Source organism: Megascapheus bottae, chromosome 28, assembly GCF_031878675.1.
Source record: "Megascapheus bottae isolate mThoBot1 chromosome 28, mThoBot2.hap1, whole genome shotgun sequence".
In the NCBI taxonomy this organism is placed as follows: domain Eukaryota; kingdom Metazoa; phylum Chordata; class Mammalia; order Rodentia; family Geomyidae; genus Megascapheus; species Megascapheus bottae.
Window position 1 is genome coordinate 8,377,206 of NC_143536.1, and position 139,140 is coordinate 8,516,345.

Here is a 139,140-nt window from a genome sequence, read left to right on the forward strand (position 1 = left end):
TTGTGTCCATACTGGGGCTTAAACTCAGAGCTCTCTGGCTTGCTTTTTAATTGAATTTATTTATTTATTTATTTTTTATTTTTTGCCGGTCCTGGGCTTGATCTCAGGGCCTGAGCACTGTCCTTGGGCTTTCTCAAGGCTAGAGCTCTACCACTTGAGCCTCAGCACCACTTCTGGCTTTTTTCTATGTATGTGGTACCGAGGAATCGAACCCAGGTCTTCGTGCATGCTAGGCAAGCACTCAACCACTAGGCCAAACTCCTGGCCCAACTGAATTTATTTTTTATCGTTATTATGAAAGGATATAAAGAGGGGTTACAGTCAGGTAATGAGTACATTTCTTTTTGGACAGTGTCATCCCTTGCTCTCTCTCTGTTTGTTCCTCCCATCCACCTGTTGAACACTGCTCATGGTAGCCAGGTACACACTACCATAAACATAAAAATGTTCTTTAAATTGTCTTTCCTTTTTCCTTTGTGATGCCCATTCTGGGGCTTGAACTCAGGGGCTGTATGCTATTGCTGAGCTTTTTTTTTTTCTTCTTCCTTAAGGGTAGTGTTCTACCACTTGAGTCACAGTTCCACTTCTAATTTTTTTGATGGTTAGTTGGATGTAAGTGTCTCATGGACTTTCTTGACTGAGCTGGTTTTGAACTACCATCTTCAGATCTGTCTCCCAAGTAGCTAGGATAACAGGCATGGAGCCACCTATCTTTTCTAGAACATATTATTTTTTTTTAGAACATATATTTTAAAATTGGAAAAGAAAAAAAAAATTAAAGATCTTCCAAATATGGAAATCCCTGCTTCCATCTCTTGGCCTTTGACAATAGCCTGGATACCGTATGCCTCACCCAGGGCTCTAGCCTGGGCCCTGGCACAGCTTCCCACAATTCAAGCCAGACGTAGGAAGTGCCAGACCCCAGGGCTACTTCAGCCTGGAGTCCTGGAGCAAGGAGCCCCTGACGGGGAGGCTGGGCTTCCCTCCTTCCCCTCCATTCTCCTTTCCTGCTTCTCGCCCCTCCCTGACTCCCTCCACCAGGCCTTTCTCTAGGAGTAATTAAGAGTGAAACCCTCCTCCCAGTGACCCCAAGCTCCAGGCCCCACTGATTTACACATGAAAGCTCCGCGCTGGGCCTGCGCTTTCTCCTCCACATTCACAAAGGGCTCAGCCTATAAATAAAACCTCTCCCGAAACAAGGGGCTTCCAAATGTGTGTGTGTGTGTGTGTGTGTGTGTGTGTGTGTGTGTGTGTGTGAGAGAGAGAGAGAGAGAGAGAGAGAGAGAGAGAGAGAGAGAGAGAGAGAGAGAGAGAACATCAGAGCACCAAAGCCACATTCCTAGGGGAGCCAGTGGCTCAGATCTGTCATCTTGGCTACTCAGGAGGCTGAGATCTGAGGATCATGTTTCTAAGCCAACTCTAGGCAGGAAAGTCCGTAAGACTCTTATCGCCAATGAACTACCAAAAAAGCCTAACCTAAAACTGTGGCTCAAGTAGTAGTGTGCTAGTCTAGAGCAATAAAGTTTAGGGACCAGTATGCCCAACACTGAAGACTGGCAAAACAAAAACAAAATCCAGCCAGAGAAGACAAATACAAGAGATTCTTATTTTGGAAAAAAAGCCAGAAGTGGCTCAAGTGGTAGAGTGCCAACTGTGGGTGAAAAAGCACAGAGAGGGGTCAGGAGTTTGGCCTAGTGGTAGAGTGCTTGCCTAGCACGCATCAACACCAAGGTTCGATTCCTCAGTACCACATACATAGAAAAGCTGGAAGTGATGCTGTGGCTCAAGTGGTAGAGCTCTAGTCTTGAGGAAAAAAGCCTAAGGACGGTCCTAGGCCCTGAGTTCAAGCCCCAAGACTGGCAAAAACAAAATAAAACAACAAAAAAAAAAACCCAGAGAGAGAGAGCACAAAGCCCTGAGTTCAAGAATGAAGCCCAAGTTTTGCTTAGAAATAGACACACATGCACTTTTTTTGGGGGGTGTTTTGTGTTTCTGAGACTGATCTCCATCTTTGGCCTTCTTGATCTCCATGGTCTGAGTGGCTGGGATTACAGGCATGCATCATTGTGCCTAGCTCACTCAGTAATATTTTCCCCTCTTTTCTCTCAAACGGTTGTCACGCTAATTTGGATATCATTCACAAGTTTCTAGTAATTATATTAAGTATTCCTAACATCTCATGGTGCCTACTATGTGTCAGGTGTCAGGATCTTTTTTTTTTTCTTTTTTTTTTTTTTTTTGCCAGTCCTGGGCTTGAGCTCAGAGGCTGAGCACTGTCCTTGGGCTTTCCTCAAGACTAGTGTTCTACCCTGAGCCACTGTACCACTTTTGGCTTTTTTTTATGTATGTGGTACTGAGGAATCGAACCCGGGTTTTTGTGCATGCTAGGCAGGCACTCTACCACTAGGCCAAACTCCCGGCACCAGGTGTCAGGATCTTTACATGTACCAGCTCATTAAATCATCATTTATCTGGTAGGTTTGTAATTCTTCTTTTTTTTTTTTCCCCTGGTCCTGGAACTTGAACTCTGGGCCTGGATGTTCTCCCCTGAGGTCATTTTTGCTCAGAGCTGGCACTCTACCACTTGAGCCACAGCGCCACTTCCAGCTTTTTCTGTGATTAATTAGAGATAAGAGTCTCAAGGAGTTTCCTGCCCGAGCTGGTTTTGAATTGCGGTCCTAAAATCTCAGCCTCCTGAGTTGAGTGGCTAGGATGCCAGGCATGAGCCACCAGCGCTCAGCTTGTAATTATTCTTAATTTTGAGAGTAGAAATTGGTTCAGTGAGGTGCTGCGACTTGCGTGTGAATGCATAGCTGCTAACTGGTAGGTAAGCCTGAGACTGTGAACTGGAGAGAGCAGCAGAATACTGTGGAAGACTTGTTGAAACACACTTTGCTGGGTTCCACCCCCTGAAGCATCTGACACAGCAGGTCTAGGTTGCAGCCCAAGAATTTGCCTTTCTCACCACTTTCCAGATGACATTACTTTCGGTCCTGAGGCACACGTTCAGAACCACGGCCAAAGACCCGCAGTCTCTCATCTGTCATTATCCCAATTAGACGTGTGGTGTCACGTCCTGCCTAAGACAAAAACCTGCTTCTCATAATCTGAAGTTTGAGATAGTTCCTCTAACATTTAGCATAGCTGATCCTATAGACTTTCAGGACTTGAACTCAGGGCCTGGGTTCTCTCACTTGGCTTCTTCCATTTAAGGCTGGCACTCTACCACTGAGCCACAGACCCACTTCCAGATTTTTTTGCGAGTTAGTTGGAGATAAGAGTTTCATGGACTTTTCTGCCTGGGCTGGCTTTGAAATGTAATCCTCATGGTGCTGGGATTATGGCCTAGTGCTCGCCCAGCATACACGAAACCCTGGGTTTGATTCCCTGGTACCACATACACAGAAAAAGCCAGAAGTGGTGCTATGGTTCAAATGCTAGAGCACTAGCCTTGAGAAAACTCAAGGACAGTGCCCAGTCTCTGAGTTCAAGCCCCAGGATTGGCAAACAAGAAAGAAAAAAAGAAATGTAGTCCTCAGATCTCAGTCTCCTAGGGTAGCTAGGGTTACAGGCGTGAGACAAACCCTCTTGAACTCAAGACCTAGGCACTGTCCCTCAGCTCTTCTGCTCTATTTAAGGCTAATACCTTACTACTTTGTGCCACAGCAACACTTCTGATTTTCTGGGCCTAGACACTCTACCACTGCCCTGTACCCTAGTTTCCCTCTGTCATTCTATCTGAGTGAGGTTGGATTGGGAGCACAGGGCTGGTCTGAGGTGGTGGCTCCCCAGATTGTCAGAGCCTCTTATCAACTTGATGAGGGGTGGGCAGAGACAAAATCCTCCTTTAATCTGGATGCTGTTTTCACCTCCATTGTCCATGTTAAGCCTTTGTTTGTTTGAACAAAGTCCTTTTATCTGGAGTCCTAAGTATCAAGCAGCAAACAGAATAAGTGGAGAATTCCTATGTAATGGATCTCAGATCCAACCTCAGTGGAGGAAGCTGGGGCTCTCTTCTCTCTTGGAATAACCATGGATTGATCTTTAAATTGGTAGGAGGAACTCTGACTCTGGCTAAGTCTGGATTCAAATCCTACCAAGGTCAATTTCTAAATATCTGTCCTTGGGTATATGTTATTTGACCTTGTAATGGCTCCGCTTTTTTCTCTCTGACAAAGGAGGCAAATATATACTTACAAACCCCAAACAGGTTTTTTGTTTTGTTTTGCTGTGTAGGGCCCAGGTTCCAACTCAGAGCTGTCTTTGTCCATGAGCTTTCTCTGGCTTTTTGGTAGTTCACCGGAGATAAGAAACTCACAAACTTTCCTACTGGGTTGGCTTTGAACAACAATCCTCAGATCACTGTTCTTGAGCTCACTCGCTGTCCTTAAGCTTTCTCAAGGCTAGCATTCTACCACTTGAGCCACTGCACCACTTCCAGTTTTTCCTATTTATGTGGTTTGCAGGAATTGAACCCAGAGCTTTTTGCATGCTAGGCAAACACTCTACCACTCTGCCATATTCCCAGTGCTTATCATCCAATCTTGAAGAAAAGAAGCTCAGAGAAAGCAAACAACTTTCCCAAGGGCAAACAGGAAGAGAAGTGACAATATTTGATGATAAATTCATTTTTTTCCCCAGTAATTTTATCAAATGTTTTACTTTAGCATTTGGCAGCAAGATTCCTTTTCATTCAGTGTTTATAGACTTGAACTCTGAAGTTTGAGAACAGGCTCCATAATAGGCAGAGTGCAAACAGATCTTCTGGGAATGGGGTGTAGATTTGGGGGAGGTCAGGTCCCTCGCATGGCATATGTGAAGCCTTGGTTTTATCCCATGTATTGGAAAAATAGACAGATAGATAGTAGGTGGTAGACAGATAAATGATAGATGGATAGATGACAGATAGAAATAAAATAGGTGATAGAAAGATGATAGAAGACAGAGGATAGATGGGGAGATGATCTAGATGGACAGATGAGAGATATAGGTAGGTAGGTCTGTAGATAGATAAGATAAATAGATTAGAGAGGCTCGAGTGTGTGGGGGTATCAATATGATCAATCGCTCTATAGTCAGCCCTCGATCTGAGTGTGTGTGTGTTGGTATAAGGTCCTGAACTCAGGGCCTGGGTGCTGTCCCTTTCCTTTCCTTTCTTCCCCTCCTCCCCCATCCCTCTTCCATAGGATCTCACTGTATAATCCAGGCAAGGTCTTGTTCTCAGATGCTTCTGATACCAATCTCCGGAGTGCTGTAGCACAGGTAGGTTCCACCACGCCTGGCATTACTATTTCTCTTTTGGTTCCAGTCGAGGGAACCGTAACAGGAGGCCCTGAGTGAGGTGCCAATGGCCTTGCTGTGTTCCTGTCTGGTTCCACCTCCCTTCCTCTTCCCAGGATCCTGAGAGCACACAGCCACGTAGAAGGTGGGACTCCCTGGTCAGGCTCCGGGGCGGAGCCCGCACATGCGGAGCCTGCCACCCACTGGGCGACCGCGGTACTGCGGGCGCGGCGCCCGAGCCGCCCTCACCGGGCCGCCTGGCTCGGAATGGTGACTGTGCTTCTGACCCCAAGGCTTGTCTCCTGTCCTCAGGTGGCTTTCAATCTAATGGACGACCAATGTTAGCAATGGGAGTGTTAGGAGCCGCTTCTTATGATCTGCTTTTCTGGGAAGGCTCCTGTTCTTACAGCGCGAGTAGTATACTTTAGTACTCTAGTGGCAGAAAGTTTAAACAGAATTAAAGCCCTGACCTAACTCCTAACGTGTGCCCCCTTTTTCAAGATTTGCCTATACAGTTGACCAAGATGGAAGCAAACATTCATAATATGTTGGAGTGTGTCTTTGGTGTGTGTGTCCGTCGTGGGGCTTGGATTCTGGGTCTGGGTGCTGTCCCTAGGCTCTTCAGCTCAAGACTACCCCTCTACCCTTAGAGCTACAGCCCCACTTTTGGTTTTCTAGTGATTAATTGGAGATAAGAGTCTCAAGGACTTTAGTGCCCAGGCTGGCTTTGAACCAGGATCCTCAGATCTCGGCCTCCCAAGTAGCTAGGATGATAGGTGTGAGCCCCTGCACCCGGCTTTGTAGTGTATCTTAAAAAAAAACAAAACTTAGTGATATAATATGGATGGAACAATACATTTCAACACAATACATTAACTTGTGATAATGGTTCACGCTGATGGAATTTGGTGTGATATTTCCACATACACATACAGCATGCATTGATCACAGCCCTTCCCAGACTCTAGAAATTCCTACTTCCCATAGGATTCACAAAAAGTCGCTGTTCGTTTTCTTGTTTTATCTATCTATCTATCTATCTATCTATCTATCTATCTATCTATCTGTCTATCATCTGTCAGTCCTGGGGCTTGAGCTTAGGGTCTGAACACTGTCCTTGGGCTTTCTCAAGGCTAGAGCTCTTACCACTTGAGCAACAACACCACTTCCAGCTTCTTCTACATATGATGTGGTACTGAGGAATCGAAGCTGGGTCTTTGTGCATGCTAGGCAAACACTCAACCACTAGGCCAAACTCTCAGTCCCTTATTTATTTATTATTGTTTCATGGTACTGGAGTTTGAAGTCAAGGACTCACACTTGTTAGGCAAACAGATAATTTTGCTACTTGCACCACTCAGTCCTTTTGCTTTTAGTTTTTTTTTTTTTCCCAGTAGGGACTTACATTTCTGCTACAGCCAGCTTGGAATGGGAGCATTCCATTGATACTTCCTATGAAGCTAGGATGACAGGTGTGTACCATCATGCCCCATTGCAAACCGTGAATCCCAGGTTTCCAGAGTCAAGAAAATAGCATTCCAGGGCCTGGGAGTTCGGCCTAGTGATAGAGTGCTTGCCTAGCATGCACAAAGACCCATGTTCAATTTCTCAGTACCATATACATAGAAAAAGTAGGAGGAAATGATGTTGTGGCTCAAGTGGGAGAGCACCAGCCTTGAGGAAAAAAGCCTAAGGACAGTGCCCAAGCCCTGAGTTCAAGTCCCAGGAATGGCAAAAAAAAAAAAAAAAAGCAGAGAGAGAGCACAAAGTCCCGAGTTCAAGAATGAAGCCAAGTTTTGCTTAAGACAGTGCTCAAGCCCAGGACTGACAAAGAGAAAAAAAAGAAAATGGCATTTTAATTCTCTTTGCTAGACCTTATAGATCAGCATTCAGGTTCTCACAATGCCCAGATATTGAGATATAGTCTCTCAAGTTTGTTTTCTTTTCTTTGTTGTGTATATATATATATATATATATATATATATATATATACAGAGAGAGAGACAGAGAGAGAGACAGAGAGAGAGAGAGAGAGAGAGAGAGAGAGAGAGAGAGAGAGAGAGAGAGAGAGAGAGAGAGAGTTTTTTTTTTCCCAGTCCTGGGGCTTGAACTCAAAGCCTGAGCGCTGTCCTTGGACTTTCTCAAGGCTAGAGCTCTGCCACTTGAGCCACAGCACCATTTCCAGCTTTTTCAATGCATGTGGTACCAAGGAATCAAAGCTGAGTCTTTGTGCATACTAGGCAAGCATTCTACCACTAGGCTAAACTCCTGGGCCATTTGTTTTGTTTTGGTAGTGGGCCTTGAACTCAGTCTGGCACTGTCCTTTAGCTCTTTTTGCTCAAGGCTAAGTGTTCTACCACTTTGAGCCACAGTACCACTTTCAGTTTTATGCTTGGGTTGGGCTGGTTTTGATCCATAATTCCACTGAGTAGCTAGGATTGCAGGCATGAGCTACTGGTGCCTAGCTTCAATTCTTTTTTTTTTTTTTTTTTTTTTTTTTGCCAGTCCTGTGGTTTGAATTCAGGGCCTGTCTCTGAGCTTCTTTTGCTCAAGGCTCCTGCTCTACAATCTTGAGCCACAGTACCACTTCCAGTTTTTATGGTGATTAACTGGAGATAAGACTCTCACAAGCAGTTGGCCTGTGGCTCATGCCTATAATCCTAGCTCGCTCTCTCTCCCCACCCCTCTCCTCGCTCCCAGGACCTGCACATGCGCACAAAGGGTAGGTTCCCCCCCCCCACACACACACACAAGGAAGAGGAAAAGCGCATGCTCGCTCGTGCTGGGCGGCTCCAAGGATATCCTTTTATTTTTTCTGCTGATCCTGGGGTTTGAGCTCAGAGCTTGGGCGCTGTCCCTGAGCTGCTTTCGTTGAAGATGAGCGCTCTACTTCACTCACAGCAGCTCCACTTCCGACTTTTCGGAGTAGTTTAGTGGGGATAAATCTCACAGATTTTTCCTGCCCGGGATGGCTTCCAACCGTGCTCCTCAGCTCTCAGGCTCCTGAGCAGCTAGAATTACAGGCGTGAGCCGCCGGCGCTCCGCTCGGCTCCGCGGACTTTGAGAACTCAGTCAGGGATGAAGGTGCACCAGCAGCTCGTCCGTTACTCTGATTGACAAGGCACCATCCAATAGGAGCCACGCGAAGGCTGTGGCCCCGCCCCCTGAGGCACTTTCCCTACTTCCGCTTCCGGCGTCTAGGCGGTCCAGAACCAACATGGCGGCTGCTGCGGTATTAGTGTCCCGAGCTTCTCGGCTGCTTGGCCGGTCGGTGGTGAGGCGGCCCATGTCGAGCGGCGCTCACGACGAGGAGAGCTCAGGTATTGGGGCTGGGGTGGACGGGGCGAACCTCGGCGGCGCCGGGGCGAGGGGCGGGCGTGGTGACCTTGGCGTGAGGCCTTGGGGGAGCGGGCAGGCCCGACGCCCGCGCTGAGCGGCTGTCCATCTCCGCAGCTCGCATGTGGAAGGCCCTCACCTATTTCGTCGCGCTGCCCGGGGTGGGAGTGAGCATGCTCAACGTCTTCCTGAAGTCGCGCCACGGAGAGCACGACAGGCAGGAGTTCATCGCCTACCCCCATCTCCGCATCCGGACCAAGGTACGGCTCCAGCATCCCGACCGCGGCCGGCCGGCCGGGGGGATTTCTGTTGTAGGTCCGGCCAGGAGAACCGGTGTCGCTTTCCATTTCAGGGGAGGGGAGACCGAGTCTAAGAGGGGTCATGGCACCGTTTTCTTCAAGGTCGTAACACCGAGTGCCCTTCAGTTTTGCTTCCTACCTTTTGTTTTCTGATACAGTCCAGAAACAGTTGTCTCTTTTCGTAAAATCTAGAGGTCTGCCATCCCCCCTTTGGGAGTGGCAAGAGCTGAAGGTGATTTACCTTTCTAGGATGGAGGCCTCGGGCTGATTCTAACCCCACGATGAAGAGTCATGATGGTGGCTTCCTTTCTTCCCCTCCTATGCCAGCCAAAGCTGGGCTTTTTTGCTAAGGCCAGTCTTGTGGACTTTTCTGTCCAGGCTGGGCTTCAGTGATCTTCCGGGTCTTAGTCTCTATAGAGTAGCTAAGATTCCATGTGTGAGCCTCTTGCATCTGGCTCTTTTATTCCCCCCCACACACACACCTAGTGTTGCTAGGGATTAGACCAAGGGCATCTTCATACACCAAGCAAGCCCTCTCTTACAGAGTTACATCTCCTTTCCCTTCCCTATGTATCCTTCTTGTTCTTTAGTTATGGTGTCACCTAGCCCGTGTATGATTGGCCTTGTAGGAACTTATCCTAGATTTGAATTTGAAATCTTTGAACTCCCTTTTACCCTTGCACAGAATAATTAGGAATCAGACCTTGAAATTTTTCAGCCTCAGCACTGTTGTGCAATTTCTAGTTTAATCCCTAAAGTCAGTGTTTGTTTGCTTCCATTTTCTGGGAGGGAAATAGGGTTTTGGAGTGGATAGTTCTTGGGGAGGTGGGTGACATTTCTGTCCATCCACCGGGAAGGGTTTAGTGGCATATTTAAGTTCTACCCACTAGATGGCAGTACTACACTGCCCTACCCCCCTCCCCCAACTGTCTCCAGACACTGCTTCATGTTGCCTGGCAGGGTAAAAATTGTTCTCCTGGAAGCCATTGCCCTAGCTTAAGTTTGAATGGAGCTCAAAAATCTCTTTAAATAAGTATGCATGCCACTATCATTTTTAACAGATGATTTGAGGGGTTTACTTCTAAAACCCAGCACAGGATATACTAGTTTTTGTTATCCGTCACCTTATTTTAAGCAGTTCATGGCTATGTTGGTTTTTGTTTCTGTTTCTTCTTTTTTAAATTTTTTTTTCCTGAACTCTCTCTGGAATTACCTAATTGACATCTTTGCTCCGCAGCCCTTTCCCTGGGGAGATGGCAACCATACTTTATTTCATAACCCTCATACAAATCCTCTTCCCACTGGCTATGAAGATGAGTAAAGAGAACCTGGACCATCACCCAGGCACCCCGGACCACACCTTTGGTTTGGACCATTCCTCTGCACGTGGACCAGAAAAGTATATGGGACCTGAAGCTCACCTTCCTTTCTTATATCAAATGACAAACTGTTCTTCCATTCCTTTGCTTATAGCAGGAAATGGCCTAAATAAATAGTTTAGACTTAATTTGGTAATGAGCTGAAAGTTGCATTCTTTGTGTTTTTCTCGAGAAATTAATATTGATGGTGTTCTGTTTCTTCAGTGAATGTGTGTGCTGCTGTGAAAGTGTTTCAGGTCCAATACAGCCCATCGCCTACTATTTAACAGGTTCCTGCTTGCTTGCTTTCTTCCTTCTTTTTTTTTCCCCCAGTCCTGGGGATTGAACTCAGGGCCTGAGCACTGCCCTTGGGCTTTTTTCTCAAGGATAGTGCTCTTCCACTTGAACGAGAGCACTATTTCTGGCTTTACCTATGCATGTGGTATCGAAGAATTGAACCCGGGTCTTCGTGCATGCTAGGCAAGCACTCTACCACTAGGCCAAACTCCCAGCTGGCTTGCCTTTCCTTCTTTCTTTCTTTCTCTCTCTCTCTCTCTCTTTCTTTTCTTTCTTTCTTTACTAGTCCTGGGGCTTTATCTTAGGGTCTGACACTATCCTTGAGTTTGGTCAAGGCCAGGGCTCTACCACTTGAGTCACAGCACCACTTCTGGTTTTTTCTGAGTATGTGGTACCCAGGAATCAAATCCAGGGCTTTGTGCATCCTATGTAGGCATTCTGCCACTAGGCCATGCTCTTGGCCCGGCCCCTGCGTTCTTGACTTGGGATATATGAGACTAAGGGAGTAAGGCAAAGGCCTTTTTTAAAACTCCTAGACCTAAGAAAATCTCCAGCCTTAACTTCCTGAATACCTGGGACTGTAGCCATCTGTGTACCACTAAATACTGCTACTTGAAATAGTGAAAAATGTGACTGGTGAGTGTCCTGAGTTGAAAAGGAAAGGTGAGCCAGATGCTGGTGGCTCATACCCTTAACTCTGGCAACCAAGACTAGGGCTCCAAGCCAGCACAGGTAGAAAAGTGAAAAACTCTCCAGTTAAGAAATTGCAAACAATTGGTAAAAAGTTGGAAGTAAAGGTATATCTCAAATGGTAAAGAACCAACTTTGGGCATAAAAAAGCAAAGGGTGGGGTTGGGAGCGTGGCCTAGTGGTAAAGTGCTTGCCTAGTATGCGTGAAGCCCTGGGTACGATTCCTTGGTAGCACATACACAGAAAAAGCCAGAAGTGGTGCTATGGCTCAAGTATTAGAACACTAGCCTTGAGAAAGCTCAAGGATAATGCCCAAGCCCTGAATTCAAGCCCTAGGACTTGTGAAGCCCTGAGTTGAAATCCAGTACCAGCGCGCCATGGCACACACATGCACACACACACATACACACATTTACTAAGTATAAAGTATACTTTTTACAACTTACAACTTTTCCCAAAACTTTGTTGGAGTGGTGAACTTCTACAGTAGCATATACTGTTTTTGTATCAAGTACACCTTCCTTCCAGTATGAGTTACAATGAAAGAACATGGCTGGCTTATAGTTTATTCTCAAGAGTACAACGATGAGACAGTCTTGTAAGGTTGAAAAGAATACAAGTTATTTCTTAGTACATCCTTAACATAGGCAGTTTGTGGGGATTACATGACATTCTAAAGTATATAAATGCCCTCTTGATCCTGAGATTGTTTTGGTACTAGAACATAAATTTTAGATTTCATATAGACTATGAAATAACATTTAGAAGTGTTTGGGGTTTTTTTTTTTTGCTTCAATACTGAAGGTTGAACCAAAGGCCTTAAGCTTGCTAGGCAAATGCTCTATTACTTGAGATGTGTCCCCCCCAAACCCTTTTTTTTTTTTTTTTTTTTTGTGGGTCTTGGGGCTTTAAGCTCTGAACTTTGAGCCTGGGCATTGTCCCTGAGCTCTTCGGCTCAAGGCTACTACCCTACCCCTTGAGCCACAGTGCCACTTTCTGGTGGTTAATTGGTGATGAGTCTCATGGACTTTAGTGCCTCGGATGGCTTTGAACCGTGATCCTCAGATCTCAACCTCCCGAGTAGCTAGGATTACAGGTGTGAGCCACCATGTTTGGCAGCAAGATTTCTTTTTTCTTTTCTTTTTTTTGCCAGTCCTGAGGTTTGAACTCAGGACAGGGCCTGGGCACTGTCCAGGGACACTTTTTGCTCAAAGCTAGCACTCTGTCACTTGAGCCACAGCACTACTTCCAGCTTTTTTTGTGTATGTGGTTTCAGGAAATCAAACCCAATGCTTCATGCATGCAAGGCTAGCACGTTACCACTAGGCCAGGCTCCCAGCCCACCCAACCCTTTTTTTTTGAGATAGGGTCTAGCTAACTTTGTCAAGTTTGGCCTTAAAATCTGGATCCTCTTTGCCTCTTACTCTTGAGTACATGGGATCACAGGTATGTCACTACCAAGTTTCTAACTGCTTCTCTGTACTACACTTAGATAAATCTTCACCTTTGAGTTATAAGAGATAAAGCTCTCTGCAGTGTATGTGTGAGACATGAAATAAAGTACTAGATGTACATAAAGTGCACTGGATTACAGGGATAAATGATAAAATATAAATATTAGAATTTATTTCATCTTGATGATTATAGACATAGGGTAGGCTAGGCAAACAAAAATGAATCAAAGCACCCATCTCCCACATTTAACCAGATGCATTTTGCCTGTTTATAATGCAGGTTGACTTAATTCAGATGGAAGCCATTAACTGCAAACCTTTGTAATTTAGGTTCATCTGTAGCCATTCCAAGTATCATAATTCAATTATTTGCTGTAAACTCTGAGCCAGTATTTCAGTCTTGAAGCATTCATGTCTTAAGTCAGACACCTCTTGCTAAGCTTTTAAAAGCTGTCTTCCTCCTTGTTAACCCAAGCCATTAGCGATCTTAAATGTTATATAAAAGTAAATCCATGCTTCTAAGTATTGATCAAAACTTGTGCTCGGATCCCTTTGTAGAGCATTAGCTCCCTGAGGAAACAAAAGGGTCCTGACTGCTTTCATGAACAGTGACCCCCACACTGTGTATGTAATGTCTTTTGCAGCAGAAATCAAAAGGTCAAGGAGCCCTGATCATATTGGCTAGTTTATCATGATTTATGTAGAAGGTATACTTGAAGTTGATCCAGACTGTATATTGCAACCATAATCCCAAGAAATTGTTCAATTTTGCACACTGAGCTCCAAAGCAAGTGAGATGCCAAAGCAAGTGAGAAATCTCAAAGCATCATCTTTCACACATAGAAGAAACAACTTCCATCCCAAACTCATTAACTGCACTGCTGACTTCATAGCCTTAAGATGACAAAATCCAAAGTCCTCTTAAATTTCCTGATTAGAGGAATCCATTTTCAAGGTGGCAAGCAAGGTCAAGAAGTATTTTCAGGCTTTTCTTTGCCGTGGCCCATGAACTCCAGTCCTTCAATAGGAATCTCTTTCTCCTTTATTGCTTTCTGATGGGAGAAGAAAACCCATTATTAAGGTCTATAGGAAGTTTAAAGTCCAAAGTTTCTAAATGAAATGTGTTACACAGAAGTAAATCAGATACCACTAGATTCACAACTTTTCATGAACAAAGCAAGTGTTAGGCTGGAAACTGAAAAAGGGTTTCTTTTTTGTTTGTTTGTTTGTTTCTCAAGGGTAGTGGTCTACCATGGGAACCACAGCACCACTTCCAGCCTTTTCTATGCATGTGGTATCAAGGAATCAAACACATAGCTTTGTGCATGCTAGGGGAGGACTCTACCACTAGGCCACACTCCAGGCCTGAAAAAGGGTTTTATAGGTTCCCCTCACACACACCTTCCGGCCTGTTGGTGGCTCATGCCTGTAACCTAGCTACTCAGAAGGCTGAGCTCTGAGCATCACAATTCAGAAGCAACTTGGATAGGAGGTGAAGACTATCTCCAATTAACCACTAGAAAACCAGAAGTGGCACTGTGACTCAAGGGGTAGGGTGGTAGCCTTGAGCTGAAGAGCTCAGGAATTGTGCCCAGAGAGTCAGTTCTAGCTCCAAGACCGAGAAAAAAAGAAAAGAAAAGAAAGAAAAAGCCCAAGGACAGTGCTCAGGCCCTGATTTCAAGTCCCAGGATTGCTTAAAAAAAAAAAAAAAAAAAAAAAAAAAAAAAGAGCGCTATCCTTGGGCTCTGGGAAAATGCCCAGGCTCTGAGTTCCAACACTCACAACCGACTTAAAAAAAAAAAAAAAAAAAATTGCAGGCCGGGAGTTTGACCTAGTGGTAGCATGCTTGCCTACCATCAGCATGCACCAAGTCCAGGGTTCAATTCGTCAGTATCACATACACAGAAAAAGCCAGAAATGTTGCTGTGGCTCACGTGGTAGAGCTGTAGCCTTGAGAAAACCCAAGGAAAGAGTTCAGGTCCTGGGGCGGGGAGTTTGGCCTAGTGGTTAAAGTGCTTGCCTAGCATGCATGAAGACCCGGGTTCGATTCCTCGGTACCACATACATAGAAAAAAGCCGGAAGTGGTGCTGAGGCTCAAGTGGTAGAGCTCTAGCCTTGAGAAACTCCAAGGACAGTACTCAGGCCCTGAGTTCAAGCCCAGGACTGGCAAAAAAAAAAAAAAGAGTTCAGGCCCTGAGTTCAAGTCCCTAGGCCTGGTGGCATAAGCTTTTTTTTTTGGGGGGGGGGGCATGGGGCTTGAGCTTGAACTGGGCACTGTCCCTGAGCTCTTCAGCTCAAGGCTACCGCGCTACCCTTGAGCCAAGCCCCGCTTCCCGTTTTCTAGTGGTTAATTAGAGGTAAGTCTCACTAGAGGTTAATTGGAGACAAGAGTCTCATGTTCTTTTGTGCCTGGGCTGCCTTTGAATTTTGATCCTCAGATCTCAGCCACCTGAGTAGCTAGGATTACAGGCGCCTGGTGGCATAAATTTTTAATCCCAGTACTCAGAAGGAAAGAAAGGGAGGGAGGATGTTTGAAAAAAGTTAAGTGAAAGGAGGGGAGGACCTTCCACAGCACCTTAGCAAACCAAAGAAAGAAACACTTACCCAAGCGCAAGAGTAATAGTGCTAAGTGTGCCACCGACAATAAAATCCACAGCACCCAATTCTAGTGAACTTGAACAATTCACTTCCTATCTGTGGGTGTCAATTTCCAAGTAAAAAAGACGTTATGATGTCTAGTTTGCATAGTACCAAATCAACAGCCAAAGGCTGTTACTGTGTCCCAAGCTAACGCACGCTCCGCCAGACGTGGCGGCTCACGCCCGTAATCCTGGTTCTTACCTCCAACTACGTGGAGGCACCAGCCCAGCGCGGAAGAGCGAGCAACAGCTCGAGGCCCAGAACCGAAGCCCCAAGCGGGAAGGCACATGCGCGGGCAAACACGACTGGCCAAGTTGGACAAGCAGAAAGCCAGGCCGGCACTAAGCTCGAGGGAGATGGCAGAGAAGGTCAGGGGCCTCGGCTAGGCGGCTCCAACCTGCGGCCGTCCGACACTCTACTCAGAGTAGGAAGAGGCCTTGGGGTGGACAAGAAGGGCTCGCGTCGCCGCTCACCTGAACACACTGCTGGTACCGCTTGAAGAGATCGGTGCACGGGTCGCCGGAACCGTCCCCCTTAAGGAACTTCTCGGCAAACCAGCGGTTGAAGCACTGGTCGTACTCTCGCTTCATGTCGGTGCAAGCCTCCCCGACGCTGTTCATGGCGATGGCGGCGGCGGTGGCGGCGGGCGGCGCGCTCTGATGACATCACCCAGGTGCGCGTCTGTCGGCGTGACGCACTACGGCGGCCAAGAAGAAATGTGGGCGCGGGTTGTGTGGCGGGGCCTTCGTGCCTCCCGGAGCGAGCGCCGGCGATTCACCTCCCGAGAGGGTCCTCAGGTAAGGGCCGGGACCGCGTAGATAGAGGTAGTCCGGCTGGGACGCAGAGCCAGCGCCGCTCGGGACCCACGCCGCCCGCCTTGTCCGCAGGGAGGTCCGGTCACGGCCGAGGTGATCGAGCATCTGGAACGCCTGGCGCTGGTAGACTTCGGCAGCCGCGAGGCCGTGGCGCGGCTGGAGAAAGCCATCGCCTTCGCCGACCGGCTCCGCGAGGTCGACACAGACGGGGTGGAGCCCATGGAGTCGGTCCTGGAGGACAGGTAAACTCGGGGCGGTGGCCCCCGAAACCTTCACTATGGCGCCTGCGCCACCGTTTAAGGGGACTCAGTATTAGTGTCCTATTTCCCAAAGGGTAAAGGCTTTATTTAACAAGATCGCGAATTTCCCCTGTCACCCCGCCTGTCTTTACCCCTCCCCCCGTTCTTTAGGGGTCCTGCCACTCCCACTTAAAAACCCTCGGACTTCGGGGCCGGGAGTTTGGCCTAGTGTTAGAGTGCGTGCCTCGCATGCACGAAGACCCTGGTTCGATTCCTCGGTACCACATACATAGAAGTGGTGCTGAGGCACAAGTGGTAGAGCTCTAGCCTTGAGAAAGGCCAAGGACAGTGCTCAGGCCCTGAGCTCAAGCGCAGGACTGGCAAAAACAAACAAAAAACCCCTCGGACTTCGCAGTGTCTGTGTAAGTAGAAAGAAATCTCAGCTGCATTTTAAATCATCGCTTTCTGAACCCTACTTCTGACCCGGCGTAGTGGATCCCCGCTTGTACTCCCAGCTACTTAAGAAACAAAGAACCGAGCAGCGCGGTTCAACGCCAGCCAGGACAAAGTTAGCGAGCGCCACTCTCAAAACAGAAGGGACAGGGCCATAGTTAAAATGGTAGAGCACTTTTCTAGCATGCAAGGACCCGTTCGGTCCCCAATACCAAAAGCCAAGTTTGTTCCCTCTCTAAGCTTTTCTGTGGTTCCAAGGACCGAACTCAGAGCTTTGAACTTGTTAGTAGGCAGGCACTCTTCCACTGAGATAAATTCCCATCCCCAGTTCCCTCTTCAGGATCTCTGCACTTGGTTGTTTTGACCCTTGGATAAAATGCCTCCAAGTAATTGCATGGTATTCTCCCTCTTGGCACTTGAATTTCTCCTGACACCTGAAACTCCCTCTCCCTTTCCAATCACTATCCATTTTTAGTTTTCCTGGTATTTGTAATTTGATCTATGTCTCATTGTTTACAATATAAACTCACTTTTTGACTTGCTTAGTTGTTACTGTTTCAAAAATTTTAGTTTTTTTCTTTTGGAAGTCAGTACTGAGGCTCAAATTCAGAACCTCACTTTCTGAGTTGGTTCTCCCTCCCCTATGGTATAGCTGCTATGATACATCTTGCTCAGTTGCAGATGGTTTTATCTCTTCTAAGTAGGTGGCCATGGTGAAAGATGCATCCAAGGGTACAGAAAGGAGTTAGGCCCCAATATGACCTGTTAGAAGTCAATATCCTTAAGCAAGTCACTCTTTGTTTCCTCCATCTCTTCATAGGTCTCTAGCTTTTTCTCTAAGTTGGCCATGTTGCATCCCATTGAACTCCCTTCTTTGAATGTGCTGGGCTTTCTTATTCTGGGTTTATGCTAGTGTATCTGCCAGAAGTCCATTTCCCATCCATATACTATCCTTTAGCAGTGTGGCACTTTTTTTTTTTTTGCCAGTCCTGGGGCTTGAACTCATGGCCTGGACATATCCTTGGACATTTTTTGCTCAAGGCTAGTGCTCTGCAATGAGCAACAGCATCACTTCGGGCTTTTTTCATGCATGCTAAAGGAGCACTCTACCACTAGGCTACGCTCCCAGCTTGGCAGCACATGTTTTGTGTATATGCTTCCCACAATGGCTGGGTTAGGTACCTTTGCTATGTCTTTGACAGGGTCTGTTGCATTTAGCACATGTAATTAAGAGCATGTCTTACAATTGCCTTTTTATCTATTTCCACCAAAAGTAATCTGCCCAGAGTAGTCATCTCAAATACTTATTAAACATGAATCTTGGGAAATAATTACCATTTACCTCTACCTCACAGTTTGTCGGGATGATCTACAAACTAGTCTATTTGCATTTGAGCATAGCTCCTCTTGCCTTGGAGCACTTCCAATAAAATAAGAATGTTGCTTCAGAGCTGGGTGCGGTGGCTCACACCTGCAATCCTAGCTATTCAGGAGGCTGAGATCTGAGGATCAAGGTTCAAAGCCATCCTAGACACTAAAGAAAAGAACAAAAGAATGTGAGACTCTTATCTCCAATTAATCACTAAATCACTAGAAAAGGGGAAGTGGGGCTGAGGCTTAAGAGGTAGTAGCCTTGAGCTGAAGAGCTTAGGGACAGTGTCCAGGCCCAAAGTTCAAGCCCCACGACCCCCCTGCCCCCCCCAAAAAAATGTTGCTTCAGCTAAGGCTGTAACTAAAGTAGCAGGAAGCTTTGCCTTGCATGCAGAAGACCCTTGGCTCAACTCCCAGTACCAGAATAACAAAAAATTTGCTGCTTCCTTTTTTGTGCCAGTTCTAGGGCTTCTGTAGTTAATTGGAGAGTCTCACATAGCCCTGCTTCAAACCATAATTCTCAGATCTTGGCCTCCTCAGTTCCTAGGATTATAGGTGTAAGCCACCAGCACTTGGCTCCTTGTTTTTACTGGTATACTGAGGTATGAACTCAGAGCTTCATATTTGGTAAGCTACTGTTCTACCTTCACACCTCCAGCCTCGCTTCTTGCTGGTTCTTTTGGTGATGAAGTCTATTGAACTCTTCCTTGGGCAGGCCTAGAACCATGATCCACCAGATCTCAGTCTCCAAAGTAGCTATGGTTACAGGGGTGAGTCATCAGCACCTGTCTCCCCTTCCCCCATCGATGTTACTGGGGTTCTGGGGTTCTTGAACTCGGCTTTGTGGTTGCTAAGCAGGCATTCTGCACTTGAACCACTCAAACCCCTCTAATCTTTTTGCACTATAATTTTTTTTAGGGGGGTTCCAGTTGTAAGGCTTGAACTCACAGCATGGACACTGTCCCTCAGCTTTTGTTCAATGCACTGTTTTTTAAAATGGGATCTCACATATTTTGTCTATAAATCCCCTATTTGCCCTTCCCATATAGCTGGGATTACAGCCAGTCACTCAGATTTTATTGGTTGAGATCAAGTCTCAGATCTAGCCTCAGACTATGATTCTCTCACTCTTTGCCTATATGTAGCTGGAATTATAAGCATTAGCCACCATGACCAGTTTTCTTTTTTATCAGTTGTAGGACTTGAACTCAGGGCCTGGGCCCAGTCCCTGAGCTTTCTCACTCAAGGCTAGTACTCTATCGCTTTGAACCATAGCACCACTTGGGTTTTCTGGTGGTTAACTGGAGATGAGTCTTCATGTACTTTCCTGCCTGGGCTGGCTTTGATCCTCCATCCTCGGAGCTCAGCCTCCTGAGTAGTTAGGATTATGGGCATGAGCCATCAGTGCCTAGCATATTTTTTAAATTATTATTATTGGCCAGTCTTGGAGCTTGAACTCAGGACCTTGGCACTGTCCTTGAACAATTGTTGCTCAAGCCAATGCTTTGTCCCTTCCGATTTTTTCTGTGTATGTGGACCCAGGAATTGAACCCAGGGCTTCATGTGTGCTAGGCAAGCACTCTACCACTAGGCTATGCTCCCTGTCCCCTTTCTTTCCTCTTTTTGTTTTTTTCTCTTTCTTCCTCTTTTTTTTTTTTTTTTGCCAGTCCTGGGGCTTGAACTCAGGACCTGAGCACTGTCCTTGGGCCTTTTCCTCAAAGCTAGTGTTCTGCCACTTGAGCCACAGCACTAATTTATGTGGTACAGAGGAGTCGAACCCAAGTCTTTATGCATGCTAGGCAAGCACTCTACTAGTAGGCCAAACTCCCTGCCCCCTAGTCTTTCTTGATGCTCTTCCTGTAGTCCTGTTCTCTGAGAAGGTAACCTTGAGCTTCTGGGTTTTGTAGATGTCTATACTTGAGATCAGACAATGTAGTGGAAGGCAACTGTGCTGAAGAAGTACTACAAAATTCCCAACACGTCGTGGAAGAGTATTTTGTGGCCCCCCCAGGTATGTGCTGTCTACAGTGGCATAACAGAAGTGGCTCATGCCTGTAATCCTTATCTAAACTCAGGAGGCTGAAATCGGAGAATGGAGGTTCAAAGCCAGCCCATGCTCTAAAGACTGTGAGACTCTTATCTCCACTAGAAAAGGGGAAGTGGGGCTGTGGCTCCAGAGTTAGGCTGGTAGCCTTGAGCTGAAGAGCTCAGGGACAGTACTTAAGCAACCCAGTTCAAGCCATACAACTCATTAAAAAAATAAAATCACGGGCTGGGAGCATGGCCTCATGGTTGCCTAGCATGCATAAAGCCCTGGGTTCAGTACCACATACTCAGAAAAAGCCAGAAGTGATGCTGTGGCTAAAGTGGTAGAGTGTTAACCTTGAGAAAACCCAAGGACAGTGCTCAGGCGCTGAGTTCAAACCCAGGACTGGGGGGAAAAAACAATTTGGCAAGTAAATGTAGTCTAGGCATGGTTTGCAAACCCTGGTGTGGACCTGCATTTTCAATGTTACTTTAAATATTTTAGATTGTTTTTTCTGGTGCTAGGGATTGAACTTAGGGCCTTGTACATGTTAGGCAAGTGCTCTACTAATGGAATAGTAGACTCCTTGCAAATAAAACTCCCTGTGGTCAGCTCAGGTGTGTGGTCACCACTATATGGGTCTCATCAAGATGCAATTAAAAGTACTCTCTGAAGTGAGGCACTGGTGGCTCATGCCTGTAATCCTAGCAACTCAGGAGGCTGAGATCTGAGGGTTGTGGGGTTCAAAGCCAGCCCTGGCAGGAACGTCTGTGAAACTCTTATCTCCAGTTAACCACCAGAAAACTGGAATTGGTGCTGTGGCTCAAAATGATAGATCTCTACTCTTGAGCAGAAAAAGCTCAGGGATAACACCCAGGCCCTGAGTTCAAATTCTAGGACCAAAAAAAAAAAAGCTGTGGTTTAAGCAAGGGTGGGAAAATAAGCCAGCAAACTTTTCGGTGAAACTCTTAAAAACATGCCTGGAGGGTTGGGAATTTGGTCTAGTGGTAGAGTGCTTGCCTAGCATGCATGAAGACCCGGGTTCGATTAAATTCCTTGATACCACATACATAGAAAAGGGTAAAAATGGTGCTGTGGCTCAAGTGCCTTGAGAAAGTGCTCAGGCCTTGAGTTCTAAGCCCTAGGACTAGCCAAAAAAAAAAAAAAAAAAAAAAAAAAGAACAAAAAACCACAAATGCCTGGGGCTGTGAATGGGTTGAGTGCTTACTTAGTATGCACAAAGATCTGGTTCAGTTCCTCAGTACCACATACATAGAAAAAGGTGGAAGTGGTGCTGTCGCTCAAGTTGTAGAGCTCTAGCCTTGGGAAAACCCAAGGACAGGGGGCTGGCAAAAAAAAAAAAAAAAAAAGCCTATGATTTAGTGATGCAGAGGTAGAGAGAGAAGACTATGATCGATCTTGCCATCTCAAAACAAGATTTCCCTATTTCCATAGATGTAGCTACTCATGCATCATATCTCTTAAACAGAACCAAATGTTCCACTTGCTTCAGGCTTTGCTTCTTAAACTGAGTTCCATCTCAGTCTTCCATTTTTACTTGCATATTAATGGTCAATTCACTTGTTCCTATCCCTTATTGAAAAGTTTATATTAATTTGGCTTCACTTACAACTGATTCTGATTGCTGTACTTTTTTTTCCCCCCCAGTCCTGGGGCTTGAACTCAGGACCTGGGCACTGTCCTTGGACACTTTTTGCTCAAGGATAGTGCTCTGCCACTTGAGCCACATAGTACCACTTCAGGCTTTTTCTGAGTATGTGGTAAAGAAGAATTGAACCCACGGCTTCATGCATGCTAGGCAAGCACTTTACCACTAAGCTATGCTCCCAGCCCTGCTGTACATATTTCTATTGTTTCCCATGAAATGAATGCAGAGTGCATTGGAACTGCAGCCTCAGCTCTTAACAATCTTCCTTATTGTTTCCAAACAGGTAATATCTCTTTGCCAAAGCTGGGTGAACAAGAACCCTTCCCTCATGGCTGATAGCTAGCTATTCTGGGAAGGGAGTACCCTGTGAACACGAAAACGCAATGGTGGCACTGGTATTGTTCACATTAGTGTCTTACTTCCTTCTAACACCTGAAAAAGTGGATGCTTAAGGAATTCTTAGTAACTTTTTTCAAGATACAATTAGAATATGTCTAACTAAACAAGGCAATGAGTTCCTGATGCTAATGGAAGAGGGAATATCAACTTCCAAGGAAATGGATCAAGTATTTACTTACAGGCCTATTCAGTATGGAAGTTATGCTCTTTCACCTCCGTCTAAAAAGATTATGTCTACCAAACTGTGTATACTTGAACTTGTTTATTTATGAAAAAGAGTTGTCATTTTTCTTTTCTGTGCTGTTTCTCCCCACTTGAGTGGCATTATCTTGTCAGGCATACTTGCATTTGTTCCTGGGTACCTACCTGCTTTATTCTGAGCAGAGAGCTTTCTAGAAGGTTCTTGAAAACACTGAGTAAACTGTTTTAAGAACTTCTAAGCTCAACCACCTTCCATAAGGTGATTATATGTAAATAAAATATTAACTAGCTCTGTAGTTTATCTCTGAAAAGAGAACTTTTAAAAAGTAGTCATGGGGGGGCTGGGAGTTTGGCCTAGTTGTATAGTGCTTGCCTAGCATACACGAAGACCCGGGTACAATTCCTCAGTACCACATACATAGACAAAAGCCGGAAATGGTGCAGAGGCTCAAGTGGTAGAGCTCTAGCCTTGAGAAAGTCCAAGGATATAATGCTCAGGCCCTGAGCTCAAGCCCAGGACTGGCAAAAAAAAAAAAAAAAAGTAGTCACAGGCCAGGAGCTGGTGGCTCACACCTGTAATCCTAGCTACTCAGGAAGCTGAGATCTGAGGATCACAGTTCAATGCAAGCCCTGGCACAAAAGTCTGTGAGACTCCTAATCTCCAATTAACTACTAGAAAACCAGATGTGGTGCTGTGGTTCAAAGGGGTAGAGCAGTAGCCTTGAGCTTAAGAGCTTAGGAACAATGCCCAAGCCCAGAGTTCAAGCCCCACAAATGACAAAAAAAAAAAAAAAAGGTAGTCATGGGCCTATTCCCATTCTTTCTACTCTTCCTGTATCTGTAGTGCTTTTCTAAGGCAATTTAATCTACAAGGTTGCCTTGAATTGTAAGATGAGCTTTTAATTCTGATCTTGTCCAACTGGTTATCAAGTCTCCATCAAAACAAACTATCATTACTCCCAAAAGTTATCCAGTTCTTACAGACTGAGTACAAATCATTATTACAACTCAGTGGTTTCATTTTTTTTAGCCTCTACCTCTGAAGTGAAATCTGTATACAATCAAGAACAACCACACTTATCAATTACTAAACACTTAAAATATATTTCTAAACAGAATGGGCCAACTCAGTCACAGTAACTGCTGATATTCAAAGCAAAACAGCCCACAAAGACAGCACTGATTTCTTTTCCCATAATTGGGTAAAAAATATACAACTTGCTTCTGAACCAAAACCACTTGTGCAGTTTAAAACACTTTGCTGCTAATATGGCCCTGGTGGAAATTATGTTTTTCTTCTTTTTTTTTCTCCCTTAAAAATTTTTTTTAAAAAAATTTTCTAAGACACTAAATTATCAGTCTGGAATGTATACCAATCTGGAATGTAGAACCTGAGCATAAAGCAGCTCAGGTCATCTAAAAAAATAAAGAAAATTCCCATCACTTGTCTCAATAGGGTCTGAAAGGAGAGAAGTAGTGTGGGGAGACCCTGCTTTGGTATGGAGAGTCACGGCCCCTTGACCCAGACCGAGAACGTGAGTAGCCATAGCTTGTACTTCTCTCAGGATAAACTCTGATGTAGGACGTTTCACCCTGAAATTCAAAGAGAATGAAATAAGTACCAGAAGAATGAGCAAATCTTTAACTAACCTGGCTGCCTAACAATAGTTAACTTTTGAGCACATAATCTATATATGGCAGCTATTAAACCTTCATCACATAAGGGGAGGTATCCTTATCACATATTAAGAAGGAGGCCAGGAGTTTGGCCTACTTGTAGAGTGCTTGCTTAGTATGCACAAAGACCTGGGTTCGATTCTTCGGTACCACATACATAGACAAAAGCTGGAAGTGGTACTGTGGCTCAATGGTAGAGTTCTAGCCTTGAGAAAGCCCAAGGACAGTGCTCAGACACTGAGTTCATGCACCAGGACTGGCCGGGAATGGCGGCTAACACCTGTAATCCTAGCTACTCAGGAGGCGAAGGTCTGAGGATCTGCGGTTCAAAGCCAGCTCGGGCATTAAAAGTTCGTGAGACTCTTTGGTAGCCTTGAGCTGAAGAGCTCAGGGACAGTGCCCAGGCCCAGAGTTTAAGCCCCACGACTGACCAGGAAAAGAAAAAAAGGGAAGAAAATTAGCCCAAGTGGGTGATGGTGATTCACATTCATCATCTTAGATACTCAGGGGACTAAGATCTAAGAATCAAGGTTCTTTCCAATTAACTGGCAAAAAGATGGAAGTAGAGCTATGGCTCAAGAGGTACAACAGAAAAAAGGACAAAGAGCAAGACACTGGGTTCAATCCCTATCGCCAAAAGAAAGAAGTGGGGACCTTACCTCATGAGAGCGGAATTTTGTATCATCCAGTTTGCGTAGGGCATATTCCATGTCCTCTTTTCTGAGGTATTCAACCATCCCCATTCCATCTTTCTGAACATCTGCATAACACACGTCCCCAGCTTCTCGCATGTGATCTTTCAGGTCCTGCCAGCTGCCTGATGGAGGAAGTCCTAGGCACAGAGAACATGAGAACCCAACTTCTTTAGCCATGTTAGCTGCCCTATTAAGATTCAGTAATACCTATGGTCTCTCCCCTATCATTTAATTCCCACGGGTCCCCAAATCACAACACTATGTAGTAGAAAAAACGAGAGAAAAGCACTGAAGTACATGGTGAAGCTGGTCTTAGACAAACTTTTAGAGACCAAACTTATCAACAAGCATCCTGGTGCAGGTTTTAGTACCTCTGGGAACTCACAGCCTTTCTTTGTCCTTCCATTTTTCCCATTACCAAATTATTCCTTGCCTGACCAAGTTTCCCAGGACATGAGAATTCTCAAACAGGTCAATGAAATAAAGTGTAGCTGAAGGTAGCAATACAACAAAAAATACCTACAGTTTGTTTTCCTATAGAAATGACTGACAAACCAAAGTACCTCTTAAAGAGATCACCAACATTCTTCACTACAGTTGGGGGATGGGGGAGGGAAGTAATACTCAGACGCTAAAACTAGTTGGGAGTCATACAACCCTACCTTATGTCATGAAAGGGAAATGTGCTCCTGCTCTCAAAGGCTGTGTTTACCGCTCACAGCTCAGGACTGCAGCCATTTCCTAATAGTTTTCTAAGCAGGATTTCAGAGCAGCATGGAGAGAAAAAAAAGATAATGTATGACATCCTGAAGGAGGGAATAGAGTTCTAGGGTTACAAAGGGATACAAGAGAGGCAGATATTGAGCATCACTCGTAAGCACATGGGAATTTGCTATGGTTAAGACATTCACATATTAGTGCTAAGCTCAAACATTTCTACCAGTGTCTAGCAGTCCCCTACAAAATGTAGAAGGCCCCAGGTATTTTTTTTTTTTTAACATTATGTTAAGGTCTCAAAGATATATAAACAGCTGAATTTAGCTTTTTTTTTTTTTTTTTGCCAGTCCTGGAGCTTGAGCTCAAGGCGTGTTCTTGGACTTATTCAAGGCTACAGCTCTACCACTTAAGCCATAGCACCACTTCCAGCTTTTTGTATGTGTTATGGAAAAACTGAACCCAGGGCTTCAAGCATGCTAGGCAAGTACTCTATCACTAGGCTACACTCCTGGCCCTGAGTTTAGCATGTTATCATTTATACACATTAAACAGATATGCATTATTAACTTCAGTTACAGTGGCCAAATCTGGCCTTTTTAGGATTCAGAGCTAGGTAAGTTGTTAAGAGTCTGGCTCTTGTAATACCTTTCACATTAACCAGATATCAAAATACATTCTAAAAGAAAATATCTTTAGGATTCTAGCTCTTTTTGCCATCATCTTTCCAACTTCTCAATAAGGAACCCTATACAAGCATATTTATGTTCTACTACGACTCAACTACAGAGCAGTTTCAATTGCTGACTGACAAGCCAGTGCAGGGCTTTAGACTGTCACTGTGCATGCATAGGTTATTGAAAAGAAAGCCCATGTATCTCATGCACTAAATAACAGCTAACACTCCTCATCAGTAGACTGTGCTAAGCAGTTTACATGCATCATCTCAGTGAGAAAGTTACATACCTGAAACAAGAACTCGGAAATCAGATCTTCTTGTAGGAGGCCCAGTCCTTGCACCTCGGGTCCACCCACCCCGACCGCCGTAGGTCCTAGGAAACTCCACACGAAGCCGACATTGGCCATAATCATATCCATTCCTTCCATAAATGGCATCCTCAGCATCTCTGCAAAGAAAAACTTGCAGTCAGTGGTGCCCAGGAAGGTAGATGACTTTCCAGTGAAGGGGAGGAATCATTAAGAGGGAAAACTGAAAAGGAAAAAAATCAGGACCTGGATGCCTTAAAGATCTTTCATGGCAGTAAAAATTTACAGTTGTCAGATACATAAAGATTTTTAGTATGAAATGGTAATGGACTACAAATAAAAGGACTGAGAAAAACAAAAACAATCCTGTTGAGAGTTTTTACCACTAAATTTCTCTCATCTTAGTAGTTTCTCAAAACGTATACATTTGGCCTTAATATTCTTTCATAAAGCCTAAGATGGGGAGGAGTATGGCCTAACAGTAGAGTGCTTGCCTAGCACGCACGAAGATCTGGGTTTGATTCTCTGGTGCCACACACATGAAAAAGCCAGAAGTGGTGCTGTGGCTCAAGTGATAGAGCGCTATCCTTGAGAAAGCTCAAGGACAGGCCCAGGCCCTGAGTTTAAGCCCCAGGACTAGTAAAAAAAAGAAAAAAAAAAAAAAGCCTATACAAACACCCATTATAAAACAGATTTAGAACATATTCGTATTAGGGAGGCTGACAGGAGTCTAAGTTCAAGGCCAGCATCGACTGCATTGTGAAACTGTTCCCCCCCCACCCCAAAAAAAAGACCCTGCAATCTGATCTACTTGGGAGGTAAGATAACTTTCTAACAAATGAAAAAATGAGTGTCTCACCCTTCTAATCCTAGCTACTCAGAAGACTGAAATCTGAGGACCATGGCTCAAAGCTAGCCAGGGCAGGAAGATCTATGAGACTCATCTCCAATTAATCAGAAAACTGTGGCTCAAAGTGGTGGAGTGACAAGCCCTGAGTTCAAGCCCCACGACTGACCAAAACAAAGTGTCAGGTGGCTGGTGACTCACCTGTAATCCTAGCTGCTTGGGAGGCTGAGATCAGTGTCTAAAGAGCACTAGTCTAGAGCCTATCAGCTCAGGGACAGGGACTGTCCCCAGGCCCAGAGTTCAACATTCAGGATAGCAATAAATTATGAGACTCCATCTCAATCATTGGCTGAGTAAGCTGAGAAGCACATATCATCCTGCAATATGGAAAAGGTAAGAGGACAGAAGGCTCCACTGGCTTGCCTTAAAAATAACCCTCGGAGCCAGATGTGGTGGCTCATGTCTGTAATCCTAGCTTCTCAGGTGGCTGAGATATGAGGATTGAGCCAGCCCGGGCAGGAAAGTTGGCCCGTGAGACTCATACTTTCCTATCAACCACCAGAAAACCAGAAGTGGCACTGTGGTTCAAGGGGTAGGGCAGTAGCCTTGAGCTAAAGAGCTCAGGAACAATGACCAGGCCCAGAGTTAAAGTCCAGCAACCGACAAAAATAATAATAATAATACAAAAATCCTTGGGCTGGGAATATGGGTTAGTGGTACAGTGCTTGCCTAGCATGCATGAAGCCCTGGGTTCTATTCCTTAGCACATAAACAGAAAAATTTGGAAATGGCATTGTGGCTCAAGTGGTAGAGTGCTAGCCGTGAGTAAAAGAAGTTCAGGTACAGTATTCTGGCCCTGAATTCAGGCCCTAGGACTGGCCAGAACAAACAAAAAATCCACTACAGGTTACCAGTAGCTGATATCTACTATCCTAGTTACTCAAGAGGCTGAGATCTGGGGTTTGAAGACTGGTTTGAAGCCAACCAGGAATGAAAAGGTCTGCAAGACTTCATCTCCAATTAGCTAGCAAAATGCTCAAATAGCAGTAATCCCACATAAGCAAGAAAGCTATGCCAGAACATGAGGGCCTGAGTTCAAAACCTGGTATCAGCACTAAAAAGGAAATAAAGGAGAGAGGAATACAATACAAATGCCATGTTTGGCAAAAATAAAGTTTTTAAAGTCGGTCTTCACTATGTGGAAAGGCAGGTTTGAAACAGTCTTCTTGATGTGGTACTGATGCTGAAATTATAGACAAAACCAACACTTTTGTGTGTGTGTGTGTGCCAGTCTTGGGGTTTGAACTCAGTATAAGGCGCTGACCCTGGGCCTTTTATTTTTATTTTTATTTATTTTTTTGCCAGTCCTGGGCTTGAGCTCAGGGCCTGAGCACTGTCCTTGGACTTTCTCAAGGCTAGCACTCTACCACTTGAGCCTCAGCACCACTTTCGGCTTTTTGCTATGTATGTGGCACCAAGGAATCAAACCCAGGTCTGTGTGCATGTTTGGCAAGCACTCTACCACTAGGCCAAACTCCTGGCCCTGGGCCTATTATTTTTACCTCAAGGCTACAGCATTTACCATTTGAGCCACAGCACCACTTCCAGGTTTTTGGTGATTATTTGGAGATAGAAAGTCTGTAATCCAGCTGCGCACCAGTGGCTCACGCCTGTAATCCTACCTACTCAGGAGGCTGATCTGAGGATTACTGTTTATAGCCAGCCAGAGCACAAAGTCAGTGAGACTCTTATCTCCAATTAATCACCAGAAAACTGGAAGTAGAACTGTGGCTCAAGAGGTAGGGTGCTTGCATTGAAGAGGCCCAGAGTTCAAGCCCCTTGACAGACAAAAGAGAAAAGTTTAATTCTAGTTTCTCAGAAACTGAGATTTGCAGATTGAGGTTCAAAGCCAGCTGGAATAGGAAACCGTGAGGCTCTTATCTTCAGTTAATCACTGAAAAAGCAGGAAGCAGTACTGTGGCTCAAGTGGTAGATTGCTAGCCTTAAGCAAAAGTTCAGGGACAGCTAAGTCCTGCCTATGCCCAGCACAGGTGTTTTTTTTTTGTCGGTTATGGGGCTTGAACTTGGAGCCTGGGTTCTGTCCCTAGGCCTCAGTGCTCAAGGCTAGTGCTCTATCACTTGAGCCACAGTGCCACTCCCAGTTTTGGGGTGATTAATTGGACACAGGAGTCTTGCTGGGACTTTAATTCCTGGGCTAGCTTTGAACCACAATCCTGATCTCAGCCCCCTGAGTAGCTAGGATTATAGGTATGAGCTACTGGGGCCTAGCAAAACAAAAACCTTTTTTTTTTTTTTTTTTTTTTTTTTTTGCCAGTCCTGGTGTAAGCTCAGGGCCTGAGCACTGTCCTTGGATTTTTTTCTCTCAAGGATAGAACTCTACCACTTGAGCCTCAGCACCACTTCTGGCTTTTTCTAAGTATGTGGTACCAAGGAATCGAACCTGGGTCTTTGTGCATGCACTAGGCAAGCACTCTACCACTAAGCCAAACTCCCGGCCCAAAAAAACAAAAACCTTTTAAGTGTAACTTTTTACAAATTTTGGAGAACTACCTTGTCAAAATCCACTCTGGGCCAAAATTTTATCAAAAGGTAAATACCCCCCACACACACACACTCAAATACATACACAGTGCACCACAAATTGGACCTAAAGCCTCAAGGATGCTAAGAAAATGCTTTTTACAGCTGAGTTATTCAGTAAGTTTAATGTTTCTTAGAAGTGCCCGTTAAACAATGGCCTTATACCTTGTGTAGACAAGCGACAAGCAGAGCTGAAGGTGGCCACAGCCACCCCCATATAGTCTGTCAAACATGCCCACAATTCTAGTACTAGGGAAGCTAAAGTAGGAGGATCTCTAATTTGAGACCAGCCTGGGCTGCAAAGGGAGACTCCAAGAAAAGCAAGGAGTAGCAGGTCCAGGGCAACCCAGACCACCATATTATGCGCCTGGAGCAGAGATACTAGCACTTCAAGTCAGACTATGAATACAAGGACTGGAGTTAGTGGCCTTCCATGGAGTGTTTAATCAAACTTTTACATCTCTAATGTGAACAATATGCCTACTTGACAGCGTTATCATAAGGCCTAAATAAGATACTAATGTGAGAATGCTTTGTTGGAACCTTCACACACTGATATCAGAATAGGGCTTTTCTGTTATGATAGGGCTGAATGAAGATGTAACAGATCAAAACGTAACTATGTATTTTAAGGCAGAACAGGGGGTTCAAATCTTATCTCCTTTGCTGAATAGCCTCTTTCTCAACAAGTCTCCAGATTTCCTCATCATCTGGAAAACAGGAACCCCTTCACGGCGGTTGAAAGTGCAAAATATACAGCATGGGCCGCTTGACACTGAGCACTGGGGGGAGCAAAACACACAGTGGCTCGGTTGGCTAAGGAGTAGAGGCATGGGCGTCCCTCCTTTACGTGTAAACCTAGGTCTGTTTGGGGGGCAAAGAACAGCTGTGCGTCCTCAGCCATCGAAGCCTTAGGGTGCTTCCCGCCGCCCGGCTGGTTCCCGGGGGCACTGCCGGCCGCCCGCCCACGACGTGGGCAAAGCGGGGAGCAGGGCCGGGTGCAGCCTCTGGGCGACACCCTCGGTCCTTGCGGAGCTCCAGGGCTCTTCGGGCGCGCGGGCCATCCGATTTCCAAATCACCGGGACGAAGACCCACCCCGGGGCTCTTTAGAAGGTTCCCCCATTCCATTAGAAGGCCCGGGTCCGGCGCGCGCGGCGGGGGTGCGCTCCACCCCAGGAACCCCATCGGGGCGTCCCCGTCCCCGCCGCCTGCCTCCCGCTAACGGTGACTTCCGTGACTTCGGGCCCCGGAGAAAGGGAATGGAGGGGGGGGGGGGCCCGGCCGATCACTCCCGCAGTCCCGGCCGCGAAGCAGACGACGGGGTCAGGGTCCCCGGAGCCCAGACTCGGGGCGCTCCGGTCAAACGACACCCGGGGGCGCGGCGGGGCGGGGGTCTCACCGCGGGTCCTCGAAGCGCACGAAGGCGAAGGGCACCAGGCCGTGCCGGTTCTTGAGCTCGATCTCGCGGATACGGCCGTACTTGTAGAACAGGTCCTCCAGGTCCTTCTCCCGCACGTCGGTGGGCAGGTTCCCCACGTAGATGCGCCCGTCGCCCTCGCCGCCGCGCTCGTCCGTCCAGCCCGACATCCGCACCGGCCGACGCCGCGGGCCCGCCGCAGCCCACGTCGTCCCAGCCGCCGCCGCCGCCGCCGCCGCCGCCGCAGGCGCCGCCTCTGCCACTGGCGCCCCAGCAGCGTCCCCGCGAGCTCGCCGCGCTCAGCATTGTGGGAACGCCGAGCGGAAGCGCGCCGGCTGAGGGAATCCTCTTAAAGGGGCCGCGACGGCGACAACTGCGCGTCCCCCGTGGCGCTGAGGGAGCTGGCTGGGCTGGGATTTCTGTCCGCCGACGCAAGCCCCTCGCGGTCGGCGTGGATTGGATGAGTGACGGGGGCTCCCCGAGCCCGTGTCCTCCCTCCCCACCCTCTCGGCGGCGCCGCCCTCCCGCATCACCCGCCTTTGTGAGCACTCACTGAGGTGTGACCAGAGTCCGCGCACCGCTGTCACTCAGCGCGCGTGCGCGGGGCGCGGAGCTGAGGAGGCCGACGGGCCCGGCGCGAGGCTCGGCGCCTCAGGTCAGTGCTGCGGCGGTGCCACGAGTGTGATCCGAGGTGTCCCGAGTCGGACCCGGAGTGGAGCGCCCCGGGGTGTCTCCACACCTCCCACTGGACCGTGCGTCCGGCCGTGTGCGTCGTTAGTCCTCCCCTCGCCAGGTGAGACTCCAGGTGACGGGAAGGGGGTGGGGGACGGGGCTCCGACCCCTGTGGGGACCCCGAGTGCAGGGGCCCCGCTGGGCTCCGCTCGGGACGCTTTTCCACGTTCACACCCTGGAACGCTCGGACGGACGGGGACGGGGACCCAGCGGTAGAGCGCTCGCCCAGCACGCACGAAGCCCTTGGTTCGATTCTTCTGTACCACATACACAGAAAAAGCCGGACGTGGTGCTGTGCCGCAAGTGGTAGAGCTCTAGCCTAGAGAAAGCCCAAGGACAGTGCCCGGGCTCAGACCTGGGGGAGGGGGAGAAGGGAACCTCGCCGAGTGACAGTGGCTTCAAACCACTCAGGAGGTCAGCCAGGCAGCAGCAAAGTCCTTGAGACTCTTACGCTGGAGAAAACCAGAAGTGGAGCTGTGGTGCAAAGTGGCAGAGCCATAGCCTTGAGGACAGTGCTGGGCCCTGAGTCCAGGCCCCAGGACTGAAAAAAAAAAAACAACAAATAAAGGAACGCTCCCCCTCCCCAAATGGCAGGTCCTGGAGGCTCACACCTGTAATCCTAGCTACTCAGGAGGCTGAGATCTAAGGATTGAGGTTCAAAGCCAACTTGAGGTTCAAAACAACCCCGGGCACAAAATTAACCACCAGAAAACTGGAAGTGGTGCTGTGGCTCAAAGTGGTACAGGAGTAGCCTTGAACTGAATTGCTCAGGGACAGCACCCAGGCCTGAATTCAAGCCCCACAACAGCAGCAAAACAAACAAAAAACATGGGGCTGAGACTATGGCCTAGTGGTTTGCCTAGTAGGCACAAAGCCCTGAGTTTGATTCCTCAGTACCACCTACACAGAAAAAGCCAGAAGTGATGCTGTGGCTCAAGTGGCAGAGCATTAGCTTCGAGCAAAACATGTTCAAGGGCAGTGCCCAAGTCCTGAGTTCAAGCCCCAGGACTGACAAAATAAACATAGGTGATTAGTTGATTTTACTTATACCACCTCTTAGCCATTTAAAATGAAAAAAAAAACACATAACTATTGAAAATGTAACATTTATTTTTAAAAATATAACTTTTTAGAAGGTAACTTAATAGTACAAGACAGGTGCTCTGATAATACACACTATACCTTTCACTATTGTTATTCTGCTTATAGGATTTTAGTGGAAAAAATTTTCTCATAATTATGTAGTAAGTTGGGCACGAGTGGCTTACACCTGTAATCTTTACTAGTTAAGAGAATGGGAACCTGAGAATCTCGATTTGAATCCATCCTGGGCAGGAAAGTCCATGAGGCTTCTCATCTCCAATAAACTACTCAAATAAGGCCAAAAGTGGCTCTGTGACTCAAGTGGTAGATCACTAGCCTTGAGCAGAAGAAACTCAGGGACCACACCCAGGCCCCGAGTTCTAGCCTTAGAACTGGTAAACAAAAACAATCACAAAATAGTTATGCATGTATGTTCCTCTTTGTATTCTGAGCAACTAAAAAAGCCAAGAGCGGGGCGGGAGTTTGGCCTAGTGGTAACGTGCTTGCCTAGCATGCATGAAGACCCAGGTTTGATTCCTCGGTGCCACATACATAGAAAAAAGCCGGAACTGGTGCTGAGTCCTCAGCTCAAGCCCAGGACTGGTTAAAAAAAAAAACAACAAAAAAACAAGAGAATGGTTCAACAACATAACACTGAATGTTGCACAATTATTAAATTATGTCTTGAATATGTTAAGATCACACTAATTTAGATGTAAATGGTACTTAACATATACAGGTGTAATTAGATATTCTGGAGGGACTTTATTAAGCTGGTTGACGTCAGTTGTTTATAAAGAAAGAAGTCATGAGCAAGCCTGGCAAGGTGGCTTACGCCTGTAATCCTAGCTACTCAGGAGGCTGAGATCTCAGGATTACAGTTCAAAGCCAGCCCGGGCACTAACGTCCATTCTTGGGCCTTAAACTCAGGGCCTGAGCACTGTCCTTAGGCTTTCTCAAGGCTAGAGCTCTGCCACAGCACCACTTCCAGCTTTTTTTCTATGCATGTGGTACCGAGGAATTGAACCTGGGTCTTCATGTATGCTAGGCAAGCACTCTACCACTAGGCCAAACTCCTGGCCCCATCCAGGAGACTCATTACCAGTTAACCACCAGAAAATTGGAAGTGGCACTATGGCACAAGGGGTAGGACTGTAGCCTTGAGATGAAGCACTCAGGGACAGCACCCAGGCCCAGAGTTCAAGCCCCAGGACTGACAGAGAAAAGCTTGTATAATATTCCACTTCCACTACTATATAAATGCATATATATCTCTATTTACCTTTTATATACTCATTATTTGTACCAAAAAAAAAACATTGAAAAAGATAACAAATATTTGTGGAAACCTGGTTTTTTTTTTTTTTTTGCCTTTTCTATTTGGAGAGATTTCTTGATGTCAATAATTTCTGTTTTTATAGTTTTCTGTTTTTGCCAAGTTGAAATGATCCTTTATGCCTTTTGCAAATACAACATACTACAACATGGAATGCAACATAATTTCTAAAATAAAAACAATTGGATTGCCTGCATGCTGTTTCTGGATTATGTAATGCTTCAAGCTGCTCTCTGCTGGTCTTCAGAAGTCAAGTTAGAAGGATTCGTGGCAAAGTAATATCTTGAGTCTATGTAAACTAAACAGTCTTACAGGAGCTTGCATATCCTACAGGTTTTCCTGAGTCCAGATGCTTCCTCATTTGAGAATGTAGGTGCTTAGATGTTTGGTATCATTCTCTGATCCTTCATTCCTGTGTGATTTGTTGCCTGGGAAGATTTTTAAGTGCTTTTGGAGTTAGACAGTTGCTAGCTAGAGAGTAGTTAGCTAAGTGACCTATAATAGGACTCTAGATAGAAAACTGCTAGCAAACAGTAATGATCAAGCTTGTATTACAAAGTATTGTAGCATGCATTCCCTGAAAGGGGTTTAGTTACTTAACAGATGGGCCTTCTTAGAAACAGCAATTGTGAGAAAGCACCTGTGACCAACCACAGAGCTCCAAAGGTAGCTGGGTGCTAGTGGCTCATGCCTGTAATCCTGACTACTCTCAGAAGCCTGAGATCTGAGGATATTGGTTCGAAGCCAGCATGGGCAGGAATGTACATGAAACTTTTACTCATTTATTTTTGCTGATTCTTGGGCTTGAACTCAGAGGCTGGACACTGTCTACTTTGGGCTTTTTGGTAGTTTTGGTGGCGATAAGAGTCCTAACAGTGCTGGGACTGTGGCTTGATGATAGAGTGCTTGCCTAGCATACATGAAGCCCTGAGTTTGATTCCTTAGTACCACATACACAGAAGAAGCCAGAAGTGGCACTGTGGTTCAAGTGGTAGAGTGCTGGCCTTGAGCAAAAAAAAGCTCAGGAACTGAGCCCAGGCTCTGAGTTCAAGTCCTAGGACTGGCAAAAAAAAGGGGGGGGATATGTGTATATTTATTTATTTTTGCCCATGACGCCCAGATCTCATCTTCCTGTGTAGCCAGAATTACAGACATGAGCCGTCAGCACCTGGCTATGTAAGACTTTTCAGTTAGCCACTAAAAATCATGAAGTGCCCTGGCGCTGGTGGCTTGTACTTATAATGCTAGCTATTCAGGAGGCGGAGATCTGAGGATCACAATTCAAAACCAGCCCAGGTAGAGAAGTCCTTGTGAGACTTTATCTTCAGCTAATCTACCACTCAAGAACTGGAGGTGGCACTGTTGCTCAAAGTGATAGAGTGCTAGTCTGGAGCAGAAAGCTCAAGGACAGCACGCAGGCCCTGAGTTCAAGCCCCACAACTAACAAAAATTAAAAAATTCCTAGCCAGGTGAGGTGGCTCATACCTGTAATCCTAGCTACTCGGGAGGCTGAGGATCAAGGTTCAAAGCCAGCCCGGACACTAAACTCTATGGGACTCTTATCTCCAATTAACCACTAGAAGACCGGAAGTGGGCTGCTGCTCAAGAGGTAGGGTGGTAGCCTTGGGCTGAAGAGCTCAGGACAGTGCCCAGGCCCAGAGTTCAAGTCCCATGACCAAAAAAAAAAAATCCTGAGCCGTTGTTCAGTGGCACAGTACTTAGCCTTGAGCAAAAAAGTTCAAGGACAGTGCCCAGGCCCAGGCAGTAGGTCTGGAACGAAAAAAAATAAAATTTAAGAAGCGTTAGAGGGCCGGGAGGTTGGCCTAGTGGTTAAAGTGCTTGCCTAGCATGCACGAAGACCCGGGTTCAATTCCTTGGTACCACATACATACAAAAAAGCCAGAAGTGGTGCTGAGGCTCAAGTGGTAGAGCTCTAGCCTTGAGAAAGTCCAAGGACAGTGCTCAGGCCCTGAGCTCAAGCCCAGGACTGGCAAAAAAATAAAATAAAATAAAATGGTTTCTTAAAAAAAAAAAAAGAGTTAGAAATATTGCTTAGTGAAAAATACGAACATGGCTTGCTTAGCATGCTCTGGCTCAATCTCCAGTGCAATAACAAAGTGTAATTATTTAAGAGTAAATGTACTTCCCATAGCAAGCCATTTATTGTGTAGTAGAGAATAGGGCAGTACCCAATTTAAAACAACAACAAAAAAACGTATGATAAAACATTTTGCAAACCTGCTCATCTGGTTTTCTCCCTTCCCCTGTGACATCGGGGTAGCAAAATGTTTCTTTCTGCATGGGGTTCCAGTGGCAACTTCTTCCAGACCCTGGCCCTTGATGGCAGAAGAGGAAGAGACAAGGACTAGACCACCAGGGGAAAAGTGAGCCATCTGGGAAGAACCAATCTGGTTAGCAGGGAGTGTGCTGGACTAGGTTACTGTGGAATGTGTTCTTGGTTACAGCAACCTGGGAACTTGCTTTCTGTCAAGTGTGTCACTATATGAGACAGGGAAAAAGAAAACATTTCTAACTGGTATGAGGTCTTGCCTAGCACGCATAAGGTTTTATTTTGGTCCCTAGCTGAAAATACACACACACACACACACACACACACACACACACACACACACACACACACACACGCAGCAAAATGCCAGTGGCTCTGTAATCCTACCTACTCAGGAGGCTGAGACCTGAGGGTTGTGGTTCAAAGCCAGCCCAGGGAAGAAAGCCTGTGAGACTCATGTCCAGTTAGCCACCAGAAAAACTAGAAGTGGCACTGTGGCTCAAGTGGTCAAATGCTAGCCTTGAGCAGAGGAGTGGAGGAACAGCAGCCAGGTCCTGAGTTCAAGCCCCACAACAAACAAACAAAAACATTTTGGGTTGGGTGTGGTGGTTTACATCTATCATTTCAACTACCTAGGAGGCCAAGATCAGAAGGACTGGGCTAGCCTGGGCAAAAAGTTTGGAGGACCCCCAACTCAACCAGCAAAACAAGATGATGGCTTTGCTATGATCCCAACTATGCAGGATAGGAGGACAGTCTGAGGCCAACCCCAGCAAAACATGAAATTCTGCCAGGTGCTGGTGTCCCATGCCTATAATCCTAGCTACTTAGGAGGCTGATATCAGAGGATTGAGGTTCAAAACCAGCCCAGAGGGGCTGGGAGCATCTACTTGCCTAGCATGCACATAGCCCTGGGTTGGATTCCTTGGTACCACACAGAGAAAGCTGAAAGTGGTATGGCTCCAGTGGCAGAGTGCTAGTCTTGAGCAAAAAAAAAATGTCCAAGGATGGTTTTTAGGCCCTGAGTTCAAGCCCCAGGACAGGCAAAAAATAAATAAATAAAACAGCCCAGAGCCCAGAAGAGAAACCTGGAGACTCTTATCTCCAATTAACCACCACACAGCCAGAAGTGTAGCTGAGGCTCAAGTGACAGAGAATTAGCATTTAGCAAAAAAGCTCAGAGATGGCACACAGGCACTGAATTCAAGACCCAGGACTAGCACACACAGACTAACAAAAACAAAAATAAGCAGCTATCAATTTCTCTCTGAAAAATAGCTAAAGAAAAATGAGGGCTGGGATTGTGGCTTAGTGGTAGAGTGCTTGCCTAGGATGCAGGAAGCCCTGGGTTTGATTCCTCAGTACCACAAAAACAAAAAAAGCCAGAAGTGGTGCTGTGGCTCAAGTGGTAGAGCTCTGGCCTTGAGAAAGCCCAAGGACAGTGCTCATGTCCTTAGCTGAAGCCCAGGACTGGCAAAAAAAAAAAAAAAGCCAGAAGAAGTGCTGTGGTTCAAATGATAGCATGCTGGCCTTAAGCAAAAGAAGCTCAGGGATAGTGTCCAGGCTCTGCGTTCAAACCCCAGGACTGGCAAAAAGAAAAATGGGCTGGAAGGTGTGGATCACAGGATCATATAAATGGTAGAGCAGGTGCCCTGATAAGGGTAAGGTCCTGAGTTCAAACCCCAGTTCTCTCCCAATAATAATAATAATAATAATAATAATAATAAATTTCTGGAGAAAAATAATTGAGCCACACAGGAAAAAGGAGGAACAGAGGATGAGTGCAGCAGCTGCATTCAAAGATTGGGGGAGAGTTTGGAATGGGGAGCAGAGAGCTTTAGGGAACCAAGTACCAAGTGTGGGAGGATGAGAAGACAGAAATGGAGAGAGATAGTTCAAGAAGATTTGCAGTACATTGTATTCTCCTTTGATGTTAAGAGACTGCAGTTCATCTCATATTGGTTTTTTTTTTTAATATTTTGGGGGTAACAGGGGAACTGATGTTTCTTTGAATGTGGCCAAACAGATAGGAAGACAAGGGCCTGGTTTTCTATGAGGTTATTTAAAGCAGTAATCATAGGAATTTGTAGCAGCTTTCTTCCTTTTTTGGGGGGGGGTGTTAGTAGGACTTAATTCAGCACATGACTCTTTTACTCAGCTTTTTTCACTCAAGGCTAACACTCTATCATTTGAGCCACAGCTCTACTTCTGGCTTTTTTTTGGGGGGGGGTGGTAGTCCTGGGGCTCAAACTAAGGTCCTGGGCACTGTCCCTGACCTTCTTGCTCAAGGCTAGAATGCTACCACTTGATCCTCAGTGTCACTTTCAGCTTTTTGTTTATGTGGTACTGAGGAATTGAACCCAGGGCTTCATGCATGCTACACAAGCCCTCTACCACTAAGCCACCTTCCCAGCTTTACTTCTGGCTTTTTGCTTGTTAATTGGAGAGAAAAATCTTATGAACTTCACTGCCCTGACTGGCTTTGAATTGGAATTCTCAGATCTCAACTTATTTTTTTTTTTTTTTGCCAGTCCCGGGGCATGAATTCAGGGCCTGAGCACTGTCCTTGGATTTTCTCAAGGCTAGAGCTCTACCACTTGAGTCACAGCATCATTTCCAGTTTTTTCTATGTACGGGGTACCAAGGAACCAAACCTGGGTCTTTGTGTATGTTAGACAACCACTCTACCACTAGGCCAAACTCCCGGTGCTCTCAGCCTTCTTGAGTAGGTAAAATTACAGGGGTGAGCCACAGGTGCCTAATAGGAATTTGAATTTGAGTTTTAGTAGTCTGTGTGACTAGTGTCTACCATATAAGATGCTGTAGAATCTCAGCACTCCCAACTAAGGCAACTAGTTGTTTTTTGTTATTGCAGTTGTTTAAAGTACTGGGGTTCATGGCTTCATAATTGCTAGGCAGGAGGGTTTTTTTTTTTTTTGTGGGTCATGGGGCTTGAATTCTGGGCGTAGGCACTGTACCTGAGCTCTTCACCTCAAGGCTACCACCCTACCCCTTGAACTTCAGCCCCACTTCCCATTTTCTAGAGGTTAGCTGGAGATGAGTCTGACATTCTTTAATACTCAGGCTGGCTTTGAACAGTGAGCCTCAGATTTGAACCTCCTGAGTAGCTAGGATTACAGGCATGAGCCACTGCAACCGGCTGGGTTCTACCATTTTGAGCCACAGTTCTACTTCCAGTTTTTGAGTGGTTAGTTGGAGAATATGGTACCAAGGAATGGAACTTGGGTCTTCAAGCATGTTAGGCAAGCACTCTACCACTAGGCCAAACTCCCAGGCCTTGTTTATTATTTTTGTTTTAATTTTTTTTTTGTAGTGCTGCTGATGTTAAACACACGTTCTTACACTTTTCGGGAGCCACATTATTAGCCAAGAAATTACCATTCTCAGAGGTCTATAAACTATGCCCCGCCATCCTGGGTGAGAAGTTGGGGGAAGAAAGGTCAAGAAGTAATGGGAACAATAACTTTCCTTTAAAGACTTATTGTTGGGAGGGGATGAGGGAAGGGAAAGGGGGACAAAAACATAAGAAGGGGTATCAATGAGAAGTAATATACCCATTACCTGACAAATGTAACTGTAACCCCTCTATGTATTACCCTAACAATAAAATACAATTGAAAAACCCTATTGTGGCTGGGTGAGGTGGCTCAAGCCTGTAATCCTCGCTACTCAGGAAGCTGAGATCTGAGGATCAAGGTTCAAAGCCAGCCTGGGCACAAAAAGACCTGAGACTCTTATCTCCAATTAACCTCTAGAAAATGGGAAGTGGGGCTTGGCTCAAGGGTAGGGTGGTAGCCTTGAGCTGAAGAGCCCAGGGACAGAGCCCAGGCCAACATGACCCACAAAAAAACCCTATTGTGTTGGCACTTAGTAGGTGTTTAATAAACACCTGTCTATTCGAATTAACTAGTATATACAGAGGAATTACTCTTGTTTCAGAAAAGGGGAGCAGATTAACACAAAATGCTAAATTAACTTATCAAGATTACCAAATTGATTTTTTTTTAAATTTTCTTTTGTCTCCTCATATAGCCCAGATTGGCTTTAAACTCACCATTTACCTGCCTCAGTCTCTCAATACCATTAAGCTACATCCCCAACTCTTCTGTTTCTCTAGCCTACTCAGGCTGGCCTCAAATTCATGATCTTTCTACCGCTGACTTCTAATTTATTTTCTAACTCCCAAATACCTGGTCATATTTTTTACTGTCACACAACTTGTAGTCTTTTTTTTTTTTTTTTTTTTTTTTTTTTGCCAGTCCTGGGCTTGAGCTCAGGGCCTGAACACTGTCCTTGGACTTTCTCAAGGCTAGAGCTCTACCACTTGAGCCTCAGCACCACTTTCGGCTTTTTTCTATGTATGTGGTACCGAGGAATCGAAGCCGGGTCTTCATGCATGCTAGGCAAGCACTTTAACCACTAGGCCAAACTCCCGGCCCCACAACTTGTAGTCTTAACTATACAGGATGATAAACCAGAAACACAAAGAAAAGTGTGAAAAGTATTAAGAATGATTCTACCACTTGAGCACCACTTCCTGCTTTTTCTGAGTACTTATTGAAGATAAGAGACTCAAGGACTTTCCTGCCTGGACTGGTTTCGAACTGTGATTCTCAGATATCACTCAGACTTCTGAGTGGCTAGCTAGGATTACAGACATAAGCCACAAGCATGGGTGGCTTTTTTTTTTTTTTTTTTGCCAGTCCTGGAGCTTGAACTCAGGGCCTGGGCATTGTCCTTGGGCTTTCTCAAGGTTAGCATCCTACCACTTGAGGCACAGTATCACGTCTGTTTTTTTTTCTGTATATGTGGTACCAAGGAATTGAACCCAGGGCTTTGTATGTGTTAGGCAGTAGGCAAGCACTCCACTCCTTAGGCCATGCTCCTGGCCCCTGCAAATCAATTTTTCTTTTGTGGGTCATGGAGCTCTTTAGCTCAAGGCTACCACCCTACCCTTGAGCCAAGCCCCACTTCCCTTTTTCTAGAGGCTAACTGGAGATAAGAGTCTCAAGTCCTTTTGTGCCTGGGTTGGCTTTGAACCTTGATCCTCAGATCTCAGCCTCCTGAGTAGTTAGGATTACAGGTGTGAGCCACTGCACTCGGCTTCAATTTTTTTTTACTAAGCAGATTTTTCTTTCTTCTTTTCCTTATTTATTTATTTATTTATTTATTTATTTATTTATTTATTTATCATGGGCCTTGAACTCTGGACCTGAATGCTGTCCCCGAGTCTTCTGCTCAAGGGTAATACTCTACCACTTGAGCCACAACACTACTTCCAGTTTTCTGGGAGTTAGAGATAAGAGTCTCACAGACTTTCATGCCTGGGCTGGCTTTGAACCTCAATCCTCAGACCTCAACTTCCTGAGTAGCTAGGATTATAGGCCTGAGCCACTGGCTTACTAAAATATTTATTGAACTATGTCAATAATATAATTCAATGACAGCACTACCATGGCATACATATCAGCCACTATAAGTAAAAAGGGATCTGGGAGATTGTTAAAGGGGGAAGAAAATGACTGAAAGTCAAGAAGCTTCTGGGCCAGCCTATACCTTTCCCTCCACACCACCATGTGTTAACATGCAAAGTATTCCTTGTCTTAACATTCTTTGATGGTGCAGCCGGGAGATTAGGGTTGGTTTTGTTTTTGTTTTTTTTTCCCCTTCATGGTAGGACTGACTCTTATTTCCCAGAGCCTAAACATGGTTTTCCTGCTCCTTGCCAATTCCACATGTGTTCACACATCCCACTGAAAGCTATGGAACAGCTTGGCTCTGTGCTGGGTGCTGAGAATATAATAGTGACTGAGTCAAATTCTGTCCTTGCCCCTTTCAGATAACAAAGGAGACAAAGGAGAGATTGGCTATAAGAAATAGAAGGTACTTGCTGGGAGCATGGCCTAGTGGTAGAGTGCTTGCCTAGCATGTATGAAGTTAGGTTCAATTCCTTGGTGCTGTGGCTCAAGTGGTGAGCTAGAGGGTACTCTGCCAGGCAGTGGTAGCTCAGCACTGTCATCCTAATTGTGCAGGAGGCTTAGATCTGAGGAGGTAGTTCGAAGCTAGCCAGAAAACTCAGAAGTGGTGCTATGGCTCAAAGTGGTCGAGCATTTGCCTTGAAAGGCAAAGCTCATGGACAGCACCCAGGCCCTGAGTTCAACCTCCACAACTGATATAAATGAACAAATGGTATTCCTGTGGCTTTTTAAACCAGGCTAGAGGGAAGTGTCAAGGAAGACTTTCCAAAGAGAGTGGCTTCTAAGCCTAGACCTGAGCAACCAGATGGTATTAAAAGCCCACAAAGGAAGAGAGAAGAAAAGCTTTCCAGGCAGAAGGGAAAACATGTGCAGAGAAAGCTATGAAGGGAGTGGGGGTGGGGTGGGGGTAAGTTAGAAAGCTGGGAGGACAGCAGAGAGCTAAACAGTTCAGTACAGACAGGATCTGCAGTGGGAGTGAGGGTGGTGTGTGTGTGTGTGTGGTTATGGAGGGTTTTTTTTTTTTTTTCTCATTCAAAAGCCACAAGTAGCTTATGGTGAGTTGCCCTACTGTTAATCAGAGCCAGACTGGGTTCGATTGGACATGTAGGCACTAGGTATTTCAGCTGTTCAGTAGAAATCAGTGTGAGTTGCCTTTACCATACAAATGTTTATTGTATATTTCTGAATAGAATGATTATAAAGGGGACTTGATGCCCAGACTTGGGGGAGGGGGATAGGGCATCCTTGAGAGGGACCTGAGAGGAGTTTGGTCTCATAGCCTCCTAAGGCAAACTGTGAATAGCAAAGGGGTATTTGTTTGGAAGCCAGAAGGAAAGCTGAATAGGAATAGGACTGAGCAAAACCCCCTGTGATTGTAGGGGTGGGCATACTGGCACACACTGGTAGTGGGGGAAGAGCCAGTGGTTCCTCCTAGCATGGGGAAGGAGGATGTCAGACCCAAGAGGTTAGGATGGAGTGTGTTCAAAGCTGCTCCTCTAGCATTTGAGCCACAGCTCTACTTCCAGCATTTTAGTATCCCAGGCTAGCTTTCAACCTTGACCCTCATATCTCAGCCTGCTGAGTAGCTAGGATAATAGCACCTAACAAAGAGAAATGTTTCTTAAAAGAACATTCTAGAGGGCTAGAAATGTGTTTTCATGCTTGCCTAGCCTGCATGAAGCCCTAGGTTTAAGTATCGCAAAACAGAAAAGTCGGAAATGGTGCTGTGGCTCAAGTGGTAGAATGCTAGCCTTGAGCAAAAGAAGCTCAGGGACAGTGCCCAGGTCCTGAGTACAAGCCTCAGAACTGGAAAAGAATAGGAAGACAGGGGAAATGGATGATGCAAGAACAAGAAGGAAGAAGAGATGGCAAGGGTGAAAGGGGAAGAGAAAGGTCTCTCTTAACATGGAGCAGAAGCACCGAGCACAGTAATCAGCAGTGGTCAGAGGGCACAGACAGCTATTCTGGGCAGGTAGAGGAGGTAGTGGAAACCGGGAAGTGCATTAGAAGAATGAAGTAGCTGGGCACTGGTGGCTCACACCTGTAATCCTAACTACTCAGGAGGCTGAGATGGAAGGATTAAGGTTCAAAGCCAGCCCAGACACAGAGTCCATTGAGACTTTTTTTTTTTTGGCTAGTCCTTGGCTTGAGCTCAGGGCCTGGGCTCTATATATATGGTACCAAGGAATAGAACCCAGACCTTCAAGCATATTAGGCAAGCACTCTACCACTAGGCCAAATTCCTGGCCCCTCCATGAGACTCCTATCTCCAATTAACCACTAGAAAACCAGAAGTGACTGTGACTCAAGTGGTAGAGCAGTAGCCTTGAGCTGAAGAGTTCAGGGACAGCATCCAGGCCCAGAGTACGAGGCCCTTGACCACCCCCCCCAAAAAAAAGTACTTTGTCTGAGTATTAAATTCTTCAGAGTTTGACTTTCTACAGTGGGCATCTATTATTATTGAGAGTGGCACAAAACAAATATTAAATTTTTGGCCAGTCCTGGGGTTTGAACTCAGGGCCTGGGCACTGTCCTTGGACAGTTTTTGCCCAAGGCTAGTGCTCTGCCAATTGAGCCATAGTACCATTTCCAGCTTTTCCTGTGTATGTGGTACCTAGGAATTGCACCTAGGGCTTCATGCACGCTAGGTGAACACACTATCACTAGGCTACGCTCCGGACCCACAAATATTACTCTTATCTTTGAAGGACATTCCCTGGAATAAAACATACAGTGGTGGAAGGCTGGAATCAGCCTATGCATTGAACCTTGCGATTGTTTGAGAAATTATGGCCTAGTGGTAGAATGCTTGCCTTGAATGTGTGGAGTTCTGGGTTTAATGTCTTAGAACCACATAAACGGAAAAAGCCAGAAGTAGCACTGTGGCTCATGTGGTAAAGTGCTAGCCTTGAGCAAAAGAAGCTCAGGAACAGTGCTCAGGCCCTGAGTTCAAATCCTAGGACTGACCAAAAAAAAAAAAAGATTCATAATTTTGAATTTTAGTACCAGTAACCCAGTCTCACTTACCAACACCTCTCCTTCTTCAGGCTGATACCACATAGGAAAATTAAGACCTCAGACTCCTTATTCTACTATTTGAAATATGGAATTTGATTTAATTGATATAATTCCTTGTACCTAAGGTTTTCATTATTCCTGTCTTTTTCTCTTTGGAGTTGTATGCCTCTAGGTGTTTTGGTGAAGGGGCCTCTGGTTAATAAAAGTAGATGATGCAGAGGAAAAAAGTGCAGAAATGTAAATATAAAACATCTGTATCTGGGGGGGGGGGCAGGAGTGGAGGCCAGTGGTAGAGTGCTTGCCTAGCATGCACGAACCCTTGAGTTTGATTCCTTTATACCACAGAAAAAGCCAGAAGTGGTGCTGTGGCTCAACTGGGAAAGCTCAAGGATAGTGCCAAGGCTTTGAGTTCAAGCCCCAGGGTAGGCAAAAAAATAAATTAATTAAAAAAAATAAACTTCCAGGGGGGGAGGCTAGAAATGTGGCTTAGTGGTAGAGTGCTTACCTAGCATGCATGAAGCTCTGGGTTCTATTTCTCAGAAACACATACACAGAAAAAACTAGAAGTAGCTGGGAGCAGTGGCTCATGCCTGTAATCCTAGTTACTCAGGAAGCTGAGATCTAAGGATCAAGATTCAAAGCTAGCCCTGCACAAAAGGACCTGAGACTTCTATAGAAAACGAGAAGTGGGGCTTGGCTCAAGGGTAGGGCAGTAGCCTTGAGCTGAAGAGCTCAGGGATAAGTGCCAGGCCCAGTTCAAACCCCATGACGCACTAAAAACAATAACAAACAAAAAAAGAAAAATCCAGAAGTGGTGCTGTGGCTGAAGTGGTAGAGTGCTGGCCTTGAGCAAAAGCAGCTCAGGGACAGTGCTCAGGCCTTGAGTTCAAGCACCAGTACTGCCCCCCCCCAATAAAATACATTACAGGCATTATTAAAGTTGATTGCTTAAAACCTTGGTTGTGGGCACTGAGAGTTTGGCCTAGCGGTAGAGTTCTTTTTTTTTTTTTTTTGCCAGTCCTGGGCTTGAGCTCAGGGCCTGAGCACTGTCCTTGGACTTTCTCAAGGCTAGAGCTCTACCACTTGAGCCTCAGCACCACTTCCAGCTTTTTTCTATGTATGTGGTACCGAGGAATCGAACCCGGGTCTTTGTGCACGCTAGGCAAGCACTTTAACCACTAGGCCAAACTCCCGGCCCATAGCGGTAGAGTTCTTACCTAGCATGCATGAAGACCTAGGTACCACATACATAGAAAAAAGCCAGAAGTGGTGCTGTGGCTCAAGTAGTAGAGCTCTAGCCTTGAGAAAATCCAAGGAACAATGCTTAGACCCTCAGCCCAAGCTCAGGACTGGCAAAAAAACAAACAAAACAACAACAAAAACCTTGGTTGTAGTCCTTGGGATGGTTCCGTAAACTGGTATTTAATATTCATTGAGCACTTACTCTATGCCACGGAGCATACTATTTTTTTTTTACACTTTTTTTTTTTTTTGCCAGTCCTGAGGCTTGAACTCAGGGCCTGAGCACTGTCCTTGGACTTTCTCAAGGCTAGCACTCTACCACTTGAGCCTCAGCACCACTTCTGGCTTTTTGATATGCATGTGGGGTACCAAGGAATCGAACCCTGTTCTTCATGCATGCTAGGCAAGCACTCTACCACTATACCAAACTCCCGGCCCCCTCCTTGGGAATTTTCAAGGCTAGTGGTCTACCACTTAAGCCACAGCACCACTTCCAGCTTTTTCTATGTATGTGGTACTGAGGAATCGAACCCAGGGCTTTGTGCATGCTGGACGTGCACTCTAGCACTGTTATGCCTGAGCTTCTTTTTGCTCAAGGCTAGAGCTCTACCACTTAGCCACAGCACCACTTCTGGTTTTTTCTGTTTTTTTTTGTTGTTGTTGTTTGTTATTGTTTTTTTGTGGTAACTAGTGATGCCTTTCCCTAAGCCAGAGGACAACTCTGAGGACCACCTCCTTGTCTATTAGGACATCTACTCCAGAGAGAGAAATCCCCAACCAAGAAACTTTCCCACACCCAACAGACTTCCCTAATATACCCTGGGGTTCCCAAATATACCCAGAGCCCCCACTCACTCTGAGGCCTGCATTACCTGGCAAAATGACTCCCACTTTTGGAAATACGAAGGAAATTCTCTTTTCCTGAAGCCCTCTTTCCCTCGTGAGGATGTCTGTACCCATACAAAGGTTTCAGAGCAGGACCAGCTACATAGAGGGTCCAGTGTAAAATAAACATGGGGGCTGGAGAGAGGTGGGGAAGCTTTCTGAAAAGCTAGTCCCAGCACTTGAGAAGCCGATTCAGGAGGGTCTTGAGTTCAAGACCCACCTCAGCTACAGAGCGAGTTCTAGGATTGCCCGGAATACACAGCAAATTCTGTCGAAAAATAAAATAAGACAGCAGAACATTAAACCGAGCCTGGGACCCCTCGGGTGCCGGAAACAGCTGGCCCTGCTTCAGATCCCTGTAAAGGGAGAGGTCACCAGTCTGGCTTGTAAATCTTCCTTTCCCGGCGTGGGAGAGAGGTATTCAGGGAGGGCCAACTCATCTTGAGTCTGTGGTTCGGAGCACACCCCGAGAAAAGCCTCAGTAGATTTAGAATCAGTTTCCTTGCCTTGGGCAGAAAGCTCGCTTCGCCACCGCAGCAGACAGCAGGGTGGGCCTCACGACTCAGTCCAGGCTCCACCTTCTGGGTGTGGGCCTAAACGCGTGCGGCCCATTGCCGGGGCAACAGACGCCTTGAGCGGTGCATTATGGTCTGCAACAAAATGCAGGCGAAAGATCCTGAGGGAACCATTGAATCTATAGGCCAATGGAATGATCCGGGGTGCTGCGCTAAGCCAATAGAGACGGGTGGAGGGGGTGTGGCTCACGGAGCAGGGCGGGGCTTGGGCACTAGGCGGCGGCGGCTGGCGTGGGGCTGCTTAGATGCGCCACGGCTTCGGTAGCGGCCGTATCTCTCCTTCGCCTTGAGCCACGCCAGCTCCTCCCTCCGGAGACCGTTGAAGTCGGGCGGCCCCAGCCCACACGGTGAGGGCCCGAAGCGGGTGGCGCGGTGGGGAGGGGGGGGCTGCGCCGGTCGGGCCTAGCTCCCTCTTCGCCTTCGGACTCGTCCAGCTGTGCGGTCCGCGAGATTTCGCACTACCTCTGAAGTGCGGTGGGGGCGGCGTCCCGAGATGGCGCGGGGCCGGGGAGGGGGTGGTGGGCCGGCAGCGCCGCCGAGGCGCCCGACCCGACCCCGCCGGACCTCCTCACCCCTCCACCGGGCCTCGCCCCCTCACTTGCCCCTAGGTAACCATGTGCGACCGAAAGGCGGTGATCAAGAATGCGGACATGTCGGAAGAGATGCAACAGGACTCGGTGGAGTGCGCTACCCAGGCGCTGGAGAAATACAACATAGAGAAGGACATTGCGGCCCATATCAAGAAGGTGAGGCGGGGGCGGGGGGCGGCGCTTAAGTTCTCTTCCCCCCACACCCCGTCCCCGCGGCCCCGGGCCCCCCTCGGGGCCAGATTCCTGAGGTACGGCCGGAGAGCGGTTGTGCGCCATAGAGGTTTTCTAGAAAGATCGCTCGGTGAGTTGTGCGCTTCTCTCGCTGACCCCTTCTGCGCTCGAAGTTGTTTTTTTTTTTTTTTTTAACCCGAGCTCTATGGGGGAAAGCGCCACCTAGCAACGGTTTCCAAGATGGGAGCAACGAGCGGTTCCCCCCTTGTGTAGGTTCCTGCGCCGAGGATCCATCTGCGTGTTCGGGGGGGGGGGGGAGGGAAGCGACGTGGGCGTTTCCCGCGGGGCCCGGGGAGACCTCGCCTGCCTTTCCCCCACGGGCGCGGGGTGGGGGGTCAGGGGCCGAGTACATGGCAGTTTGTAGAGCTGGCAGGACCACCAACTTGAGCTCTCCCGTTCGCTGCGAAGAGGAGCGAGCTGGCGGCCTGAGTTGTGTGATGGCTCCAGTGAGGACGGGAAGACCAACCACTAAAGATGAAATAGAAAAAAAAAAAAAAAATGGGGGGTGGTGGTGTCAGTCCTGGGGCCGCTGACCCTTAGCTTTTTCACTCAAGGCTGGTTGCTGTACCACTTGAGCCACAGCTCCATTTCCGGCTTGTTTTTTCTTTTTTTGCTGGCCAAGTGGAGAGATCTAATACTACTCAGTAACCCTCGGTGGGAAAGCTAGGAAAGTTGTTCCTGTAATTTGCTACCTTCCCAAGACCAACTACCATTAGCATGTATACCGAAAGGACGACTATTTAAAAGGATAGCGTTTGGCCAATTAGCTGTCAGAATCTGCTTCCAACGTTTATTTTTACTGGAACACTGGCGCTGCTTAAAGGTCTTGTCCCCGTAAATCGAAATGTTGATGTGTAGTTGTTAGTTTAAATGGCAATTAAGGCTTGGCTTTTGAGAAGTCTTGTTCACATTAGTGCAAGAGGGTAGTTGAGATCTTTATGGTAAAGAATGGGCCATGTTTTTGCCATTTTCTTCCATTTTGGGTGCATGGCAAGTAAGATGGGAGGATTTGTTTAGCTCTTTTTATCCAGAACAAGATAAACCATAACTGTTGATGTCACCTGCTGTCAGAGAATGTTCTTACTGAATAAGGTAGGAAGGTGTAATTATCATGGTTATAAAGTGCCCTGTCTTTGAGGCTGACCTTTCTACTTTTGATTTCCTCAGTCCCCATTTCTATGTTAGCTCAGACTGCAAATATGTTTGCCTCAATGGACTATGTAGGCGATTTGGCGACTGAGGAACAGCCTTTCATTGTAAACATTTGCAGATACCAGTATTTCTCCTTTTTGCACATACAGACTGTGTCTTCCTGAAGTTAACTCTTCTAGTGAGCTCTTCTACAATTTTGGTTTTTTGTTTTTTTTTTCCTTCTCCAGGAATTTGACAAGAAGTACAACCCCACCTGGCACTGCATCGTGGGGAGAAACTTCGGTAGTTATGTGACACATGAAACCAAACACTTCATCTACTTCTACCTGGGTCAGGTGGCCATCCTTCTGTTCAAATCTGGTTAAAAGCATGGACTGTGCCACACACCCAGTGATCCATCCAAAAACAAGGACTGCAGCCTAAATTCCAAATATCAGAGACTGAAATCTTCAGCCTTGCTAAGGGAACACCTCAATCTTTGAACCTTTATTGTGTTTTGTACAGGGCATTCTCTGTACTAGTTTGTTGTGATTATAAAACAATTAGTAAAACAGCTTACGTTTGTATTTATTTTCTATTCCATACTTCTGTGCCCCTTGGTTTTTTTTTTTTCTCTTAATTCATTCCTTTACAAAATAAATCTGTTGGACATGTATCAGTGTGAACTTCATTTATTGTTCAAATAACATGGCTAAATCGTCTGTCATTTGATGGATGACTTAGGTTGTTGGGGTGAGTCCTCCAAGTTATTTTTTGGTCTCTCATAGCTTCCCTCCCCAGAGCTGAGGATCAAACTCAAGGTCTTGCACTTGCCAGGCAAGGGCTCTTCCACTGTCCCTGAGCTCTTCACCTCAAGGCTATACTGCCCTGTCCCTTAAGCCACAGCACCACTTCCAGTTTTCTGGTGATTAATTGGAGATAAGAATCTCTTTTTTTAAGTGTCTAGGCTGGCTTTGAACCTCGATCCCCAGATCTCAGCCTCCTTTGTAGCTTGGACTACAGGCATGAGCCACCATGTTTTAGTGGTTACTTCTGTGTGACTTTTTGGTGACCTTTTTAAGACACGGTCTTGGCTCTGTTGTTCAGGTTAGCCTGTAACCCTCCTGCCACAGCCTCTCAAATAGGATTACATCCTTGTGCCACCACCATCCAGCTCATAAGTCTGATTCAATCCTGGAAGTTGATCATGCCAAACACATTACTGAACTATGTTCCTACCCCAATTTCGTACTGTTAATATCTTCAATTTCCACCTATCCTGTTGAAGGTCAGAAGCTTGCAGAACCCCATCTCCATGGAAGAAGCTGTTTATTATGGTGGTGCAAGTCAGTCATCCCAGCTATGACAGGATGTCTAAAAAATTGGGGTCCCAGCCCACACCTAGGCAGGACACAAGGAAATCCCACCTCAAAAATAACCATGGAAGGGCCGGGAGTTTGGCCTAGTGGTTAAAGTGCTTGCCTAGCATGCATGCAGACCCGGGTTCGATTCCTGGGTACCACATATAGAAAAAAAGCCGGAAGTGGTGCTGAGGTTCAAGTGGTAGAGCTTTAGCCTTGAGAAAGTCCAAGGACAGTGCTCAGGCCCTGAGCTCAAGCCCAGGACTGGCAAAAAAACAAAAACAAAAAAAAACAAAAACATGGAGGGGCCAGGAGTTTGGCCTAGTGGTAGAGTGCTTGCCTAGCATGCACGAAGACCCGGGTTAAATTCCTCAATACCACATACATAGAAAAATAAAAGCCGGAAGTCGTGCTGAGGCTCAGTGGTAGAGCTCTAGACTTGAGAAAGTCCAAGGACAGTGCTCAGGCCCTGAGCTCAAAAGCCCAGGACTGGCAAAAAAATTAATTAAAAAAAAAAACAAGGGCCTGGAGTTTAGCCTAGTGGTAGAGTGCTTGCCTAGCATGCACAAGGACCCGGGTTCAATTCCTTGGTACCACATACACAGAAAAAAGCCAGAAGTGGTGCTGTGGCTCAAGTGGTAGAGCTCTAGCCTTGAGAAAGTCCAAGGACAGTGCTCAGGCCCTGAGTTCATGGCCCAGGACTGGGAGAAAAAAAAAAAAAAAAAAAACATGGAAAGGGCTAGAGGTGTGACTCGTGATCTATCAAGTGAAAGACCCTGAAGGGAATGCAAACCCTATACTATCCTGCTCATTCCTATCCCCTCCCTAGTAAGAAAAAAGTCCAGATTTTAGCCTTTTGAGTAAGAACTGCAGGTGTGAGCCACTAGTGCCCAACTATGCTTTTAATTAGTAGTAAAGTTAACATGTGAATTGTTTCTTTAAATTGACCAATTGGGGGTTGGGGATTTAGTTAGGCATAAGAGCACTTGCCTTAAGTGCAAGGCCGTGAGTTCAGTCCTCAGCTCTGGGGGACAAAAGGCAACTAAATTCCCAATTAAAGCTGTGAATGAGGGTCCGGGAGTTTGGCCTAGTGGTTAAAGTGCTTGCCTAGCATTCACGAAGAGCCGGGTTCAATTCCTTGGTACCACATACATAGAAAAAAGCCGAAGTGGTGCTGAGGCTCAAGTGGTAGAGCTCTAGCCTTGAGAAAGTCCAAGGACAGTGCTCAGGCCCTGAGTTCAAGCCCAGGACTGGCAAAAAAAAAAAAAAAAGAGTACCATCAAAGGGCTCCAGCAATCTGTAAGGAGACTGCAGTCTTAAGGAAATACACATATGAGAGTCAGCCTTGGTAGGTAGAAAGGAAATGTGTTCCAGAAGCTAAAACAACCCACTCTGATCTGGAGGAAGTTGCAAAAGTCTGGGTCTCCTATTTTTTCACTCTGTTTCTGCTGATTTCTACAATTTGTCAGTAAAGCCCTGTCCACCACTTTTTATTTTTTTTTTCCTGTCTCTTGGGGCTTGAACGTGGCCTGGGTGCTGTCCCTGAGCTGCTTCTGCTCAAAGCTAGTGTGCTATCACTTGAGCTGCTCAGCTTTTCTGAGTAGTTTATTGAAGATAGAGTCTCACAGACTCTGTGGCTCAAAGTGGTAGAGCACTAGCTTTGAGCAAAATAGCTCAGGGACAGCACCCAGGCTCTGAGTTCAGGTCCCATGACCAGCAACAAAAAACAGCTAGTGGCTTCTTTTAACACTGAATTGAACTGCAGTTAGGAGAACCAGCTCTACCCAAATCCATACTTGAATATTGGACATGTTAGGCTCCATACAAAAATACTTTTCAAACCTTTTGAAGTGCTATAAAACCCTTTTATCAAATGTTTTCTGATAAGTTTCCTATATAGCACATGAAATCAAGAGCTGTTTATATTTAGTGACAAGGATTTAGTCACCAGTGGTTTTCTTTATGACAAACATAAAGGACACAATAGAGTGTTGATAAAAGTCTGAAAGAATAATAAAAACATTTATTTTTCTCACCCAGGTCAAGAAAAAAAAGACAAATATAACCCCAAATATAGACTCATTTACTCAGTAACACAATTATTATTATTATTTTTTTGCTGGTCCTGGGGTTTGAACTCAGGGCCTGAGCACTGTCCTTGGGCTTTCTCAAGGCTAGTGCTCTACCACTCCAGCCACAGTACCACTTCTGGCTTTTTCTGTGTATGTGGAACCAATAAGTCGAACCCAGAGCTTCGTGCATCTAGGCAAGCACTCTACCACCAAGCCACTCTCCCAGCCCCTCTCCGCCTTTTCCCCACAATTCTTTTATTGTTTCAGTGCTAAGTTTTGATTTTTTTTTTCGTTCTTGCCAGTTATTGGGCTTGAACTCTGGGCCTGGATGTTGTCCTTGAGCTCTTCAGCTCAAGGTTACTGCCCTATCCCTAGAGCCATAGCCCCACTTCCCATTTTCTAGTCATTAATTGGAGATAATAGTCTCACATTCTTTGGTGCCCAGGCTGGCTTTGAACTATGATTCTCAGATCTCAGCCTCCTGAGTAGGATTACAGGTGTGAGTCACTGTGCCCAGCTTTGGTGTTAAGTTTTGAACCTAGCACCTTATACGTGCTATGCATATGTTCTACCAGCAAGCTATACACACCAGCCTACAAGTCTAGTATTGACTTAGGACTCTGACTTGTACCTTAGCTTTTAGCCCTAGACCCAGTGTTAGGCTCAGTGATTGATTCTGGTTTTCTGTTTCAAATTATCATTGGATTCCAGTGATCTGTTATTTCTCTGGAAAGCAACACTATTAGAAAAATTAAAAATATACTTCAAAATGGTGCTTTAGTGTTGGTTTTTTTTTTTTTTTTTTTTAAATAAGTTCGGTGGGTTTTCTTTTCTTTTCTTTTTGCCAGTCCTGGGCTTGGGCTCAGAGCCTGAGCACTGTCCCTGGATTTTCTCAAGGCTAGGGCTCTACCACTTGAACCACAGCACCACTTCTGGCTTTTTGCTACGTATGTGGTACTGAGGAATCGAACCCGGGTCTTTGAGCATGCTAGGCAAGCACTCTACCACTAGGCTAAACCCCCGACCCTAGTGCTGGTTTTTACCTAAACTCCACATTGCACTACCAAGAAAGTTAACAGGCCTTGAGAGAAAAAAAAAGAACGACCAAATACTTCAGAGAAAGGGCCTGAGCAGACTTTAACTGCAAAACTGAAAAAATGACAGAAGCCTGGTATTGGTGGCTAACACCTGTAATCCTAGCTATTCAGGAGGCTGAGATCTGAGGTTAGTAGTTCAAAGCCAGCCTAGGCAGGAAAGTCTGTGAGGCTCTTTATCTCCAATTAATTACTAGAGAAACTGGAAGTGGAGCTGTGGCTCAAAGTGGTACTGTGTTGGCCTTGAGCAAAAAGAGTTCAGGAATAACACCCAGGCCCTAAGTTCAAGCCCCATGACAGAGAAAAAAAAAAAAAAAAAGGACAAGAATTAGTTTCTTCCAGGTGGAGAACAGGAGTTCATAACGTTATGAGGAGATGCTCAATGGCTGTTTCATCAGCCAGATTTATTCCTCAGGGCCAAGCTTCAGCAGGTTATGACTGCTTCACTCTCCAGATAGGAAAGGAGTTAAAGTTTGAAGCCAGAATGGATGGCCACAATGCCCGAAGTTAGACTTTCATAAGTGACCTTCTGAAAACCTGCGTCTTCAATCATTTCCTTGAACTCTTCCTAAAACACAAGGAAAGATAGAGCAAGGATTTCAGCTTTAGGGCCTTTGTTTCATGCTATAGACATTGTTGTACCTGAGGTGGAAACTTCCGGATGCTCTCCACAAGGTACTGATAGGATTTCCAGTCTCCTGCAATGACCTCTCCCAGGACTGGGATGACCTGGAAACTGTAGAGATCATAAAGCCTATATAAACAAAACAAAAAGGCAAAACATTAAGTTTAGAAACATGTCCTGGACTCATCCCCTGGTACAGCAGGGAGGGAGGGAGAGAGAAAGAGAGAGGGAGAGAGGGAGAGAGGGAGAGACCTTGTATTCTAGATTCTTTTCTCAGTGAAGAAAAAAGCCAAGGGTCAAAACTTACCCTGGTGCTGGTGGGTTATCCTTAGCTACTAAGGAAGCTGAAATCTAAGGATCACAATCCAGGCAGGAAAGTTCATGAAACTCTTAACTCCAATTAATCACCAGAAAATGGGAATGGTACTGTGGCTCAAAGTGGTAGAACAGTAGCCTTGAGTGAGAAAGCTCAAGGAGAGGGCACAGGCCCTGAGTTCAAGCCCCACAACTGACAAAAAAAAAAAAATAAATAAAAAAAAATAAAATAGGGGCCGGGAGTTTGGCTTAGTGGTAGAGTGCTTGCCTAGCATGCACGAAGACCGGGGTTCAATTCCTTGGTACTACATGCATAGAAAAAAGCTGGAAGTGGAGCTGAGGCTCAAGTGCTAGAGCTCTAACCTTGAGAAAGTCCAAGGACAGTGCTCAGGCCGAGCTAAAGCCCAAGACTAGCAAAAACTGCCCCCCAAAACCAAAACCAAAAAAACCTTTATGAGTCAAATATGGCCTCTAGTCAAAATGTTATCATTCAGAACTCAGTGACTTGGACATCCTAAGTTGGCACTGTCCTTTAGGATCTGTAGGACTCTGTCTTTTTAAAGTTCATGCTTAGCCAGGCCCTGGTGTTTCAGGCCTGTAATCCTAGCTACTCAGGAGTCTGAGATCAGAGGATCGAGGTTCAAAGCCAGCCCAGGCAGGAAAGTCCATGAGACTCATCTCCAATTAACCACCAGAAAACCAGAAGTGGTGTTGTGGCTCAAAGCGGTCTTGAGCTGAAGAATTCAGGGACAGCGCCCAGGCCCAGAGTCTAAGCCCCAGGACCAACAGATAATAAAATAAAATAATAAAAGTTCATGCTCATGGCATAGTTCTTTTTTACATATTTTAAGATGGGAACTGGAAGGCTAGAAAAGGAAGATAAAACTGTGTTGTTAGTGCTGACCTGGATACCAGGGGATTGTTCACTTGGCTAAACTCCAGACAAAGAAACCGCCCTCCTGGTTTCAGGACCCGATGGGCTTCCTGGAGTGCCTGTGAGAAACAAGGAAAATGGGACTCACTCCTCAGTAGACCTCCCCCAGTGCCATGAGGCAAGACAGCTTGACTTTCTGTGTGCATTCTATTATTTCCCATAAGCCTCTTGTGTATTTTCAACTGGGAAGCTGAAACAGCAGAAATAATCCAACATATTATATTATAGTCTGCTGACTGGGAGTTGATAGGTCAAATGAATACAGACTGGTAAATCTTCATAAGGGGCAAGTTTAGAATTGTGAATTAGAATCACAGTGAAGCCAGACACTGGTAGCTTTACAAAATACAAAATAAAATAAATAATCACAGTAGACCTCCTCTATGTATAACATGCTTTTTTGTGGTATTGAGGTTTGAACTCAGGGCCTTATGCTTGTCCAGTAGACCCTGCTCAGTTGTGCTTCTATCCCTGTGATTTGTTTGTTCAATTTCCTGACTAGAAAACCTGCCAATTTAAAGGAAGAAGTTCCTAAACAACAAAAAAAAGTCATTCTACTGAAGTGCTGAACCCAGAATGTTACATGAGCTGAATACACAGCCAGTCCTACCCGATCTATGTGTGTGACATTCCGGATCCCAAAGGCAATGGTGTAAATGTCAAATTTGTCATCATCAAAGGGTAGCTCTTCAGCGTCTCCTAAGATCCATGCAAGTCCTGGAAGACAAAATGATTTCTGTATCTGAATCTGAGAAGCTGTCTCCCTTGCATCCTGAGTTATCAAATGTGAGAAATTTGCATTCTTTATTGCATTTGGATGTGTGTTTGTAGCAGTCTAGGATGTGAGCAGTCCAGGCACCCAGAGTATAGCTAGACTCTGAGTGGAGGAACTCCTCTAGGACTGGACCCTCAAACCTGTGGAATATGATGCAGAGTCTGGATAGCACCAAGTAAAGTCAATTGCCAGGTGCACTCAAAGAACTGCATACTGCCTTCTCCATCAGATTCCTGACTAGTCTTCTCCAATGCCAAGAACATAGTAGCTGAGGTCTTTGCTGCTACTGCGCGACATACTCAGCCATATCCTCAATCAACACCAAGTTAGGCTGCCTGGGTTTGAATTCTACCTTCATCTCTTATTAGCTGGACATCTCTTTTTTGGGGAGGTGGGGGGTGGCAAGGAATGGAGTAAAAAAATCCTTCTCAGGCATATGATTCAATCACTCTGTCATTTCAGTCATGTCACCCAGCCAAATCAATCTCCCTATCTTAATCGATCTCTCCCTCGCCCCCTCTCTGCCCTCTCTAAAGAGTATATAGTACTAGGGACATGGTTGAAGTGGTAGAGTGCCTGTCTAGCAAGTGAGTTTCTGAGTTCAAACTTCAGAATTGGGGGAAAAAAATGGATGGGAATATGATAGAGTGTTTGCCTAGCATACAGGAAGCCTTAGGTTCAATTCCTCAGCACCACATACATAGAAAAAGCCAGAAGTGATGCTGTGGCTCAAGAGGTAGAGTGCTAGCCTTGAGAAAGCCCAAGGACAGTGCTCAGGCCCTGAGTTCAAGCCCAACGATTAGCAACAACAACAACAACAACAACAAAATACTAGGCAGCATTTAATAATCCCTCCTCAGATCCATGTGTCTTGTAGTCATGAGAGCAAGTGTGGACGGGACAACTGTAGAAATGGAATGCTATGGATCATCTTGGTATCGTTGTGCTCCATTCTTTGTGGCTGAGCATGTTGGTCAGTAGGAGTAAGAAAGCATGGTGCCTTTGTCTAAAAATGCTAGTGACTATCTGCCTTCTGCCTAGTGTTGATGGTTAACAAAAGAGTCTTTCATCTTGGGGCAAGTGGGCTGCAAAGTCTAGGCAGCTGCTCCTGGGGGCAGGAGGAGGAGGAGGAGGAAGGATTGGACTAAAACAACCACAGCCACTGTGGTGTTGAGGGAGCAGTAGGGGGAAGGCTGTGGACCCTGGGGGCTTTCTCTGTGGTAATCCTCTTGCTCTCACTCTAGTTTCCTGCAGTACCTTGCCAACTGAGAAGAGGGCAGAACAGCAGCCCTAAAAAGCTGGATCAACAGGGCACAAGTTCCAGTATCATTAATGAACTTGAAAAGATAGGGCGCTGCCAAAGGTAGCATTTACATTTGCATGCTAGAACAGAAATCATCTTGAGTGTGCAATGCGCCCCTAGAGTTCCTTACTTAGCTGATACCAAACAGAGTAGGGAAGTTTGAGGAGGAGAGAACAGATAAGGCAGCCAAATGCTGGTGGCTCCTGCCTGTAATGCTAGTTACTCAATAGGCTGAGATCTAAGGATCACAGTTCAAAGTCAGCCTGTGCAGGAAAAATCCAGGCGAGTCTTATCACCAATTAACCACCAGAAAACTTGAGCAAAAGAGTTCAGGGATAGTGCCTCGATCCCACATTCAAGCCCCACAACTAACAGAGAAAAAAAAAAAAGAAAGAAAGAATAGATCCTGTGTCAGCTGAACTCTCTGACAAAACATATTGATGTAGGCCCAGGAGTTTGGCCTAGTGGGAGAGTACTTGTCTAGCATGCATGAAGACCTGGGTTCGATTCCTTGGTACCACATACATAGAAAAAAGCCGGAATTGGTGCTGAGGCTCAAGCGGTAGAGCTCTAGCCTTGAGAAAGTCCAAGGACAGTGTTCAGGCCCTCAGCTCAATCCCAGGACTGGCAAAAACAAAAACCAAAAAAAACCCAACCATACTGATGTAGAAAAACAATGCAAAAGTTTCTGTTTGCTTTTGCCAGTCCTGGAGCTTGAACTCAGGGTCTTGGTACTGTCCCTGAGCTTCTTTTGCTCAAAGCTAACACTCTACTGACTGAGCCACAGCACCACTTCTGGTTTTTTCTGTTTATGTGATATTGAGGTATGGAACCCAGGGTTTCATGCATTCTAGGCAAGCACTCTAGCACTAAGCCACCTTCCCAGCCTTATGCAAAAGCTTTGCTGTGGTTTTCACGTTGTATAATAATGAAGGCAATCATTGATAGAAGGAAGGAGAAAGATTGGCTGTTAGGATTCCTGCCTAGGCCAGGTATGATGGATCATGCCTGTAAAATCCCAGTGTTCCAGTGGTTAAGGGATGAGGGTGGCAGGCTCAAGGCTAGCCTGGACTACATAGGCACACAGGGCTGTTGACCAAAACAAAATCAAACAAAAATAATGGTGCTCAGTGCTGTATCCGGGAGCTTCCAAGAATGAGACTGGCTTGCAAGAAAGCTGAAGCAGAGGCTAAAGTGCTAACAGGGGCTGTTAGCTAAGTACACCCTCTGGCTGAAGTTCTGTTCTTATAGGAGACGCGAGAAGCATGCTTGTGTTCTAAGGAAATTAAATTGCTTAGGGGCTGGGAGCATGGCCTGGTGGTAGAGTGCTTGCATGTGTGAAGCCCTGGGTTCAATTCCTCAGTACTACCTAAATAGAACAGGCCAGAAATGAGCTGTGGCTCAAGTGGTAGAGCACTAGCCTTGAGCAAAAGAAGCTCAAGGACAGTGACCAGGCCCTGAGTTCAAGACCAAGACTGGCAAAAAAAAAAAAAAAATCTGCTTAGTACTGGTAAGGGAATAGGTCATCCTGGAGCTGTTGGAAACTAAAACTATTTTTCTTTTTGAGACAGATTCTCAGCTGGTCTTGACCTCAAATCCTCCTGGCTCAGTCTCCAGGTGCAGGCATTGCACCCAGCAAAGTTCGATTTCAAGGTACAAGACCTGAGATCCAAACACTAAGCTCTAGTTTACGATCTGTTACTGAACAAAATCCTGTTTGGCCTTTGGTTACCTCTCCAGAGAAGGGTGAATCTGAAGCTTGATGATGTGGTAACTGTCTAGAGCTCTGAAAATGGAGTAGCAACATCTTAAGATCCTGCCTCAGACTCTCAGCTTTACTCAGGATCCACAGCCTCACTCATTGGATACAAGTGGTTCTATAATCCTAACCCTGGAGGATGCAACATGTACTGTAAGTCATAAATTTCTATATACTTATGTCATGATGTAGGCTCAAAATTTGTTTGAAACAGCAAACTAAACATGATGAAAAATCATCGCATGATAATAAACAATTATGCACCAACAATTACTTACTACTTAGCACTGTGTGGACAAGAAGGGACATGCCATGACATTCATAATCTGGGTAGGCTAGCACAACACGGATACATGAACAAAGTGTAAAAATGATCTAGGGAGATCACACAGGGGCTACTCACCCAGCACAACAAACAGGTTCTAAAGGATCTAATACCAATGTCATTACTGCTCAGTCACACAAATGACCTTCAACTCTTCCCTAACTGCAAGTTTCTAAAACCTGGAGTGCAAGGATTTCAACATTTGATATGACTCCCCCCCCCCACGCCATCTTATTTTATACACATACAAGTATTTTCCTGGTGTGTGCATTCCTAAGACTCACCAGTTTTGTAGCCCTGGTCCAAGGCTTTCCTCTTCCCAACCTTCAGCATCTCCCTGTTGATGTCACAAACCATGACATGGGAACCACCCAAGGAATCCTCTTCATTTTGGTACCTTTTGGCAATTTCTTCCCAGGATAAATTTTGCTGGGCCCTTAATTGTCTCTTCTGCTTTCTCTGATGTTGTGCCTGAACATAATTAAGGAACCGGAATGCAATGTCACCTGTGGGGAAGAAAGATACAAACCAAAACCAAACATCCAGGCTGGGAATATGGATTTGTGATAGAGTGCTTGCCTAGCATGCATGAGGCACTGGATTTGATTCCTTGGTATCACATAAAAAATAAATAAAATTATATTAAAATAAAACAAAAATCCAGCATTTCCTAAAGCCCAGAGGAGTACCAAAGTATGATGAACATACCAATGATATATCTAGGTAGGAAGGTAGGTAGGTAGGTAGAGAGAGAGATTCTGCATTAATTTCAAAAGTAAGCTTTTCTTCTCTGTCTTTCTGAGATGGCATTTCACTATGTGGCTCAGGCTGGACTTGAACTCATGATACTCTTGCCTCAGCCCTTCCTTTTGCTGAGATTACAGGTATATCCATCACACATGGCTTAAAACAGTTTTTGTATTTTTTTTTCTTTCCTTTTTTGCCAGTCCTGGGACTTGAACTCAGACCCTGAGCACTGTCCTTGGGCTTTCTTTTTTTTTTTTTTTTTTGCCAGTCCTGGGCTTGAGCTCAGGGCCTGAGCACTGTCCTTGGACTTTCTCAAGGCTAGAGCTCTACCACTTGAGCCTCAGCACCACTTCTGGCTTTTTTCTATGTATGTGGTACCAAGGAATTGAACCCGGGTCTTCGTGCATGCTAGGCAAGCACTTTAACCACTAGGCCAAACTCCCAGCCCCTCCTTGGGCTTTCTTAAGGCTAGAGCTCTACCACTTGAGCCACAGCACCACTTCTGGTTTTTCCTGTGTATGTGGTGCTCAAGAATGGAAACCAGGGCTTCAAGCATGCTAGGAAAGCACTCTACCACTAGGCCAAACTCCTGGTCCTGTGTTGTTGATTTTTCTGGTTGTATTGAGGTTTGAACTCAGGACCTATGCTCTCTACATAAACATTTTGCCACTCTATTATTGATATATCCCCAGTTCTGGTCTTTGTAAATATTAGAAAAGTGAAAAGCACAAAACTGGTTTGTTGTTATTGTTTTTTTTTTCTTTGCTAAGGATTTAATCCAGGGCCTTTGAAATACTAGGCTCTGCCTCTTGAGCCACACCCCAGTTCACAAAGTTACTTACATTTTCTGTGCCAGGCTGGGACTTGAACTCAAGACGTTGGCTTTTTTTGCTCAAGGATGTCCCTCTACCACTTAAGTTATACCTCCACTTCTACCTGTTTGGTAGTTTCTTGGAATTAAGAATCTCATGGACTTGAGCTGGGAGCATAGCGTAGAGTGCTCACCTAGCATGCACGAAGCCCTGGGTTTGATTCTTCAGTACCACATAAACTGAAAAAGCCAGAAATCGTGCTGTTGCTCAAGTGACAGAGTGCTATCCTTGAGCAAAAAGGACAGTGCCCAGACCCTGAGTTCAAGCCCAACAACTGGGGAAAAAAAAAAAAAGAAAAAAAGAAAAGAATCTTATGGACTTTTCCATCCAAGCAAGCATCGTTATCCTAGGTCTTGGACTCCTGAGTAGCTCGGACTATGGGTATCACCAATGCTGCCTCTTTTTTAGTGTGAGCCCTGGGACTTGAACTTAGGACCTGGGTACTGACTTTGAGCTTTTTTTTTTTGTGCAAGGCTAATGCTCTATTAACTTGGACGACAGTTCTGCTTCCAGTGTTTTTGAGGGGAAAGGGGATACTTTACTGGACTTTTCTGAGTCTCCTGGACTTTTCTGCTTAGGCTGTCTTTGAACTGTGATCCTAAGATCTTAGCCTCCAAAGGATGACATGTGTGAGCCACTGGCACCCAGCTCAAAGCTGCTTTTGATTGATATTTTCTATACCTTCCTTTAAAGTATCCTGTTTTTTTTGTTTTTTTTTTTTTTGCCTGGTTTGAGCACTGCCTTGGACTTTCTCAAGGCTAGAGCTCTATCACTTGAGCCTCAGCACCACTTCTGGTTTTTTGTTATGTATGTGAGGTACCAAGGAATCAAACCCAGGTCTTCGTGCGTGCTAGGCAAGCACTCTACCACTAGGCCAAACTCCCGGCCCTAAAGTATCCTGGTTTTTATAATGATCTACTAATGGTATATCAACTAACATATTCCAATAAGAGACAGTATTTTCTGTAGAAGATGCTCCATGGTACCCAAGGACCCCAAATTTGATATTACCTGTGCCTCCAGCCACATCGAGCAGTTGGGTCCCAGGCAGTGGGTGCATCCTCGAGAGCAGCAAATCCTTCCACATGCGATGGATGCCAATGCTCATCATATCATTCATCACATCATACTTCTTGGCCACACTTTCAAACACCTGATAGACTGCGAGAGCAGAAGGACAGAATGGTGACTGGCAGGGAAAAGAGAAAGCCTTTCCCACCAGAAAACTGCCTGTCTTTGCACGGTAAAGGTGCAAGTATGCCAGAACACCTCGTATCTAAATCTACATTTTATCATTATCTTTTTGTTTCTTGTCCTAGACCTGACTCAAACTCACTATTTGTGATATTTTTGCTCATTGGCTGGTGCTCTATCACCTGGGCCAGGCCTCCAGTCCCTTTTTTGGTCAGTCGTGGGGCTTGAACTCTGGGCCTGGGCACTGTTCCTGAGCTCTTCAGCTCAAGGCTACTGCCCTACACCTTGAGCCACAACATCACTTCCGGCTTTCTATTGGTTAATTGGAGATAAGAGTCTCACAGTCTTTAGTGCGTGCGGACTGGACTGGCTTTGAACCTTGATCCTCAAATCTCAGCCTCCAGAGTAACTAGGATTACAGGCATGAGCCACCATACCTGGCCCTCATTATCTTTTTATAGTCTTAAAGTACTTCATGTAAGACAAAATTTTTTTGTCAGCATTGGGGCTTGAATTCAGGGCCTGGGATCCAGCTCTGGAATATGGTCTTCAGATCTCAGCCTCCTGAGTAGCTAGGGTTACAGGTATGAGCCACTAACATTTAGCTTTTTGACATGTTTGGAGACAGAGTCTTACTATGTAGTTTAGGCTGGCCTTGACCTCATGATCCTCTTACCTAGCCTCCTGAGTGCTGGTATTATAGGGCTTTGCCATATCTTTTTTTATTTTGATCATTCTTACCCCTGACATGACCTGCTTAAAGTCAGCTGAAAGTGTATTCTTCTAATAAACTTTCTTATTACTTTCATCACTTTTCTCATCTTGCCTAAATTCTCTCACTGAACGTCAAAGTCCAAAGTGGATAGCAATGCTGCCTTTACGGTAATATTTTTGGTACCATGACTCAGATATTCAGATCCTTTCTAAAGTGCAACTTGGATCTAATCCATTGTTTCTGTAGGAGGTAAGAACTGTTCTTCCTGCTCTGTCAGGAAGTTCAATTCTGCAAGCACTTTTCTACTATTTGAACTCTGGCTGCGCTCTCTCTTTCTTCAGTCATGGGGCCTGAACTCAGGGCCTCAGTACTGTCCCTGAGTTCTTTCAGTCAAGGCTAGCACTCTTACCACTTTGAGCCACAGCTCCACTTCCATCTGGCTGCTTTCTTTCTCTACTCTCCTCTATCCAAGACAATTTTGGGGGGAGGGTGGCAGTCATGGGGCTTGAACTCAGGGTGTGGGGGTTGTTCTTGATACTCTTTTTCTTTACCACTTGAACCACTGCACCACTTTTGGCTTTTTCTGAGTAGTTTATTAGAGAGCAATCTCATGGACTTTCCTGCCGAGGCTGGCTTTGAACCATGATCCTCAGATTTCAGCCTCCCAAGTAGCTAGAATTACAGTGGTGAGCCTCCAGTACCTGGCCTCCAAAACAAACTTTTGTAATTGTGCTTGTTATGAATGTATTTAGGACTTTGAGCATACTAAGCTATGTTCTACCAAGGTTCACTAAGTCGTTTTTTTGTTTGTTTTTGCCAATCCTGGGGCTTTAACTCAGCACGTGGGCACTGTCCTAGAGTCTCTCTGTGCTCAAGGATAGTACTCTACCACTAAGTATATTCCCAGCTCTTTTTTTTTTTTTTGGGGGGGGGTGGGTTGGGTGGGTCATAGGGCTTGAACTCAGCCTGGGCGATGTCCCTGAGCTCTTCAGCTCAAGGCTACCACCCTACCCTTCAGCCAAGCCCACTTCCCACTTTCTAGAGGTTAATTGGAGATAAGAGTCTCAAGTCTTTTTGTGCCCAGGTTGGCTTTGAACCTTGATCCTCAGTTCTCAACCTCCTGAATAGCTAGGATTACAGGAGTGAGGCACTGTGCCCGGCTTGCCCTCAGTAAGTTTTAAAGGACAGGGGAGAACTACGATTTTCCCAGTGATTAAGATCATTTTTCATGATTTCCACTTGTGTGTTTATTTTTATGGTTCTGCCCTACTGTGAAAAGCCAAGTTAAGTCTTGGTTCCCAAGTTAGATTGCATATTTAACTCAGCACTAAGTCTCCTCTTTGTCACTGTGTGAAATGTTGAGTATACATTGTAAAGAACAATAGTTATTATACCTATTATTATGATTGGCATTATGTACTATAGTTTGAACTCTAGGTCTTCCACTTGCTAAGCAGGAACTATCACTTAAGTCTAGTCCTTTCACCACTGTTAAAAAAATATTGGGTAAAAACACATGCTTTGAGAACAACTCAAATGGATTCCAATCCCAGTTCTGACACTTAATAGCAAAACCTTGACTATAGTGACTCATATCATTGTTTCACGGTTGCTTCATCCATAAAATCAGGCTAATTACTTCTACCTACAGAGCACTATTTTTTAAAAAAATCAGAATTGATGGAAAGTGCTTCATATTTTTTAGAAGTTTAAGCCGGGTGTCAGTGGCTCACACCTGTAATCTGTCTTGTAATTTCAGGAGGCTGAGATCTGAGGATTGCAATTGGAAGCAAGCCTGGGCAAGAAAGTCAATGAGATTCTTAATCTCCAATTAACCACACACAAGCCGGAAGTGGCTCTGTGGCTCAGGTGGTAGGGTGTTAAGTCTTGAGCGAAAGAATTCAGGGGCACAGCTCAGACCCTGAGTTTTAAGCCCCAGGTCTGGCACAATAAATAAATAAGGGCCGGGAGTTTGGCCTGATGTTAAGAGTGCTTGCCTAGCATGCATGAAGACCCAGGTTCGATTCCTCGGTACTACCTACACAGAAAAGGCTGGCAGTGGTGCTGTGTCCCAAGGGCTAGGTCTCTAACCTTGAGAAAGCCCAAGGACAGTGCTCAGGCCCCTGAGTTCAAGGCTCAGGACTGGCAAAACAAATAAATAAATAAGTAAAAATTAGCTTTGGAAGTCCTTACAAGTCAGGACGACCCAGACACCTGTCCTGGAGCTCACAGGTGGGCCAATCCATCGGTGGTGGAGCAGAAGCTGGGTCCGGGACTGTCAGCCCCCCCCACCCTCCCGCTCTCTAACCCCTGTCACCTTTGCCCCCTTTCTCCTCCTCCGACACCGTCTCAAACCCGAAGTGCGTTTCCGTTGCTGGCTTCTCTTGAGACAAGGGCCGCGCACCTAGCAGGCCCCGGGGCCACGAACTCGGAAGGCCCGGGAGGCCGTAGCCCCGCGCCGCCCGCGGCCACCCATAGCGGCCGGAGAGCCGCAGAGCACAGCGGACGGAGGCCGCCATCTTGGCAGGCCCGCGGCACGACGGGAGAGGGCGCCGGTGACGTCATCAGGCCGGCGACGCCCGCTGATTGGAGCCACCGTTGGTCTCCACCTCCTGCTAGTTAAGGGCCAGTGTGGCTCGTGCCTGCGATCCCAGCTATGCCGGACCCTGTGCTCGGAGGATCCGGGTTCGAAGCCAGCCTAGGCAGTTAAAGTCGTAAGACTCTGCAGTTAACCACCAGAAAACCGGAAGGGGTGCGCAGAGATCAAAGCTCCATAACTGAGGGGTTGCTGGGGGGTGGGGGGGGAAGGAGTTGTGGATCAAATTTGTATTAACATCATTTTTATTTGGTTTTGTATTTTTTGAGATTCTGTCTTGCTATGCAGTTCAGGATGGCTTTGAACTCTTACTGGAACTCAGGATTCTTCTGACTCAGGCTCCCAAAGATTTGAATCAGAAATTTATTGTGTATTTCTTCCACACCTTAAGCTACTACTAACTTTCTTCCTTCTTCTCATAGATGAGGAAAAATGAGCTACTTTTCATTTTCTTTTCTTTTCTTTTTCCTTTTTTTTTTTTTCTGCCATTCCCAGAGCTTGAACTCAGGGTCTGAACCTTGTCTTTGGTCCTTCTCAAGGCTAGAGCTCTACCACTTGAGCCACAGCACCACTTCTGGCTTTTTCTATGTGTGTGGTACTAAGGAATGGAAATCAGGTCTTCAGTGATGATAGGCAAGCATTCTACCACTAGGCCTAACTCCTGGCCCCAGATACTTTTGTTTATGAGTTTTATTTTGTTTATTTTACCTCTCTAATTTTACCCCTTTTCCTTCAAATGACATAATTTCATTCTGTTTCTCTCTCTGTCTTTCCTTTTTTTTTTTGGGGGGGGGGGGTCTGTCATGAGGCTTGAACTCTGGGCCTAGATGCTGTCCCTGAGCTCTTCAGCTCCAGGCTACCACTTTATCCCTGTGCCTGGGCATTGTCCCTGAACTCTTCAACTCAAGGCTACTGCCCTGTCCCTGGAGCCCCAGCCCCACTTCCTGTTTTCTAGTGATTAACTGGAGATAAGCATCTCACAGACTTTAGTGCCTGGACTGGCTTCTAATTGCCATCCTCAGATCTCAGCCTCCTGAGTAGCTAGGATTACAGGCATGTGCTTCTCTTTGCTTGTCTATCTTCATTTGTTTATTGTTTTATTTATTTATTGTCAGTCCTGAGGCTTGAACTTGGGATCTGAGCACTGTCTCTGAGCCACTCTGTGCTCAAGGCTAGTGTTGTACAACTTGAGCAAGAGTGCCACTTATGACATTTTCTGTTTATGTGGCACTATGGAATCAAACCCAAGATTTCATGCATGCTAGGCAAGCACTCTACCACTAAGCCACCTTTCCAGCCCTGGATACCATCCTTGAGAAACATATGCCAGACTACATTGAAAAATAATCAACAACCATAACCACAACAAGACTCCTTTAGCCTATTTTATGAACCTTTATGAAGTCAGAAATGCAAACGAAAACTCAGGTATCCATTTAACAAGCCAGAATCAAATACCAGACATACTTTGTCTCCTGCTGTTACATTTGTAGCTCTGTCATGAATGTTTTACTTCAACCCAAGATTTTAGTCTTTTGTAATGGAAAGGATAATGAGACCATCTTTGCAAAAAGAGAGGATGGAAGTTATTCTGGTTTGATTTGCTTCCTCTGTTTCTGCTTGAATTCTCTTTTTAAATGCATATTTCTGTAAATATTTCACAAAGAGAAAGTGCCAAGGATCTTAAGGAACTATTTTGAACTGAAAAGTCTCTTTTGGTTTTATATAGCCCAACAGATGGACTTCTACTACACTGGAATTTCTCTTTTTCTCTCTTTTAGTTTTATAAATGACAAGAAGAAGAAATGATTCATTCATAAGTTCAGAATTTTTTTTTTTTGTCGGTGGTTGGGCTTGAACTGTGGGCTTGGGCTCTGTCTCTAAGCCCTTCAGCTTAAGGCTAGCAATCCACCACCTGAGACATAGCCCCACTTCTGGTTTTCTGATGGTTAACTGGAGATAAAAGTTTTATGGACTTTACTGCTCAGGTTGGCTTTGAACCAAGATCCTCAGATCTCAGCCTCCTAGGTAGCTAGGGTTATAGGCATGAGCCACTGGCACCGATGAGTTTCTTTCTTGAGCGTATACACCTGTAGTCTTACTGAATGTGAATATCTACAATCCTGTGTAATTTATCATGTACCAGTGTATTTTTGATATAATTTCCATAGAGGGAATATAGGCTTTTTGTCTCTCTGAGCTTGGCTTACCTCACTTAACATGATTTGCTCTAATTCCATCAATTTTCCTGAAAATGGGTTGTCATTCATTTTTAAGTGACTGCTAAAATTCCACTCATGCTCTGGGGATTATGGCTGCTTGTTTGAAGGAAGAGACCCTAGGTTTGATCTTCAGCTTAAAAAAAAAAGTAGAAAAAACAAAAGTGATGATAAATGCATTAACACTATTATTCATAATGAGGGAATAACAGACAGAAACCTGTTAATACTAGAATAAGAGCCATAAACTAAAGATGTTCCACAACTATTCCAAAATTTGCTTGCTTTATTATGAATATGTGTTACTATTGTGTATTAGCGTGCTTACAAAATAAAACCAAACCAAGCAACCCACCCAACTCTGGCCTCGATAGGAACTACAGGATCCATAAGCCTATGCGCTCCACCAGTGAAAAGGACCCGGATTATAGGAAAACTACGTTTCCCAGAATGCACCGGTCCGACTCGCCACTCTATAAATAGTCCATCCGGGTTCTTTGAGATGCTGTTTGGCGACTCGTCGCCATTCCCGGAGCAGCTCGGCCTCGGCCTAGAGGCGAGTGTCGGTCGCTGTGTCGGAGACACTCGTCCCGACATCGAGACAACCAGCCCTCTCTCCTGCCCCGCGGCGGGAGAGCGTGTCCGGCCGGCCGGCGGGGCTCGCGCACCCTCCCTCGCCTCCCCTCCCCGTAGCCTCCGCCCCGCCAGGCCCGGCCCGGACCTCCGAGCCCCGGCCTCCTCCTCCGTCTCGGTCACCTCCGCCGCCGCCGGGCTCCGCAGCCCCGCCTTTCGCTTCTCTTCCCATTTTGAGAAGCCAAGGAAGGAAACAGGGAAAAATGTCGCCATGAAGGCCGAGAACCGCTGCCGCCGCCGACCCCCGCCGGCCCTGAACGCCATGAGCCTGGGTCCCCGCCGCGCCCGTTCCGCTCCGACCGCCGCCGCCGCCGAGGCCCCCGTTGATGCCGCAGAGCTCCCCCAACGCCGCCGCCACCGCTTCCGACATGGACAAGAACAGCGGCTCCAACAGCTCCTCCGCCTCTTCGGGCAGCAGCAAAGGGCAACAGCCGCCCCGCTCCGCCTCGGCTGGGCCGGCTGGCGAGTCTAAACCCAAGAGCGGTAAGAGCCAGCCCGAGGGCAGTGGGTCACCCGGGGACAAGCCACGCTTTCTATGATTTTCACCACCCCCCCTTCTCCAGCGCTCGTCATTTATTTACAGTGAATCAGCACCGATCGGGCTGCGTGGTTTACTCGGATCCTTGCATTCTTACTCGCCATAGCTGGTGAGATAGGTGCGATTCTCTCTCCATTTTACAGATAGGGAAACTGAGGTCCCCCAGGTCGTATGCGCCTTTCATCAGGCCTTAAGACCCCGCTTTGTCTCGTCTCTTCGGTTCACTCTAAAACACGACTGGCATTTGTTCAGTCCTTTAATATACTCGGAGTTCGTATTGGGTGGAGGACAGGACCCAAGTTTCAACAAGAGAGGGTGGGGCCCCAATGGCTTTTCAGACAGTCGTCTTTTTATTTACTCTGGCCTCAGATCTGTACTCTGTCGCTGAGGACTCTTCTTTGAATGACTTCCTTCTGTCTGATGATAAGGATTCAGTCTTGGGTACAGGCCTTGAGTGAGTGGCTGGATTTCTTAATCTGTAGATGGGTAGCTGATAGAATATTGAGTGGACTAAGAGCTCAGAAGAGTTCTAGATTGCTATTAGGTACCAAGAATGCCTTTTTTTTTGTTCGTGTAGGTGTACTTGGCTGCAGTTCATGCCCTTTAAGCAGCAAGATTTTGGTCACTTCTGTGGTCCTGCTTCTCAGTCTTTCTTTTGTCATGAAGATAATTTCAACAGCTGCTATTTACTTAGGGTTTATCCTGGCTTTTATCTGTAATTAGTACCCCATTTGTTAGCCTGTCTAGCAAGGTAATACTTGTGCCTTTTTAAAGAAGGCACAAGTTGAGAGGGGAGGATGTTTGGAAACAGGTAGAATCTAGAGTCCACCATTCTCAATCTTATTTCAAAGCTTGTGTACTAAACTCTGCTCTTCTTTTGTATTTTCTTTATGTTACAGTAATTGGAAGATATTACCTGTGAGCTAGAGGATGTATGCAGATAGGGGGCTATTTGGAATCCTTAAATTTAGAGATTCAGTTGTTTAAAGGCTAATTTTAAAACAAACTATAAGATGTACTGCCCTTTTTAGAGAAATCCGTTGGCTATGACAAACTTGTTTATACCTGATGTATTTTTTTTTTTTTTGCCAGTCCTGGGCTTGAGCTCAGGGCCTGAGCACTGTCCTTGGACTTTCTGAAGGCTAGAGCTCTACCACTTGAGCCTCAGCACCACTTCTGGCTTTTTTTCTATGTATGTGGTACCGAGGAATCGAACCCGGGTCTTCATGCATGCTAGGCAAGCACTTTAACCACTAGGCCAAACTCCCGGCTCCTATACCTGATGTATTTAAAGACATGTAGACATTGCTTATGGAACTCAGGTGGAGACCAATTTTCTCCATGATAATGCTTAAATTCAGCAGGGATTCATGTGAATTCTCAGGCTAGCTTAGGAAATTTATAGATTATTTTGGAATTTTTTTACTTGTGTAGCCATATTGTAGATAGCTTTAAATAAAAGGTAGATAACCAGTTCTCTTGGCCAGTGGTAGATTTGGCTTAGAGTAGTCTGAATATTTTCTTAAAGTAAAATTGATAACTTCACTTTTGTAGATAAATTGGTTCTCCAACTGTCTGAATAATTTTTACATATTTTAAAGTAACTTTTTATTATAAAGGTGGTATGTAGAGGAGTTATTGTTTATAAGTCAGTTAATGAGTAGATTCTTTTCTTTTGAACTATGTCATCCCTTCCATTGTTCTCTCAGTTTTTTCCTTCAGTTTCTACCCACAAGTTGTGAAATTCATAGTGTCTAGTGGGTACCACTGCTGCATTTATTTTTTGGTGGCAGTAGTAGGGCTTGACCTCAGGACCTCACTTTCTCACTTGGCTCCGCCTCTTACCCCCAAGGCTAGTGCTCTGCTACTTGAGCCAAATTTTACTTCCAGTTTATTGGTGGGTAATTGGAAATAGGAGTCATAGGCTTTTCTGCCTTGGCTGTCTTTGAACTCAGGGACTGGGCACTGTCCCTGAGCTTTTTAGCTCTACCACTAGTGCTCTACCACTTTGAGCCATATTTCCACTTACAGTTTTGAGTGGCTAATTGGAAGTAGGAGTCTCATGAACTTTTCTGCCCAGGCTGGGTTTGAACCATGATCCTCAGATTTCAGTTTCCTAATAAATAGGATTATAGGCATAAACCACCAGCACCTGGCTTTCAACTGAATTTTTTTTTTTTTTGCCCATCCTGGGGCTTGAACTCAGGGCCTGAGCACTGTCCTTGGACACTTTTTTTTGCTCAGAAATAGTGCTCTGCCACTTGAGCCATAGTACCACTTCTGGCTTTATGTATGTAGTACCAAGGAATGGAACCCAGTGCTTTGTGCATGCTAGGCAAGCACTCTTATCACTAGGCTACTCTCCCAACCTTCACCTGAATTCTCTGTTTTTTTTTACCAGTCCTGGGGCTTGAACTCAGGGCCTGGGCACTGTCTTTGAGCTTTCTCAAGGCTAGTGCTCTACCGCTTGAGCTACAGTACCACTTCTGACTTTGTATGTGGTACCAAGGAATCGAACCCAGGGCTTTGTGTATGCTAGGCAAGCACTATACCATTAGGCTATGCACTTGGCCCCCCTCCCCCTTCTCCCCTCCCTGTTCTCCCCTCCCTCTGCCCCTCCTCCTCCTTATGGTACTAGGGTTTGAACACAGGGCCTTCAGGGCCTTACACTTGCTAGGCAGACTTGCTACCGCATTACCATTGAGCCACTTACCCAGCCTTTTTTTTTTTTTTTAAAGATAGGCTTTCATTTCCTGCCTGGTCACTCTCTCCTGGGTTGCAGTCTGCGTATTTCAGGTTTTCCCAGTTAGCTAGGATAACAGGCACCTACCACTGTGTCCACGAGGTGGTTGAGTTGGGGGTCTCAGGAACTTTTCTGCCTGCACTGCCCTCAAACTGTAATCCTCCCAGTCTGTTTCCCAAGTAGCTAGAAACAGTCATGAGCTGCTGGTGCCAGGCTCCAGGGTTCTTTAGGCCACTAACCTACTTAGTCATGAGTCAGCTACAATAAATACCTTGTTTATTCCTTAGTGAGCAAGAGGTGAAAGCTTGTGACAAACCAAGTAAGACAACAGCAAAAAGCTGAGGGTTGGAGGCATTTTTACTCCTATCTTTGACTTTAAATGTGTTGTGAATGGAACTAATTACCCACTAGTGTGGCACCAAGAACTGTAGTTTGACCAACACCAGTAATTGTCCTTGTTAACATTTCAAACAGTTGTATTAGTTCCCTTCATTCTGAGTTTAAAAAAAAAAAAAAAATATATATATATATATATATAGTTAAACAATTGAAAACTTCAGAGGAGGGGAAAATTCATGGAAAGGATATTTTGTTAGGTTTAATGAAATACACAAGTATGTCTAGGAATGTGGGCTAATGGTAGAGTGCTTGCCTAGCATGCATGAAGCTCTGGATTCGATTCCTCAGTACCACATAAATAGAAAAAGTTTGAAGTGGTGTTTTGGCTCAAGTGGTAGAGTGATAGCCTTGAGCAAAAGAAACTCGGACTGAGCTATTTAGGCCCCAAGTTCAAATCCTGAGATTGACCAAAAAAAATAGGTGTGTGTCTTTGAGCTTTTGTGTGGTGTTATTTGTTGCTTGGTAGTGTTTTGTTTGCCCTTGCTGGTGCTTGCTTTTATGGCTTTTGCTGTGTGTATTCCCTTAGTGAAAAAAGATGTTTGTATTTAATACTTTACCAATTGTTTATGAGCAGCTTACAATTAGAAACAAAAGTCAGAATATGTAGAGATGAAAAAAAAAAAAAAGGGAAACTCTACATACTGGCTTTTTATTTTTATTTACTTATTTTTTGTTGTGGGACTTGAACTCTACGTCTAGGTACTGTCTCTGAGTTCTTCAGCTTAAGGCTACTGCCCTCCCTCTTTAGCCACAGCATCACTTCCAGTTTTCTGATGGTTAATTGGAGATAAGAGTCTGGCCTTGAACCTTGATCTTGAACCTTGATCCTCAGATCTCAGCCTCCTGAGTAGCTAGAATTACAGGCATGAGCCACTTAGCCTGGCTTCATACTGGCTTATTTTGGTGGTCATGGGGCTTGAACTCTGGCGTGGGCGCTGTCCCTGAGCTCTTCAGTTCAAGGCTACCACCCTACCTCTGGGCCTGGGTACTGTCCCTGAGCTCTTCAGCTCAAGGCTACCGCCCTACTCTTGAGCCATAGCTCCACTTCCCGTTTTGTTGTGATTAATTGGAAATAAGAGTCTCACGTCTTATTTTTAAAGCTGATTTATAGAGTAGCAAATGTTGTCTTATGAACTTTGCAGCTGGTCAAAGTAGTTAGTACTTGAAGTTTCTGTGATTTGGGAAGTAGAGGCAGGAGGAGAGAGAGTTCAAGGGCAAAACCCTGCCTCAAAACAAGAACAAAACCAAAATGAGAAAATACTGTTAACCAACACCAGTGTTGCTACTGAAGATATTCAGGACCTCTGATAGAGTGACTTCCAAGTGTTTCCCATGAAACACTCAGGCTCTACACAACCCAATGAAAAATTTTCTCTACATTTCAAAAGCCAACTCCACATTTCATATGCTTGATTCTTTTGGAAATTGTTGAAAGGAACCCTGAAAAAAGGATCCCTTGAATTTGAGTCCTGAGTTGAAGGGAGAACAGGAAAGATAAGATGAAAAGATTTAGCTTGCCTTTTCTTGTGCTAAAGTAAAACAGTATGTTGCTAATTATTTAAATACTTAATTTTTCTTCTTTCCTTTCCTGCCTGAATGCAAAGGCAACCCCCCCCATTTCCATAAACTGTAAATTGTCACTTGCTTCTTAGCTATCCTTGATCAGATTTGAGTCTTAGTTTTTTTGGTTGGTTTTAGTTTGTCCTTTATTTGAAATTTGACTACCAGCTTACTTACTAGTCCTTCTTTCCTTCCTTTCTTCACTTCTTTCTTTATTTCATTCATTTCTCTCTCTCTCTGTCTCTCTCTCTGTCTCTCTCTCTGTCTCTCTCTCTCTCTCTCTCTCTCTCTCTCTCTCTCTCTCTCTCTCTCTCTCTCTCTCTCTCTCTCTCTCTCTTGCCCTTCCTTCCTTCCTTCCTTCTTCTGTTGTAGGACTTGAACCCTGGGTCTGGATGCTATCCCTGAGCTCTTCAGCTCAAGTCTAGTGCTCTACCACTGGAGCCACAGGTCTACTTCCAGTTTTCTGGTGGTCAATTGGAGATAAGAGTCTCATGGACTTTCTCTTGCCTGGGCTGGCCTTGACTTGTGATCCTCAGAGATTTCAGCCTCTTGATAAAATTACAGGCTTGAGCCACCAGCGTCCAGCTTACCAGGATTTTCTTAACCTTTCAGTTTAGAGTGGCCATATCATAGTTTTCTTTTACTTTTTTTTTTGCTAATTACTTCATATATTTACAAAACTTTTTCTTTGTTCTTCTTACAGGCTTATTTTTCCATTAGAGCTGAGATTCAGTTTTCAAGCAATGGAATAATTCGTGTTCACTAACATAATCCAGCAGAGAGGTAGTGGGGAAGAATCACATTGAAAGAGCAGAGAAAGGAAAAAGAGGCAGGAGAGGCTAGGCAATTTGTAAGCAAACAGCGGCTCTTGGTTATCTTGGTGGTGAGTAGTACTGCTGTGGAGGTTAAGTAAGGTCTGGTATCATGCAGCAGTTATTTTGAGGCTGGTGGTATGAAGCACTCCTGACACTCTTCCCGTTGTTCTGGTATCAGAAGCTAGGTTACTAGGTAACCTGCTTTGAGGAATGACACTGCTGTAAATGGACCTGCAGGCTGTAATGGCTTTGGAAATTGAGGTGATTGAAAGTCTTCAGTAAAACCACTTAGAGAAGTTATGAATTTCAGGGTCTCTGGGCTGAAGTCCTTGGATTGTTAACATGACTTGGCAGGTTGGTGCCCACTGAATGCTCTTGGCAGGAATGATTTGTATTATTAATAGTAGGTTTTCTAGCCATAACAACTATGTGCCACCACTGTGATAAGCATTTTACAGACGGTAGTTCTCATCTGCTTACAATAAACCCACTTAGCAAGTAGTTAATGTAGGGCACATGCATCATTCCTGATACCACTTCTTTCATTCAGAATTACCGATTTTAGCTGGATTCAGTTTGTTGTCAGTTGATTGTGTAGCTTTACGTTGTCCCTCTGGAAGCGCTTGTCAACCATTCTGATAGTTAAGCAGCTCACTCATGATTATAGCATGAGTCAGCAAGAGAAACTTCTGACTGGTCTTCTGACCCTGGCTAGTGCCACCTGTCAGAACTAAAGCTAGAAATGTGTTGTCAGATAACTCAGCTGAAAAACTTAAGGCCTTTAATTTGGTACTGGGGGGAAAGAGACAAAATATGCTTGCTATTACTTGTCAGAGACCTTTACATTTAAGAGGTGTGAAACAATTAAGATCCTGGATTAAGTGTTTCCCATTTGTTGACTCTGAAAATCTTGAGTTGTAGCTTTGAGCCATTTAAATAATGATCTTAGCCATTTTGGGTTGTGTCTTTGGCACTACTTCTTGGCAGTTCTACGTATAAATCTCCTGAGGATTTAAAGATATATACTGGTGTTTTGGCTTAAAACTTCACCATATAACAGAACAACATAAGAAAAAAAATGGAGAAGTCAAAATAAAATACAGGAAGTGTTTCATTCTGGAACATGACCTTTTAAGTTTGTTTTCCAAAATCTAATGTTCCTATCACAGAAAGGACAAATTCTACTGTTGAGTTATTGACATGTATATTCTGGCAAATTGTCAACAAAACATCTCAAAAATAGCACTCTGAATTTTATCTTTTAAGTTCCAGGCTTTAGCTACCTATTGCCTGGGTTTAGAGATAAGAGCCAGTCTCTAACTTGAGAGCTCTGACTTCAAATTCTTAGGTAAATGGGAGAAAAGCATGGAGATTTTAAGACCTAAATTGTAAATCTTTATGTGGTCATTTGCTGGATTCTGATTTAGAAATGGGAAGTTCAGTGTCCTTCAAGGAGCAGTTCTGTAAGCATAATGAAAACTTCCTTACAGGTGTGGCAATATATAAGACAAAACAACTCTTGCTAGAGTGTCAATTTATTAGGCATTTTTAGTGTAGAATCTGACTTTACCTAAAGTCTGAGTAAACCAAGGAGTTAACATTTCTTGAGCAGGACAGACCTTTTGCTTCACAATTGTAGGATTAAAGCTACGGTCTTACCCATGCTAGGCAAGCATTTTGCACTGAGCTACAGTTCTTGATGATCTCCCTCTCTCCCCCTCCCTCCCCCCTCCCTCTCCCCCCTCTCTCTCCCCTTCTTTCCCCCTCTCTTTCCCCCCCTCTCTTTTTGGTCGGTCATGTGACTTGAACTCTGGGCCTGGGGGCACTGTCCCTGAGCTCTTCAGCTCAAGGCTACCATCCTATCTCTTGAGGCAAAGCGCCACTTCCAATTTTCTGATGGTTAATTGGAGATAAGAGTCTCACGGACTATAGTGCCTGGACTGGTTTTGAACTGCGATCCTCAGATCTCAGCCTCCTGTGTAGCTAGGATTACAAGCATGAGCTACTGCACCCAGCTTCTCTTTTTTGGTTGGTATATGACATTTTTTTTTTTTTTTTGGCTGGTCGTGGGTCTTGAACTTGGCCTGAGCACTATCCCTCAGCCTCTTGGTGCTCAAGGCTAGTGCTCTACCACTTTGAGCCACACACCACTTCTGGCTTTTTCTAAATAGTTTATTGGAGATAAGATTCTTCTACCTGGGCTGACTTTGGAACGTAATTCTCGGATCTCAGCCTCCTGAATAGCTCAGATTACAGGTGTGAGCCACTATATATATATATATATATATATATATATATATATATATATATATATATATGTATATATCTGCCCTTTGAACCCAGTCCTCTTCATCTCAGCCTCCTGATTGTAGGTTACAGGCATGAACCACCAGCATCTAGCAAAAATGCCTCTCTTGAAAGCTTCAGCTAAGAGTCAGATGTAGGATCAGCCTGTATAGTAAAGTTTGAGAAATACGTTTTGTTTTTATTTTTTGGCAGTGTTGGGAATTACGCTCACGGCTTTGTACATTCTAAGAATGTGTTCTATTCTTAGCATGATTTTCCTTTTCTTTTTCTTTTATTTATGTCTTGGGATTTTTCCTTTTCCCTTGTCCTTTCTTCTTCCTTTCTTTTTTTTTTCCCTCTCCTCTCACTCCCTTCTCCCCTCCCCTCTTCAAGGTCCATTTGGCATATGTTATTAACTGGTACTGATGTTGCTAAGAAAAATCTTACGTTTATTGAATTTTGAGTCCTGCCTGTGATTACCTTGTGAAAGCCAAATCAGATGATTTCTTATGCCTTATACAGTGGTCAGGCTAAATGTTCCTTACTCCTGCTCTGTAAAGACACTTGGAACTGAGAATCTGTGTGATTTAGTCTACAGTGTATTTGTCCTGAGACAGGGACTCAGGTTTTAGCATTTGAAACAAACAAAATACTACTACGAGTTGTTTTTCTCAGAGAGCTAAGTTCTGTTTGAAAGCTAGATTTCTTGGAGGTTATGGAAAGACCTATTTTACTTAACATAGTATTATTATTTTGCTAGAGGTGGAGAAAAATCGTGTGTGTGTGTGTATGCATGTGTGTATGTGTGTCTTTTTAACATGTTTCTGTTTTTTTGCTTTCAGATGGAAAGAACTCAAATGGATCCAAACGTTATAATCGCAAACGTGAACCTTCCTACCCCAAAAATGAAAATTTTAGCAACCAGTCCCGTCGCTCCAATTCACAGAAAAGCAAAACTTTTAATAAGATGCCTCCTCAAAGGGGCGGCGGCAGCAGCAAACTCTTTAGCTCTTCTTTTAATGGTGGAAGACGAGATGAGGTATGTAATTTGAGAATGTCCTTTGTACAGCATAAACAGAAAATATAAGATTTAAGGGCCGGGAGTTTGGCCTAGTGGTTAAAGTGCTTGCCTAGCATGCATGAAGACCCGGGTTCGATTCCTCGGTACCACATACATAGAAAAAAGCCGGAAGTGGTGCTGAGGCTCAAGTGGTAGAGCTCTAGCCTTGAGAAAGTCCAAGGACAGTGCTCAGGCCCTGAGCTCAAGCCCAGGACCGGCAAAAAAAAAAAAAAAAGATTTAATTTTTTAGTTTTCTTTTTTTGCCAGTCCTGGGCCTTGAACTCAGGCCCTGAGCACTGTCCTTGGGCTTTATCAAGGCATCATTTTTGGCTTTTTTTCTATGTATGTGGCACCGAACCTAGGTCTTCGTGTATGCTAGGCAAGCACTCTACCACTAAGCCAAAGTCTTGGCCCATAGATTTTTTTGGGGGGGGGGTAGTTCTTGGGGCTTGAACTCAGGGCCTGAGCACCATCCTTGGGCTTTCTCAAGGCTAGAGTTCTACCACTTGAGCCACACACCACTTACGGCTTTTTTTGTGTATGTGGTATGGAGGAATACAACCAGGGTCTTTGTGCATGCTAGGTAAGCACTCTACTAGGCCACACTCTGGTTCCGGCCTGTAGATTTTTTTTTTTTCTTTTATAGTTTGTCAATAGCTAAAGGAAGAGGGCAAAAGGAGAACAGGTAAAAAATAGTCATGTAGTTGAGGATTAGCTGGATGTAGAACTTTGCCTCCTTTCTTCCTCTGAAGGAAGTTGCAGACATTTCCTTGGAGGAAGAAGACATGTAATCATGTGTTGAGAAATTACAGCAAATAGGGTACTTACCTCTGTACAGTACTTTTCTTACCATTCTCTGGTTTTAGTAATAAAATGACATCAGTGACAGTTATCACAAGCAAAATGTAAAATGGTCTATTCTTAGTCTCAGATGTTCTACTTTTAGGAGTTAACTTAGGTTCCTGTAAGTGCATGAAGACTTCTGCATATATCAGGGTATTCACTACTCTGTTGTTGATAATTGGAAAATTTTAGAAAACCCTGTCAACAAGAGGCTGGTTAATTATCTTGCCATCTGAATCATCTACACCCATTACATAATAAGACATTTAATAAAGAAGTTGTCAGTTTATCAGAAATTTACTGCTTGCCTGCCATACACCAAATATCATTTAAGGGTCTGGAATACAGTATTAAACAGAACTTTTTTTTTGTCCTTTAGGAATTTATTACCTAGTTTGAGAGAGAAAACATCAACATTATATATTTGATAGTGGTGCTTAAGAGATGAAGGGTAACAGGAAGTAGTGCTGTGGCTCATAGTGATAGAGCATTAGCCTTGAGATACAGAGCTCAGGGACAGTGTTCAGTCCCAGAGTTCAAGCCCCACGACCAACCTCCCCCCCCCAAAAAAAAAAGAGAAGTTTTGGCTGGGAATATGGCTTAGTGTGGAGTGCTTGTCTAGCAAGCATGAAGCCCTAGGTTCGATTCCTCAGTACCACATAAACAGAAAAAGCCAGAAGTAGTGCTGTGATTCAAGTGGTAGAGCACTAGCCTTGAGCATAGAGATGCTCAGGGATAGAGACCGGGCCCTGAATTCAAGTGCCATGACTGGCCAAAAATAAAATAGAGGCCGGGAGTTTGGCCTAGTGGTAAGAGTGCTTGCCTAGCATGCACGAAGACCCGGTTCAATTCCTGAGCACCACATACATGGAAAAAGCCAGAAATAGTCCTGTGGCCCAAGTGGCAGAGTGCTAGCCTTGAGGAAAAAGCCCAAGGACAGTGCTCAGGCCCTGAGTTCAAGCCCCAGGACTGGCAAAAAAAAAAAAAAAAAGAGATGAAAAGTAACAAAAGTTTTAGAAGATGACTACAGAATGCTTATCCAAAGAGGTAGATTTAGAAAGACTTGAATGAAGCAAGAAAGGCAGGGTGGCCTTCAATGTGTTACGTTGACCAAGCTGCTCTCAAACTTTCAATCTTCCTTCCTTAGCCTCCCAAGTATTGGGATTATAAGTATGTTCCATTGTGTGTAGTTTCTATATGGTATAGGAAGTGTGTCTTAGAAGAAGAGGATTGTAGGTGGTGCGGTTTTTGATACGATTGAAGTGAAGATTGAAGTGAAGCAAGAGAGCTACCATTGTTAGAGGAGAGGTAGAAAAGTAAAACAGAGGATTAGAAAGAAGGAGCAGATCCCTTTTGGCTTTTGTTTAGAGAGAGAAAGCAACTAGGAGATTTAAGAAGAGAACTTAGGTAATTTGAATTGGAGTTTTAGGCAGGTGACCCACCCCAGCCCTAACTTGGAGGTGGGGGGGGCAGGGAAATGTGTTTGTGTTTCTGTCTGTCTGTCTGTCTGTCTGTCTGTCTCTATCTATCGTCTCAGTACCAGCTTTTTCACTCAGTGCTGGTGATGTACCAGTGGATCCACACCTCCACTTACTACTTTTGCTGGTTAGTTGGAGATGAGTCTCAGACTTGTCTACCTAAGCTATCTTTGCGCTATGATCTGCAGCTGAGCCTTCTGAATAGCTAGGAGGTATGGGCCACTGGTGCCTATCTTGTTACTTTTCTTTTGAGGCAATATCTCACTATATAGCAGAACTTGACTTCAAACTAGAGTTCTTCACCTGATACTTAGAATCTGTCAAGTGTATGTGCAGGTGCTTTGTACTAAAAAGTTCCAAATTTGACTAAGCAGCAAACCCTTGCATTTGTACTTGTCCTTTAGTCCAGTCATTTCTTCCATATGTTCAAAAGAGAAAATTGGGGGCTGAGGATATAGCTCAGTGGTAGGGAGCTTGCCTAGTATTCATGAAGCAAGCTCTGAGATCAGTCCCACCACTTAAAAAAAAAAAAAAAGAGGGGCCAGGAGTTTGGCCTGGTGGTAAAGTGCTTGCCTAGCACGTACAAAGACCAGGATTCGATTCCTCAGTACCACATGCATAGAAGAAAAAAAAAGCTGGAAGTGGTGCTGAGGCTCAAGGGGTCGTGTGGTAGCTTTGAGCTGAAGAGTTCAGGGACAATGCTCAGGCCCACAGTTCAAGTTCCACAGCCAAAAAAAAAGAATGAAGCATTTATTGAGCATATATGATTGAGGCCTTGGGTTTAATCCCTAGGAGAAAACACACACACCCACCCCCACCCATCCCCACCCCGGGCTGTCTTATGGGAGTTTGAGAAAATTAACCCAATGAGTACATTTTTTTTGTTTTTGTTTTTTCAGTGAGTACATTTTTAAAGATGACTGGAGTGTTTGATGCTGGGCCTTGTCAGTTAATGGTGATTGTCATTTAGCAGGACAGAGTAAATGGTTTAGGTAGCGGGATATTAAAGGTTCTTCCATCCAGGACTTGGGTAGGCATTCCTTCTAAGAAGATTCTGTAAGCCAGTTTGTATTAGGTAATATTTGAAGGGAGAAAGGGGCTGTAAATTGGTATTTTAATCTAAAACCCTCATTCTTTCTAGGTAGCAGAGGCTCAACGGGCAGAGTTTAGCCCTGCCCAGTTCTCTGGCCCTAAGAAGATCAACCTGAACCACTTGTTGAATTTTACTTTTGAACCCCGTGGCCAGGCAGGTCACTTTGAAGGCAGTGGACATGGCAGCTGGGGAAAAAGAAACAAGTGGGGACACAAGCCTTTCAATAAGGAACTTTTTTTACAGGCCAAGTGAGTATTGCTATTCCTGGGGGGGAAGTAAAATTGACTCTTGGGGGTGGGAGTCCTGAGAAGTGGCTTCATTGCTTTAAGCAGAAAGCTGATTCATCTGTTCTTCCTAGCCTCCCCGTACCTCTCTCACTCCCTTGCCAACTACATGTTCTTGATGTTAATATGAATATAACACTTAAATAAATGTCTTTAATATTATTTTGAGAAAGAAAAAGAATTGGATCTGTATTTTTCCTTGTTTTGATTTTTATTTATTTTTGCTGGGGCTTTTTCTATGTATGAGGTACCAAGGAGTCAAACCTGGGTCTTTGTCTTTGTGCATGCTAGGCAAGCACACTCCACGAGGCCAAACTCCCACCCCTCCTTGTTTTGACTTTTAACCTCCGGTAATTCACTTAGCCACTTTTATATTCAGTGTGTGAAGAAAAGGGGAAAACATTGTTTGCATTTTGAGATGGGTCTCACTGTGTAGCTCGGGCTGACTTCAAGCTTTTGATCCTTGGCCTCTGGATTGTTGGGATGACAAGAGTGTACCACCATTCCCTTTTCTTGTTTGTAGGTTTGGAAGAAGGTTTCACTATGTAATTAATCTATTTTTTTTATTTTTTTATTCTTTTATTTTTTTGCCAGTCCTGGGCTTGGGCTCAGGGCCTGAGCACTGTCCTTGGACTTTCTCAAGGCTAGAGCTCTACCACTTGAGCCTCAGCACCACTTCTGGCTTTTTTTTTTTTTCTGTGTATGTGGTACCGAGGAATTGAACCCGGGTCTTTGTGCATGCTAGGCAAGCACTCTACCACTAGGCCAAACTCCCAGCCCTCACTATGTAATCTAAATTGATCTCAATTCTGGATCGTCCTGTCTTAACCTCTCGTGTGCTGGGATTGAAATCATGTATCATCATACCAAACTAGGAAATTTCTTAAATTAAAAAAAATTTTTTTGTTATTATAAAGGCAATATACAGAGAAGTTACAGTTACATAAGTCAAGTAAAGAGTACATTTCTTTTGGACCGTGTCACCTATCCCTCTCAATTTTTCCCTACCATCTCTATCCCACTGCTACATCTGTTCATATTTTGTTCTTCCATTTCTATACCTCCTTACCTTCTCCCAAAGACAGATGAGTGAACAAACAAAGCAGAAAAGAAAGCAAAAACAAATCAGGAAAGAAAGCATAAACAACTTTTCACCAAAAAACCCCCCAAAACAAAAACCCTCTTGCTTTAATTTCTTGGAGAAGAAATTTCTTGTGTGAATTGAGTAAGTTGAAATGTTTGGCATATATTTGTCAGAAACATACCTTCAGAGCTCTCATGGCTCACCCCTATAATCCTAGCTACTCAGGAGGCTGATATCTGAGGATCACAGTTCAAAGCCAATTTGAGCAGGAAAGTCCACAAGACTTTATCTCCAAATAACCACCAGAAAACTAGAAGTAGAGCTATGACTCAAAGGTGGTAGTGCTCTAACCTTGAGCAAAAACAAACCTCAGGGACAGCATCTAGGCCCTGAGTTAAAGCCCCACAATCCCCCCCCCCCCCCAAAAAAAAAAATCCAATCTGGGGCTTGAACTCAAGGCCTGGGCACTGTCCTTGAGCTTTCTTAAGGCTAGCACTCTACCACCCACTCTAGCTTTTTCTTTTTCTGTGTATGTAGTACTGAGGAATTGAACCCAGGGCTTCCTGCATATTAGGCAAGCACTCTACCACTAGGCCACATTCCTTTCTCCCTCCTCCCCCCCATTTTTGGTTTGTTCATTTGGTTTTTGAGATGAATTCTTTCTGTGTTGTTCATTTTTGCCTTAAACTCTTGGGCTCAAGTGATTCTCCAACAGCAGCCTCCCAAGTAGTTGATGTTACAGACTAGTGCCACCAAGCTCAGATACCTATTTTTTAGTTGTTGTTTGTCCTGGGACTTAAACTCTGGGCCTGGACATTATCCCTGAGCTCTTCCCCTCAAGGCTAGCGCTCTACTACTTGAGTCATAGCGCCACTTCCAGCATGGACTTTAGTGCTCCGGCTGGCTTTGAATCACAATCCTAAGATCTCAGCCTCCTGAGTAGCTAGGATTATAGGTGTGAGCCACTGCACCCAGTTTCCAGCTATCTTTTTGTGTGGTCTTAGTTGTAAGATTTGATTTTGGCTGTAGACTGAATTAACTGTTGTGTACATTATAAGGTTTTTTTTTTTTTTTTGGTGCCATTGCTAGCACTCTACCACTTGAGTCACACCTCCTGTTGTATACTTTATGTAAACTTCCTCAAATGATTGAGAACAGTTTTCTACTCCCTTGAAGATGAGTGTATTCTGAGGTTCAAGGTTCTGGGGTTCCAAGGTTCGAGGGAGGAATCTGTTTACTGTTGGTGGAGGTAGCATGAACAGATTGGATTAATTTTATTTCAAAGGAACTTGGCTCGGTTAGGAAGCATAATAAACAATTTGTAAGTTTGTATTTCTGCTTGCTTAGATTGGAGTTCTTCTAGTACTAGTCCTGTTGCATTGCTTCATAGACCCTGGCTGTTACTGGCATGCATTTGAATTCTGAGTGATGACAGATTTCTGCTAAGGACCTGGTGATTCTGAACACTCTGCTTCTTTGTTGTCTTCCTTGCTATTCCTAGCTGCCAGTTTGTGGTGTCTGAAGACCAAGACTACACAGCTCATTTTGCTGATCCTGATACCTTAGTCAACTGGGACTTTGTGGAACAAGTGGTAAGTATCTCAGACAAACTTGTAAGTTAGTGGGGGAGAACTGAAAAAGAGAAGGTGGTGACATAGCAGCTGCTGGTTATGTGTATTACTACTGATAGCCTTTGCTGCCTGCCTTGTGGGTAGATAGTTCTTAGAGGCCAGAAAGCTCTGGTCTGAAGGCATATTAACAGCCCTATCTACACCAAGCCCTCCCTAGGAAAGTAGTAAGCAGGACCCTTGAGAAACTGGTTGTTTCTTATCAAACTAGCTGAATTCAGTTGAAAGGACTTGCTTCATTGGTATCACTTTGTGCAGTGCACCAGCTGTACTTTCTTCCAAAGTCACTGTTATGTTTTCTTTCCTACTGAAGTTAAAGTATATCCTTGCTGTGTAACTGATATAGAATCACTTTCAGAATGGCAGGGTTTTTTGTTTTGTTTTTCTTTCAATCTATTACTGGAAGAATTCATAAAACCACTTGAGAATGACAGAGAAAGCCTATGAAATTTAATACATACCAGTTAAAAATAGATAACATTAAAGCAAAAGTTCTTTGGAATTTATTAGTATATTGTTGGCAATTACTTCTGAGCCTCTGTTAATCCTTCTCTGTATTCATACTCATTGTTTTTCTAAGTAAACAATTACTTTAATTTTCTTAAACTGCTGTCATACTTTGTGCCTGCATTGTTAAATTTTTTTTTTTTTTTTTAAGGTTTAGGACTCACTCTTTTTATTTTTTTTTTAATTTTTTTTTTTGGCCAGTCCTGGGCTTGGGCTTAGGGCTTGAGCACTGTCCTTGGACTTTCTCAAGGCTAGCGCTCTACCACTTGAGCCTCAGCACCACTTCCGGCTTTTTTTTTTTTTTATGTATGTGGGGTACTGAGGAATCGAACCCAGGTCTTCGTGCATGCTAGGCAAGCACTCTACCACTAGGCCAAACTCCTGGCCCCATTGTTAAATAATTTTAACGTGTTGAATAGAGGTGAGATAAGGGAAAGACTGAGGCCAGGAGTTTGGCATAGTGATAAGAGTGCTCACTTAGCATGCATGAAGACTCAGGTTTGATTCCTTGGTACTACATACATAGAAAAAGCCAGAAGTGGTGCTGTGATGCAAGTGGTAAAACTGTAGCCTTGAGAAAGCCCAAAGTCAGTGCTCAGGCCCTGAATTCAAGACCCAAGACTGGCAAAAAGAAAAGGAAAGGACAAGATTTTTAACTTGTATTAATATTATTGGTCAGTTCTGAATTTGTGGTGGCATTTTGTTTCAGCGCATCTGTAGCCATGAAGTGCCATCTTGCCCAATATGCCTCTATCCACCTACTGCAGCCAAGATAACCCGCTGTGGACACATCTTCTGCTGGGCATGCATCCTGCATTATCTTTCACTGAGTGAGAAGACCTGGAGTAAATGTCCCATTTGTTACAGTTCTGTGCATAAGAAAGATCTCAAGAGGTAAGACTAAGGCCTTTATTAGGGTGGAATCAAGTCTGCTAACCCCTCGTTCTACTTCATCTAAATGCTTTTGTCACAGTGTTGTTGCCACAGAATCACGTCAGTATGTTGTTGGTGATACCATTACAATGCAGCTGATGAAGAGGGAGAAAGGAGTGTTAGTGGCCTTGCCCAAATCCAAGTGGATGAATGTAGACCATCCTATTCATCTAGGAGGTGAGTTTCCATTAATTTGGAGGCAGATAATCTTGAGTACACCCTTTGTGAGTATTGGATTGCTTCATTGGCAGTCCTTTGTATTATTATTATTTTTTTATTATTATTTTGCCAGTCCTGGGCAAGAGCTCAGGGCCTGAGCACTGTCCTTGGACTTTCTCAAGGCTAGAGCTCTACCTCTTGAGCCTCAGCACCACTTCTGGCTTTTTTCTATGCATGTGGTACTGAGGAATCAAACCCAGTCTTTGTGCATGGTAGGCAAGCACTCTTACCACTAGGCTAAACTCCTGGCCCCTAAAATTTTTTATTTATTTTTGGATCAGTCATGGGACTTGAACTCTGGGTCTGGGCACTGTCCTTGAGCTCTTCAGTTCAAGGGTACGCTTCTATAATTTGAGCCACAGCACTACTTTCACTTTTCTGGTGGTTAATTGGAGATGGAGTCTCAAGACTTTCTGCTGTTCTGTATCTCAGCCTTCTGAGTAGCTAGGATTACAGGCGTGAGCCATCAGTGCCTGGCTGCAAAATTATTATTTTTATTTTATTTATTTATTTTTGGCCAGCCCTGGCCTTGAGCTCAGGGCCTGAGCACTGTCCTTGGGTTTTCTCAAGGCTAGTGCTCTATCACTTGAGCCTCTGCAGCACTTCCGGCTTTTTTCTATGTGTGTGGTACCGAGGAATCGAACTCAGGTGTTCGTGCATGCTAGGCAAGCACTCTACCACTAGGCCAAACTCCCGGCCCCCCTGTAAAATTATTTTTAATAAGCCATTATGTTGATGTATAATAAACCCTTTATTAAAATTACTGGTTTTCCTTTTTTTCTTCCTCCCCCCTACCCTACCAGTCCTGGGCTTGAGCCACTGGCATCCAGCAATAAACTGTTCTATTTTTTTGTGAACTTGCTGGCTTTCTTACAGATGAACAGCACAGCCAGTACTCTAAGCTGCTCTTGGCCTCTAAGGAACAGGTGTTGCAGCGGGTGGTCCTGGAAGAGAAAATAGCATTGGAGCAGCAGCTGGCAGAAGAGAAGCACACTCCCGAGTCCTGCTTCATTGAGGCAGCTATCCAGGAGCTCAAGGTAAAGAATTCATTGGAAACTAAAAACCAGAGATGTTTTTGACTCCATAGTGGACAGATGGTAGGGATACATTACTTCAGCCCATACTAAAGCTAATAAGCAGATAATGGCTTAAAATACCACTCTGCACTGGACTTTGTGTTGTGATTAGAGAGAAAGAGTGAATTCTTTAGGTCCTCTCTACAGCTAAAAGCATAGGTTAAAATCTGTTTTTTCTTTTCCTTTCTTTCTATTTTTTTTTTTTTGGTGCCATTACTGAATTACTGGGACTTGAATACAGGCCTTTGTGCTCTCTTGACTTTTTTGCTCACAGCTAGCACTCCTCTGTCTACTTCCAGCTTTTTGCTGGTTAATTTGAGATGAGAGAGTTCCTCAAATTTGTCTGCTCTAGGAAGTGTTGCTGTGGCTCAAGTGGTAGAGAGCTCAGAGATAGTGTCCAGGCCAAGAGTTCAAACCCCATGAATGATAAAACAAAAATTTCTCTGCTCTGGCTGGTTTTGAACCTCTGTCCTTATGTCTCAGCCTTCTGAGTAGCTGAATTGAGTCACATGCTGAACTCAATTTTTTTTTTTTTTTTGTGGGGGCTGGTCTTGGGGCTTGAACTAGGCATCTGCACTGTTTGTGGTTTGTGAACTTCTGTTCAAAGAATACTACTTGAGCCACAGCTCTACCTTTGACTTTTTTTTATTTATTGGAGATAAGGAGTCTTACAGACTTTTCCTGCCTGGGCTGGCTTTGAACCCTGATCTCAGATCTCAGCCTCCTGAGTAGCTAGGATTATAAGTGTTAGCCACCAGTGTCCAGCCCTGAGCACCTTTTCAAGGCTAGAAGACTAGCTTTATGTTCTTGGATTTTTTTCTTTCTTTTTTTTTTTTTTTTGGTTGTACTGGGGACTGAACTCGGGGCCTGAGCACTGTCCTTGGTCTTTCTCAAGGCTAGAGCTCTACCACTTGAACCACAGCACCACTTCCGGCTTTTTCTATGTATGTGGTACCAAGGTATGTTTATGCTGGGCAAGTGCTCTTACCACTAGGCCAAACTCCCGCCCAACATTCTTGGATTTTTGTTCAGGAAGCTTTTGTGTCAGAATCTGGGATTGGTTCAAATATCACCTATGCTTTGTTGGTACCACCTTTTTGTTTTTGCTTGGTTTTTCATTGAGAATTTGAAACAAGAGTCTTATATTTGCTGGGCAGCTGCTCAACCACTGGAGCCATTCTGCCAGTCCCTTTTTGCATTGACTATTTTCAAGACATGGTTTTGCCATGGTTTATGGCCAGATTGGTTTGGACTGATTTTGCTTGTTAGTGCCTCTCCAAGTTGCTGGGATTATAGGTGTATACAGCTATACCTGGCCATTGTGCTTCCTGTGGAGCTTGGGCTGTTAGGTGCACTCCACCATGACTAGCCATTGGTTTTAAACATTTTAACCCAGTCTGGCCGTAAACCCCCACTCCCCTAATCTCCGCCTCCCAGTTAACATATACACTGCATATGTTTAAGTACTAGGTGTTTTTTTTGTTGTTTTGGTTTGGTTTTTTTTTGCTAGTCCTGGGCTTGAGCTCAGGGCCTGAGCACTGTCCTTGGACTTTCTCAAGGCTAGAGCTTTACCACTTGAGCCTCAGCACCACTTCCGGCTTTTTCTATGTAGGTGGTACCCAGGAATCAAACCCAGGTCTTTGTTCATGCTAGGCAAGCACTCTACCCCCTAGGCCAAACTCCCTGCCTAGTAGGTGGTTTGGGTGCCTATTTCCTTCAGCAAGTGAGGGTTTTAAGAAACAACTAAACCTCTTTCCTCTTGGGATTAGTTACTTCTGTTGAGAGGGGTCATTCTGAATCTTTGCCCTTAAAAATGAGTGTATTTCTGAAAACTTAACCTTCTTCTGGTCTTCTTCCTGGTGGCCTAAGACTCGGGAAGAAGCTCTGTCAGGATTGGCTGAAAACAGAGGGGAGGTCACTGGTGTCATGGCTGCTCTAGAACAACTGGTGCTGATGGCTCCCTTGGCGAAGGAATCTGTTTTCCAACCAAGGAAGGTCAGTGTGCCCCCCGTGAAATGGCTGCCATTCCTCAAATGTGCTCTTGTGAGATCTGAACTTCTTGGGACAGACTCAGGATTCTTGTGTGCTCATTGTTGCTGTTCTTTGCCCGAGGTGCTAAATCAGTGACTAAGAGCTCAGCTATATATCCAGGAAATGTCTCATCCTTGTCTTTGCCACATCACTGTTTGAAAACAAGACATAACTTTCTGTTGACCAACCGGTCTGTTTGCTCCAACAGGGCATGCTAGAGTATCTCTCTGCTTTTGATGAAGAAACCACAGGAGTTTGTTCTCTGGACTCTCCTCATCCTCTTGCTCTGCCTCTGGTAGAGGAAGAGGAAGGTGTGTCTGAACCTGAGCCTGAGGGGTTGTCAGAGACCTGTGATGACTCTGAGTTGGCAGATGACAATCTTGGGGAGAGGACCATTTGTACGGAGTCTGGTCAGCAGGAGCCCATTGCTAAACCAGGTTTCATGCACCTGAGCAGCTCTCCTTGTTACTACTTTTATCAAGGTGAGAGACCCTGATAGGGAGGGCTGGGTTCCAAGGAGGTGTTTGTATACCATGACCTGGCCTTCTGAGCAGGACAGATTTCTGCTAGGTCCTGGGGTTTGGGTTATAGGACCTTTCAGGCAAGGGAGGTAGTTGCAGACCTGTCTAGGACAGGATGGTTGTGTATGGGGATGGAATTATAGCTTAAGTGGTAAGCATCTGCCTAGCAAGAACAAAGCAGAGCCCCTGAGTTCAAACCCCAGTACTGACCCGACCCCCCCCCCCCCCCCCAAACAAAGCAACAAAACCAAAAACTGGCTTGTGATAGAGCTCTTGTCTTCAGCGGAGGACGGGCAACATATGTTCTTGCATCCTGTGAATGTGCGCTGCCTTGTACGGGAATATGGCAGCCTGGAGCAGAGCCCAGAGAAGATCTCAGCAACTGTGGTAGAGATCGCTGGGTATTCCATGTCTGAGGTAAGGAGGGAGGGCTAGGGAATAACAATTCTAATTTCTTTTGGTAGGTTCACAAGGTTTGTGATAAGACTTTGATCTACTTGCTTTTCTTGTGATACTAGGGATCGGACATAAGGCCTTGAATATGTTAGGCAAGTGTTCTGTCACTGAGCTATAACCTCAGGCTGTTTTTTGTTTTTTTGTTTTTTTGCTTTTGGTCTGTTTTTGTTGGTGATGGTGTTGAAAAAAAAAATTCACATTTTAATGTTAGCTGTTTCTCCTTTAGTGTGACAGCTTGGTAAGTCAGTTTACATTCACTTCCTTGTTCCCCAAGGATGTAGTTTTTTTTTTTTTTTTTTTTTTTTTTTGCCAGTCCTGGGCTTGAGCTCAGGGCCTGAGCACTGTCCTTGGATCTTCTCAAGGCTAGAGCTCTACCACTTGAGCCTCAGCCCCACTTCCGGCTTTTTTTCTATGTATGTGGTACCGAGGAATCAAACCCAGGTCTTCATGCATGCTAGGCAAGCACTTTAACCACTAGGCCAAACTCCCGGCCCCTGTTTTTTTTTTTTTTGCCAGTCCTGGGCTTGAGCTCAGGGCCTGAGCACTGTCCTTGGACTTTCTCAAGGCTAGAGCTCTACCACTTGAGCCTCAGCACCACTCCAGCTTTTTTTTTATGTATGTGGTACTGAGGAATTGAACCCGGGCCTTTGTGCATGCTAGGCAATACTCTACCACTAGGCCAAACTCCCAGCCCCTAATTTGTTGTAGTTTATACATATGGAAGTCTCCTTTCATTCAAGATGGAATATGTACTTGTTTTCTCATTGCTTCATAGAAATGTCCGTAAGAAATGAAAACTGGATGAACCCTGAAATCATAGACCTACTCAGGAGGCTAATATCTGAGGACTGTAGCTTGAAACCAGACCAGGCAGGAAGTCTGTAAGAAAGACTCTTACCTCTAGTGGTGCTGTGGCTCAAAGTGGTAGAGTGTTAGTCTTGAGCAAAAAAGCCCAGCCTGCAAGTTCAAGTCTCACTACCAATAAAAAGAAAAAAGAGGGGCTGAGAGTTTGGCCTAGTCGTAGAGTGCTTGCCTAGCATGCATGAAGACGACCTAGGTTCGATTCCTTGGTACCACATACATAGAAATTTTTTTTAAAAAAAGCCAGAAGTGGTGCTGAGGTTCAAGTGGTAGAGCTCTAGCCTTGAGAAAGCCCAAGGACAGTGCTCAGGCCCTGAGCCCAAGCCCAGAACTGGCCAAAAAAAAAAAAGGAAAAAGAGCCAGGCACTGGTGGCTCATGCCTGTAATCCTAACTCCTCAGGAGGCTGCGATTTGAGGATCAGGGTTCAAAGCCAGCCTGTGCATGAAAGTCTGAGACTCATATCCAATTAGCTACCAGAAAACCAAAAGTGACACTGTGGCTCAAGTGGTAGAGCACTAGTTTTGAGCTAAAAAGCTCAGGAACAGTGCCCAGGCCCAATCGACAAAAAAAAAAAAAAAAATTGAAAACTTACTGGAGTAATTATAGTCTTAATAGTTTACGTATATGGATTTTTTGCTCTGTGGGAATTACTCTGGTATTGATTACAAATTTGTTAGTAGCCTTGGAGTACTATCAGCTTCCCATCAAACATACTCAAGAAAAGATTAGGAAATAAGTTAGTGGGATTTATCTTTCCCTGTTTCAGGCCAGATTTCATTTTTCCTCCTAGTACCATCAGTTCTGTCAGTGGGTCCCAGAGTTTTTTGTTTGTTGGGGTTTTTTTTCCTGCTTTTTTTCTCCCAACTCCTTGTTTTCTCACCTTAATTGTACACCCTAGAGAATCAGAGTCCATTGATTAGCTTTAGATAATTTGTTACTAGTCTCAGTTTGTTCACCTGCAGCACAGTCCAGAAAAAAAGCTCTGGATTTAGTTGGTGGTTCTGTCTTATTGTAGCCAAAGCAATTTATGTTTGGCTTTTCAAAGTAGTTACAGATTGAGTACTAATCTGTTGAGTCCCGGGACTCTGTGGATCTGGACATACTGTTGGAAATCAGCTTATGACCCTGTGCTCTCAAGTATTGGTCTTAATTCCATATAGGATGTTCGACAGCGTCATAGGTACCTGTCCCACTTGCCACTCACCTGTGAGTTCAGCATTTGTGAACTGGCTCTGCAGCCTCCTGTGGTCTCTAAGGAAACCCTAGAGATATTCTCAGGTAAGAAAGTTCCTATTTTACATCTGTAATGGGGTTCAGGGACATTAGACCAGAAACCAGTGTGGGTGGAGACTTTGAGGAACTGCATCATGACTTAGTTCCTCTTGAAATACTCCGGCTATCAAGTTTGACCCCCTGGTGTGAGCTTTGTTGACTTACTAGTCAGAGAGGAAGAGTCCGGGTGCTCTAAGTTGGCCTTCTCTGATTTGGCCAATCTACAGATGACATTGAGAAGAGGAAGCGCCAGCGCCAGAAGAAGGCTCGGGAGGAACGCCGCCGAGAGCGCAGGATTGAAATGGAGGAGAACAAGAAGCAGGGCAAGTGTACGTTCAGGAACCTTTTTGACTACTTGTGCCATATGTCATTGTGTGGAGGCTCTGGGCCTAGAGACAGACTCTGTGGTCTGTGTTCTGCCATTTGTTTCCTTCAATTCTTAGACCTGTGAGTTAGGCAGTACTTGCACTGTTGGTTTGGTTGAATAGTTCAGAGTTTGTATGGGTCGAAGTGTACACACTAATAGTAGTAGTGAAAATGAGATTCCCCCCTGTTTTAGGAGGAGGAGTTGGAGATGTGCTGGGAGTGCTAGAGACCTGTGTGCTATGAGTAATGGGTATCCCTGACTGTCGTTGTTGATTGTGGCTTAAACTGGGGGCTTGGACACTGCCCTGAGCTCTTTTGCTCAAGGTTAGTGGGCCACCACTTTGAGCCATCAGCACCACTTCTGGTTTTCTGGTGGTTAATTGGAGATAAGTCTCATGGGTTTTGCTGCCCAGGCTGGCCTTGAACCTGAATCTTCAGATCTCAGGCTCCTAAGTAGTTTAGATTACAGTCACGAGCCACCAGTGCCTGGTTCACTCCTATTTAAGGGATGGTACTGGACAATGAGTAAGTAGACTACGAATGTGCGTGGGCTGCTAGCACTTTGCTATTTGGCATACAACCTGAACTTTGAGAAAACAAGTGTTTCAGGAAAAAGGATTTTAATTATTTTATTATTTTTTTGGTCAATCCTGAGGCTTGACCTCGGCCTGGGCACGTTCCCTGAGCTCTTGTGTTTGAAACTAGCACTCTACCACTTTGAGCCACAGTGCCACTTCCAATTTTCTAGTGATTAACTGAAGAGAAGAGTCTTATGTCCTTATCTTGCCCAGGCTGGCTTTGAACCATGGTCCTCAGATCTCAGCCTCCTGAGTAGCTAGGATTACAGGCATGAGCCACCAGCATGTGGAAAACCTTGAAATCTTGAGTTCAGCTGATTCTCCTCAGCTTCCCAAGTGCTGGGTTACAGGGATGTATCCCAACCTCTGCCAGGAACAAGGAGGTTTTGCTTTAGCTTTTTTGGTAGGGAAATATTTAGATAAGTAGAATAGTATAGCCACTAAGTTTATCACCCATCTTTAATTGTGAAGTTAGAACAAGTCTTCTATATTGGCACTTGATGCACGCGCTTGTATACATATGTATATATGTATATGTGTATGTGCATGGCATTACTGGAGTACGAATTCAGGGCCTTGCAATTTCTAGGCAGGCACTCTTCTACTTAAGCCATACCCCTAGCCCTTTGTTAATGTTATTTGTTTTCATTATATTGAAAATAGAGGCTTCATCTTTGCCTGGTCTGTCTTGGACCTTGATCCTCCTATTTATACTTCTCAATGAGAGTTGTGTGCCACCACATCCAGCCTTTTTTATTTGTTGAAATAGGGACTTGCAAACTTTCTGCCTAGACGGGCCTTAAATTGTAAGCCTGGTGATTTCAGCCCCTTCATAGTTAGGACTAGTGTTAGCTGCTTTGTTTGGCTTTTTTGTTGTTTGGTTGTTTAGGGTTTTCTTTTTCTACAGTACTGAGATTGAATTTAAGGCCTTCTATTTTTTGGGCAATCATTTTTCCACTGGAGCCAGCCCCCTCCCCAGTCGGCTTTGGTTCTTTTGAAATGTGTACCTTAGGCTGGCCTTGTCCTCAAGATTTTCCTACCTCAGTCTCCTGAGTGCTAAAATTACAACCTTCTGATGCTGTTATCAGGTCCATCAAGGCTTTTATATTAAAACAGACATTTTGAAATAAAAATTACATTAAATGAAAGACTCCTTAAGAGTCTGATATTTGGCTGTCCTTAACTGTTGGAAAAACTGTTGAGGAATTATATAAGTGGACTTACTGTTACCGTGTTTCCTTTCAGACCCTGAAGTCCACATTCCCCTAGAGAATCTACAGCAGTTTCCTGCCTTCAATTCCTATACCTGCTCCTCTGATTCTGCTTTGGGTCCTACCAGCACTGAGGGCCATGGGGCCCTCTCCCTTTCTCCTCTCAGCAGAAGTCCAGGTTCCCATACAGGTAAAGAGCTGAAACCTAAAGAATTTGGGCAGTAGCTAAACCTTAAGCAAAGCTCTGTTATCTGAATTTACAAGTCTGATACTATTTGGCATGGTGTCATATTCAGATGAAAAACCTTAACTTCAGATAGTCCTAAGCTACCTCGATTCTTTTTTTTTTTTTTTTTTTTTTTTGCAGGCCTGGGCTTGAGCTCAGGGCCTGAGCACTGTCCTTGGACTTTCTCAAGGTTAGAGCTCTACCACTTGAGCCTCAGCACCACTTCCAGCTTTTTTCTATGTATGTGGTACCGAAGAATCGAACCCGGGTCTTCATGCATGCTAGGCAAGCACTTTAACCACTAGGCCAAACTCCCAGCCCGCTACCTTGATTCTTATTTAATTATTCTTTCCCATTGACTGTACTGACAGCTTTGTTTTTTGTTGTTGTTTTTGCCAGTCTCGGGCTTGAGCTGAGGGTCTGGCACTCTCTCTGAACTTTTTTTTTTTTTGCTCAAGGCTAGCACTCTACCACTTGAGCCACAGTACCACTTAACAGCTTTTTCGGTTTATGTGGTACTGAGAAAATGAACCTAGGGCTTCATGTATTCTAGGCAAGCATTTTACTACTAGGCCACAATCCCAGCCTCAAATGACTTCTTATATACCCAGCTTCTAAACTTCAAGCCCACTTTCTAGATTCTTTCCTGCTGTTTTAGCTCTAGATTGGTGTTTTTTTTTTTTTTTTTTTTTTTTTGGGGGGGGGGGGAGGATATGTCTCTAAATGCTTGAGAATCTTTGAATAGGTCTCTTTACCAAAGTATTTATAAATATTAAGAAAAAAAGCTTACACATTAGAGAAATGACTAAATTATAGCATTTATGTTGTGAAATACTTCATACTTTTTTTTTTTTTGGTCAATTGGTGAGGCTTGAACTCTGGGCGCTGTCCCTGAGCTCTTCAGCTCAAGGCTACTGCCTACCCCTTGAGCCACAGTGCCACTTCCAGTTTTCTGGTGATAATTAGAGATAAGAGTCTCAACAGACTTGAAAGCCTGGGCTTGCTTTGAGCCACAATTCTCAGATCTCAGCCTCCTGCGTAGCTAGGATTATAGGCATGAGCCACCACACCCAGCTACTTCATACTTTTTGAACAAGGAAATAGCTGTCTTTTTTTTTTGCCAGTCCTGGGCTTCAGTTCAGGGCCTGAGCACTGTCCTTGGACTTTCTCAAGGCTAGAGCTCTACCACTTGAGCCTCAGCACCACTTCCAGCTTTTTTTTCTATGTATGTGGTACCGAGGAATCAAACCCGGGTCTTCGTGCATGCAAAGCAAGCATTCTACCATTAGGCCAAACTCCTGGCCCCGGAAATAGCTGTCTTAATTAATGAGAAGCATAGACCATAGAAAGTTAAACATTTGTGGATAAGCTAAAAAGTGACCATCTCAAAACCAAAGCATTTCATTGTGGGTTTATATAACTAAATATAGCATGCAGTGACTAGATATAGATTCAAAACTAGTTATCTTCCACTTGAGGGAATGTTGAGCATTGTCAGGTACTTGAGAAGTCTTTGGTATTTAAAATTTTAACACTTATTGAGGGAATGTATTGTAGTGTTAGGAAATAAAATACTTACCATTGTTGACTCACTTGATTTTCTTTTTCTTTTTTTTTTAATGTGTGAACTCAGGGCTTGGGTGCTCTTCCTGAGCTGCTTTGTTCAAAGCTGGTGCTCTATCACTTAAGCTTCAGTTCCACTTCTTGTTTTTAGGTGCTTATGGACTTTACTACCCTTGCTGGCTCTGAATCACAATCCTCAGATTTTAGTCTTCTGAGTCGCTAGGATTACAAGTGTGAGCCTCTAGTGCTTGGCAGATGATTGTCAGGCACTTCTGACAATGTACCAAATCAGAATATGTATAGTATAGTTCTGGTGATCCTATGATCACATATGATCCTATAGTTCTATTATGGTCTTCATGCAATCAAGCAATACTATATGAAGGAACATAGCAGATTATTCGATATCTTACCCACCGTGTAAAGATTGTATTTTTGCCAGCTACTGCTGGCTTATGCCTATAGTCCTACTTATTCAGGAGGCCAAGATCTCAGTATTGTGATTTGAAGCCAGTCTGGGCAGGAAGGTCTTCTGGACTATTTTTAAGTACTAAAAAGCCAGAAGTGGAGGTGTGGTCCAAGTGTTAGAAAACCAGCCTTGAACAAGAAAGCTAAGGGACAGCGAGCATCCAGGGCCTTAGTTAAAGCTCCAGGAATAGGGGGGAAAGTAATAATAAAAGACTAAGAGAAAGTTTTCAGGAGAAGTTTTCTATGATAATTACCTGCTCTGACTCAGGGCTCATTATGTTAGGAGGACACTAGCACTTTGGAACTTACATAATTCAGTCTCTGGTTCTTTTTCAGATTTTCTGCTGACTCCCCTGTCACCCACTGCCGGGCAGGGTAGTCCCTCTTTCTGTGTTGGGAGTTTGGAAGAAGAGTCTCCGTTTCCTTCCTTTGCCCAGGTAAACCCTTTGCTCATAAAGCAGCCCAACATTATTTAACAATCCTTCTGCTTGTTCTGGAAAGCTTATCTAAGGACTCTTGCCATTCACTGTCATACAGCTGGACAGACTGAGTGAGCTGGTGGTATAAGGGAAGTCTGCCATCAGTTGGAGCTTTAAGCAGCAGGATGTGGCTGAGAACAGATGATTTGAAAATCCTCTATTAGAGAAGGAAGACATTAACTTTACTTAGTATATCACAGTGGGAAGCTTAAGAGGGAAGTTTATGGAGTTAATCTCAGCTATTGCTGTAGACTTTCTCAAAAATAAGGCCAAGAGTAGTTGAGGGAGCTGCTAGTGCTTAAAGAATTCATGCTAGTAGCTTTCTTGAATTCTTCAGTTTGGTATAATTTAGACTGGTCTGTTTTCTCATGAGAAAATTCAGATCAAACACTGAAAACATTTCTAGTAAGAATAAAACAGGTGATACATCTTCAAAATATTGTGTGTGTGTGTGTGTGTGTATGTGTGCATATGCGTGCGCGTGTGCATGCACCCACTGGACCTGGGTGAACTCAGGGCTTGTATACTCACTTGACTTTTTTTGGTGTAGCACTTGAGCCATACCTCTACTTCTGGCTGTTACTTCTTTCACAATTCTCCATCCCTTCTCTTCCACCCCTGCCATATGGTCCTTGTTTCATTTGGAAGTATGTTCATTGAGTATAACTCACTCACCATTTCTCTCTCCAATTGTCTGCTGCCCTCCTTTAAATGCCCCTGCTTCCCTAAACAGCTTTTTTTTTTTTTTTTGCTAGTCGTGGGGCTTAAACTCAGGGCCTTTCAAAAAAGTCCTAAAAAGTCCTTTGGCTTTTCTCAAGGCTAGCACTCTGCCACTTGAGCCACAGCACCACTTCCAGCTTTTTCTATGTATGTGGTACTGAGGAATCTAACCCACGTCTTTGTGCATGCTGGGCAAGCACTCTACCACTAGAACTTCCGGCCCCAGCTTTTTTTTTTTTTTTTTGCGCCAGTCATGGGGCTTGAACTCAGGGCCTAAGCACTCTCCTTAAACTTTTCTCAAGTTCAAACCCAGGAACCCAGGAATCGAACCCAGGTCTTTGTGTATGCTAGGCAAGCACTCTGCCACTAGGCCAAACTCCTGGCCAGCTTTGTTATTTTTTAAATAAGGTCTCAGTTTAGCTTGGGCGAGCCTGAATCTTGACTTTTGTATTTACACTTCATGCATAGCTAGAATGACAGGCACACAACACTATGCCCAGTTTTTTTATTGGTTGTCATGGAGTTTCGTGAATTCCTGGGCTGGCCTTGAACTCTGATCCTCAGCCTGGGTACTTTCCTGGAGCTTTTCCCTCATGGCTAGGATAAGAGTCTCGGAAGACTTTCCTGCCCTGGCTGGCTTTGAATTTCAATCCTCAGATTTCAGCTTCCTGAGAAGCTAGGATTATAGACTTTTTTTTTGGGGGGGGGGGGTTGGTCATGGGGCTTGAACTCGGCCTCTTCAGCTCAACACTAGCGTTCTACCACTTGAGCCACAATACCACTTCTGGTTTTCTGGTGGTTAATTGGAGATAAGAGTCTTACTGACTTCGTGCCGTAGCTGACTTTGAACAGTGATCCTCAGATCTCAGCCTCCTGAGTAGCTGGGATTATAAGCATGAGCCACCAGCGCCCAGCTTTCTTTACATATTTTTTAAGGAACAAAACCACTTAGGCTTTGGTGATTCCTGCCTGTAATCTTGGCTGCTAAGCATCAACAGCCCTCACAAAAAGTTTGCAAGATGCCATTGTAATAAGCCTCTTGTGGAGGTATATGTCTGTTCCCGGCTGTGCAGAAGGCTGTATTAGGAGGATCTCATTGTGAGACTACTTCCAGGTAAAGTAGGAAACCCTGCCTGAAAATAAAGCCAAAAAAGAGTTAGGACTTTAGCTCTACTAAAGCCACCTGCCTTGTAGATGAAAATCTGAGTTTGAATCCTAGTGTGGTCTCCTTTCTAAATGTTAATTAATGGTTGGCTCTATACCCCTTTATCAGTGGTGGGTATATAGAAAAACACTGGACTGGATTCTTCAGTTATTTCTCTCCCTTTTCCCACTTTGGCAGATGTTGCGGGTTGGAAAAGCAAAAGCAGATGTGTGGCCCAAATCTACTCCAAAGAAAGGTGAGAAGAGCTTCCTGGTGAAGAGCCACTCAGACCCTGTCTAGAGTTGTTTCTAGAATTGTAATGCTGCGGTTCTTTTTCAGATGAGAACAGCTTAGTTCCTCCTGTCCCTGTGGACAGCGATGGGGAGAGTGATAACTCGGATCGTGTTCCTGTGCCCAGTTTCCAGAATTCATTCAGTCAAGCTATTGAAGCAGCTTTCATGAAGCTGGACACTCCTGCTACTTCAGATCCCCTCTCTGGTAAGGGCAGGAGTTCTAGTATCAGTACAGGCACTTAGCCTGCTATTCCCACCACCCATTCCACTGATTGTCAGGCTCTCAGCCTCAAGGATTGTCTTCAGCACCGCGTGTCTACTATTGGTTTTGTTTGATACAAGACTTGTTTACCATTTCCTGCAAGTGAAATTGTGATTTCTTTTTCCAAAACAGTGGAACATAGATCCCACCTTTAGAATCAAGAGTTGGTTTAAAAAAAAAAAAAAAAAAAGTGGTTCACAGATGGGGAAGTCAGGCTTTGTCCTAACCCTGCACTGTGGTAAAATATGATACATTTATGGTGTGCTTTATATGTACTGTGCTAGTTTTCTCAACTATATTAAATGCGTATGATGCTCAATGAGGAAACTTCTGTCAAGGGAGACAGAGTGACTTGACAGACAAGCATAAGGATATATGCTAGGGCCTGTGAATGTGACTTAGTGGTAGAGTGCTTGCCTAAGCATGCATGAAACCCTGGGTTTGATTCCTCAATACTACATAAACAGAAGAAGCCAGAAATGGCACTGTGGCCCAAGTGGGAGAGCACTAGCTCAGGGGCAGTGCCTAGGTCCTGAGCTCAAGCCCCAGAACTGACTTTTAAAAAAAAAAGAAAAAAAGAAAGGAAAAATAAGCTAACACTGTTACTGAAATCTAGGGTATTCCAGAGCCTGCGCTTTTAGCCATACTGTGACTTAGAAATGAAAAGTCCAAGGACAGGGGTGACAGCATTGCAAACTGAGTGAGTTCTTTGTTTCCCTTTAGAGGAGAAAGGAGGAAAGAAAAGGAAAAAGCAGAAACAGAAGCTCCTGTTCAGCACCTCAGTTGTCCATACCAAGTGACACTACTCGCCCAGGCCACCTTCTCCATCTGATTTTCTTTCTGCGCTTTTGTTTTGCTGCTGTAATTTTTAAGTATTTGAGTTTGAACAGATTAACTTGGGGCGGGGGGAGGGGGTTTCCACAATGTGAGGGGAAACCAAGAAAATTTTAAATACAGTGTATTTTCCAGCTTCCCGTCTTTACACCAAAATAAAAGTATTGACACTCACATGAGATCTCTTCCTGCCGAAGTTTTTAGTTCGATGCCAGGTTAGTCTTTTTGACCCATATGTAATTTTCTTTACCTAAAACAAGTTTGAGTCCCTTCAGTATCCCTTAGAGGACGCCTTTGCCGTGGCTGTGGCATCTAGTGTCAGGGCGTCCTCATTGCTCAGCACAACTACCCACATGGTTGCCTCTTTCCTACCTGTTCAGTTCTTGTTAAAGAAATAGAGGGATGGGAATAAAATGGATTTAGGACACTCAGCTTGAATTTAAGTTTTTCTTCCAACAAATGGCCTGTCGTGGCCCGCTGGATGGGCTAGGTTGTCCCCAGCACTTTTATTTGTAAGGTGGGAAGGGGGCAGGGTTCATGAGTAGGAACCCTGCCCCCAAGTTTCATTTGGGTAAGGTAAGCTATAACTGCCACTAAGTAAGCTCTGGGACCTATCATCCTTCCCATCAAGCCTTTTTTAAGTGATAGTGGCCTGAGATGGAAGAATAGGAGTCCAGCGTGTGGAGAGAGCAAGTCCACAGCCAAGTAGGTTACCTGCTCTTTGCAACTTTCCTAGGCCTTGATTTCAGCCAAATTTGAGTGATATTTTCTTTTGCTGCTTAATAAAGTGACCTTTAACAGAATGTGTAAGCAAATCATGTGTAAGTTGGAATAAATCACCTACCCATGCAAATGTGAGTTTTTTTTTTAAGTTCATTATAGATCAACTAGACTCACAAACTTTGTTTTTTTTGTTTGTTTTTGCCCCATTCCTGGGGCTTGAACTAAGGGCCTGGGTCCTGCCCCTGAGTTTCTTTTGCTCAAGGCTAGCACTCTACCACTTGAGCCACAGTACCACTTGAGGCTTTTTCTGTGTATGTGGTACCGAGAAATCGAACCCAGGACTCCAACTATAGGAAATGACAAAAGACTTAACACTTTGTAGTTGTTACAAATACACAGCTGAAAGCCTGGAGCAGTGTCTCATGCCTGTAATCCTAGCTACTCTGGAGGCTGAGATCTGAGGATAGGGGTTCAAGGCCAGCCCAGGCATGAAAGTCCTTGACACTATTCAATTAAGTACCAGAAAACAGTGGTGCTGTGCTTCAAATGGGAGAGCTATAGCCTTGAGCTGAAGAGCTCAGGGACAGGGGCCAGGCCCAGAGTTCAAGCCCCACAACGACTGAAAAGTGAAAGTCTGGCGGGAACTTTGGCCTAGTGGTTGAGTGAGTGCTTGCCTAGCATGCATGAAGACCCGGGTTCGATTCCCCAGTGCCACATACATAGAAAAAAGCCAGAAATGGTGCTGAGGCTCAAGTGGTAGAGCTCTAGCCTTGAGAAAGTCCATGGACAGTGCTCATACCCTGAGCCTAAGCCCAGGACTGGCAAAAGAGTCGAGGAATGCATCTGGGTAAGTCAAGAACCTATCTAAAATAACCAGTGCAAAAGTAAAGTCTGGAGCTGAGCACGGGAGGCTCACGCCTGTAATCCTAGCTACTCAGGAGGCTGAGATCTGAGGATTAAGGTTCAAAGCCAGTGGCACAAAGGACCTGAGACTCTTATCTCCAGTTAACCTCTAGAAAATGGGAAGGGGGGCTTAGCTCGGGTAGGGTGGTAGTCTTGAGCTGAAGAGCTCTTGGACAGTGCCTAGGCCAGTTCAAGCCCCATGACCCACCAAAAAGTCTGGAAATGTGGCTCAGTGATCACCCCCCCACACACACATGCCTAGGAAGCACAAGGCCCTTAATTAAAACTGCAATGAAGAAAGGGATGGGGAGGCAGAGAGCAAGAGTGAAAGCAAGGGAAGGGAAAAAGGGAGGAAAAAGCAAATTCAGTTGTTCAAGAAGAGGGAAGGGTGACAAGAAGTTCCTGTATTCTCTTGTCATACAACAGGTACAGCAGCCCAGGAGGTGAGCCCTGAGCACCAGGGAGGAATGTGGGTGGAGACAGCTCTCAAGCTCAGTGGGGGACTTCAGCATGGGCTGTGTAACTGGAAATGACAAGGGAGCCAAGCTGCCAAAGCACAGAAAAATCTGATGCAATTGAGTTGTCTGTCCATACATGATACTTTGACTTAGAGCTAATTATAATATGCAGTTCTTTAAAAAAATTAGTAAATATTGCAATTTGTTAAAACTATCAGTGTATTACTACCACCATATATAGGAGAAATCCAGAAGTGGACTTGAACTTGATACACAGCACCTTTTTGTATTAAAGACAATTCACAGCCTTAAAGTCTTGCGGGCCGATGGCTCATGCCTATAATCCTAACTATTCAGGAGGCTGAGAGCTGAGGATCAAGTTTCAAAGCCAGCCCAGGCACTAAAGTACCTGTGACTCTTATCTCCACTAAACCTCTAGAAAATGGGAAATGGACTTGGCTCTAGGGTTAGGGCAGTAGCCTTGAGCTGAAGAGCTGAAGACCCATCACACACAAATATCTTAACTCTTCATTTTCAGAATGAGTGACTTTGAACCACTAGTAATTTTTGTGGAACCCATAAAAAAATTCTTCCTTGATGTCTCTTGCTTTCAAACCAAAACCCTCTTCTTTGAAGTTAACCATTTCAGATCCCTCAACAGGAGCCGCATTTTCAGATGTCCATTTCATGAGATCAGCAAAAGTAACAGATAATACCTTTTGGCTTTTTTTTTTTTTTGGCTAGTCCTGAAACTTGAACTCGGCCTGGGCACTATGCGTGGACACTTTTTGCTTAAGGCTAGCACCCTGCCACTTGAGTCACAGCACCATTTCTGGCTTTTCCTAAGTATGTGGTACCAAGGAATCGAACCCAGGGCTTTGTGCATACTAGGGGAGTACTCTACTACTAGGCTACATTCCTGGTCCCAGCTTTCTTCCTTCCCCCCACCATATATTCTCAACCAGACTGGATCTGCTCATACTCTTCCCAGCCAGATACACAACTGCTCCATTTTTGCAACAGCTCATTGGTCAGGTTCAATTTCTTTCAGTGACACAGTGGCTATAGTCTGCCCCAGTGTGTGATTTCAGAGTTTTCACGCAACTTCTGACTGACCACTTCTCGAAACAGCGGCATCACAATCCAGCCTAGATCCATTGTCTGCTTCAACCAATCCTCCAGGTGATGGAGCAGCTGATTCCATTTTTTTATTTTTTTGGACAGTACTGGAATTTGAACTTAGGCCCTCGTGCTTGCTAAGCAGCTACCAGTTGAAACACTCAAATCACTCCATTTTGTATTGGTGGTTTTCTGGGTAGGGTCTCACTGTCTAGGCCACCCTAGATTGTGATCCTCTTTGTGTTTCCCTTTTTCTCTGGGATGACAGGCATGTGCCACTGCTCTTAGCCACTACTTGGGCTTGGCTCAAGTTATGATCCCCCAAGCACTGGTTGTCTCTTAAGTAATTAGGTACAGGCTTGAACCAACTGCCTCGTATGTGTTGTATTTTTGACAGGACTGTGCTGTATGGGTTAGACTGGTCTGGAATTCACCTGCTTCAGCTGCCTATATTTTAGGATTACAACTGTGTAACCATTAGGCCAGCTAAAGGCTGGATTTCTCCATCAGTAGCATAAGTATTGGCAAGGAATCACCTGGTACTGTAAAGTCCTGTGGAATCTGTACTGGGATCTGTGCAAGTTTAGGAACAGTGTCTCACCAATCCTCACAATGACTGCCTGCCTCAGGTCCATTTTGGAGGTGTCAAGTTTAATACCACAGCATTAGTTTTCCCACTAAAGCAAGAGCAGTATGTAGATGAGGGAAGAGGCTTGGTTAAAGCATGAATTCTGTAAGCCCCCCCATTTTATTATTTGGGGGGGGGTGGTTCATAGGGCTTGAACTGGGCCTGGGAGCTGTCCCTGAGCTCTTCAGTTCAAGGCTACTGCCCTACCCCTGAGCCAGGGCATTATCCCTGAGCTCTTCAGCTCAAGACTACTGCTGTACCCCTTGAGCCACAGCTCTATTTCCGGTTTTTCCTGGTGATTAACTGGAGATAAGAGTCTCACAGATGTTTTTAGTGGTCGGGCTGGCTCTGAACCTCTATCCTCAGATCTCAGCCTCCTGAGTAGCTAGGATTACAGGCATGAGCCACTGAGCCCAGCCTGTAAGCCCTTTTTGCAACAGAAATAAGCTAAATGCTACAGAAGTCAAATGCATTTATTCAACTTACTCTTAGCCAAAAAAGATACAACTGGTTTGGAGAAGTACAGAAGCTGCTGTTGCTGTCTCCTAGAATGTCCTGTTTCCACAGTGGGCTTGGGTACAGTGTAGCCTGCTGTTGTGGCCAGCAGAAGTTCATTCCATTATTTCAGTAGCCTCCTCACCGCTGTCTGAAAGCTCCTCACCCGATTCTTCCTCCAGAACACAGCTTCTTGTGACAGACTTCTGAATAGCTTCCCGTTCACCTGGAGGAAGGCACAGGCAGGGATGAAAGATGACTGGGAGTGATTTCTTAGCTGAGACTCAGTCACTGCTCAGTGTCACTGCTGCTTACCTTCATCAGTGCAGTTCTGCAACAAGATCAACAGCTGCCTCCTGTTGTACTGAATCAGGAACTTCTGACATGTTCTAATCGTACCTAAGTGGAAATTTTTGTCACCAGCCACCTGTAAGAAGGCCGTCTTTTAGGGTTAGGGGAGTTTGTGGCTTTCACTGATAAGGGATAGTCACCTATCAAGATTGATCTCTGAACCAATCTTTGAAAATGACTCATCATGCCACACCTACCTCCCACATGTAATGTGTTAAAAAAGCAAGGGTAACGGTGCCCTTTGCTCTCCAAGTATGTGATGAAGGGAAGCGCTGACCACACAAGCTGGTAGAATTCTTTTCGGCATCGAAGTAGCACTATTCCAGTATAGGCATTCAGATACCTAACTGTAGTAGGAAAAAAAATTTTTTTTAGAAAGCTAGATTCACAGGAACATGTTTAACTTTTGGGGGGGGGAAACCCTATGACATGCAAAAACTGCTCTAGGCAAGTAAGTGGAAAAACTATTCCTGAAAGCCAGTTGCTGGCGGTTCAGGCCTGAAATCCTAGCTACTCAGGTGGTGGGATGAGGACAGAGCCAGCCCAGTCAGACTACTAGTCCAATGAGACTCTACAGTTAACCAGCCAAAAAGCCAGTCTCTCAAATGTCTTTCAAGTGATTAGAGCGCCACCTGTGGGGGCACAAGACCTTGAGTTCCAAGATTCATGAAAGGTATAAGGGGGGAAAAATAGGACAAACCATCTGTGGAGGAGACACTGGTTGCACAACTTAACTGGTGAATGAGAAATTAATTCAATAAATGAGATCAGAGACATCATCCTTATTCAAGAAAAACAGTGGAACATGGGTTTCACTGCAACCCTGTGAGTTTTTCTGGCAGCCCGATAGGAGTTTAATTCTTCAGGATTTAAGTGTACGCTTAGTAAACAAGGAAACGAGAATAAAAGTGTAGCAATTGGGATGGAAGGCCTTTACCTTGGCTGGTCCTGCATTTAAATACTATGGCTCAGGGTTTTTCACCACTTAACACTGTTCATGCCTCTTCATCCAGAACTATTACCTGCGTCCCCCAAGTGTCCTATCAAGTTCATTCCCAACCTCCAATAACGCAGACGTCAAACAGGTACAGAAGTTTTTGTTGTTCAAATTCTGCCCAGTTTCGGCATCAACTCGGTCTCCCGTCTGGAGTTCCAGCCCTGGTTGCCTAAAGCCCGTCACCGATGGAAGAGCAAGGTGCATCGGGATCGCTCGTGTCCCTTCTTTCAGCCCCCCAGCCCCGATCCCGCCGCCCCGGCCGGGCGCCCTCACCCGCGAAGCCGATCGAGGTGGCGGCAGCGCCGAAAGTCCCGTGCACCCGGGTGATGGTGTCCCGTACCAGGATGCTCAGCACTCGGTCGTCCAGGCTTAGGCGGCAGCGGGGGTCGTCAGACACCAGTTCACAGAGCAGATACCTGCAGTGGACAACAAGCGGGGAGGTGAGCGCGAGCCGGGGCCGCCGAGGGTCCGGAAGAATGGGGAGGCTCGCTTACCTGTGCTTGAATCGCACCATGGCTGCCTCCGCGCCCGCGGCCTTCCGGGAGCTCAGGCCTGACGTAGGTCCCGTCCCGCCCCCTGCCCGTGTACGACCAATGAAAAATTCTGCAGGCTTGCAGCCACTCAGAGAGGAAGGCGGGATGAGGGGGGGCGGAGTTAGAGTTGAGAGGCCTCTCCTTGCGTCAGTCTCTCTCAAGCCCCGCCCTCGCCGGCGTTTGCACCGGCGCATGCGTCTTTCGGAAACCTCTACATTGAGACGCTGGGGAAGTTGACTGGCTGAAGGCGTCTGGGATGGGTGGTTCGGTTCCACGCCGGCGTTTACCACAGCGTCCGGCGGGCAGCCGCTGCGTTTGGCGCCCTCGGGACCTTGCCACGCTCCTCATGTTGGATGGTGGAACTTTGGAGGCCCCCGGGGGCGGTGTCGGACCGCCGCGTTCAGGTGAGACCTGTTTTTCTTCCGTAGATGCAAATAGGCGATTTGTAGTTGAGCCTTGTAACGAAAAGTCGTGAGGCGGCGGGGGCTTCGCCACTTGTTTCTTCCAGCAATAAACAATATGTGGTGTTGTCTCTGTCCTTCCTCCCTGCTCTCCCTCCCTCCCTCCACAAGCCTTCCCAGGGCCGGGATCACACTTCCATACCCTGCAGAAGAAACACGAAGCACACGGGAATGGAGTGTCATTTCACCACCAGGGGATAATAATTGTCATCTAGGCTGTTTTCTGCTATCGTGGTTTTGCCTTGGTTCTGCTTCAGGACTCTTTTGACTTGAAAATTACTTTTACAGGGCCAGGAGCGCGGCCTTTAGTGCTAAAGTGATTGCCTAGCGTGCAGGAAGCCCTGGGTTCGATTCCCCAGAACCACTTACACGGAAAAAGCTGGAAGTGCTGCTGTGGCTCAAGAGGTAGAGCAAAAAATGTCCAAGGACAGTGCCTAGGTCCTGAGTTCAAGCCCCAGGACTGGCAAAAATGAGAATAAATAAGATGACTTTTATAATACTGAGAAACTGGGCACTGGTGGCTCAGGCCTGTAATCCTAGCTAATCAGGAAAATGAGAACTGAGGATGACTGTTCAAAGCCAACCTAGGCAGACAAGTCCCAGAGACTCATAGCTCTAATTAACCAGTGGAAAGATAGAAATGTAACTGTGTGGCTCAAAGGTAGAACACCAGATTTGAGTGAAAGAAGCATACGCACCACTAATAACACAAAGTTAATAAAATAATAATTAGAACATGGTTTGCTTTTTTCATTCTGTCAGTGTGGACACTAATGTTTTCTAGACCCTGTATGGCGTATAAGTAACAGAATGGCTCTGACTGCTAATGGAATTTCGTATTATTTTGAATATTTCTCATTTTAACATTCATGGTAATTTTTTATTGGGGTATGTGTGTGTGTATGTGTATGTGCGTGCATGTGTGTGTGTGTGTGTGTGTGTGTGTGTGTGTGTGAATACTGGTGTTTGAACTTCACAGCCTCACACTTGAGGCTTTTTCATTGAAGAATGGTGCTCTACCATTCTTCTCTTGAGCCACATCTTCCCTTCTGTAGTACAGATGGTTAATTGGAGGTAAGAGTCTCATTGACTTTCCTGCCTGGGCTGGCTTCAAACTGCATATCCTCAGATCTCAACCTCCTGTGTAGCTAGAATAACAGGCATGAGCCACTCGTGTCCAGCTTAAGGTACGTATTTTTTTTTTTTTTAACCAGTCCTGGGTTTGGGCTTGGGGCCTGAGCACTGTCCTTGGGTTTTCTGAAGGCTAGAGCTCTACCTCTTGAGACACAGCACCACTTCTGGCTTTTTTCTATGTATGTGGTACTGAGGAATTGACCATGGTCTTCATGCTAGGCAAGCACTTCTACCATTAGGCCACACTTTGGGCCTAAAGTACACATTCTTAACTATACAGTTCAATGAGTCCTTACATATGTGTATGTAGATTTGTGAAGCCACTACCCAGATTGCAAAGTAGAGAGCCTTTCCCTAGTCCAAAACTTTCCAAACTCCCTTCCCAGGCTTCTACTAGAGTAGCCTATATTGTGACTTCTATCATGGAAGATTGGCCTTTTCTTCAACACCTTTAAGTATTCTATAGCTTTTTTTTTTTTTTTTTTTTTTTTTTTGCCAGTCCTGGGCTTGAGCTCAGAGCCTGAGCACTGTCCTTGGACTTTCTCAAGGCTAGAGCTCTGCCACTTGAGCCTCAGCACCACTTCTGGCTTTTTTCTATATATGTGGTACCAAGGAATCGAACCCTGGTCTTCATGCATGCTAGGCAAGCACTTTAATCACTAGGCCAAACTCCCTGCCTCTATAGCTTTTTGTGTGTGTGTGTGGCTGGTTTATTTGGTCCAACTTAGTTGTAAGACTATTTTTGTTTTTTTTACTTTATTTTCATGTCATTTGCTCTGTGTGACGTGCCTGATTTTTCATGTTATCCTCAATTCTTTGATGCATAGCTAGATTGGTCGTTGCCGCCTCCTCCACCTCTTCCTCCTCCTCATTATTATTTATTTGGTGGAGAGCACAGGACTGGGGTTTGAACTTAGGACTTCATCCTTAGTGCTGTACCACTTGAGTCACACCCCAGCTTCTAGCCAAGTCTTTATGCTTTTTCTTTCTTTTTTGGCCTTGAACTGAGTGCCTGGCTTCTGTCCCTGAGCTTCGCCTAGAATGCACGAAGACTTGGGTTTGAGTCCTCAGTACCACATAAACAGACAAAAGCCCAAAGTGGTACTGTGGCTCAAGTAGCAGGGTGCTTGCCTTGATCAAAAGAAAATGTCCAAGGACAGTGCCCAGATCCTGAGTTTAAGTCCCAGGACTTGAAAAAGAAGAAAACAAAAAACAGAAGTGGAAGAGGCTGTGCTGTGGCCCAGTTGAGGGATCAGATGCCCTCTTTTTCCTCTTCACCCCTCATTGCCCAGAAGCCCTGTGGTCAGCAGTCTCCCTTTGCCAGCAGGGGGTGCCAGAGATCCATAGAGAACTCTAGACCCAGCCTACCAGTAAGGCCCTTAACACTCTGTACTGTCACTGAACCTGAATGCTGGGCCTGTTTTATTGATGCATGTGGGACCAGAGGTAGGTATCCAGATAGGAGCAGAGTTTAAAACCAGAAGTTCCTATTACTGCAGTCTGTGAGATTCCTGTCCTGGGCCCTGCTTCACTCTCCAATGAGTGTTAATAATAAAAGAGGCAATGGACGTGGGTTCAAATCCAGTTCACACATAAATTGACCTCAGCTTTCCCACAGCAGTCCCCAATTTACTAGGAATTAGTGAGCTCAAAGCCTCGCACAATAAGTGGTGCTTGAAAGGAATGATTTGCTTCTGGGTGGGAAGGATGAATGAATGAAGCAATGATTCACTACAGGACAGGAACGAGGATTGATTCACCCTAGGTCTAGAGGAATGAATGAGTGATTTGCTGCAAGGCAGGGAGGAATGAATACATGAATGAGTGAGTCACTTTGTGGCAGCAGGAAGAAGGCTGGGCCGGGGTTGGGCTGCCTCTTTCAGAGGTAATTAGCCCATAGGCTCTGCTCTGCCAGCACTAATTATGTTTCTTAAAGCGGCTGGCATTGTTTATAGTCACCTGGGTCCCCAGGGCCTGGCTGTAAGCCCTGGCACAGGGGGAATGGGTGTCTTCCGGCCACCACCCGCAGGGTACTGGGAGTTTGGGGCCCAGCCAGGAGAGTGTGCAAGGTTGGGCTTGAACTCTTGAGCTTGGGTCCTGTCTCTTAAGACCCTCCCCTCCCCCAAGGCTGGTACTACCACTTGAGCCACACGCAGCTCACTTTCAGGTGGTTAATTGGAGGTAAGAGTCTCAGATTTTCCTGCCTGGGCTGGCTTTAAATTTGGATCCTCAGATCTCAGCCTCTTGAGTAGCTGGGATTGCAGGTGTGAGCCACCAGGCCTGGGTTGGTCTCATCTTTCTCTGAGGCTCAGGAAGGGGAATGACTAGCCCCCAACCCGTGATATCTTATCACCTTGTTCCTGTTACCTTATTCTGAGGTTCTGGATCTAGGAGGATATTCGAGAAGAGCCCCAGTGAGGGTGCCATGTCTGTCTGTCTATCTGTCTGTCTATCTGTGTCTATGGTGTTAAGGATCCACCCCAGAGTCTCTCATACCCCATGCATGCATTTATCACTGCCCTGCAGTCCCAGCCCTGGGCAGGCCTTGGTGGCTGCCTGTGGCATCCAGGAGATGATGACATTCATATCTGCTTCACCATTTGACAAAGCAGGCACTACTCATTAGTTCCTCTAATCCTATCAACCCAATTTCCTGTTTAAACAAAAATCTCTTGTGGGGACAATTGAAATAAAATTAAGCCCTCCATCTGCTTGGCCAGGATCCTGGGAAGTTGCCATACCCTTTAGGTTGCTAGTGCCAATGCAGCCCTTCCTGAGAGACAGTTCCCTGCAGCTTCCCCTTTCCATCCCTCCCCCCAAGTTCTCACAGTACCTGGTGAACCTGTTTCCCCGCCCCTTGATGCTACTGATTGGCCTATCATTGAAAAATCCAAGGGCCATAGCATCTGACCTCTGCTGTGTCTCCATCAGGAACTTATCTCACAGATTCCAGCCCTTGGGCTGAAAAGACAGGAGATCCATGATGTGTCTTGGCTCAAGGCTCCTCCTGGCCACCTCTGTGTGGAAGGATCCACTCCACGTGGGGAGTATCGAAGTATCAGAATTTCTAACCACTTGGTGCAGATGCACTCATTGTATAGATTGCACATTGGTGTATCTGTGAGCAATTACCTCACAACTGTAAAGTATATATTGTAATAATCCCACCTTAATGGGTGAGGAGAGAGAATACCCCAGGGTCAGGATTTGCCATTCTTGGGGCATGATCTCAATGTCCCCGAGTCTCTTTATGCTCAAGGCTGGCATTCTACCAGTTTCTCGAAGGGGACACAAAATGCCATTGATTGTGGTTATTATCTTTGGGGAGAGAAGAGCATGAAGAAGGAAAAGAAGCTCTTTTTTTCCCCCCTGATACCAAAGTTTGAATCAGAGCCTGGTTGCTTGCTTGGCTGGTACTCTGCCACTTCAGTCATGGCTCTTGTCAGGCATTTTGCTATTTAATTGGAGACAGAGTCTCAGCCATCTAAGCAGTTAGGATTATAGGCACGAGTACCTGGCAAGAGTGTGTGTGTGTGTGTGTGTACAGTCCTGAAACTTGAGTTTGGGGCCTGGATGCTATCATTGGGATTTTTGCTCAAGGCTAGCACTCTACCTCTTGAGCCGCAGCTTTACTTTCAGCTGGCTTTATACTGGGATCCTCAGGTCTCTGGCCCTGCCCCAAGTAGAGAAGATTATAGGTGTAAACCACCAGTATCCAACTTAGATTGGATCTTTGAATGGAATCAGTATCCTTGTGAAAGGAACTTGCAAAACTCTTGCCCCCTTTCTGGTCATCAGAGAACACAATAAGATAGCTGTCTGTAAAACAGGAAGGAGCTCTCAACAGACACTAACTGCCACACCTTTATTATGGACTCTGTAGTATTCAGAATAGTGAACAATAAATGTTACTCCCCCAGATTGTGGATATTTTTTTTCTTTGGAAGTACCAGGGTCTTAAACTTGGATCTTGAATATGTTTGACTTGCTTGTTCAGCTGTCAAAATATCACTTAAAAGTTACACATCCAGCCTGACTTTTTGCTAGTTATTTTGCAGACAAAGCCTTTGTAAACTTTTCTGCCTGGACTGGCTTGGAATTGTGATCCTCTGATCTCAGCCTCCTGAGTAGCTGGGATTACAGTCACAAGCCATTGAGCTGGGCTTTGCACTGGTTATTTTTTTTATTAAAAATTTATTAGCATTGATTTTTATATCATATTTCAAATGACATGTTTAACAAACGAGTATTCAGGAAGGGAATCTCTATGTACAATCACTGGCACTTAGATTTTAGGACATAATTAAAATTAGGCTGAGGGTTTGTGTGTGCACTGGGTATATTTGAGATAGGGTCTTGCCCTCTTCTCCAAGCTGTGCCTGAGCTTGTGGTCTATGACTATTTTAGGCTTTCCATTGTAGCCAGGATGACAGGCATTCCCCACTTCACCCAGCTCTCTCCATTGCAAAAGGATCTTGAGAACTTTTCTGCTCTGCTGGCCTCAAACTCCAGTCCTCCCAATCTCAACCTCCTAAGTAGCTAAGATTACTGGCATGAGCCACCAGCACTTGACTAGTTTGTGGTATTTTTGTTCTAACAGCCGGAACAGATGAAGGAAGTGTGCTTACGTTTCATAATTTAAAGACATCATTATGGCCTGGTGCCCCCAACTCTGGAACTGGGAAGTAGGTGCTGTAGGTGAGGTTTCTGAGCTCACTGGGCCAGTTTAGCTGAGCCAAGACGGGCAAGGAGAAAGTGATCAAGCCAGTACATACTCTCCTAGTCTTCCTGAACTTGGAGGGTGAAAGGACAGAAAAGAGGTCCTAGGCATGGACTCTGTAGCCAGCTGCCGAGAGTTCAAATCCTGATGAAGCCACTCACCAGCTGTGTGACCTTGGCCACGTCACTTCCCTTCTCTGAACCTCAAGATCACCTTTGTGATGATTAAATCACTTCCACACCAATTGCTGAGAACAGAGTCTATCTTGCGGCCAGTAAGGTAGGAATGGATGCCACGTGGTTTTCTACCATTTGTCCTGGTCATCTTCTGAGTTACAAGCTCCTTTCGGCCCCTCCTCTTAGTAAGTAGCTTAGTTATGGCTCCTCTATCAATTCTCTCTGCAGAGCCAGGCCTGATTGCTTCCCCACGCCTCTCCATCCCAGTGTGGTAGCCCTGATCTGAACTTGTCACAGCAACTTAGCTGGAAAAAGTGGGCAGATCATGGCTCACACCTCTAATCCTAGCAACTCAGGAGGCTGAGATCTGAGGATCTAGATTCAAAAGCCAGCCTGGGCAGGGAAGTCCACAAGACTCTTATCTCCAGTTAACCACCAGAAAACTGGAAGTGGCACTGTGACTCAAAATAGTAGAGCACTAGCCTTGAGTTGAGCTCAGGGACAGCCTCCAGGCCCTGAGTTCAAGCCCTATGACCAACAAAAAAAGAAAAGTAGCAGAGCCACTGCGATCCAAAGCAGCAAAGATTCCCCAGGGCCAGGCTGGGACAAGGCAGGCTGTCTCCCAGTTCGGGATGTTCCCAGAACCTTCCACACTTACACTTGGAAGGAGAAGGGCCTCAAAATAGCTGTTGCTTCCCCAGCACGGCGCTAGGCCAGGGACAGGAATAGACATCTGGGGGTGGCTGCCTCAGCCTCCCTCCGGGCCTTTGGAGGGGAAGAGAGGGATGGGGATAGGTTAGTGATAGACTCCTCCCCCATTGTGGGGGAGGGAGAGGAATGGCCTGGTCCACATTCAGTGACCCATCTGTGACAATCCAGTTCATGGAAGAGGTTGGACAAGCACCAGCCAGGGCAAGGGCCAAGTTCTGGCCTGTATGACCAATAGGAAAGACTCCCACTGCCCTCTGGTGGTAGGATGGGTAACTGCAGTCCAAAGAGAGTTCAACGGGAGCTTTTGACTTACCTTTATAACAACAATAAATACAAAAATAAATAAATAAAAAGAAACTAGGCGCCGTGGCTCACACCTGTAATCCTAGCTACTCAAAAGGATGAGATCTGAGGATTGTGGTTCAAAGTGAGCCTGGGCACTAAAGTCTTTGTGACACTTATATTTAGAAAACTACCAGAAAACTGGAAATGATGCTGTGGCTCAAGGCTGGTACCCCTGAACTGAAGAACTCAGCGACAATGTCCAGGCCCAGAGTTCAAGCCCCATGACTGATAAAAAAGTTAAAGAAAAAAAGAAAAAAAACAAAGATCGAGGTCCAGTGCCTAGGCCCTAAGTTCAAACCCCAGGACCAGCATACACACAAAGCCAGGTGTCATGGCTTAAGTCTAATTGTAGTGACTTGGGAAGTGGAGATAAGAGGATAGCAGTTCAAGACCAAGCCAGGGCAGTAAGCAGTTCTTGAGAATCTCAGCCAATGGCTGGGCACAGTGCTGTGCTCCTGACAACCCCACTGACATGGTGAAGCTTAAGTAGGAGCATGGCAGACTAGGCTGGATTGAGTATAAAGCAACAACCTACTTCAAAAATAACCAATGCTGGACTGGGAGTTTAGCCTACTGGTAGAGTGCTTACCTAGCATGCACAAAGACCCAGGTTCAATTCCTCAGTACCACATACGTAGGGAAAGCTAGAAGTGGTGCTGTGGCTCAAGTGGTAGAATGCCAGCCTTGAGAAAGCCCAAAGACAGTGCTCAGGCCCTGAGTTCCGCCCCGGGACTGGTAATAAAACAAAAGCAAAAAAAAATGTGTGGGCTGGGTATATGACCCCGTGGTAGAGTGTTTGCCTAGCATGCACAAAGACCCAGGTTTGATTCCCTGATACCACATAGACAGAAAAGGCCAGAAGTGGTACTGTGACTCAAGTGGCAGAACCCCTGAATTCAAGCCTCAGGACTGGCAAAAACAAAAGAACAATGCAAGCTAGGCACTGGTGGCACATGCCTGTAAATCCTGGCTACTTAGGAGGTTATGATCTGAGGATCATGATTCAAAGCCAGCCAGGACAAGAAAATCTGTGAGATTCTTATCTCCAACCATTGAAAAAGCCAGAAATGGAGCTATAGCTCAAAGTAGTGGAGCACTAGCCTTGAATACAAAAGCTCAGGGACAGCCTGGGTCCTGAGTTCAAGCTCTAGAACTGGCACATATACACACAAATAACCAATGCAGAAGGGGATGGAGGGATGGCTTAAGTGGTAGTGTGCCTGCCTAGCAAACCCATGTCTCGAGTTCAATTCCATTACTGCCCTTCCCACCACCAAAACAAGAGCAAATAAGCCAACAAAACTCTAAAACAACAAAATCCTGTGTTGTACACATACAGTAAAATGTATCTAACACCTCCTAGATAGAGGTGCATATAAAACCCATCCAGCCCCCAACAAGCTCCCCTCAGACAGGCTGTATTTAACTTTCACAGCCACCTAATAAGGTAGTCTACCTTTTTTATTTCACAGGAAGATGCTGGGGCTTAGTGAAGCCATGTTCCCCAAAGCTCATAGAGTACAAGCTAGATTCTAATTCAGCCCTTTCTAACCACCCTGAGATTTCTTCCTCTTAGCCCTCATGGGACTAGACTCAGGCCTGGGGAGCACAGAGTGCAGAAGCTGGGGAGGGGGAGAAGGGGTCTAGGCTGGCTGAAAGGTGAGAGATCCTTCTGTGATTTAGAGACCCTGCAAGAATGTGAGTGCCCTGCCCCTGCAGACCCCACAGTGACCACCTGGGGGTGCTGTGGGAAGAGACTAAACGGGCAGGTGGACAATCCAGCCAGGCCATTTCCTAGCAATAAAGATTTGAGGGTTGGGAGAGCAGTGTTGCCTTGGTGCTTAATCAGCCTGATTCAGGCAGAGAAGGGCTCCATACCTGTCGGAACCATTTCAGGCCATGCTTGGACCAGCAGGGAAGACGCAGAACGCTAGGCACTGGAGGACAGTTGATTGGTACCCTAACCCCAGTGTCTTGCCCTATTCTGATCTGCTCTGCCCTCTATCATGGCTAAAACTGGCCTCCTTTTCTTCTTTCAACCTGTCAAGCCCCCATTTGCCTCAGGGCCTTTCCATCCAACCTTCCTTCCATCTGGAATCTTCTGCCTCCTGGACTTCCCATGTCTTGGCAGTATGTCCCAGCTTAAATATCACCACGATGGAAGTCTCTTCCTGGACAAATTGCCCTACTTAATACAATCTTCACCAGCAAGCATTGTACAGACAGATGGCCTGGCTATGAATCTTCGCTTCTCCCCTTACTAGCTGGGTGGCATTGCATACATTACTTAACCTCTCTGTGCCTTAAGTGTAAAATAGGAGTGGATAATAATAGCACATATCTCATAGAGCTGCAGTAAGGATTAAATTATTTAACATCTGTTAGCAATGCTTGACTCATGGATGCTTTTATAGAGATCTGCTTTTATAGCCAGGCATGTTAGACTTATCCTAGCACTGGAGAGGCTGAGACAGGAGGATCCAGAGTTTGAGACCAGTCTGAGTTACATAGCAAGACCTCATCTCAAATAACAACAACAACAATAATAATTGTAGCCAGGGGCCGGGAGTTTGGCCTAGTGGTTAAAGTGCTTGCCTAGCATGCACGAAGGCCCGGGTTCGATTCCTTGGTACCACATACATAGAAAAAAGCCGGAAGTGGTGCTGAGGCTCAAGTGGTAGAGCTCTAGCCTTAAGAAAGTCCAAGGACAGTGCTCAGGCCCTGAGCTCAAGCCCAGGACTGGCAAAAATAATAATAATAATAATAATTGTAGCCAGGTACTGGTGGCTCATGCATGTGAGAATTGTGGTTCAAAGCCAGCCCAGAGAAGAAAAGTCTGAGAATCCAACCAACCAACCAACCAACAAAAAATCAGGAGTGAAGCCAGCACCAGTGGCTCATTCCTGTAATCCTAGCTACTCAGGATTTCGTTTTGAAGTCACCCCAGGCAGGGAAGTCTAGGAGACCTTTATCTCCACTTAACCACAAAATGCTGGAAGTGGGACTGTGGCTCACGTGGTAGCACTTGCATTGAGCATGAAAGCTCAGCACCTAGTCCCAGGACCAACACACATGCAGAAAAGCTGGAAGTGGGGATGTGACACCAGCCTTGAATGAAGAAGCAAAGCCCTCAGTTCAACCCCTAGTCCTGGCACAAAAATCAACCAAAGAGGGTCGGTGTCAGAACTCATAGACTTAACGGTGTGCTACAGCATGGAGCACACAGTAGGCCCCCATGAAGGGGGCTCCAGAAAGACCTGCTTTTCTACTCCCACCATTTCCAGATCAGCCCCTCAGCTAGCAAACCACACTTACTATTTTGTGTCTTTCCCTGGAATCCCGGCTTAGAGACCTCTCAGCAGCCAGCCTCGCTTGCTCGCTTGCTCGCTTGCTCACTTGCTCGCTCGCTCGCTTGCTTGCTTGGGTAGATTTTCAGATTATTCCCACCTTGATTAGTTCTGGTCTCTTCTGCCGAAGCTAGAGTTATTTTGGGGGCTCAGTTACAAGCACCTATTCTTTCCACCCCATGCTTCATTAGGTGTCTTAGGCCTTTCCCTATCTGCTTTTCTGCCTGCCTGGCACCTTGCGGAGGCTTGAGGGCAATCACCTCTGTCCTGATCCTTGGCCCTCTGACTTGGCCTCCGAACAGTGATCCTCCAGTTTCACCATACTCCCCAAACAGATCCTGGACCATGTATTTGATCCCCATGATCCATGGCCAAGAGCCTCCCCTCCTGCTCCAGTGCCATTCAGCCTAGGAAGGGAGGGGTTAAACATTTCCCAGGATAATTTTTAGGTTATGTAGATTTTTTGCCACAGTTTATAAATGTTCCTAGGGGGAGGGTGCTCAAGCTGGTCTCCCCTGCCCACCTAAGCCACTGTGTTATGTCACAGTGCGTGGGGCTGACGTCACAGAGAGGGTGTGGGCTCTGTGTGGCTGGCTGCTGTTCTCTCTCTCTCTCTTTCTCTCTCTCTTTCTTTCTGTCTCTGTCTCTTCTCTCTCTCTGCGCCTCTCCACTCCCTATCTCCTAGCTCTGCACTCACAGGGCCGCCTGCAGGCCTTGCTTGCTTTTCAGACATAGCTGTTTTGAGTCTCTGACTGAGGTTGGGGGCTGCTTTCTGGGTGTCCTGAGCTCTGGGTTAAACCTTCTAGAAGCTTCCATTCTGATGGAATGGGGAGCTGATTCTCAGGGGGAGGAGGGGATGGTGCCAATCCACTGTCCCAGCATCTTTCGCTTCTCTTCAAGGAACTGGTACAGGTGGGTCTTACAGGACTCTACCAGGTCAGTCAGTCAACAAGCACCTGTTGGCACCTGTAGTCTGCAGTGCCCAACTTTGGGTGGTTTCTGGATTTTTTTTCTCTTTGAATGCCTGCTTTTTTTTTTTTTTTCCATTTTGAGCCACAGCACCACTTCTGGTTTTCTGGTATTTATTTGGAGGTGTATCTTATGGACTTTCCTATTCCAGGCTGAGCTTCAAACCATGATCTTCAGATCTCAGTCTCCTGAGTAGCTAGGATTAAAGGTGTGATCCACCAGCACCTGGATGAAATGTCTACTTCTGTTTTGTTCTTTTTTTTGGGGGGGTGTCATGGGGCTTGAACTCATAGCTTGGGCACCATCCCTGAGTACTACCACTGTGAGCCACAGCTCTACTTAAGACAAATCTTGATACATAGCCTAGGTTTTTGGTTTTTGGTTTGTTTTGTTTTGGGTCGGTTGTGGGGCTTGAACTCTGGGCCTGGGTGCTGTCCCTGAGCTCTTCAGTTTAAGGCTACCATGCTACCTCTTGAGCCAAGTGCCAAGTCCCCGAGGTTGTTCTTGAACCTGATATTCTCCTATCTCCTGAGTGTTGGGATTCCTCTGTTGTTTGTGTATGTGTGTGTGCATGTGCATGTGCGTGTGCGTGTGCATATGTGTGTGTGTGCATGTGTATGTGTATGTGTATGTATGTTACCAGTATTGGGACTTAAATTCAGGGCCTTGCCCACACTCTTGCCTTTTCCCTAGGGCTCTACCACTTGAGCCACAATTGCACTTCCAGCTTTCTGCTAGTTAATTGGAGATGAATCTCATGGGCTTTCCTGCCTGGGCTGGCTTTGAACCTCCATCCTCAGATTTCAGCCTGCTGAGTAGCTAATAGTTTTATGAGTTTAGTTTTTACATTTACATTTATGTCTCTGAGCCATTTCAAGTTAACTTTTTGTTTATGGTGTGATGTAGGGATCATGGTTCTTTTTTTTCTCCCCAATATTTCATTAGGGGCTTGAACTCAGGGTCTGGGCACTGTCCCAGAGCTTCTTTGTTCAAGGCTAGCTAGCTCTCTACCACTTCTGACTTTTTCTGAGTAGTTTATTGGTTTCTGTACTAGCTTCCTTTCCTTACTGAATCACCTTGGCACCTTACCACAAATCAACTGATTTATGTATGCAGGTCTAATTCTGTACTTTCTATTCTGCTTTTTATCACTCTCTGCCCTTTTGGTGCTTATTGCAGTTCTCATAAATTAGGTAATGGGGCTGGGAATGTGGCTTAGTGGAAGAATACATGCTTAGCATACATGAAACCCTGGATTTGATTCCTCAGCACTATATAAACAGAAAAAGTCAGAAGTGGAGCTGTGGCTCAGGTGGTAGAGTGCTTGAGAAAAAGAAGCATGATGGGGGGAGGGAAATGGGGATCAAGACATGTGAAAGGGTATCAATGTATGTGAATTAAGGCACCTATTTGGCAAGTATCATGTAACCCTTCTATTAATTACAATTTTAAAAAAGAACAGAAAAAAAAAAGAAGCATGAGCAAAAGAAGCTCAGAGACAGTGCCCAGGGACTGGCAAAAAATTTAAAATAAAGTAACATAAGGGCTTGAACTTTTTTCAGCTTTCCAATATTATTTTGGTGATTCTAATTTGTGTTCCCATAGAAAACTTAGAATCTCTTCTGCTGGATCTTTCTGTTAGATCTATAGGTCTAGCGTGGGAAGGACAGAGACGTGATGCTTCCTATCTGTCTTCTTGTATTTAGACCTTTCATTTTTTTTTTTACTAGTCCTGAGACTTGAACTCAGGGACTGAGTGCTGTCCTTGGGTTCTCTTGATACTAGTGCTCTACCACTTGAGCCACACAGTACTTCTGGCTTTTCTATGTATGTGGTACCAAGGAATCGAACCTGGGTCTTTGTGCATGCTAGACAAGCACTCTACCACTAGGCCAAACTCTCGACCCCAGAAGATTTTGTCAGGAAGATTTTGTAGTTTTCACTTAGCATAATGTCTTTTGGGTTCATCCACACTTTGTTCCTTTTCATGGCTGAATAGTATTCCATCACTGTGTGGATTCACCATCATTTGTTCATTTGTCTAGCCATTCTAGTTTGTAGATAGCAGTGTGTTATTGTGGTTTTAATTTAGACTTTCTGCAAGTTAAAGATATTGAGCATCCTTTTTTTTTTGTACTTATGGACTATTTGTAAGTCTTCTTTTGTGAAGTATTTGTTCAATTATTTTGCCTTTGGACTTTGTTGCTCTTGTTTCCATTTTGGTGCTGGTATTAAACTCAGGGTTTTATGCTTACTAAATATATGCTTATACTATGGAGTATAAGCCTTAAATATTTTATTTATTCTCCTTGTGTGCTGGTCTTGGGGCTTGAACTTGGTCTTGGGTTCTGTCCCTTTTTTTTTGCTCAAGGCTGGTGCTCTACCACTTTGAGCCACAGCTCCACTTCCTGCTTTTGGGTGTTTATTTGGAGATAAGTGTCCCATGGACTTTCCTGTCCTGGCTGGCTTCAAACTGGCATGTTCAGATCTCAACCTCCTGAGTAGCTATGAGCCACAACACCATGCCAGGCTCCAAATCCTTTTTGACTTCAGCGAGATCCTGGTTTGTGAGGAATTGTCCTTCCAAGTGTGCTCTCCCCCACCCCACCACACTCTGCCCCCTTGTCCCCTCCTCCTCCTGTAGCCCCTCCAGCTCATTGGGCTGAGCAAGAATCTGTGGGGAAAGGAGCAGGATTTCGGCTAAATATAAACCAGGCTGTTCCAGTTTCCAAATAGAACAAAAGGAGCAGGGTGTTAAGTTGATTTTTTTTATAAATAAAGAGAGAGGGAGTGAGAGAATATTTTTTCAAGATGTTTAATAAAAAAAAAAATCGCCTCGTGAGAGGCAGGAAAATCACTAAGCTGCAGTGGGAGGGTTTGGAGGAGGGGAAGGGGGGTGCTGCTTCATTTCTGCTGGGATCCAAGTTCCTCTTCTATCACTGGGGAGGGATGGGGCAGGGGACAGGAACAGGAGGGAGGGCATGAGGGTCCCGGAGAAGCCAAGTTATGGTTGTTACTTGTATTAAGCGCCTGTTGTATGCCAAGGCCTGTACTAGGTCTTGCAGGGTCTCCTGGCAGATGCTTTGGTGCTCTGTGAGCAAACCAGTTCCTACCTGTTACATCATTCAGGATCCCCCTCCCTGCCTCTTCTCCCCTCTTCCCCAGCGCTACAACCCTCAAGTCCAAGTGTGTTCTCTTTTTAAGACCTGGCTACCCTGGGGTCTCACAGCCAGCCATTCTCATCTTTCAGAGCTTCAAACCCGTGTCACTGTCATCTTGACTACATTAATGAGACAAAAGTCCTGATTGCTGCTGCTTCCCCTTCTGAAATGACTGGCTTATTTATTTTGTCTTGCTGTTCCCCATCCTCTCTACCTACCCCTCCCACCACCACCACCACCACCACCACCACCACCCGCCAATAATAAAGTAAAATAAAAACCCTATATAAACAGAGTCTCTTTTTGTCATCTGTAGCAGAGCCTGGCCTATGGTTGGTGTGTTTTTGCTAAATGAATGGAAAAGCAAATTTGGCTAAAAGAAGTAAAGTGACTTGACCAAAGTCATTTAGGCAACAACAGAGCCAGGAGAGAACCCAAATATTTCCCAACCCCAATTGGATACCCTTTTTCTACCATCACATCACATCGACTCCTTTTCAATGGTCCTGAGTTTTGAACTCAAGACCTCATACTTAGCAGGAGTTCTACCACTTGAGCCACACCTCCAGTCCTTTATGCTTCAATTATTTTTCAGGTCTTCCTGGACTACAATCTTTTTTATGCTTCCTACATAGCTGGGGATGGCAGGCCAGTGCCATCAATCTTTTCAGTTGAGATGTGGTCTCTTGAACTTATTTATTTATATTTACCCGAGCTAACTGGAACAGTGATTCTCTATCTTAGCAGCTCAGGATGAAAGCCACTTTTTCTCTTATATCCACTGGCAGGCACACCTGGCATAGGTGTGTCGGAGGCAGTCCTACAGCCTCCGGTGACTCAGTTATACCTTTCTACTGACATCAGATGGTGTCTGGCCAGGTGTAGCCTGACATTGGAGAAGGATGCAGCTCTCTCTGAGCCTCAGGTTCTTTCTGTGTAAGGTGAGGGTGGAGAGCTCGCTGGATTTTGAAGACTAGAGGTACTACTGAGTAAGCCAGGAAGCTGAACTTAAAGGTGTGAGGATCACAGTGGAACAGGTGAAAGCCTTTTTTTCCTTACTGTCATCTCCCACTGGATTATATGAGCTTGAGCACAGAGAGTGCCACCCCATTAATTGAGCAGCTACTACATGCCCATACTCCAGGCTGTGCACATAGTTATTTCATTGAGGCCTAATCTCAATTCCTTAGATTCGGTAACATTACTATTACCATTTCCATTTTCTGAAAAATTATTTTTCCGGTGCTAGTGGCTCATACCTGTAGTCCTAGCTACTCAAGTGGTTGAGATCTGAGGATTTTGGTTCAAAGCCAGCCTGTGACTCTTTTCTTCAATTAATTAACAGAAAACTGAGTAGTGCTGTGGCTCCAAGTAGTAGAATGCTATCCTTGAGCAAAAAGAGCTCAAGGACAGCACCCAGCCCCTGAGTTCAAGCCCCATGACCAACAACAATAAAAAAATTAATTTTTGGTACCAGTGTTAAGATTTGAATTCAGGGCCTGAGTGCTGTCCTAGAGCTTTTTTTTTTTTTTTTTTTTTTTTTGGCCAGTCCTGGGGTTTAGCTCAGGGCCTGAGCACTGTCCTTGGACTTTCTCAAGGTTAGAGCTCTACCACTTGAGCCTCAGCATCACTTCCAGCTTTTTTTCTATGCATGTGGTACCACAAAGAATTGAACCCAGGTCTTAGTGCATGCTAGGCAAGCACTCTACCACTAGGCCAAACTCCCCCCCCCCTTTTTTTTTAACTCAAGACTAGCACTCTGCCACTTGAGCCATAGCTCTACATCTGGCTTTTTGGTAGTTAATTGGAGATGAGTCTCATGGACTTTCCTGCCCAGGCTAAATTGGAACTGAGATCTTCAGATCTCAGCCTCCTAAGTAGCTGGGATTGCAGATGTGAGCCACTGGCACCCAGCTTTTATTTATTTTGGTTTTGTGCTGGTAATCCAGGCCTTGTGCTTTCTTGGCTCACTTGGTCAGCTGGTATTCTGTCTTTTGAGCTGCTCCTTCCAGCCTGACTTTCCTGGTCATTTTGGCAGTGGACTCTCTTCAGACTTTTCCACCACAACTGACTTCAAACTGTGATCCTGGGATTTCAGCTTCCTGAGTAGATAGGACTACAGATGTGAGCCGCTGACACTCAGCTCCACCCCCCCCCCCCACTCTCTTTTTGCCAGTCCTGGAGCTTGAACTCAGGTCCAGGGCACTGTCCTTGAACACTTTGCTCAAGGCTAGCACTCTGCCACTTGAGCCACAGTGCCACTTGCAGCTCCAGGCTCTTTTTATGAGTGAGGAAAATAGAGCTCACATCAGAGTAGTGCCTTGCCCAGGGTCCCAGAAAGTAGCAGAGCTGGGCCTGAAATCCAGGTAGGCCCCCAACTGTCAAATGATCACAAACTTTGAAATGGTATATAGGCCTGCCTTTGGGAACTGTTGACCTAATGGACTTTGGCAATGCTGGGATTAGAGTCTGGGGGTGCGGTAGGGAGGAGGGATGGGGTGAGAAAGGATCGTGATGAGGAGCAGAAGCCAGCTTGGTCAAGAGAAGGTGTCTTGGGTGGGATGTGGGGTGGGGAGCAGGGATGTGTGGGATAGGGGAGGGGTTGTGGCCCTGTGCCTCTAACTCATTTGGACCAGAGGAGCTGGAGCTCCATTCCCTGTCTTAGGAGATGCTATTTATAACTTGCAGGTTCTTCCAGCCTGGAGAACACTGAAAGAGCAATTCCCGGGGGCCATTCTTCCTGGGCTGCAGGGGGTGCAGGGATGAGGCTCTGGGAAGGGAGGGAAGGAGAGAGGAAGCAGCTGAGCCTCCCCTGTCCTTGCTGGGGTTTCTTCAACCAGCTGACTCTGTCATTCTGGGCTTGTCTGGCTTGTCACCAGCCTGATGGCAGGAGCTAGGAGGTCTGAGTGAATGAATGAATGTCAGTCTCTTCCTCCTCCTCCCCCCCTCCTCCTCCTCCTCCTCCTTCCTTTTCTGTACTAGTGATCCAGTTTGGCACCTTGCATATACTCAACAGGTGCTCTATGAATAGAACAGATGTGCACCGCATCACTGTTGTTTGTGCTGGTCCTGGGGCTTGACTTCGGGGCCCCCTGCTGTCCTTGAGCTTTTTTTTTTCTCTCCTCTCAAAGCTGGAGCTTGTACCACAGCTCTACTTCCAGCTTTTTGGTGGTTCATTGAAGAGAAGAGTCTCATGGACTTTGCTGTCCAGGCTGGCTTCAAATATCCATCAGATCTCAGCCTCCCAAGAGTAGCTAGCATTACAGGCTTGAGCCAGTTTGAGTGCCCAGCTTGTATGACAAGGTCTTTCTATCTTCTTTTGGGCTGGTCTTGAATATGAGTTCCTCCTGCCTCTGCCTCCCAAGTACTGGGACTATAATCATACACTACCATACTAGGTAGTCTTTTTAAATTTGTTTAGATATTTTTTCTTCTCCCCAGTTCTCTAATGTCATGGGGGTGGGGGGACAGAGTCCTTACAGTGGCTGACAAGATTCATACTGACCTTACCCTCTAAGATCTGATTCAATATTTTTCTCCTAGATTAGATTTCATTGGACAGTGTTCAAGCCTGTGAGTAAGCACAGCAATCTTGTAAACTGAATTTAGAGCTTGGAGCAGATGTCTTGCACACAAGGCATCTTGTGTTATCTCTCTCTCCTTCTCTCTCCCTTTTCCCCCTTCCTCCTCCCCCTCATCCTCCCCTCCCCTCAGCAGTACTGGGTTTGAACTCAGAATCTCATATTTACTATGCTGGTACACTACCACTTGAGCCACTCCTCTAGCCCTGGGAGATATATTTATATATTGCCAGTCCTGGGCTTGAGCTCAGGGCCTAAGCACTGTCCTTGGACTTTCTCAAGGCTGGAGCTCTACCACTTGAGCCTCATTATCAATTCTGGCTTTTTTTTTTTCAATGTATGTGGTACTGAGGAATTGAACCCGGATCTTCATGCATGCTAGGCAAGCACTCTACCACTAGGCCAAACTCCCAGCCCCAGCCCTGGTTTTTGTTTTTTAGTTGATTGTAGGGTTTGAACTGTGGGCCTGAGCACTGTCCCTGAGCTCTTTAGCTCAAGGCTAGTGCTCTGTCACTTAAGCCACAGCAACCCTTCTGTTTTTTTCTGGTGATTAACTGGAGATAAGAGTCTCATGGACTTTAATGCCCATCCAGCCTGGTTTTCTGCTGGCTATTTTGGAGATGGACTCTTTAGCTGGTGCAGAAAACACTAGCTGGCCTTGAACTATAATCCTTCACGCCCCAGTCTCCTGAATAGCTAGGGTGACAGGTTAGCCCACCTCTTTTTCTGTTGCTGCTGCTGCTTTTGTTTCCTGTGGAGCCAACTGTAGAAATGTGGAAAGATGTAACAGACCCTCCTCTCATGGAAGGATGGAGCCACCCAGGGGTCTGGGGGTTGTGAATCCCCTACCTGTAGCGAGCTGTTCCCACTTCCGCTGGAGCCAGCTGTGAGAAACCCACAATGGGCTGCCCCACTTCCCACAGGGAAGTCTGCACCATTTCAGACTGTGGTGGGAGATGCCAGCCCGCTTTTAGATCTCATCTGTGCTTAGTGAGAAATGATCCAAGCTTGCCCAGGTTTCTAGCACAATCCCTGACAGCTTTGGGGCTTATTAGCATGTTTGGACACATCCCAAGCCCTAGCACAACACCTAGCTTTTGATAGACATTTGTACACTTATGTCATGAGAATTAATTTTCATAAGTAATGGGGGACAAGCAACATTCTCCCTCTCTCTCTCTCTCTCTCTCTCTCTCTCTCTCTCTCTCTCTCTCTCTCTCTCTCTCTCTCTCTCTTTCTCTCTCTCTTGTGCTAGTTTGGGAGCTTGAACTCAGGGCCTGAGTACTGTCCTGTAGCTTTTCTTTTTTTTTTTTGATCAAAGCTGTCACTCTACCACTTAAACCTCAGCTCTACTTCTGGCTTTTTGCTGGTTAACTGGAGATCAGTCTCTGTTAGGTTTTTTTGCTCAGGCTGGCTTTTTTTTTTATTAAAGAATTTATTAACATTGATTTTTACATCATATTTCAAATGACGTATTTAACAAACAAGTATTCAAGAAGGGAATCTCTATATACAATCACTGGCACTTAGATTTTAGAACATAATTAAAATTAGGCTGAGGGTTTGTATATCATAGATGCATATTAATCTATGTAATAAAACATTATGTCTATAGAGCCATAAGTTTTTATGTCTATGTAGTTGTGTTTATATTTCCCATACCATGTCCATAGCATTGGGTATGCAAATATTGAGTTCTCGCAGTTGTACTATTTGGATCTAATAGGCACATATTAACGATACCATGTGCCTTTGTTCCTTTGGTCTTGACTTGTCTCACTCAACATGATTCGCTCTAGATTCATCCACTTCCCTGTAAATGCCATTATTTTATCTTGTCTGTTGACTATGTAGAATTCCATTGTGTATATATACCACATTTTCTGTATCCATTCATGTGCAGTAGGGCATCTGGATTGTTTCTATCGCCTGGCTATTGTGAATAGTGTAGAGATGAACATAGCTGAGCACGTGTCCTTATCATATCTTGGGTTATGATATTCAGGATAGATGCCCAGGAGTGGTAGGGTGGGATTGTAGGGAAGGTCTATTTTCAGTTCTTTAAGAAATCTCCACACTGCTTTTTTTGTGGCTAAACTAGCTTCCAGCCCCACCAGCAGTGCGGCAGGGTTCCTTTTTCTCCACAACCTCGCCTCAGGCTGGCTTTTGAAATCCCTGGATCTCAGCCGCCGAGTAGGATGACAGGTGAAAGTCATTGGCTTCCCAGATCCTTTGGCTAAATTCTGGAAACCACAGGGGCCTTGGTTTTTCCAATCTATAAAATGGACACTAATCCCTTCTTTTTGTGTGTGTGTGTAGATCATGGGGCTTGAACTCTGGGTCTGGCAGCTGTTTCTGAGCTCTTCAGCTCAAGGCTACCCCCTACCCCCTGAGCCACTACCCCACTTCCCATTTTCTAGTGATTAATTGGAGATAAGAATCTCATGGACTTTAGTGCCTTTGAACTAGATCTTCAGATCTCAGCCTCCTGAGTAGCTAGGATTACAGGCGTGAGCCACCACACCTGGCTGAGACTAAGCCCTTCTATCCAAAACCTTTCATACTGCAGTTAGGGACCAATGCTGGACCCTGCCTGCCCCTGGGAGGTGCTCAAGACACTTCCTCCACCCCCCCCATGACCATTTGTGTCCATGGTCACATGGTCCAGAGCCTTCCACACATAGGAGGCCCAAGGAATACCCAGTCCCCTTTGTTACCTTGGTGGACCTCTGTCCTGTCCCCAGCTGGAACTTCCATCCTGGAGCCCCCCCCCCCAAGGGGGGAAAGACCTTCTAGAACCTCAAGTGAGGGTTCTGTTGATATTCCCATGCTTCAAGTCAGTGTTGCTAGGCTCCTGGGACCCCTGGCCACCCAACCAAGGGAAACAGTGGCCAGTGGGCACCACAGCTGGTCTCTCTCAGCGATCAGACAACAAATAAGCATTCAGCCTTCTCTGATGTTTGGCAATAAGGAAGCAGGGACTTGGGCCCAGCTGGGGAGACAGACATTTCCTGGGAAGTGTAATATGAATGGAAACAGAAGGGTGAGTTAAATCTGGAGGGAAGAGCTTGCAGCCATGAGCACAAAGGCCTTCCAAGGGAAAGAATCCTGGATGGTAGAGAGGGGATGGGCAGTGGGGTATGTGGAGAATTCTGGGCTTAATCCCCAGGCTGTGAGGAGCTCTGAATTCAGGAAACGCAGCTATCTCTAAAGTCTTACACCTATACTTAGTGATATTTTTGCTCTGTTTTCTCATTTGGGAAAAAAAAGTATTTTCCAACTGGGCGTTTGGTGGCTCCTGAGTGAAGTCTGAGGATCAAGGTTTGAAGACAGCCCAGACAGGAAAGTTCATGAGACTCTTACCTCCAATTAACTTCCAAAAAACACAAAAAAGGAAAAAGTGGAGATGTGCTCAAGTTGTAGAGCTAAGGGACAGCTTCTAGGCCATGAGTTCAAGCCTCAGTACCAGCCTGCATATGCCTACTCACGTGTGTGCCCCCCCACTTTGAATTCCACATCTGCCACACTGAATTTTTTTTTAATTTTTAGAATAAGGGAAAGATGGAAATGTGTATATTTTCAGGGTTAAATGTGCCAACAGATGCAAATTGCCTAGCATTTTATATGTGGTCTATAAATGGCAATTCCTTTTATCATTGCTCTCTGTTCCATTTGACAGTTTTTGCTAGTTCAGGAGCCTGGAAGGGGCCACGTCCTCCCTGCAGAGTACAGATTAAATGTCATTTGAAGAACACTGAATAGGTGACTCCCACAGTCTGATTGGTTCCAGGGATTAAATGTACCAGGCAGATAGTAAGATAGTAACCTCCACAGGACCTTACAATCTATGATTTGATTTATGGAAGTGCAGTTCACACTGAACTCTTTTATTTTGCAGTACTGAGTTTGTTTTTGTTGTTGTTGGACATTGGGGCTTGAACTCTGGTTTTGGTGCTGTCCCTGAATTCTTCAGCTCATACCGCTCTACCACGTTGAGCCATAGCGCCACTTCCAGTTTTCTGGTGGTTAATTGGAGAAAAAAGTCTCAAGGGCTAGTTTTGAACTGTGATCCTCAGATCTCAGATGCCTGAGTAGCTAGGAATACAGGTCTGAGCCACTGGCACTTAACTAATGGGGCTTGATCCATTAATTTTGAAAGTAAGGTCTCACTTCTTACCCAGGAGTATACCTGGACCCAATGCATCTATTTTAGGCTTCTTGTAGCTGGATGGCCAGCTCATGCCACTACTCCCAGCCTCTTCGGTTGAAGGCCTGCCCAGGCTGGCCTTGAATCACAGTCCTCCCAATCTCAGCCTCCCTAGTAGCTAAAATTATAGGCATGCGCTTGCAACTCAGTTCCAGAAAGTGGGCCCAATGCCTCTTATTCCCCTCTTGTTAGATCACCACCTTGCCAGCCACATAGTAGACTTCCAAATGTTTATCAGATTGATTTAAATACTGGAAGATATTTTCTGCTTACTCTCAAGTCCAGGGCATCACTTTTTATAGTTGTTAACATGAATTTTGATGGTATAAAAAAAGCTCGTTCTCTAAGTTATATTTAGCCCATACAAACCCTACTGCACAATTATGCTGTAAAGAGGACTTAGGTTTTTATCTTTAAGTTGTTATTATAGCTTTGGGAAAGGATGAGAGCATCACAGAATGACTGCATGAAGCGATAGCAAATTGTATTATTAATTTTGCTACCTTTTTTTTTTGTGGCGGGGGCCTACCATGGTGTAGGATCAAGAAAAGACTGACATTTGTGGTAGGTATATCAGACAGGGTCTGTGTATGAAGCAGATGGTGCACTCAAATTAGATAATTGGAGGATTTAATAAGGGAACTATTTATGAGATTTGGACTGGGCGCAGGGAAGCTGTAAGGATTCACGCAAATGGAGGGTGCGTCTAATAACAGCCAATCCCACTCCTAGATCTGAATGGAGCAGAAGGAAAAAAAGAAGGTTTTTGTGGAAAAGGCTGCTTGTGGAAGAATGAGTGACCTTTTACCCAAAGACACCACCCCTCAAGTGATCCAACCCAGGAGGTGCTAAGAGGGTAGACTCTCTCCCCCGAATCCCCATCTGCCCTTGAGTCTCTGACTTTGCCCTCCTTTTTGATTGGACCCATCTTAAAGCCAGAGGGCAAAGGAATGAGTTGATATAATTCATGTAGGTCAGCACCCCAGGGCACAGAGCGCAGGACAGGGAAGGGCAGAATTGTGGACAGGATCTGGTATATATAGTCCATCTCATTTACATGTTGAATAAAGACTTGATATTTCAATCGTGGTATTGTGGGCAGAAACCTTTAGGGATAGAAGTGTGGCTGCAGGCTGGGGGTTCTTGTATTTATTTTTCCAATCTACTGCATAAATCAGGAAACATTTGTAGCAATAGCAAAGGAATCCAGGAAATGCATACATCCTCTTTACTGATGCTTTTTGTTTCCAAAACGTGGGGGCTTAGACTTGCTAGGCAGATGCTCTACCACTTGAGCCATGTCTCCCAACCCAGCATTCATATTTTTTTGTGCCAAAACTGGAGCTTGAACTCAGGGTTTCTTGTTCTTGCTTGGCTTTTTTATGCTCAAGGCTGAAATTCAGTTACTTGAGTCATACCTCTTTTCCTCAGCTGGTTAACTTAAGAATCTTAGTCTGGTGCTGCTAGCTCCTGCCTGTAATCCTGGCTACTCAGAAGGCTGAGATCTGAGGATTGACATTCAGAGCCAGCTGGAGCAGGAAAATCCATGAGACTGTTATCTCCAATTAACTAGTAGAAAACTAGAAGCAAAACTGTGGCTCAAGGTGACAGAGTGCTAGCCTTGAGCAAAAGAGCTTTGGTTAGGCCCTGAGTTCAAGCCTCATGACTGACCAAAAAAAGTCTTTAAGATTTCCTGCCCAGGCTGGCTTTGAACCTTGATCCTTGGATCTTAGCCTCCTGAGTAGCTAGGATGATAGGCATGAGCACCAACTCCACAGTATCATGAATGTATTTTAAGAACATGTCACGGGCTGGAATGTGGCCTATTGGTAAAAGTGCTTGCCTACCATGTATGAAGTCCTGGGTTCAATTCCTTGGCACCACATATACAGAAAAAGCTGGAAGTGACTCAAGTGGTAAAGTGCTAGCTTTGAGAAAGCCCAAGGACAGTGCCCAGCCCCTAAGTTCAAGCCCCAGGACTGGCAAAAATAATGTAAATCGTATCAAAGCCCTTGTTTGGAACACAGAATAGTAAATCTGGTCTCCAAATTAGATGCTGCTTTCTTAGAAGCATGAGAGTTCAGGTAGAGTGCACAGGTTCTGAGTGTGAGGCCTGCAACTGGCAGTTCTATCCTTGGCCATGGTGGTACCTTAAGATAGTAGCTGAATGCTCCCCTCCCCCCGCTTTGCTTTAAGCAGAAATAGGATAGGATTTATCATTGCCACTCTGGAATCTGGACGGGTTTTTGTGAATGGGCTAGATTGTGGTCTCATACTTTCGGAGCCTGTAAAAAATCATTCCTCTCTTTAGTGAGGTCTTCTTGGTAGAGGAGGGACTCAGTCTCTTTCAGTGACATGACTTTGACAAGCAAATCAATTCGTTCCATTTGTTTTCCTCTGTGAAAACAGCAATCCTGGAGCGTTACATAATCTAATCTTCATGGCTCGCTGGTTTGTTCTGTCCTCCTGAGGAATTGGCAGATGGTGCCAACGCAGAGACCCGCGCACACGCCTTGCCAGCCTCGTGGGTACAGGAGAGTGGCTGGCAGTGTCTCTTTGCTGAGTTGATCTCACACTAGCATTCATTGGTCTGCATCCATTCATCTCTTTACCATTCTTTAGCCACTACTGGCCTTTAGCCACCACTGACCTTTCGCCTCTTATTCCAAGATTAATAGGAAATGTTGAAAGCAAATTGAGAGAGAGAAACAAAGCTGAGTTGAAAAGGGCACAAGATTTGGTGCATTTTCCCCCCTAAAAGCCATGTCCATCTTCATTAAAGTCTGTGTTTGGAAATTTTAGCAATAAATGTTTTTGTGGGGGGGGCAGTAGAGGTGGGTGGGGTGCCAGTCCTGGGCTTGAATTCAGGACATGGGTGCTGTCCCTATGCTTTTTTTTTTTTTCTTCAAGGTTAGTTAGTGCTCTACCACTTGAGGCACAGCTCCACTTTTGGCTTTTTGTGGTTAATTGGAGACTAAGAGTTTCATGGGCTTTTCCTGCTCCAGGCTGGCTTTGAACCATGATTTCCAAATCGCAGTCTCCTGAATAGTTGGGATAACAGGCATGAGCTACTAGTAGCTAGCTGGTGGAGCCTAGGCTGCTTGAGCTGAAAGAGTAGAGCTCTCCTCTGGTCTCCAAACAGGAGTCTCTGAGAATGAGTCATAAGGCTGCAGAAACAGTTGCTCACCTTTACATTGGTGACATCATCTTTGCTAAGGGGAAAAAAAAATGACCTCTGAGCTCTGTAAGGTGAGAAGCCTTTCAGACAGAACTGCCACATTTAAATGTTTTTGCAAAATCATTCCTTGCCTATCCCATCAAAAGAAACCTGCCACTGGGTGCAGTGGCTTATGCCTATAATTCCATCTACACAGGAGGCTGAGATTTGAGGATCACAGTTTGAAGCCAACCTGGGCAGGAAAATTCCATGAGACTCTTATCTCCAATTGAACACCAAAAAGTCTGAAGTGAGCCCCATGACCAATAACAAAACAAAACCAAAAAACCCCAGAACCTTTGAGACGTGGAGCTGTGGCTCAAAGTGTTAGAGCACTAGCTTTAAGCAGAAGAGCTCAGGAGCCATATTCAAGCCTTGAGTTCAAGCCCCAGGACCACCACAAAATGAGGAGGAGGAGGAGAAGAAGGAGCAGAAGGAAAAGAAAGCCAGGCTCATGGTGGCTCATGCCTGTAATCCTAGCTACTCAGGAGGCTGAGATCTGAGGATTGCAGTTCAAAACCAGCCCAGTCACTAAAGTCCATGAGACTCTTACCTCCAAAACCACTAGAAAACTGGAAGTGGTGCTGTGGCTCAAGTGGTAGAACACTAGCCTTGAACTGAAGAGCTCAGGGACAACGCCAAGCCCAGAGTTCAAGCCCCGAGTTCAAGCCCTATGACCGACAAAAGAGAGAGAGAAAAAAAGAAAAGCTGCAAAGGAACACTGAAACAGGACGATTGCGAATTCAAGGCATGCCTAGACTATATAGGGAGGCCTTGTGTAAAAGAAAGCGGGGGGGGGGGGGAAGGAAGGAAAAAAGGAAGGAAGGAGGAAAAGGGAGAAAGGAGAAGAGGGAAAGGGAGGAAGGGAGAGGAAAGAAAGAAGAATAAATACAATTGACAGTTTTAGAAGCCAAAGCTTGGATTCCCTATGGTCCTATTACTACATATGTCTGGAAGTCAGCTGACCTGCCCTGGTTAATCACAGTTGTTAGGATATTAAAATATTTTCATGCCCACTGGCAAGTAGGCAAACCCTGAGCACCCCCAGACCTCTGCTGAAGGATTTGACCCCTACCTTATTTCCCTAGGTCAAGCAGGCAGCTCCTTGCCACCTAGGCTTGGCCACAAGTTCCCTCACCCCAGGTGGAGCATTCCCTTCTGGGCCCAGCCAAAAGTACTCACCCCTAACCCCAAACAGACTCCAGCCTGGTTTGTTTGTTTGTTTTTCCCAGTCCTGGGGCTTGAACTCAGGTGAGCCTGCGCACAGTCCCTGAGCTTCTTTTGCTTAAGACTAGTGCTCTACCACTTGAGCCACAGCACCACTTCCAGCATTTTCTGTGTACGTGGTACCGAGGAATCAAACCTAGGGCTTCATGCATGCTAGGCAAGCACTCTGCCTCTAGTCCTCGTTCCCAGCCCATGCAGCCTGTTTTTTGTTTGTTTGTTTCCTCGTTAAGACCACAGAAGCCTGACTCTCAACTCTACCCCCTCCCACAACCTCCAATCCTGATGAAAGGTTGCTTGCCCTTCATTGCTGTAATAAACAGCCCTCACCTGTTGAGGCCAAGTCTGGCCTGTTCTCCATTTTCCTAACACATCTACCTCTCATTCCTCCGCTCATACTGAAGTAGGTGGAGTGAGTCTTATTTGAGGAGATTCTGGGCAACTCTAGCTCTCATGCAGCAACATGAACTTCCTTTGCTGAACCCACTTTGTTTCTAACCGTGCAGTAACAGTAGGCTTGGTGTAGGGCCAGGCACAATTCCAAGTGCCACAGATGTAACTACCCTGCTCACAGACTGCACTGTGGGCTAGTGATAATTTGGGATGGAACCTCCAGGCAATTAAAACATAGAACCCTCCTGCCTGGGGCAAAAACATGGCAGGTCCTTAAAGATTGCTGGTCCATTTAGAATCCTGGGGTGTGTGTGTGTGTGTGTGTGTGTGTGTGTGTGTGTGTGTGTGTCAGTCAGTAGTGGGATTTGAAGTCAGGTGTTAGACGCTGGTCCATTTAGAGTCCTGGTGTGTGTGTGTGTGTGTCAGTAGTGGGATTTGAAGTCAGGTGTTAGACACTGCCCATTAGCTTTTTTGCTCAAGGCTGGTGCTCTACCACTTGAGCCACAGCGCCACTTCTATCTTTTTGGTTGTTAATTGGAAATGAGACTCATGGATTTTTCTGACCAGGCTGGCTTCTAACTGAGATCCCTAGATCTCAGTCTACTGAGTAGCTAGGATTACAGGGGTGAGCCACCAGCACCTAGCTCAGGATTAAGATTGGAGAGGCATTCCATTAGGAATGTCCCATTGGACGGCAAAAACAATCCATGTAAACCCATCTTTGAATTCCCTTCTCCTCCACTGAGCCTAAACAGAGGGGCTAGCTTCTGCAAAAACAAAAATGTGCCAGATGCCAGTGGCTTGGGCCTGGCATCCTAGCTATTCAGGAGGCTGACCCCTGAAGATTGTGATTTGATGCCAGCTTGGGTAAGAAAGTCTAATTAACCACCAGAAAAAAAAATGGAAGTGGCCCCGTGGCTCCAAGTGGTAAAGCACTAGCCACGAGCAAAAAAAAAGCTCAGGTTTCACAACAGACACCCCCCCCATCCCCAAATGACATTTTGCTGCTTTTCATTGGCAAGGCTTTCATAGGTGAGAGCCGACTATGCTATTACAGTAGTTGCTTCTCCCCATGGCAGGTGTTGGGTATCTGTATCCAATAGGGAATAAAACAGACCTTGTCTCTGCTTTCATGGACTGTACAGACTGGTGGGGGAGACAGGTAATAAAGGAGGCCACTGTAGCTGGAGTGTTGCTAGGTCATCTTAACTTGGGTTGCATTTCATCTCATGGAAACTGTGGGGATGCACTGGGTGACTTCCTGTGTGTTCTCTATTTCTCACATGTGTCTTGCTGCTAGAGGTATTGGGACATATGGCATCAGGTTTACTGGAGTAAGGGGCTGGGCATGGTAGCACACACCTGTACTCATAGCCCTTCAGGAAGCTAAAGCAGGAAGATCATGAGTTGAAGGCCAGCCTGGTCTACAAAGCAGGTTTCAGGCTAGTCTAGCTACGTAGTTAGATCTTGTCTTAAAAACTAAAGCAAACCCACCCAGCCAAAAAAGCTAATTAAAACAAAAACCACAAACATAAAGAAAAAGTATATAACTTCTGATAAATCAGTGGTCTATACAGAGCAGCTTTTTCAGGCTGGGAATGTGGCTTAGTGGCAGAGTGCTTACCTAGCATGCCTGAAACCCTGGGTTCAATTCCTTAGTACCACATAAATGGAAAGAACCAGAAGTGGTGCTGTGGCTCTAGTGGTAGAATGCTATCCTTGAGCAAGAGAAGGTCAGGGACAGTGCCCAGACTCTTAAGTCCAAGCCCCAGGACTGACCACAACAAATAAACAAACAATAACAACAACAAAAACCCAAAACAGCCTTTTCTTTATTACCTTCCTTTCTTTACCCTTGAAACCAAGTGAATTTTGTTGCCATTATTTTGAAAATTATAATTCAAGGATAATCTAGTGGTTGGTTCTACTTGTCAGTGCTCTATCTACTCACTTTACTTTTTGTTTACTGAGTTTACCATTTATATACAGTCTGACATGTGCATGTATTCTTCTAACCCACATCCCTTTTCATTTGCTTAAAAAAATCTTGAAATCCTCTTAAATGATGAACATTTGCATCCAGAGGCAGATTTTGGGAAAGAATCCTCTATTTAGTACAGTGCCTACCGCCCCCTCCTGTCTCCCTCCATTGTCCTCCAGTCATTCCCTGCATTCTCCAATCACCATAGAGGACTTAAAGCCATAAAAACATCCTGTAATCCCAGATTTCTGAAACCTAACAGAGAGATTTTGTCAACAAGGGGAGATTAGGTGCAGAATTTGAGTCTGACAACAGCAGAACAGAAAAAGCTGGACAAGAGACATCACAGAATAAACTCAGGCACTTACGGTGGTTTTCAAGATTCTAAGCATGGCATGACAGCCGGGTTAGGACTGAATAGATTTTTTGTTTGTTTTGTAGCAGTCCTAGGGCTCGAACTCAGGGTCTAGGCAAAGTGTCTTAGCTTTTTCACTCAAGGCTGACACTCTACCCTTTAGCCATAGCTCTACTTCTGGCTTTTATGGTAGCCAATTGGAGATAAAAGTCTCATGGACTTTCCTACCTGGGCTGGCTTTGAACCTCTGTCCTCAGATCTCAGCCGCCTGAGTAGCTAGAATTACAGATGTGAGCAACCAACACCTAGCTGAACTTTTTTTTTAAATCAGTCCTGGAGTTTGAACTCAGGACCTCAGCACTGTCCCGTCCCTGAACTTGTTTTGCTCAAGGCTAGAACTTTTACCAGTTGAGCCATAGCACCATTTCCAGCTGTTTCTGTGTATGTGGTACCGAGGAATCAAACCCAGGGCTTCATGCATTCTAGGCCAGCACTCTACCACTAGGCTCCACTCCCAGCCCACAACCATTTTAAAAACATCTTCTAAAACTGACTTCTTACCACCTCTATCACTCCAGTTGTCCAGCCATTGTCATTTCTACCAGACCTGGGGACAGCACCTAACTGGCTATATGTCTCTATACTTGTCCTTCTGTTGGCTTGCTTGTGACACAGCTGATGGATCTGTACAGTTGTAGACCATCACAAAGTTCTCCTCTCGCTACTGCAGAAGCACTAGTGGCTTCCTTTGGTGCTGAGAAGAAACTCAAAGTCCTTGAGTGTCCAGCCCCTCCCTTCAGTTTTCTTCCTCCACCACCTCCCCTCTTACTCACTCCAGCCCTCCTGTCTCTTGGCTTTTCCTTGAACATGCCAAGCTGTTTCCTCCTCAGGACTTTTGAATGTCTTCCCCCTGCCAGGAGAGCTCGTTCCCTAGATATATCTGTCACTTGCTCCGTTATTTTGGTTTCTGTTCACAGGGCCTTTCTGCAGAGGCCTTTCCTAGTTACTTCAACAAGCACCTTCTGGGCTGGGGGTGGAGTTCAGTGGTGGAATACTTGCTCTACTTATACCAGGCCCTGTACCACTAAGAAATAAATTAGCTTCAGTAAGTCCTGGGCTCATACCTACTTTATTTCTCTTCATTCTACCAGCTTGCCTGTCTTTTTCATGCCCTCATGTATTTTGTGTTTATGAGTTGCTGAGGATAGTATATTTCTTTGGTTCATGCTGTCCTCCTGGTATCCAGAATCTTACAGGCATGGGGGTTGGGAGTGTAGGCAAGTGGTAGGGCATTGACCCAGTGTATGTGATGCTCTGGGTTCAATCCCCATCACTGCAAAAGAAATCACTAAATAAGCCTGGTGCCGGTAGCTCATGATTATATAATCCTAGCTGCTCAGAAGGCTGAGTTCTGAGGATTGAGATTAGAAGCCAGCCAATTCATCAGCAAAATACTGTATTTGAAGGTAAGGCTGAAATAGCAGAGTGCCAGCATTGAGCAG

At 45.2% G+C, this 139,140-nt stretch overlaps 8 protein-coding genes across 9 annotated transcripts; 4 read left to right on the forward strand and 4 right to left on the reverse strand.

Annotated features, from left to right (window-relative positions):
* The first annotated feature begins 8,457 nt into the window (after positions 1-8,457).
* On the forward strand, positions 8,458-10,422 carry Cox6a1 (cytochrome c oxidase subunit 6A1). The gene is made up of 3 exons (XM_090320263.1): positions 8,458-8,600; positions 8,734-8,876; positions 10,153-10,422. Exons 1-3 carry the CDS (start codon positions 8,498-8,500, stop codon positions 10,234-10,236), a joined length of 330 nt encoding a protein of 109 aa, XP_090176389.1. The 5' UTR covers positions 8,458-8,497; the 3' UTR covers positions 10,237-10,422.
* Positions 10,423-11,817: 1,395 nt separating this feature from the next.
* Triap1 (TP53 regulated inhibitor of apoptosis 1) lies at positions 11,818-16,055 on the reverse strand. The gene is made up of 2 exons (XM_090320265.1): positions 15,829-16,055; positions 11,818-13,766 (listed from the first exon to the last, which is right to left on the reverse strand). The coding sequence occupies exons 1-2, from the start codon at positions 15,973-15,975 to the stop codon at positions 13,683-13,685; spliced, it is 231 nt and encodes a 76-aa protein (XP_090176391.1). The 5' UTR covers positions 15,976-16,055; the 3' UTR covers positions 11,818-13,682.
* On the forward strand, positions 16,043-22,569 carry Gatc (glutamyl-tRNA amidotransferase subunit C). Its single transcript, XM_090320264.1, has 4 exons — positions 16,043-16,152; positions 16,243-16,412; positions 20,141-20,244; positions 22,212-22,569. The coding sequence occupies exons 1-4, from the start codon at positions 16,072-16,074 to the stop codon at positions 22,262-22,264; spliced, it is 408 nt and encodes a 135-aa protein (XP_090176390.1). The 5' UTR covers positions 16,043-16,071; the 3' UTR covers positions 22,265-22,569.
* Positions 22,570-23,612: 1,043 nt separating this feature from the next.
* Srsf9 (serine and arginine rich splicing factor 9) lies at positions 23,613-31,706 on the reverse strand. The gene is made up of 4 exons (XM_090320266.1): positions 31,450-31,706; positions 26,581-26,741; positions 24,865-25,037; positions 23,613-24,121 (listed from the first exon to the last, which is right to left on the reverse strand). Exons 1-4 carry the CDS (start codon positions 31,635-31,637, stop codon positions 23,978-23,980), a joined length of 666 nt encoding a protein of 221 aa, XP_090176392.1. The 5' UTR covers positions 31,638-31,706; the 3' UTR covers positions 23,613-23,977.
* Positions 31,707-32,123: 417 nt separating this feature from the next.
* Positions 32,124-50,754, forward strand: Dynll1 (dynein light chain LC8-type 1). Of its 2 annotated transcripts, none has more exons than XM_090320268.1 (3): positions 32,124-32,260; positions 48,735-48,872; positions 50,327-50,754. In XM_090320268.1, exons 2-3 carry the CDS (start codon positions 48,741-48,743, stop codon positions 50,462-50,464), a joined length of 270 nt encoding a protein of 89 aa, XP_090176394.1. In that variant the 5' UTR covers positions 32,124-32,260; positions 48,735-48,740; the 3' UTR covers positions 50,465-50,754. The 2 variants fall into 2 exon arrangements, with proteins under 2 accessions (XP_090176394.1, XP_090176393.1); XM_090320267.1 differs by lacking the exon at positions 32,124-32,260 and adding an exon at positions 48,357-48,473.
* Positions 50,755-53,282: 2,528 nt separating this feature from the next.
* Positions 53,283-66,691, reverse strand: Coq5 (coenzyme Q5, methyltransferase). The gene is made up of 7 exons (XM_090320269.1): positions 66,487-66,691; positions 63,272-63,421; positions 60,926-61,147; positions 57,090-57,196; positions 56,450-56,538; positions 55,248-55,359; positions 53,283-55,173 (listed from the first exon to the last, which is right to left on the reverse strand). Exons 1-7 carry the CDS (start codon positions 66,686-66,688, stop codon positions 55,072-55,074), a joined length of 984 nt encoding a protein of 327 aa, XP_090176395.1. The 5' UTR covers positions 66,689-66,691; the 3' UTR covers positions 53,283-55,071.
* Positions 66,692-69,850: 3,159 nt separating this feature from the next.
* On the forward strand, positions 69,851-102,302 carry Rnf10 (ring finger protein 10). Its single transcript, XM_090320271.1, has 17 exons — positions 69,851-70,100; positions 78,801-78,997; positions 82,481-82,680; positions 85,302-85,392; positions 86,645-86,829; positions 86,909-87,045; positions 87,964-88,124; positions 90,033-90,158; positions 90,403-90,676; positions 90,999-91,132; positions 93,194-93,311; positions 93,533-93,634; positions 95,495-95,650; positions 98,054-98,154; positions 100,259-100,316; positions 100,400-100,558; positions 101,339-102,302. Exons 1-17 carry the CDS (start codon positions 69,944-69,946, stop codon positions 101,413-101,415), a joined length of 2,433 nt encoding a protein of 810 aa, XP_090176397.1. The 5' UTR covers positions 69,851-69,943; the 3' UTR covers positions 101,416-102,302.
* A 3,436-nt stretch (positions 102,303-105,738) lies between these two features.
* On the reverse strand, positions 105,739-107,707 carry Pop5 (POP5 ribonuclease P/MRP subunit). The gene is made up of 5 exons (XM_090320272.1): positions 107,618-107,707; positions 107,397-107,539; positions 106,324-106,473; positions 106,091-106,174; positions 105,739-106,001 (listed from the first exon to the last, which is right to left on the reverse strand). The coding sequence occupies exons 1-5, from the start codon at positions 107,635-107,637 to the stop codon at positions 105,892-105,894; spliced, it is 507 nt and encodes a 168-aa protein (XP_090176398.1). The 5' UTR covers positions 107,638-107,707; the 3' UTR covers positions 105,739-105,891.
* Positions 107,708-139,140: the final 31,433 nt, after the last annotated feature.

What these genes read in the sequence shown, in the direction of transcription:
- Coq5 (XM_090320269.1), bottom strand. Translation starts at nt 66,688, where the DNA reads ATGGCGGCCTCCGTCCGCTGTGCTCTGCGGCTCTCCGGCCGCTATGGG. An exon ending in GGAGGAGAAAGGGGGCAAAG is followed by an intron (nt 63,422 to 66,486) that starts GTGACAGGGGTT and finishes CTGCTCTCGCAG; the next exon opens with TCTATCAGGTGTTTGAAAGT. An exon ending in GGACCAGGGCTACAAAACTG is followed by an intron (nt 57,197 to 60,925) that starts GTGAGTCTTAGG and finishes TTTGTCTTCCAG; the next exon opens with GACTTGCATGGATCTTAGGA.
- Srsf9 (XM_090320266.1), bottom strand. Translation starts at nt 31,637, where the DNA reads ATGTCGGGCTGGACGGACGAGCGCGGCGGCGAGGGCGACGGGCGCATC. An exon ending in GTGCGCTTCGAGGACCCGCG is followed by an intron (nt 26,742 to 31,449) that starts GTGAGACCCCCG and finishes TTTTCTTTGCAG; the next exon opens with AGATGCTGAGGATGCCATTT. An exon ending in TTTCCGAGTTCTTGTTTCAG is followed by an intron (nt 25,038 to 26,580) that starts GTATGTAACTTT and finishes CTCTGTGCCTAG; the next exon opens with GACTTCCTCCATCAGGCAGC.
- Pop5 (XM_090320272.1), bottom strand. Translation starts at nt 107,637, where the DNA reads ATGGTGCGATTCAAGCACAG. An exon ending in ATGGTGCGATTCAAGCACAG is followed by an intron (nt 107,540 to 107,617) that starts GTAAGCGAGCCT and finishes TGTCCACTGCAG; the next exon opens with GTATCTGCTCTGTGAACTGG. An exon ending in GCAGAACTGCACTGATGAAG is followed by an intron (nt 106,002 to 106,090) that starts GTAAGCAGCAGT and finishes GCCTTCCTCCAG; the next exon opens with GTGAACGGGAAGCTATTCAG.
- Dynll1 (XM_090320268.1), top strand. Translation starts at nt 48,741, where the DNA reads ATGTGCGACCGAAAGGCGGTGATCAAGAATGCGGACATGTCGGAAGAG. An exon ending in TTGCGGCCCATATCAAGAAG is followed by an intron (nt 48,873 to 50,326) that starts GTGAGGCGGGGG and finishes TTCCTTCTCCAG; the next exon opens with GAATTTGACAAGAAGTACAA.
- Gatc (XM_090320264.1), top strand. Translation starts at nt 16,072, where the DNA reads ATGTGGGCGCGGGTTGTGTGGCGGGGCCTTCGTGCCTCCCGGAGCGAG. An exon ending in GAGTCGGTCCTGGAGGACAG is followed by an intron (nt 16,413 to 20,140) that starts GTAAACTCGGGG and finishes TGGGTTTTGTAG; the next exon opens with ATGTCTATACTTGAGATCAG. An exon ending in GTATTTTGTGGCCCCCCCAG is followed by an intron (nt 20,245 to 22,211) that starts GTATGTGCTGTC and finishes GTTTCCAAACAG; the next exon opens with GTAATATCTCTTTGCCAAAG.
- Cox6a1 (XM_090320263.1), top strand. Translation starts at nt 8,498, where the DNA reads ATGGCGGCTGCTGCGGTATTAGTGTCCCGAGCTTCTCGGCTGCTTGGC. An exon ending in TCACGACGAGGAGAGCTCAG is followed by an intron (nt 8,601 to 8,733) that starts GTATTGGGGCTG and finishes CCATCTCCGCAG; the next exon opens with CTCGCATGTGGAAGGCCCTC. An exon ending in ATCTCCGCATCCGGACCAAG is followed by an intron (nt 8,877 to 10,152) that starts GTACGGCTCCAG and finishes TTTGCTCCGCAG; the next exon opens with CCCTTTCCCTGGGGAGATGG.
- Triap1 (XM_090320265.1), bottom strand. Translation starts at nt 15,975, where the DNA reads ATGAACAGCGTCGGGGAGGCTTGCACCGACATGAAGCGAGAGTACGAC. An exon ending in GGTACCAGCAGTGTGTTCAG is followed by an intron (nt 13,767 to 15,828) that starts GTGAGCGGCGAC and finishes TTCTCCCATCAG; the next exon opens with AAAGCAATAAAGGAGAAAGA.
- Rnf10 (XM_090320271.1), top strand. Translation starts at nt 69,944, where the DNA reads ATGCCGCAGAGCTCCCCCAACGCCGCCGCCACCGCTTCCGACATGGAC. An exon ending in AACCCTAGAGATATTCTCAG is followed by an intron (nt 93,312 to 93,532) that starts GTAAGAAAGTTC and finishes GCCAATCTACAG; the next exon opens with ATGACATTGAGAAGAGGAAG. An exon ending in CAAATCTACTCCAAAGAAAG is followed by an intron (nt 100,317 to 100,399) that starts GTGAGAAGAGCT and finishes GTTCTTTTTCAG; the next exon opens with ATGAGAACAGCTTAGTTCCT.